Source organism: Myotis daubentonii, chromosome 3, assembly GCF_963259705.1.
Source record: "Myotis daubentonii chromosome 3, mMyoDau2.1, whole genome shotgun sequence".
Lineage (NCBI taxonomy): Eukaryota > Metazoa > Chordata > Mammalia > Chiroptera > Vespertilionidae > Myotis > Myotis daubentonii.
Window position 1 is genome coordinate 146203477 of NC_081842.1, and position 144179 is coordinate 146347655.

The 144179-nt window shown below is 39.2% G+C and overlaps 2 pseudogenes; both read left to right on the plus strand.

The window, feature by feature from the left end:
• Positions 1 to 4609: 4609 nt before the first annotated feature.
• On the plus strand, positions 4610 to 105888 carry LOC132229720 (pre-mRNA-splicing factor 38B-like; annotated as a pseudogene).
• A 33491-nt stretch (positions 105889 to 139379) lies between these two features.
• On the plus strand, positions 139380 to 140102 carry LOC132229721 (eukaryotic translation initiation factor 3 subunit E-like; annotated as a pseudogene).
• Positions 140103 to 144179: the final 4077 nt, after the last annotated feature.

Here is a 144179-nt window from a genome sequence, read left to right on the forward strand (position 1 = left end):
TTGCCATAAAAAAGAAGGAAATCTTACCTTTTACAATAGCATGGATGGACCTAGAAAGTATTATGCTAAGTGAAATAAGCCAGTCAGAGAAAGATATGTACCATACAATTTTACTTATATGTGGAATCTAATGAAAAAAAAACAACCCAAAAAACTGTCAAGCGAAATAGAAACAGATTCATAGATATACAGAACAGACTGACAGAGGGGAGGAAGGATGGAGGGATTAACCAAACAATTACAAAAACCTCTTAGACACAGACAACATTATGTTGATTACCAGAAGGAAAGGGGGGTGGGAGAGGTAGAAGAGGGTAAAGGGGGAATAAATGGTGATGGAAGGAGATTTGACTTGGGATGGTGAACATACAGTGCAATCAATACACAGATGATGTACTATGGAATTGTACACCTGAAACCTATATAATTTTGTTAACCAATGTCACCCCAATAAATTCAATTAAAACTGTCTTTATTTAAAGATAACTTGATTGTTCGTGTGAAAAATAAAAAATAACCCTAAACGGTTTGGCTCAGTGAATAGAGCATCAGCCTGAACTAAAAGGTCCCAGGTTTGATTCTGGCCAAGGGCATGTACCTTGGCTGCGGGCACATCCCCAGTAGGAGGTGTGCAGGAGGCAGCTGATCGATGTTTTTCTCTCATTGATGTTTCTAACTCTCTATCCTTCTCCCTTCCTCTCTGTGAAAAATCAATAAAATATATTTTTAAAAAAATACAAAATATTCCACAAAATCATTCCTTAATCAAATAACTTAATTTAACAAGATTGCAGGATACCAAGTCAATATACAAAAGTTTACCATATTTCTATATTTCAGTAATGAACAAGTGGAAGTTGAAAAAAATTAGACACAACATTTAAAATAGCACTCCAAACAATGAAGATTATGTATAAGTTAACAAAATATGTTTAGGATTTTTGTGCTGAAAACTACCAAGCACTAAAAACAAACAAACAAACAAACAAACAAACAAAAAAACACAAATAAGTTCTTAAAAGGAAAAATAATGTTCAAAGACTTGAAAACTCAATTTTATTAAGATGCCAATGGCTTCTTTTTGGTGTAGAGATCCAATGCAATCTCAATCTAAACCCACAATTTTTTTGTAGATACTAACAAACTGACATCAGAATTTGTATTGAAGTCCAAGGAACTCAAATGTCAAAAACAATTTAGAAGATCATAATGTCCTATTTCAAGCCTTACTATAAAGCTACAGTAATAAAAATAGTCGGTTTTGTGAAAGAAAATACAAATATATCCATGGGATAAAATAGCTTCTAGATCAGGGGTGGGCAAACTTTTTGACTCGAGGGCCACAATGGGTTCTTAAACTGGACCGGAGGGCCGGAACAAAAGCATGGATGGAGTGTTTGTGTGAACTAATATAAATTCAAAGTAAACATCATTACATAAAAGGGTACTGTCTTTTTTTTTTTTTAGTTTTATTCATTTCAAACGGGCCGGATCAAGCCCGCGGGCCGTAGTTTGCCCACGGCTGTTCTAGATCAACTCTAGACATTATAGTCAATTGGTTTTTGACCCAGGAGAAAAGGCAATTAAATGGAGAGGAAATAGATAGTGTTTTCAACAAATACTACTAGAACCATTTTCAAAACAAGAATTTCAACCTATGCCTCACTTATTTTACAAAAAAAAAATAATAATAATAATTTAAAAATCTATTATAATCTTAAATATAAAGTCTTAAAATTATTAATGTTTTAAAAGAAATAATGGAAGAAAATCTTTGTGACCTTGGGTTAGTAAAAAAAATCTTATATTTGACACTGAAAACATCTGTAAACAGAAGAACTGACAAATGGATTTCATCAAAATTCAAAACTTTTGCTCTGTGAAAGACATTGTTCAAAGAATTGTATTTAAGTCACAGGTTAGGAGGAAATATTTGAAAATTACACATCAGAAGAAGGAATTATATCAAGTATTTAAGGGTCAGAAGAGAGTGTAACCACAAAAGGGCAACATGAGGGAGTTTTTTAGGGAAATGGAACTGTTCTTCATCTTTTTAAAAATATGTTTTTATTGATTTTAGGGAGAGAGGGAGAGGGATAGCTTACCTAATAATAGACAAACATGTAAATTGACCGTCCCTCCACTATGCTCATTAGCCAATCAGGAGAGTATGCAAATTAACCCAACAAAGATGGCGGTTAATTTGCATATGTAGGCGCAAAATGGAAGAGTGAAGAATGAAGGCTCCAGCCAGAGCAGTGAAGGCCTGGGTCCCGGTGCCGGAGGAAAACTGGTGCCAGCAGCCAGGGGAAGGAAAGGCCTATTGCATGAATCTCTTTGTGCAATGGGCCTCTAGTAGAAATATAAACATTAATGAGAAACATTGACCAGCTGCCTCCCACACACCCCTACTGGGGATTGAGCCCACAACCCAGGCATCTGGCTTGAGTGGGAATCCAAATGGTGACCTCTTGGCTCATGGGTTGGTGCTCAACCACTGAGCCACACTGGCCATGCCTTCATCTTGATTAGTTGTCAAAACTCATAGACTATGCATCAAAAAGAGTGAATTTTTGTGTGTGTGAATTAACAAATGAAAGAATAAAATATTATGTGAATCAACAATGTTTTTTAACTACTGGTATGGCCATATGGATATGTACCAGTTGAATAACAATTCTAAATAAGACAAATACCCATGAGAAAACATTTTAAATAGCCAAATAAACCATGTTTTCAAGACTTTTATCTAGTTGGGGAAGTGCTTGATTTCTTTGCTGGCTTCTCTTATCTCTTTAGGGCTGTGGCATTGCCAGAAATTTAGGAAATGAACTGAGTCTGTCTCCAAAGAAAGACAAAGGAGGACCTTAAGACACATCTTATGGGGTGGTAACTCCCTAAGTAGAACCAATGGTGTTCATAGAAAACCAAGGTTAAAATTTCTAAAGGGTTCACAGAGCCTATATTGTCTGAAAAATAAACATCTCCTGTCCCAGACACCCAGAGACAGATGACATGGCTTTTTGCTTTTTAGAGAGAGAAAATGGGAGCTGCTGAGGAGAAAAGGAACCTTATCTATCTTTTAATATTCCACCCCTGCCTTTTACACTTGCCCCTCACAGACCAGAACCTCTGGGAAAATTTGCTCTCAGTAGGCTGACCTAATAACCTTGAGTGTGAAGGTAACTTTTGCAAATGTAGAGGATGAATTCTGAAGTAGCACAATGGCATTGGCTTTTAGAGACTTAATGTTCCCTCATCAGGAAATCTGCATTTAGGAAAAAACTGTCACAAAATATCCTAGTTTTATTTCGCTCCCTCATCTCTCCACACTGGCTTTCTGTCTGACACTGCACCCTTCTCTTCTCAACCCTCCCTGAAAGCCCTCCACTTTGGAAATGAGTTCTTGTGCACATCAGTGCTCATTTAAATCAATCTATTACCTGTCCCAAAGGTACATGCATACTAAAGACTTATCTAATGAGCAATGGCAGATATATGACACCTGTTAAACATCTAAGCAGTTGAGAGAAGTTTAAGAAGTTTGGAAATGCATGTGTAGATGTATGTGTGTGTGTGTGTGTGTGTAGGGGCGGGCAGGGGTGGCTTATAGACAACTCCACATGGACAGTTTTGCTTACCAGTGAGGACAGCCTCATTGGTTCACACTCTTAAATACTCCTTATTCAACTAGCAGAAAGTTTCAAACAGAGAATTCCCCAGCCATGCAATAGCTGCTTGGGAAGCAATTTGCCAGATGTCTATGAGAGTTAACTCACTCTAGGTCCCTATGCAATCAGGCCCCTAGTTAACAACTTCAGAGCCATTAAAATCTCAGTGTTAGTTGTCTGGTGCAATATTCATTATCCAGGAGTAGTCCCTGCATGCCATTAGAGAGGAGAACGATGAGCACCCTGGCGCATGGTGATAATGGACTCAAATCTTATCTCCAGTTGCACAGCCTCCAAATGGGAGAAATGGCTTCCCATCATAAGTGTGCCATTAATATATGTTTACAGCCATTACTGGTCAGATGTTCTTTTTGTTAAAAAGAAACATGTTAGAAATCACTCAGCAAATGAGTAAGTGCTAAAGATGTGATTCTTTAGGACTGTGAAGAATAGGGTTAGGCTTCTGGAACATCACACAGCCTGTTCTGCCCCATCTCCTTCCAAGGAGTGAAATAAATAAGGCGAAACAGTTACCATCTGGGAAGGAAATTACTAAGAAGACATATGACAAGGATCGGTGTAAGAAGGGGCTGCATATTTAATTATGGACACAAATGACTTCGTACTGAGAACAAGATTTGCAGAACACATTAAACAGTGGGGGAAGCAAGCAGAGTAAATAATAAGGTACCCAAATGCCAAGCAGCCACCAAGAATTTGCATTGGTATGTGTTATATGCGGTCTTAAAAGATGGAAAATGCAGATAAATGTGAATAAATGTCAAACAACATGCCCAGGAACCAAGAAATACGCAAAGTGAATGTGAGATTAGGGGAATGGTGCTGGCAGCATACTGATGAGGAGGGAAGCAAACACGGGCTTGTCACACACAAAACAAGCTTCCAGGAAAGGCAGGTATGTTTCTGGGCAAATTCGAATGGAAGAAAATGTCTACTGCACCATGTACACAAACATCCACCTAATGCCTTCAGAACATGAAGGCACTGGCTTCTCCATCTACTTCATCTATGATCTGAGGCATCACCAGCTGGTATGAAAGGGAGCATGGGGTTAAGGGCTGGTTTTACTTAGTTCCATCTCTGTCACTGACAGTTGGTGAATTTTGGTCATCTCATATTACTGGGCCTCAGTTCTCTCATCTGTAAAACGATAGGCTGAGGGATGCCTGTCACATTTATTAAAAGACCTCTTAGAAAGCCTTGATGACAGATGATCACAGGGAGCTGTGTGGTGGTGGCCCCAGCACATGCTGGTGCCCCGGCATCTTGGGAATGTAACACACAGAAGGAATATTTGTTACAATTTGAATGAGCACTCAAACCCTTTGTGACACGTTGAATTTCATGATTTAGTTCATGCCTTGTTGAAATTCCTTTTTACAAAGATTCTTTACAGTTTCACACCCTAGCCAGTTAAGCTCAGCTCAGTGGATAGAGCAGTGTTTGCCTGTGGTCCAAAGGGTCCCAGGTTTGATTCTGGTCAAGGGCATGTACCTCAGTTTCAGGCTCCTCCCCAGCCCAAGCCCTGGTCAGGATGCATGCAGGAGGCAACCAATTGATGTATTTCTCTCACATCGATATTTCTCTGTCTTTCCCTCTCTCTTCCACTCTTTCTAAAAATCAATGGAATAATATCCTTGGGTGAGGATTAAAAAAAAAAAACATAACAAAGAGTTTTTACAGTTTCAAATACAGACAGGACCCAAATTACAATGGTTTGACTTACAATTTTTCTACTTTGGTGCAAAAACGTTACACATTCAGTAGAAATCGTATTTTGAACTGGATTTTTTTCTTGAGCTGGGATATGTGGTTGTTACTTTCCCATGATGCTGGGCAGTGATGGAGTACAGCTCCCAGTCAGCCATGTTATCATGAGGGTAAACAAATGATATGCTACACTTTTGTAGTAAATACATTTTCAACATAGGATACTTTCAAGTTACAAGGGGTTTATCAGAACATAACCCCATCCTAAGTCAAGAAACATCTCTATATATTTTGACATTTAAATCTAGAAGTCAAGGAAATATCTGATTTATTCCAAAACAAAAATTTGATTTTAATTGCAAGGTCCTTCTTGCCAAAAAGCCTCAGAGTTCAGAATTATTGAGAAGCCATTTGTTGAGAATCTCTGCTTGGAAAGAAAGATGCTTTGGCTGAAAAAAATGCAGCAGAATAAGTGGAAGCTACACTGACACACTACCAGGACCAAACTGGAAATACAACTGAAATACAGAAAAACCACCCTGAGAAAGATGCTTTGCTGTCATTTTCTAAGGCATTTACACATCATTTCAATCTTCACAACAGTTCTTTGAGTTAAGAATTGTTAACACACTACCCATTTTATAGATGAGAAAACCAAGACTTAGATAAGTAAAATGACTTGTCTATAAGGTCAAATGGACATTTATTAATTATGCAAATATTTTAGATAAAAAAAACACAGTAAGAATAAGGAGTCTCTAATATGACTTACATGGACAGATACATTCCTTAAGGTAGTTGCTAAGAACCTATAAACTAGATTCAGATACTCTATGTGGATCCAGATTTTCCTACGTGTTAGTTGAGTAACGTTAGGCAAATTACTTAAGTTTTGTATTGTTTAATTTCCAGGTCCGTAAAATGGCAATAATCATAATACCTACATCACAGTATTATTGTAAATATGAAGTGATATCGCACATTTAAAGTAATTGGCAGGTAGAAAGTATTCAATGAATCCAAGACATGAAGTATGAAAAACAATATCTGAAAAATAAATTAAGACAGGCCTAAAATATACATTTTAACATATATAATTTGGTGCAAAAAATAAATATTTTTATAGAATTTTCATAATACAATATAAAGATGAAAGAACAGAGCAAGATACATAATTCTACATCCAATATTATTTTGTTTATAAACAATATAAATGTTTGATGAAAATATTAGAAAGATAACTCCAAAGTATTTGCAATTCATTCCCCTTATGGAGAAATTATTGATGATATATTAATGTATATTGATTTACTACTTCCATTGCCTTACCAGAAAAGATGAGCCTTCCAGTATAACACTCATTTACTTAACCAATGGAACTATGGCAAATTACCTCAAGTTCATTTGCCTCACACTTCAACAATAGGAATAAGATGACCAAGTCTGGGCATTTTGAAGGCTGGTGCATGCTTAATCAGTGAATTCTGCAAAGAGCTCAGTATAACAAGAAAACTAAGCTCATGGAGGCTCTTCATTTAGCTGTGTCTTATCAGTATTTCTATTATCGTTGGATACATAAAAACAGGAAATCAAGACTTGCAAACTGAAACATAGCACATTGTAGGACTTCTTCAATATGATGAAAAGAATACAGGGCCAGGGAGGTTATGTGACTAGATGAGGTCTAACATCTGGTTAAAGGCATAGCCTGGTCAAAGTTCAAGTCATGATTTGAAAGTCCCTGAATTTCCCCTAGCATACTAATGTCCAAATGGAAGTATGTTGATATGTTGATGTATAGAGCCAAAATAGTCTTATTACTAATACTAGAGGCCCCATGCACAAAGTTTGTGCTGAGGGGGGGGTTCCCCACTCAGCCCAGCCTGCACCCTCTCCAATCTGGGGTCCCTCTCACAATCTGGGACTACTGGCTCCTAACTGCTCACCTTCCTGCTTGCCTGATCACCCCTAACTGCTCCCCCTGCTGGCCTGGTCACCCCCAACTGCACCCCTGCAGGTCTGGTCACACCACGTGGTCTGCTGCTCAGTCGTTTGATCACCCCTCACTAATCCCCCTGCCAGCCTAGTCACCCCATGCAGCCTGTTCGGTCGACCAGTTCGGTTGTGATGGTCATTTAGGCTTTTATATATATAGATATATTGCATATTAATATGTCATTATATATTAATGGGGGGAAAGACTTAGGTCCTAGTATACTTTTCAAAAACAAGGTATTTAAATCCAAATGGGTTTTCACAAATCAGCATAGATGCTTTGTCTTTCTGCATAAATTAAAACAATATTTGAAACAAAACAATTAACCAAATGGCAGTTTTTTCAAAAGAGGACATACAGAAGGCCAAGAAACATATGAAAACATGCTCAAAGTTACTAATCATCTGAGAGACGCAAATCAAAATGACAATGTGGTACCATCTCACACCTGTCAGAATGGCTATCATCAACAAATCAACAAACAACAAGTGCTGGCGAGGATGTGGAGAAAAGAGAACACTCGTGCACTGTTGGTGGGAATGCAGACTGGTGCAGCCACTGTGGAGAACAGTATGGTGTTTCCTCAAAAAAGAAAAATGAAACTCCCATTTGACCCAGTGATCCCACTTCTAGGGATATATCACAAGAAACTAGAAACACCAACCAAAAAGGATATATGCACCCCTATGTTCATAGCACCACAATTTACAATAGCTAAGATTTGGAAAGTCTAAGTGCCCATCAGCAGATAAGTGGATTAAAAAACTGTGGTACATATACACAATGGAATACTATGCTGAGGTTAAAAAAAAAAAAAAAAAAAGGAATTCTTACCATTTGCAACAGCATGGATGGAACTGGAGAACATTTTGCTAAGCGAAATAAGCCAGTCATAGAAAGGAAAATATCACATGATCTCACTCATTTGTGGAATATAATGAACAACATAAACTGATGAACAAAAACAGATCCAGAGACAGAGAAGCATTAATCAGACCATCAAACCTCAGAGGGAAGGTAGGGAGGGTGGGGGTCAGGGGGAGAGATCAACCAAAGGACTTCTTGTATGCATGCATATAAGCCTAACCAATGGACACAGACACCAGGGATGTGAGGGCATGAGTGGGGGTGGGAGTGGTGGGGAGAGGCAATGGGGGGATAAGGACACATATGTAATACCTTAATCAATAAAGAAAAAGATTAAATTTAAAAAAGTTATTAAAAAGTAACCAACACAACCAAATCCCTTATAATGCAATTTTTGCACAGATAATAACTGCATTCTTATTCTTAATGGTCTTAAATATCCACAGTGCTATTCAGTCACCAAGAAATAGTAATAGAAAGAACATAAATATTATTTCATACAACAATTATAATTTTCTGAAGGGCAAAGTAATATGACTTGCATAATCTCAGGGATTTCTTTTAATTACAAAGGCAAGAAATCCAAATTCCCTTTCATGAACTCTTCAAATAATGGAAGATAGGCTCATAGGAAGACAGACAAGCCAATGTGGGCAGAATAATTAAGATTCGGGGCTATAAAGAGCTGGGATGGAAGCTGGACTTCTAGAGGTGGAGGACAAATAGAGTAATTGTGAAGAAAACAGGGACAGCACTCTGAAAGGGAGAAGAAAAGGACCGCGACCTAGTGGTCTGCCGGGTAGATTTGACAGGCAGAGACCATCCCTGCTCCCAGCACAGACTGCTGTGCTGCTGAGAGGAAAGGCGCACCTTGCTTTTAAGGAGCGACTCCAGTTCTGAACATTGAACAGCAATTAAGAATTTATAGCTTCTAGGAAGGTCACTTTAGCATCTTGCTTGTCTTCCCAAGAAGAGCCTATCTTCACAGCTTCCAAATTCTCTACCCTAGGCTGCTGTTCAACCTTAGAAACAGAGATCTGAGCATTGAGAGTCACATCAATCACACTGAAAGTGAGCAGGTCCTGTTACACCTGGGTAACAAGCTGAGCAAGCACAGGTGATGTGGCCACCCAGCAACTGACCTCTTCAGCAGAGAACATGAACATCTTAAGGAATGAAGGACATACCTTGGAAGATGACAAGGAATAATAACTGCAAGCTATCCAGGTTTTATAATGGGGCAGCATAAGCAAAAGTTGAAAGAAGTAGACCTGAGAAAGTATTAGACACATTAAAAAGAAATCCCTGTAATTATTTTTCATGCAGAATTGTTAGAGGCAAAACCTGGGACCATTTACAAAGCAATTAGGTGGTATCCTGGGGGAAACATAACATCAAAAAGATTACAGTCAATTGTTCAAAGCCTTTCTGTGTGCCCTGTAGCTCCTGTGCTGGAAATGCGCAATTGAAGAGTTGACCTACCAGGGATCTCTGATGAGGTTCCACAAGCCAAGGAGCTGATGGCAGAGGGGAGCTTCATTACAGGCTGATAGCAGCCCAACTCTGCTGCTGATGGCGGACCTGAAGTGCCCCCACACAGAATTGGGTAGTTTTCCCCTATCTGAATTCCAGCATCATTGCCAGCCATTGACAAGTGACAAACAGAGGGCAAATTCAGCATTGCACAGAAATCCCAAGGACACATAACTCACTTGAGGAGAGTTGATTCTAAAATAGAAAGGATGAGGGAATGTAAAGGAAAAAGAAACATCAACAGCAGAGACTTTCCTCTGCAGAACCCCGCAATCACCCATTCTGTTTTCCTTAGGGCATCTGAAGCCTCCCATTCCATAGTTTTCTCACATTTGAGCCATTAAGTAAAAATCAGGGCCTAGTGTCAGAATGCTTTGCTGTGGCTCACGCGGACTTTTCAGTGAGATACTCCAGACAGGAATGTCACACTTCTAACAAGGATACTGTGCTTGATATCTTATTCCCTAGCCTAGAGTGTGTGTTGGCATCATTCCTTCTGTTATCTGCCCCTATTCCCAAAGTCCCCAGTTTCCCTGAATTGCTGTTTCCTCCTCTTGCTTTACCTTTCACTAACCTGCTGAGCCAGCATGTGCTGCTGTTTTCCAAGAAACGAAATACCTGCATTCCATGTACATTTGTTCTCAATATGAAGACAAAGTGAAACTGTTGGCTGGTATACATTTAAGGTTATTACCAGCTCCACCTTTGGAGGCATGTCCATTTGAACCACAATGGCTAGTACAAATGGAAAATAAAGAATCTAAAAAGCAAAATAAATGAACAAACAAAACAAAACTCTTAGTTACAGAGAACGTTTTGATGGTGCCAGAAGGAGGGGTGTCAGGGGATGTTTGAAAAAGGTGAAAGGATTAAGATGTACAAATTGCCAGTTATAAAAACAGTGATAGGAATGTAGAGTACAGCATAGGGAATATAATCAATAATATTGTAATGACTATGTATGGTGCCATATGGACACTAGACTTATTGGAGTTAACTCATTCAAAAACCATAAATGTCTAATGTTGTACACCTGAAGTTAATATAATATTGTATTCCAACTGTAACTGAAAAATAAAAATATGTGTATATTGAATAAAAAATGAATACAGTACCAGAATGCAGTTGTTCATTTTAGATTGTGTTTGGAAAGATCAGAGTGTAAGGGGGTATCTAATAGTTTTGTCAGCACAAGTACTATTAGCTTCAGCAAGCCACACTTACGAAATAACTAAGACAAAATAATCAGACTACTTCTACTTGTATTTGAATCCCAGCTCTCTTTATCAGCTATGACATTCAGCAACTGATTTAACTTCTTCAAGTCCAAATTTTTCACCTCTAAAATAGCCATAATAATAGTATATTATAACCAGGATTAAATGAGATAATCTGAGATTAGCTCAATATATAACACATTGTGAAGAGCTCAACAAATGTTAACTCTGTTAGGAAAGTGAGAAAATGCACAGAATTAACGTTCGTTTTTCCTAAGGGATATCCTAGAAAAATGAGTGAAAGCTTGATACACTTAAACTTCTAGAGCAGAGAGTCTCAAACTTTGGCATGCATCAGAACTGTCTGGAGGGTTTGTCAAAAGTCCGACTGCTGGAACTCAGTCCCAGAGAATCAGATTCAATACTTGGGGGGTGGGGCCTGAGAATTTGCAATTCTAACAAGTTCCCAGATGATGCTGGTGATGCTGGTCTGGGGACTACAAGTTGAGAAATGCTACTATAGCAAAAGAAGAAAACTAACTAACTAACTCTTGGGCATCCATCACATGTCAGCCACTCTACACACCTACGACATTTAGTTCATTGAAAAGCATTGATCTTCTTCTCCAAATATAAAAGTTATTTTTCTAAGTCAGTCATAAATGTTGCCAGTCAGTCTTAGAGTTTGGCTAGTATTGAGATAATCTCCTGGGCAAGAAAATTATTTGCACTTACATACATATGATTTGAATCAATCTTGGTCAATCACTATACTTAATAAGCAGATTTTTTTTTGGCCTATTAGTATGCTTTGAAGATTGAATTATATACACACTAAAATTTATATGCCAAAGGATTTGTCATACCTAAAAGAAACACAGGGGAGGGAAATAATTAATAGGTCAGGAAATCAAGTTTATAATAAAAGTATTATTTTTCAGCCTTCTCTTTGGCATTACTCCAAATTTAGATATCAGTAACAGTCATTAGTTTCTAGTAAAATCTAATGAGAGTTTTATAATCTATATTAACTAATCTCTATCTGATCATTACCAGAACTTTAAAAAATACAAACTGTATAATAAAATAACACCACAACATAAACTGTAAGTTTAAATCTCCATTTAAGAGTTTTTTTTTATGAGCACTTGGTGGCATGTTATTAAAGAAAAAAGAAAGTAAAAAAATGAAAAATAAAAAAGAAAGTTTGTTTTAAAATGGAAATGGGATAAAGGGTTCTTTTAAACCTTTAAAACTCCATGTTCAAGATGAAAAATGAGGGCATTTCTATTCACTTTCACTTAAAATATTATTCAGAGTATAATTTTTGAAGTCAGTCAAGTCAATAAATGCCACACAAAAGCCTTGTATGAACCGGGTGACCTCATTAATGCCAGCTTCATAGTTTAATAACATTCTATCATATTGAATGTCAAGGTGTAAAGCACAAATTAAACATGGCAATAGGAGTGTGCAATTCCACTTTGTCCTGTTAGAATGCATTTCTTGACCATAGTTAATTTGACCTTCATAGCAATGACCCAGTAAAACAAGTTTTAAAATAAATGTGTAACATCCCTTATTTGCTGAATGCTAATACCTTCACTTTCAAATCAGTTGAGGGTGGCTTCTAGAGCAAAGCTCCTTACAAAATGCTTTAACCTTACTATGGCTCAAACAATAAATTGATTGCATGTTCCTACTAACTCTTGGTACCTGAGTCTATTGGCTTTTCCCAATCTTCTTAAATTTTTAACTAAGCAAGAACATATTCAAAGAACTGCAATCTCACAAATAAAATGCAATGCATGGCTTAAGAGGAAAGCATTTCATCTCTATTTTGCTTCATTTTAAACAAATTTATTTGACTATTTGAAATATTTTCAAAAACATAAATAAATGAGATTTTGAGAGTGATTTTTGTTGGTAGTCATTTGAATTATTTTTTCTTAATGAAAGCACAAATCAGAGCTTTATTTTTCCTTTAAACATTGAATACTAAATATTCTTCTATACTGTAAGCCAACGTCTAATTTTCATGACATTCACTGATTAGCCAGATTATCCCATTTAGCGTTTTGGACATGAACATTTCCTACAAGTTGAGACTGCTGAGATGATAAGGAACAAAATGATGTGATGATGAAGGTTGCTGATAGCATAAAGAATTCTAGGTGCAATTGATGACAGTGGTCACCAACGATTACCAGAGTCAGACTCCCTACAGACATAGCTATTCTCCATGCTGTGTAATTATTGAACTGCAGTCACCTTATTCTTAAATATTAATTGAGCTCCTTCTACCTGGCAGGCATTGTACTGGAGATAGAAGAAAACAAACATTGCCCACCCCATCCTAATCTCCCACAGTTCACTGCCCCCAAGGTTTGTAATCTCCTTAGAAAGAAAAGTTATTTGCACAGTCTGTTCATCTGCTCCTTTGTTGTCTGTCTTTGGCTGGCACCCTGAACTTCAGCACATGCTCCCTCCTGTCCCGGGACATGTGCTCTTTCCTCTCACTTGGAAAATGCTCTCTGCCTTTACCATGATTCTTCAAGTGGCAGAATAAACATTGCTTTGTCAGGGAAGCCATCCCTAAATCCCTGCTATATGTCCACAAAGCTCTAAAATAGTGGTTCTCAACCTTCCTAATGCCGAGACCCTTTAATACAGTTCCTCATGTTGTGGTGACCCCCAAAACATAAAATTATTTTTGTTACTACTTCATAACTGTATTTTGTTACTGTTATGAATCAATGTAAATATCTGATATGCAGGATGTATTTTCATTGTTACAAACTGAACATAATTAAAGTATAATGATTAGTCACAAAAACAATACGTAATTATATATGTGTTTTCCGATGGTCTTAGGCGACCCCTGTGAAAGGGTCGTTCAACCCCCAAAGGGGTCACAACTCACAGGTTGGCGACCCACAGGTTGAGAACCCGCTGCTCTAAAACTTTTCCTGTATAGAGTGTAACACAGCTGATAACCATATATTAGTACAAATATTTGATCCATGTCCATATTTTCTACTTGTAAACATCACATGCTCTTGACCACTTACCATGCACCCTGTACTATGATGGGAATAAAACAGGAAATAAGATAGAGTCCCTATTCTCCTGGAACTACATGCTAGTATTGGGGAGACACATTCATCAAACAAAGATCATAATAAATATTATGAGAGAGATGGGCGAGCTTTTGTAACTGAGAAAAGCCTGTTTGACATAATGGAGTTAGAGAAGCTAATGCATCAGGGATGAGATGGTATCAACAGAAACAGTATTCCAGGCACAGGAAAAGGCCTGTGGGAAGGCCTTACAGCTGGAAGCACTTCGCTGGTCAAAAATATGAAAGAAGGCAAGCGGGGGTGGGATTTAGTGAGCAATGGGGAAGAACTAAGACACAAGGATGGAGTCCATTTAGGCAATAGATCCTATAAGTCCCCATCCATAATCAAGTAAATAGTATTTTTTTTTGTTCTTAACCAATTGTAAGAGTGAAAGTTTAGTACAATCAGGTATATAGCACAAAAGGAAAGCAAGCAATTCTGCTGAAAGAGCAGTAAGGTGCAAAGAGCATCAGAAGTAATACTTGAGACAGGCTGTAAGGAACTTGCCAAGAAAAAAAAAAAAAAAAGAACAGATCATTAAGTCTACACACATGGTCTTTGCAACAGGAGAGGTCACAGAAAATTATATTGAGGAGCTAAGTTCCTGTTACAAACAAACAAAGGCCCAGCTAAAACAGCTCAAATGTTCTCAAAGACTGCTAAGGGCAGAAATAAATATTTACTGTCAGCCCAAGTCAGAGGTGCATTGAGTGGTCTAGATCAAGGAATGGCCAGTCGAGTGCTCAAGGTATTGGTACATACATGGCCACATAAAGTCCGAGCAAGGTGACATCACATGGTGGAAATCCCTGGGGCAGGAGGCAGAGATGAAATACACAAGTTACTGAAAGTTTACTTCTAGGGTCCTTTACCCAAGAAACATCAGGAGGTTCATGCTTTCCCTCACCAGAGACAATTTGTACTTCTTAATCCTTTCTACTTTTCCCCCTGTACTCCAACCCCTCTTCCATCTGGCAACCATCAGTCTGTTCTCTGTGTCTATGTGTTTGTTTCTATTTTGTTTGTCCATTTATATTGTTCTTCAGATTCCACATATAAGTAAAATCATATAATACTTGTTTTTCTCTGACTGATTTATTTTACTTAGCGTAATACCCTCTAGATCAATGGTTCTCAACCTGTGGGTCATGATCCCTTTGGGGGTTGAACTACCCTTTCACAGGGGTCGCCTAAGACCATCCGGCATATCAGATATTTACATTATGATTCATAACAGTAGCAAAATTACAGTTATGAAGTAGCAATGAAAATAATTTTATGGTTGGGGGACACAACATGAGGAACTGTATTTAAAGGACCAGAAGGTTGAGAACCACTGCTCTAGATCAATCCATGCTGTCATAAATAGTAAGATTTCATTTTTTTATGGCCAAGTAATATTTCATTATGTATATGTACCACAACTTTTTTATCTACTTGTCTAGTAATGGGCACTTGGGCTGTTTCCATGTCTTGGTTATTATAAATAATGCTGTAATGAACATAGGAGTGCATATATTCTTTCAAATTAGTGTTTTGGGTTTCTTCAGATATATACCTAGAAGTAGAATTGCTGGGTCATAAGGCAGTTCCATTTTTAATTTTTTGAGGAACCTCCATACTGTTTTGCATAGTGGTTGCACCACTATACACTCCCACCATCAGTGAACAAATTTCCTTTTCCCCACATCCTCAACAACACTTGTTGTTTGATGATTTATTACTGGTAGCCATTTTGACAGCTGTAAGTGATATTTCATTGTAGTTTTAATTTGCACTTCTCAAACTGTTTCCCTATGATCCTATTCCAGGTTTTAAAAATGTTTGGATTTCTAAAGGCACCCTGACAGCTCCCTTAGTTTTCTATTCACTCAATGAATAATTTCTTTCTAAACCAAACAAAATCCAGTTTCACATCCAGTCCTTAGCTCTTCTTTGGGATGGGGTGGAGGAGTTAGTTGGGCAGTGAGATCAAGTGTGAAAGGAGGAGGGAAAGAATGAACTTGTGGAACAAAGGGACAGCTGATAGAGTGGAAAAAACATAGGACTGACAGTGAGCTTAGAGATAGTGTTAAATCCACCTTCCTCTTCTACCAAATACATCTCCCTGGAAGAACTGTTTAAATTCTTAGTTTCCTCTTCTGTATAAAAAGACTGGATTGGGTCATCTCTACGTTCCTGCTTGTTTACTTCTCTGACCCTGGTGACCTTGGAATTGAGGAAGAACACTAGTGTTCATCATGGAGTGGAAACCAAAGCTTTTTCTCACTGATTCTCCTCTTCCTCCTTCCTTCACTTTTAAGGAACACATTGGACTCACCTGGAGAATTCAGGATAATCTCCCTCACTGGAGGTCAGCTAATGACAACCTTAATTCCATCTGCAACTTTAATTCCCCTTTACCATGTACCCTAACATATGCTTAGGTTCCAGGGATTATGGTATGTGTATCTTCGGGGGGGCCACAATTCTGGCTGCCACATTTCTCTTTAGAAAATAAGTTCATCAAGAGTGAAGCTCTGCATTTGTTAGCTATTCCATCTCAATAACTTGAAGCAGCTTCTGGCACAGAGTAGATATTTAATATTTATTTGTTGATTGAATGGCTAATGGACAATAGCAACACCAATAATAATAGTTATTGTATTGAGTATTCTATATTCCATGCATTTTTTTAAGCTTACTCTCCTTTACTTCCTCTCTCTCTCTCTCTCTCTCTCTCTCTCTCTCTCTCTCCCTCTCCCTGTGTGTTTGTGTGTGTGTGTGTGTGTGTGTGTGTGTGTGTGTGTGTGTGTGTGTCAGCAATACAACCATTACCCAACCATTGCCCAATTTTACACATGTGCAGCACTGGGAAGAGCTTTCTCAATGGAAACCACAGACAATTCAACTTTCAGTTGTCAGGATCCTATGGCACTAAATGGCCGATGCACCACTGAAGGAAAGCTCTCAAATCTTTCCACTTTTTAGATTTAGTGACTATACCTTTAAAGCAGTGGTTCTCAACCTGTTGGTTGCGACCATCGGAAAACACATATAGAATATCAGATATTTACATTATGATTCATAACAGTAGAAAAATTATAGTTATGAAGTAGCAACGAAAATAATTTTATGGTTGGGGGTCACCACAACATGAGGAACTGTATTAAAGGGTTGCAGCATTAGGAAGGTTGAGAACCACTGCTTTAAAGAATCAAAGCTAAAGATAAGGTTTTCTGTATTATGATGTGCTAGCCAAATATATCCCAGAACACTGAAATATCATATCCCCTAAACAGGTGAGGGGAGAGGGGTCAAGACATTTCCTTAGAAGACCAGTCTGTATGTGGGATGTTATCTCCCTGCCCCTCCCCAGGGTTGCCATAACAAATTACCAGGAACTAGGTGGCTTTCAACAAGAAAAAATTATTGTCTCATTTCAGAAGACCAGAAGTCCAAAATCAAGAGGCTGGTTCCTTCTGGAGTCTCCGAGGGAGAAACTGTCCCATGCCTCCTTTGCTTAGCTTCTGATGGTTGCCAGCAACCCTAGGCGTTACTTGGCTTGTAGAAGCCTCACTCCAATCTCTGCCTCTGTCTTCACACGGCCTTCTCTGTCTCACTGTGTCTTCCCTTCTTCTTATAAGGACTCTCTAAATTCAGGATGATTTCATCTCCAGACCCTTAACTATTTACATCTGCCAAAGACCTTATTTCAAAAAATGGCCCCATTCTGAGTTGCCATGTAGACATGAATTTTGGGAGAACACAATTCAACCCACTGAAGATGCTGTCCCTACTCCATGATTTACAAGTGCAGAGCTTCTCTAGGCTCCGAAAGGCGACAGAGGGAGGTGTGCGTGGGTTTTGAATGATAATGTAGCACTTTCTACTACACAGTTAACCGACATTTCTCTCTCTATCTCCTGCATAATGGCTTTTGAAATGCTTCTTTGAAAGAAAGTCTCCTGCACTAATATAGCTCTTCATATAGTTACCTTTATCAATAAAACCTCGGGAAACTGAAACCATAAAACAATTTCCAAAGAGCACTATCAGTTTGAATGAAATCCACAAAGGTTCCACAACAAGAATACAGCCTGGGGTTTGTGCCCTCGCCATTCACGAGGCTTTCAGCCTTCTGAAGAAATCACGCCAGGCACAAATGGCCTGCTGGCCTAGATCCGAACGCGTGTGAATGTGCGTAACTGTGGGCTCACAGGAGTGGAAATCACAAACACATCCTGCGGCTTTCAGTTAGGTGGGTTTTTCTTTCTCAGTGTGGCTCAGTTTTTTCTATAGTTGGTGATTGGAGAAATAGCTTTTGTTTAGCTTAGCCCAGTAAGAAGGGCCCCGGTCTCTCATCATAATAGGAAGTGAACAGATGGAGCCCCAGGTGGTGCAGACCTGAAGGTCTTTTCCTGATATAAAACTGAGGGCTTTCCTGTGATAAGATATCTGGGAAGGCTAAGTGTTAGCTTTCAAAAAGCAAGGTCAAATTCTGCAGTTCTTTCTTAGGCAACAATCCCCAATGCCCTATTATTTCCTTTGTTCCTTACAACAGGATGGAGGCTTCATTTATGAAGCCTTGTAGGAAAAAGAAATGGTAAATAATACTAAAAGTCCCTGGATTACCGTTAGAAATCTGATGGGATCTGTAAACCTCCTTCCTGCCTAATGATATGGCTTTTAGCACAAAGAGATTGGGGAAATATTCCAATAAAATAGATATTAAGGAAGTAAATGTTACCCTTATTTGCTACATTTTGGGTACCATCACATTAAGTTGGATTAACAGGTATATTCACTATTGAAGAGAGGACTTTGAAGTCCTGTTGGTTTACTACTTTCTTTTTTATTATCAAAATCCCTAAAATAAATCCTTTACAAAATACAGGGTGGGCAAAAGTAAGTTTACAGTTGCTCATAATAGGTAATGTAACAATTCATAATAGTAATACAAGAATAAACTCTGTTTACATACTCACAACTGTAAACCTACTTTTGCCCACCCCTGCAGTAACCATGCTTATATCTGAAATGTAGAAAAAGAGTTTTTACCTCTATACTAATGTGAAGTGCTTTGTACATACTAGGAAAATCATAAAAATTAGTTGAAATAAAATGATACAGAGAGATAAACCGCCCTTCAGAAATTAACTGATCAGATATTGGAGTAAAAATGACCAGAAAGAAGTCCCATCCTTTATTCTGAATTGGGAGAGTCCTAGCTTCTGATTCAAGAATAGCCCTTTCTCTTCTGAAACTCTAACTGCCATATAGGTGTATCTTTTGGAGAGAAAGATAGAATTGTTCAACTTGAGACTTTTATAAATTGCAGCCAAGAAAAAAAATAAAAGAAGATAACACTGATCTATTTCACTTCAAAGCTGCACACTTCCAAGCCTCCTCATACGTGTTAAATTTCTTAGTGTTATGATCTGTCATTCTTTGGCCTCTCAGGAAATTTCAACAACTGCACTGAACAATCAGTAAAAATTATGCCTTTTCACAACACCCAAGTGATATTTCCTAACTTTGTTTTGAGTCACTCAAAGTAAGCTTTTTATAGTTCCTTTGATATGTACTTCTATAAAGAAACAACTTTGTTCTGGTAATCCTGGATTATAGGATTTAAAAAAAGCATGCTGAGGTACATGCAGGCTTGAGAAGAGATGCATTTAGAAGATAACTGGAGCCATATTCCAGGGAAGATAACAGGATACTGGTTGGGGAAGCCAGTAGAGGAGTGTTATATACACAAATCAAATAGTTTTTTCTAAAAGACTTACAACTGCAGCTCTGGCTTTAAAAGACCCAGATGCTAACATACACTGAAACTGTGATGGGAAGTGGAGTAATGAAAAATGATATATATTTTTCAAGGCTCAACCCAACATGTCACTGTGTTGATACATGGCTGTCTCTTTTTTGTAATTTAAAGTATTTTTTTCCAGAATATTACCAAACCTAATACGACAAATACATTTGGGCCTGCCACTCAGAGTTAATATTAACATTCTATCATATTTGATTCAGCCTTTCATTTTTATAAAAGATCAAAAATATTAGATAAAAATACCCTTTCTCTAAACTCCTCCCCAGTCTCATAATGCTCCCTCTATCCCCAGCATTGATCATTATCCTATATATGTTAAGCACACAATCCATATTTTTATGTATTTTTAACTAATATGTATTTGAAAATAATATATAGATACATGCATAGTGTGTGTTTTTTTAATTTACACGAATGTTATTATATTCTATGTAATTTTCTACAAATTGTTTTTGTTTTGACTCAACCTTAGGTATTTTGAAATCCATCCATATACAATCATATATTTCATTCACTTTGCTGTAATGTTTCTTGAGTAAACAACTTATTTTCCATTTTTCTACTGATGAGAATTTGAGGGGAGTTTGTTCCTCTTACAATAATGTTGTAAGTTGCACAGTTATGTACCCTAGAATTTTCTAGGACATATGTCCAGAAAGGGAATAGTTGGGTCATAGTGAATATGCATTTTCAACTATAATAGATATTGCCATGGTGTTCTACACTTTACACTATCACTAGCCTTGTATGAAAGTTCCTGTTTCCCAAATTTTCTCCAACACTGGATTTTCTGTGCATTTGTAGTGTGTTGTTCTGATTGGGTTTAAAATAAAAATCTCAATGTTCCATTTTGCTTTCATTGATTATTAATTAAGTCAATGACCTTTTTATATATTTGTTACCACTTCCAAGATTCTCTTCTATGTTTTCTATTTATATATGTTGTCCATTTTTAATTCGGTTGCTTATCTTTTTCTTTCTGATTGTAGCACATATTTATATTTTTGGGGCTTATGATTATTGATCTATTTTGTTTGCTGTAAATATCTTCTGTTACTCATATTTTAACTTTGTGATGCATTTTTGGAGCAGAACTTTTTAATCTTTATAAAATGTATCAAATGTCTAAATTTATAACTTCTTGAGGTAACTGGTTTAAGAAATCCTTTCTTATCCTGAAATCATAAATATATTTACTATATTTTATGCTAATATATGTTTAATTTTTTGGTGTTTAGAACTTTAATGTATATTAAAGTTTTTAATGTATATTTAGAACTTTATAAATTTTGTAAAGTGTATAAATTTATGTAAATTAAAGTTTATATATAAGTATTTCAATAATATTAAATATATTTTTAGATTAAAATATAAATAAATTTAGAATGTTTGGAATTTTTAAGCATATTATAGTACTTATTGTATATTTAGAACACATAAACTTTTTTTTCTTTATAACTTCTTTAGGTATCTAGTTAAAGAAATCCTTTCCTATCCTGTGGTCATGATGTTTTAGAATATTTTATTCTAACGTTTTAAGTGTTATTTTTATTATCTTTTTTATTATGGAAAGTCAAGTATCTCAAAACCATTTGTTGAAATGATTATGATTTCATGCAGCCTGAACAGCATCTGGCACGGCCAGTGGTGAACATGAGAAGGGGCAGTGAAGGATTAAAGAAAATAGACAAGAGAATATAGTTGGGGCCAAGTGGATCACTGCACCTGGATGAGGACTCCACCTATAAGCCAAGTCTTTATTTTATAGTCAGATCACACAAAGCAAAACTAGGCAGTGGTCAAGATATTTACAATGTTCTTGTGAGTTTCAAATCTGCTTCTTCCCTGTTATTGCAATTCTCTGAACTCTATCAAGCTTTGTTTTAGCAGCACTTGCTATATCTCCCGCAGCTCACATCCCTCAGCTACCTAGGACTACAAGGTTGGACTATAAGGGCAAGCTTACATACAACCATAGCCTTTGGCTAAAATTGTGCTGGGAGGGCTTTGCCCTCCAAGCTGGAACTTGTATGTGGCTTTGCCACAAGAGGACCATGCCCTCTTGTCAGTCCCAGGCTTGATCCTGTCCAAATGCTATAGCCACTCTCCACACAGCCTTGGGTCTAAGAGATTGCTATCTATTTTATCTATCATGAGACTAAAATATTAATATAAATTTATTAATAGTCTCTCTCTAACATAATATTAGGGCAAAATTACTTATTGTGCTCCTGTCTTTAATAAGAATGCTTCTAAAGTCTTACCATTAAATACTATGCTATAGTGTTTTGCACATCCACTTCTAATCCTAATTTGCAAAAAATTTTACCATAAATACATGCTGGGTTTTATTAACTGTTGCTTATTCTGTAATTGGAGAAAATTACTATATAATGTTTTTCTTTAATCTGTAAATTGGGTAGATTAAATTAATACATTTTTAAAATGTGAACTAGATTTCCATTCCTTGTATAAATCATATTTTACTTTTTTGTTTTTGTAAATCCTTACCCAAGGATATGTGTGTGTGTTTGGTTTTTTTTTGGTGTGTTTGTGTGTGTGTGTGTGTGTGTGTGTGTGTGTGTGTTTTAATTGATTTTAAAGAGAGGAAAGGAGAAAGAGAGAGAGCATTAATTGGTTGCCTCCCATACACATCCCAACTGGGGATCAAACCCATGACCTAGATATGTACCCTAACTGGGAATTGACCCTGCAACTGTTTGGTGTATGGGAGAATGCTCCAACCTATAGATTACCAAGCCAGGGTAATCCTATTTTACTTTCTGTTCATTTCTTTAAACTTTTATATTTTGTTATTAACATATTATTTAAGACTAGAGGCCTGGTGCATGAAATTAGTGCACGGGTGGGATCCCTAGGCCTGGCTGGCGATTATGGCCTATTTGGGCTGTCTTGCCCAGTCCCAATTGGGGCTGGGCTGGCCAGGGCCTGCGGCTGCTGGCTGCCAGCTACCAGATGGGGCCAGCAGGATGGGGGAAGGACCATGGGAGGTTTGCCAGCCGGAGGGAGGGACCGGGGAAAGTTGGCTGGCCATGGGAGGTTGGCTGTAGGAGCATACTGACTACCAGGGGGCAGCTCCTGCATTGAGCGTCTGCCCCCTGGTGGTCAGTGCACACCATAGTGACTGGTCAACTGATTGTTCCAGTCGTTCCAGTTGTTTGGTCGTACTGGTCGCTTAGGCTTTTATATATAAAGATTCTGAATCTATGTTTAAAGCAACATTGCACTATAATTTTATTTTCATGTATTTTCCCTAGTTAATTTTATTATAAAATATATATACCATCCTAATAAAATAAACTACATATTTCTTCACTTTTTTTTATTTCCTCAGAACAGGAATTATCTATTTTTTTAAAAAAACTCTAGCAAAATCCACATATAAAACTTCTTGAACAGTAGTTCTGGTCAAGATGGTGAACACTGTGCTTGCCTCCTCCCATGACCACATCAAAACGACAGCTTTCCCAGCCAGTGTTGCTCAGTGGTTGAGTGTCAACCTATGAACCAGGAGGTCATGGTTTGATTCTGGTCAGGCACATGCCTGGGTTGCAGGCTTGATCCCCAGTAGGGGGGTGCAGGAAGCAGCGATCAATGATTCTCTCTCATCATTGATGTTTCTATCTCTCTTTCCCTCTCCATTTCTCTCTGAAATCAATAAAAAATATATTTTAAAAAAATGACAGCTAAATTATAGAACAATCACCCTGGAGAACCATCTGAAGATTAGCCAAACACAAGTCCTATAACTAAGGCTATAAAGAAGAAGCTACATAGAGACTGATAGGAGGGGTGAAGATGCAAAACAGTCTGGCTCTACACCCGCATGTGCTGGTTGAGAATTGGGAGAGATATCTCAGCTGCAGAAGTCTCCACTGAGGAGCAAGGGTCCCAGCCCCAGATGGGCTCCCCAGCCTGGAGCACCGATGCTAAGAAAAGGAGCCTCTACAACATCTGACTGTAAAAATCAGCAGGAACTTCATTCATCCAGGCGAGATAAAAGGCTGCTGGAAATAGGCATACTCTTAAAGGGCCCATGAACAGATTCACTTGCTTACAAGGATTCACCCTGGGCTCCAGCAGAGAGACAGCAGCTCAGGGGGCACCAGAAACAGACAGGGAAAAACTGAGTTATGTAGCTTCAGGATGACAACCGGAGGGAAAGACGCTATTGTCCCTGTGTTGAGGTCTCCCCACACATGGTGAAATTAGAATCTGCATTAATCTGGTGAATATCACTCACCCTACCCTGGTGAGTTCCTGCTTCAACCAACTCACACACTGCTGAATACTTTTTTAGTGGCTAAGCCTTACAGGCAGCCAGCAGGAAATAGCAGGCCTCAGGTGCCCTGAGTCTCTGATGAAGTGGCCTCAAGACTTATATTGGTGGCAGCAAGCCCCACTTCACAGAATGACCTCTTACACATACCTCCAGGCCCAGCACACGCAGCTACCAAACACAGATCACTTTTTAGCCTCTACCGGGCAGCAACTAACTTTGGTCTTCACTGGAGCCCCTCCCAAGAGGCCCCAGAACCAACAAATCCAGTGACCAGCTTCAGAACACAACAGAGAACTACCCAATTAGCTCCACAAGTGGAACAACCAAAGGGTAATCTTGCCACTCACCAGAGCCTGCTGGGGAGAATCCAGCAGGCCTCACAGCAATTCATTCACTGTGGTTGTGGGGTTGTGGCCAGTACAGTGGGGCCTTGACTTACGAGTTTAATTCATTCCATGAAGAAGCTCGTAACTCAAATTACTCGTATGTCAAATCAATTTTCACCATTACAATGACACGTGATGCTGGGCTGATGTTGTGGCATTCACTGTGACGTTCGCTGCACCAACTAGCGGTGGGGTATCTGAAGCTGGCTCATAACCCAAATTTTAGCTGGCAACTCAAAGCAAAAAATTGGCCGAGAGACGGCTCGTATCTCAAAAAACTCATTAGTTGGAACACTCGTAAGTCAAGGCCCCACTGTACTCACAGCCAGTCAGCCTGAGGGTTAACCTCAATAACTGTTGTACCAACCGTAATCAAGACTCAACTACAACTGGAGGGCACACAGAACCCACATAAGAAACACTCCTGAAGTATCCGGTTCAGGTGATCAAAAAGATTGTGCCACTGAACCACACAGGACATTTACCACATAAGACTACCCTGCCAAGATCAGTATACCTAATACATAGAAACAATCACAGGGACACAGCCAAAATGGAGAGAATAAGAAACATGTCCCAAATAAAAGAAGAGAAGGAAACTCCAGAAACAGAACTCACCAAAATGGAGGGAAGCGAGTTACCAGATACAAAGTTCAAAACACTGATTAAGAATGCTCAAGAACTTAATGAGAACTTCAACAAAGATATAGCAATAAGCATAAATGAAGGCATATAAATTATAAATTAAAAACACTCAGAAATGCAGAATACAATAACTGCAATGAAGACTACCCTAGAGGAAATCAGTAGTAGATTACATGAACATACAAATGTGAAAAAAATGAGACTAAACCACATTTTTACACCATATACAATAATAGACTCAAAATGGACTAAAAATGTAAATGTAAGACTCAAAACCATAAAATTCATAAAAGAAAACATAGACAGTAAACTCTCTGACATTGCTCTCAGCAATATTTTTGCTGATATATCTTTTCAGGCAAGGGAAACAAGGGACTACATCAAACTAAAAATAGAAATCATCAACAAAACAAAAAGACAACTTACTAAATGAGAAAAGATAGTCACTAATGATATATCTGATAGAGGGTTAATATCCAAAATATAAAAGAAACTCATACACATTAACATACAAAAAAATCTGATTAAAAAATGGACAGAGGCCCTGAATAGTCATTTCTTCAAGGAGGACATCCAGATGGCCAACAGACATATGAAAAGATACTCTCCAATAATCATCAGGGAGATGTATATTAAAACCACAATGAGATATCAGCTGACACGTGTCATAATGGCTATCATTAGTAAGTCAAAAAACAAGTGTTGGCGAGGATGTGGAGAAAAGGGAACCCTCGGGCCCTGCAGCCACTATGGAAAATAGTATGGAGGTTCCTAAAAAAAATTAAAGCTAGAACTGCCTTTAGACCCAGCAACTTCACTTCTGGGAGTTGATCCAAAGAAATTCAAAACACCAACTCAAAAAGATATATGCAGCCCTATGTTCATTGCAGTGCTGTTTACAATAGCCAAGATTTGAAAGCAACCTAAGTGCTAATCAATAGATAATTGGAAAAAGAAGTGGTATACAATGGAATATTACTCAGCCATAAAAAAGAATGAAATCCTATCATTTGTGACAACATGAATGGACCTAGAGGGTATTATGCTGAGTGAAATAAGTCAGACAGAGAAAGAAAAATACCATATGATTTCACTTGTATGTGGAATCTAAGGAACAAAATAAATGAGGGGAAAGAAACAGAAACAGACTCATAGATACAGAGAACAAACTAATTGATGTGTTACCAGATAGGAGGGATTTGAGGGGCTGGTTTAAAAAAGTTGAAGGAATTAAGAGGTAAAAATTAGTAGTTACAAAATAGTCATGGTAATATAAAGTACAGCATAGGGATTATCTATATATATAAAAGCCTAAGCAACCACACGACTGGTTGACCAGTTGCTAAGATGCACACTGACCACTAGGGGACAGATGCTCAATGCACAGGATCAGGCTCCCCCCAGTATGGATCAGGCCTATGGGGATTGGGCTCCCTTCTGTCTGGATAGGGCCTGCCGGGATCAGGCCCAAACTGGCCATCCAACATCCCCGAGGTATCCTGGATTGCGAGAGGGTATAGGCCAGGCCGAGGAATCCCACTAGTGCACGAATACGTGGTGCACTGGGACTCTAGTAGTCAATAATATAGTAACTATGTGTATGGTACTAGATTTACTGAGCGGATCACTTCTTTAGTTATATAAATATCTAACCTCTATACTGTATACTTGAAAGTAATATAAAATAATATTGAATAGCAACTTCATTGAAAAATAAAAAAGTAAAAAAAAAAATTCCAGAACCAGAATTATTTTAAGAGATTTTTGACTATTAAATTAATTTATTTGCCATGGATTGTTTTATTTATATTTTTCTTCTTTAATTTACATATATATATATATATATATATATATGTATAAAATTACTTATAAATGACACTTTATCCAAGTTTTCAAATTTGTTCATAAGCTATATATATTCATAGTACTATTCTATGATTTGTATACTCTTATTTCTCATCTAATTGGTCTCTTTTCAACCAGAAGAGACATATGCAGGCTATATTTTTTATGAAGTCAGCATTTCCATCCAGTCAATCAGTAATTCATCAAATATGAATTGATGTGGAAGGGTGGATACAAACTGCTAAGCCTAGGAATCAAAATCTGAGTTAGTTTGAGCAGAGTTTAAGTTTTTTAGTAAAAAAACAATTATCTTTTGAAGTTGTTGGTCTTGAGTTATATCATTATGTTTTATTTATTTGCACAATATTTATTTGCACAATATTATGTGTTATTTATTTGCACAATATTATTAGCTTTTAAGAGGAAACATATTTCAATCAAATATTTTTACATATAGAATAAACAATCATTGTGTAGAAACATAGTACTTTCTTTTATCTCCCAATAATATCTGTCATGAAGAAATAATCAAGGCACCTCCTCCATCTGGAGGAAACATATGACAATATCAGAGGATAGGGAGCAATAGCCTGTGGAACAGCATATGTAAAACCTAAGCCCATAGTACAATGCATGTAAAAGTTGCCAACAATATTTTTAAATGCTAGGTAAACAAGCTAATTTTTTCTACAAAATTAAGCAGAGTACCCTAAATTGGAATTATTCAGCTGGCTTTTGTTTTATAACAGCATTTCCTAAAAAAAAATGATTTATAATAATTCCTGGAAAAATTGTGTTAGGAATTGGAGACAGATGATTTCGGGGGAGGGGGGAAAGACTATGCACAATTCTCTACTCTTGGAGACTCAAATGCAGATAAACATAAAATACACTTTGAGTAATTTTGAAATAAAGAAATCTGTTCAAATTCATTTAACCTAATTTTTTTTAAACATTTAATCACCACACCCTTTTCCCATGCAGCTTCTATTTTGGGTCATAGAATATCCTTTGGGAAGCACTGCTGGGGTAGTATTTAATGAGAATGCAACTTTCGAAGGGAAAATAGAAAACACAACTGATGTGATAACTTACAGCTAGGTTCACAGTTCATATATAGCAGACAACCAAATTTCAAAGCACTAGCCTTTAATAGCAGCCAAATTAGCAGGACTGTCTTCAGTTAAAAAATGAAGTTAAAAGTCTTACCCATTTGCACATGCAAAATTCTACTTCCCAAAAATAGTGTGACTAATGCCCCATCCATGTAAGAGAAGAATCATGCAAGCTTTTTCTCTCTCTCCTTACACACACACACACACACACACACACACACACACACACACACACACACGTCTTTAGGGTGAGGTGCAGAGGTATAACATTCTTCTTCTTTCAGAACAGAAAAGGCAATAATATTAAGCTATCTCCGACACCCATTAATACAGCCAAATTCCTGTATCAGGCCCTGTGCATGTGACCATCCTTTTGTATGGAATTTACTTAGGGTGCTAACTAAATAGACTTTTATTTACTTAATACTGCTGGAGATATGAGAAAAAAGGAAAAGCCACACTCAGGCCAGGAGCTAGGGAATGCTGACCTGTCTGAATGTCTCTTTCCTTTCTCTTGATCATCTATCTTTATACTCCGGAGGCCAAAAGTAACTGAATAAACATTATCTTGTCCTTGGATTTCACCAAGCAAAATTGTTTATATCTGAAGCCATTTCCCTTTAGAGTCTGAGATCATTATTTTAAAGTAAATTGTGAAACGTTCCACAGTTGGTCTCTGTTCAGTTCTGCCATTTGCTGCTCTATGAACCAAGTCCGGGGCATGACATTTTAAGCCCATGACTATATAGCATGAGAAAAATGGTTTTCAAGACAGAATAAAATATCACGTACAGTTCCTGGCAGTGAATCTTAACAATGGAAATACCCTTGTCAAAACAAACACTTCAAGATACTTTTTCAGAAAAATGACAATCATGCCTACCTCACATATAGTTCTAAGAATTTAATAAGATAATAGACATAAAAAGTGCAGTGCTATAACATGTCCAGATTTTCAATAAATGTTATTTGAATCGGAATTTTTTGAAATGTACCATTATTCCTGATGTAAGTGTGTAAAATTTAAACAAATTTCAAGTAGTATTTCTTTTAGGAAAAATTTTGGCCAGCTGCCTACTTCTCTCAACCATGCATTGCCTGATGAACATCAAAGAATTTTTATCTTTCCCCATATTTGTACTCTATTCTACAACCTGGATCAGTCTTATATATGATTAGGAAAGGAAGCACCATGTATGATGTTGCCCAAGGCATACGAAACAAATTCCCTAGTTCAAAAACTCTCCTTAATAATGGAGACACAAAATTAAAATGTTAATAACCACATCTCAGGTTAAAGAACATTATAATATACTAGAGGCCCAGTGCACAAAATTTGTGCAGGGGAGGGTCCCTCAGCCCGGCCTGCACCCTCTTGCAATCCGGGACCCCTCGGGGGATGTCCAACGGCTGGTTTATTTGGCCTAAACTGGCAGCCAGACATCCCTTTTGCAATCCAGGACTGCTGGCTCCTAACGGCTTGCCTGTCTTCCTGCCTGCCTGATCACCCCTAACCACTCTGCCTGCCTGTCTGATTGCCCCTACCTGCCTCTGCCTTGGCCCCGACATGGCGGCTTCATCCGGAAGGATGACCAAAATGACGTCTGGAAGGTCATTCGGCTCTCTGATCTAATTAGCATATTACGCTTTTATTATTATAGATAAAGTATGTTCCATTTCTTATCTTATTTGATCTCTTCAACTAATGCCAGTTAGGTAGGCCAAGTCATATCATACTCATTGTTCAGATGAGTGAAATGAGACTTGAGGTTGTATTCAGGTTGAATGGCTCCTTTAATCACCAGACCAACCTCCAAAACATCATAATAATAGCATGAAAAATGTTGGCTCAGCACAAACTCTGCATTCAGTCTTTGATTCTGAACTATTCACCCCAACTGTTTCACCTGATTCTACCCTATTTTTGACATTTTTATTCTCTTTAAATTTTTCATTTAATTGAACAGCACTATTTCTAGATCTCCGCTCACATTACATGGTCTTCTCCACTTCTCATTTCCTCCAGGACCCAGGATTCTCTGCATTTGACCTCCTGCCCTCAACGTCATCTTCTCTTCGGCTCTTTGGACACTAAAGAGGGAACAAGTATGTGGCATATTGAGTATGTTGCCCAAAGTTACATGTCTTATTCACCATAAAGTTGGGATAAGAACAGAAGCCAACATAATTGACTATGCTAACCAATTCCAAGACCAAGGATACCTTCCTGTCCCTGGATAAGATAGTGCTGGGACCAAACATTCTTCCCAATTTCCAAAAAATCCTAATCTCTTAATTGCCCATGTCCAATTTTCTAAACAATACTGGACACAGGCAAACATAATAGCTATTTGCTCTAGCAAATACATACACCTGGGCAGTAAGGCTGTAAACCAACTAGTTAACTCATCAAAACTAGCAGCCCACAAGTTATAATGCTTAGTTCACGATCCTATCTCACTATGCTCACCAATTCAAAGTCTATGTCATACATTCTGTCCCATCACAATTGGTAAAAGTCCCCAGCCAGGCCCCCAAATTCCTATAAGTATCCTTCCCTAACTTGGCAGCTATTGAGACATCCCTAAGAAAGTCTTCCACAGCATTCCCTCTTAATTGCAATAAATCTAATAAACTTAGCTTTGCTCCGTCGACAGGTTTTGCTGGTGGCTTTTCCACAGCCAACAAAGACAGCGTGACCCCCAAGTCAGTGCCTGTTTGTCTTCTTTATGACCTTGATTCTTCATCACGCGGCCTTCCATAGTCAAGGACAAAGGTTTTCCCTTAAAATGTGAACCCCAATGTGTTGCCATTGACATGCAACCTAAGCCTGTTTCTATATAGCACATTCTTCACTGAATGGCATGTGGCACAGATTTTATTAATAATAGCCCTCACAACACCAACTATTTTTTTATGTATCTTCCAAGTTCCATATGCTTTATATGCATTATCTCATCTATTCCTAACACGATGTCAGTAAGGCAAGTTATTATCCCTATTTTATATGAGGGGCTGAGATTCAAAGAGGTGAAATAATGATTCTAAGCCCACACAGCTAGTAAGTATTGGAAGTTGGATTCAAATCCATGCAACCTGCCTCCAGAGCCCAGGTTTTTAAATGTGCTGTACTGTTTAGAATATTTTAAAAGCCACTCCTTCGATATTACATAAAAATATCCTCAAGGAATGAAAATATCAGGAAAGACACAAGACTTTTAGAGGAAAGACCCAGGTATATTTGCTGTGTGGGAGTTAAGCAGGGGCTTGTTGGGGCAGTAATGACAAAGGCAGAATTCTATGCTGGCCAGTTGAGGAGTAATATAAATTTTGCAAGGATATAGAGAAATAGAAACTTTTATGTTGGTGGTATTATAAATTGGTCCCACCTCTATGGAGAGTGCTTTGGCAATGTCTAACAAAAACACATAAACACCCACATTGTCTTATATACACATAAAATATAGATGAAAAAATACAAAAGGAAAGAAACATGGGAGGCTGGGGAAAGGGGTTGTGAGTGAAATATTGCTACTGTATAACTTTTATAAGTTGAATATTAAACCATACGAATGTTTTCCTTACTCAAACTATAAATGTAATTCAAAAATAAATAAGCAAACGAGATAGTGATTGTCTAAAAAGACCTCCGTTCTGGCCTGTTGAGATTCAAAAATTAACTGGTGGTATTATAGCCACACTTCCCAACAGCTCAGTCCTCTTCCCAAACATTGCCTGGTATATATCTGATGGCTAAGTGTCTTACAAGCAAAAAAATAATATAATTTCATTAACCCACAATGTGAGTAAATCTCACTGAAACTTTGATCCATATGTATGTTATGCCTACACAGCCTATTCCATTTTTATTCCAGTTTCAGTATTTTTAAAGAAATATTTTAATCTGTTGCCTTCCCAGATGACTTCAACATTTGCCAAGCATGAACTGGTGAAGGAAGGAATGTGTTCTTCTATCAATAATAGAGCATTGTCTCAGTTATGCGGTGAACTTTTAATGTACCTGAAATTCAAATTGTTTTTGAAGTGAAGGGAAATCATTTGCAAGGCCTCCAGAAGCTCTGAATTTGCATGTGCCAATAAATGTAAGAAAATGACTCAACTCCAGTGAAAGGCGGGTCAGAATCTCCTCCTTCATCTCTGAACGCTGTGTGTGGGAGGCAGCCGCCTGCAGAGCAGCCACAGATGACTACTTAACTTTTCCTTGATGTGGGAAGTGCCTCAAAGAAGTTAGAAAACTGAGAGGACATTTTTATATTTCCTCCAGACATGGGCATATGCCCTCTAAACAGCTGAACCAAATGTAGAAGGAGGCGGGGTGTGTCCCTGGGCAATTCCTGAATGCCCACCACAATCCTGCCATTCAGAGGCCACAGGCATGCCATGTGCCTCAGGAGAGAATGTGCATGGTGGGACTCTGATACTGACACATAGGACCCAAGATTCTTTGTGGGAGAGCACATCTCACTAACTCAAACAGACCATCCTGACAGCCTTCAGTTACCCACTTGATGGCATCATTATTATTATTGTCATCTTTATTGTCACTTTCTAGCCCTTTTATTGTGTGCCTCTAAGTACCAACAACAGTAGGCATTTGCATACATTTTCTCTAGAAGGTAAGTGTAATCTCTACTTTTTACATGAGGAGAAACTGAGGCTCAGAAAGACTAAGTGACCTACCATGATTACCTGTTAGAGCCATGAGGAACTCAGCTCATTTTGAGTCCTTATACCACAAGATCTTCTTATAAGTACTTAGAATGAAATTATTTACAAAAATACTAGCAAACTAAAGTAGCATTAAGCATGCTTGAGGTCTACAAATGGCATTGGTGGGTTGTGGAATCTCTAAGCTTTCCACAATGACCATCATCTCAGCTCACTCAGTCATTCAGCAAAGAGCAAGTGTTGTCTGCATCTCAGCCATCGCTCTCCCCCTTATGTCTTCTAACATTCACACTGTTCATGCTAAAAACAGAATAAAGAACTATCTTCTACTAGTTACCTTTCTTTGTCCTCCACACTCCCTTAGGGCCTCTGAAGCCCAGCCTCCTTTGAAGTAGGTATGTCTCCAGAGCATGGGATCTTTGAGGATCACTGTTTTGGGGAAGCAGGAGGGGAGAGTGCATTACCCAAAGCATTTTTTCTTGTGATATGGCCTTGTTCTTAGTCACAGTTCTATCTCAAATAGCACTACAACATTTCAAGTTTGTATGTCTTGTGTATCTGCCTTCTTTTCCTTTCACAATGCACCTTTAGAAAATGAGGCTTTCACTAAGAAAGATGGTAAGTTTCTACATTTCTCTCATAACACATTAGGAATTACCCTTTTCACCACTATGGCTTATAGTGCATTAGCAAGAAGAGGAAGGTCCAGCCAGCATGGCTCAATAGTTGGGCATCGACCTATGAGCCAGGCAGTCTCACAGTTAGATTCCCGGTCAGGGCACATGTCCGGACTGCAGGCTCAGTCCTCAGTGTGGGGCATGCAGAAGGCAGCTAATAGATTATTCTCTCTCTTCATTGATTTTTTATCTCCCTTCCTCTCTTAAATCAATCCTATATAATAAAAGGGTAATATGCAAATTGTCCCCACAGGCAGGAGTTCGACTAACCAGGAGTTAGACGTGTTCTGACCACCAGGGGGCAGTGCAGAACATGGAGGGCATCTGTGATGTGGCACTGGCAGTGGGTGATGGTGGAAGTGCTGCTGTCTCTGATGGGCCCTGACTAGAGCAGGACCATGGCGGGATGGTGGAGCAGGTGAGCAGGCAGCACCAGGCCAAGGCAGGTGTGAGTGGGGGCCCCCCTGATCACCCTGCCGGTCGCCCCACAGATCGGCCCTGATCGCCAGCCAGGCCTGGAGACCCTACGCATGCACGAATTTCATGCATCAGGCCTCTAGTTAAAACATATTTTTAAAAAGAGAACTAATAGGAAGAACATGCAGTGTCAACAAAGGCCCTCTTATTCAGGCATGAGCAATAATAGTGAAGCTGTGGCCTGGAGCAGCTCAGTGCCTTCAAGAACCAGAAAGAAACATGGCTCATGCTCTCTATGCCTAAAAGTAAGACTCATCCTTTTACATACACACACACACACACAACACAGATAGGCACACACTCATATACGCACACACACACAGATAGACACATACATATAGGCACACATACATCAGGTCTTACCCACTCTTTAAGCTTTAGGAATCAAACTGTGTCCTCCTCTTTTGGGGACGCTTTCTCCGACATACCTATCCCTAAGTTGGATTTTCTATTCTCTGAACAAATTATGCTCATTGGTACTTAACATATACAATGTTATTTTTATGTGAACAATTTATTAACTTCTTAAACTATATTTGGGAAGAGAAACTAATTTTTTCCCATAATATCCAGTATAGTGATTTGCCCAGAGCAAGCATTCATGAAGAAGATGTTTAAACATAAAACAATATTTTAACTTACATTTAAAAATGTAAACATTTTTATGAATATTGTATTCCTTCAAGGTAGTAAACTTGAAAGTTGCACACTTATTCAAAGATATCTCTATTACTCATTACATGTATAATAAGCCTCTGTTTCATTATCCTCATATAATTTTAATTTACTCAAAAAATAGTTGTCACAGATTACCATGAACAAAATATTTTCATAGACACTGGAGACTCAAAGAAGAATAAATCACCAAACATCAAGAAACCCATAGTTTATATGAAGAATGAAACTTTACATCATATGTACTAAAAAAGGAGGCAGGTGGTAAAATAAAGGGTAAACTACTTGCTATTAGCAGCATAAAGAAGATCACAGCTTGTTCTCACCAGGAGTTTCTAGGCCTCCAAGGACAAGTAAGACTTTTACAGAGAGAGAATGGGAAAGGTATTTCAGCGAAGACAACAGCCTAACCAAAGGCTAAATCTTGGAAGTGGGAAATACACATGGTGTACTTGAGAAGAGGCAAGGGACTGGAGCTAATTTTCATCCTTTGTGGATAGATGTGACTTTGTTTTAGAACTTGTCAAAGATCTTTCATGGACAAGTCTGATAGATAAAATCATATATAAAATCTTGGTTAAAATACTTGAGCTCAAGTATCGGTCATGAACTTGCTCTCAAGGAGTGTCTAAGACAGAATTACAGATGTGAACAACAGCAATACAAATAATTACTTAGAGTGTAAAAACTTTCTTCAATTCTTATATTTTGGTAACTATGTTTAAAAATTAATCAAACTTCTTTCAAGTCAAACTTCTTATTTATTGTTGAACTAGAGAACTGGTGATTTGGGAAAAGTAGAAGTTAATAAAATCCTGACTTTCAATTACATTTGACATTATTGGCCCACTTATTATAAAGAGATAAATCTGTGGTGCTAGGTTAGACAGTTGGAAACTATTAGAAATAAGAGCACAACTTTTGGTCTCAAACTATTTATTACTTATAGCTTCCAGGCAAATAAATAAAATGTTTCAACCTTTTCCAGAATCATTTTATTTCTTATGTATTTTTTAGTGATTTTATTAAAATTTGCCAAAAGAATAAGCGAATTGTTATCAAAAGCTTATCAAAAGGCCAAATTACTTTTAGTCTTCTGATTATCAAATAACTAAATGTTTACAGTAGAAGGTATGGAAAATACTGAAAATCTAAAGAAAAATAATATAAATTACCCATGACTCCTACACAGTTATTATTTTGGTAAATGACCTCCTGGTCATTTTTTCTATTGTAATATTTAAATTATAATTATTACATGTATCTTTTGTGTCATAGTTATCTTACCTAATAATATATTATAAATATTGACCACTAGAAATTTAAATTTAGTTTTTTTCCAAATCAGAAAGCAAAAGAGAAAAAGTGAAACCTGGTATGAAGTATATTTTTTTCAATATTGAAGAATAACAAACATGCTTCATTAATCATTTCCTACTTAGTAAGCACCCTCTGTGGGAACAGCTTCTTTGGAAAGTTGCTCTGCAGACAAGATAGCTATCTGCAAATGGATCCTTTGTTGTAATTCATAAAAACAAAAGTTTGCTGCATGTACACATTGGAATACTACGCTGCTGTAAAAAAAGAAGAAATTATTGCCATTTTCAATGTCATGGATAGAACTGGTGAGCATTATGCTAAGAGAAATAAGCCAGTCAGAGAAAAAATAAATAACACATGATCTCACTCATTGTGAAATCTAATGAACAACATAAACTGATGAACAAAAAGAGAACCAGAGAAGCATCAAACAGACTGTCCAACCTATGAGGGAAGGCAGGGGGTGAGGGAGTAAGAGATCAACCAAAGGACTTGTATGCATGCATATGAGCATAACCAATGGACACAGATGCGGGGGGGGGGGGGAGGGCATATGCTGGGGGTGGGTGTGGTCCAGGAGAGATCAATGGGGGAAAAAGGAGACTTATGTAATACTTTAAACAATAACGAATTTAAATTAAAAAAAAAACAAACAAACAAAAATCCAGGAAGGATAAAACAGAAAATTCCATAGTGTACTGCATGAATTAAAGGTAACTTCTGCTTTGTCAAGAAAAAACAAAGTTTTCTATCATTACTGGAATGTGGATTTATTTTCTCCCATTCTGCCTTTCACTGAAATACCATCTGGCAGAATGGGCAGAATGACCACCAGCTCACATTTGGCCTTTGTTCAGGTAAGTCCTATCTTGTTGCTTGTTTCCCTGTATATTCTGTTTTTATATTGAAATGAAAAAAATAGCAAACAAATATTAAAAAATTTCATGGGAAAAATAATTTTCCAACATTTTATTAATTTTCAAGTGAGAAAAAAATAGGAATAAAGTTTAAACTCACTGAGCTGAGATAAGGAAATTAACTGACAAACTTAATGAAGTGCATTGATTGTCAAATGACATAGTGTTTATGTCAGAAGATGTGGAAGATACTGGAAGAAACAAAGAAAAAGAGTACAAATTAACCATTATTACTCTTATAGCCATTATTTTGGTAAATGTCCTTTCTAGTTTGAGATTCCTGTGGTCCATCCAAACTATCACCCAGAATAGAATCCGTCTTTTATCCTGGCTAAGTGCAGTGTTTTTCATACTGTAGTCTAACCCTTCAATAGATGGTAAAATTACTTTGGTGTGTCTCAACTAGCATTTTAAAATTTGAAACAGAATAAAATTGAAAATATTTGAGTGAATTACATAATGTGAGTAAATATGTTTCTAAAACATGTGTTTCGCTATGTGTGCCAGCCGGGAGGAAGGCCCTGAGCAGGACTGTGGGTTATGTGGGTCATGTGAGTCGCCTGCTGCCGCCACCTTCACAGTGGGTTCAGTGTGACTTGAAGGAGGGTCAAGGACACAATAAATACACTACACAAAAAAATATGAATTTTGAAGGCATTTGGGGGGCCAGGTGGAACCTCTTTCTTGAAGAGATGGGTCCCATCTCCTTTTTATTTACTTTGAATACACATTTGCCCTTTAGCAATGCATGCAGGCAGATCAAAGGTAAAGTGTGATATACAATATAAAGATTATCAGATCAGGAAAAAGCCTCGAGCCATTGGCCTTCCAATGTCTCTTTTTGATGCTAACTGCTATTTGCTTTAGCCTCCAGCAGCCTGCCCTCAGGCATCAGGGTCCTGATTCTTGGGTTTTCAGACTCAGACTGGGACTTACGCCATTGGTTCCCCTGGTTTGGACTGGAACTACATCACCAGCTTTCCTAAGCTTCCAGTTTACAGATGGCAGATTGTAGGACTTCTCAGTCTCCATAACTCATGAGCCAATCCCTCATAATTATCTATCATCTATCTATCTATCTATCTATCTATCTATCTATCTATCTATCATCTATCTATCATCTATCTATCCTATTGATTCTATTCCTCTGGAGAACCCTGACTGATATAGTTCTATACCAGATGTGGTTGACCACTAAAGTACCAGACTAGATAGGGTTGACTCTAATTCAGAGTGTCCACAGTACCTGGAGACATCCTTCTCTAGGGACTTCATGAATAAGATAAAACGTGTTCATTAAGAAAACAGAATCTTTTATATTCATTTAATCATAGAAATTCCTCAAGCAGGAGTGTAGAGCACTATCTCTGAGTACTCCTTATGGTTGAACTCAGTGGCCATCCATAACCCATTTCCTTAAAGGACGGACCTTCTCATTCCCTTCCTTACCATACATCAGGCTTACCTCATGTTTCTGTTGCCATATTGGAGCCCTCTTTAGTTGACAATTAAGCCCAATAGCTTAGAGATCACTTTGGGAAAACATAGACTGACCACAGAGTTGGGATTTAATATAAGGCTTTTTCATGTATAAGAACTGCATTGTGGGTAGGTAGAAAGAAGCAGAGGACTTACTAGCCGGAGGCTGGAGGCCACTATCTCCTGGTCCCTTGACATTTCAAGATTTGCAAGCTTTCCCTTATACATAAGTATAACCCTCTAAGAATTGCTTTCTGGTCAGTCTGAGTAATGAGATTGTGTGGTCAGAGTGAGAATAGTCCATAAGAGCTACATTTGAAGGTGTCTACAGTGTGTATCTAATGAATGGTATGGATCTATAAAGGTGTCACAGTGTTATCTAAAAGAATAAAACATTGGACATATATAAAGAAACCACAGTGTTTGTCCACCAGACTACAACACTGAAGATCTCTTTGTTGGTTGAGATTTTAACTTTTACAAAATGTGACATGAATTTTTGTTGAGGCAGCTTTTCTCTTCTGTACCAAGAATATAGCTGTATCCCTTTCCACAGCCCTGCAAAGTAGGCTACCTGCCATTGTACTCTTCAGCTGGGAGTGGCTTCCCTCTAATTTTATATCCTTGTTTTTTGTCATCAATCATGGTCTCATATTCAGACCATAGCTCCAAGAGAAAGGACTGTTTCATCTAGTTCATCAGGCAGCCCAACAGCTAATAGGTGGGCAATAAACATGCCTGAATAAACATATTAAATGGAAGAAATATTAGTATTTCATCCACTTTAGTGCAAAGATTAACACTCTAACTGGCATCCAAACTAGATATTTTATGCTCTACACCACCAATATTTGACAGAAACAGGAAAACTTTGACAATTCCTGTGTGCGCGCGCGCGCGTGCACACACACGCGCGCACACACACACACACACACACACAAAACCACATCAATCTTCACAGCTTTACAGGTGTTCTTGATTAATTTCTTCACATGTTACTTTGTAGGCTCTAGAACAATAATCATTATTTCCAAAGAACCAACCAGAACTTATGATAGCAGGTGACAGAAAGTGAGGAGACAGGTTCTACCCTTTATTTCACCTTGATTGCAAACTCCACACTCCGAATCTGTCTTCTCTCTTCCATCCAATATAGTTCTGAGTAAACAACTATACACCAGCTAGGAAAATATGTAGTATAACTTAGAGATGTTGGATTTCAATGTTTCTTGAACAAGAGAACTGCCTCATAAGCTTCCTGAGGACAATATTCATGGCTTTTGTTTCTTTAATTTCTCCCCTCATCCCATTGGCACCTAATAAAATATAGATAAAGAAAAAGCACTCAAAATTACAGGGAGGGGGAGGGTTTCAAACTTATTAATCTAAAAAAAAAGAGTACAGGAAGCAAATATCAGTTTCAATCACTAGTGAATTCCAGAAGGCTGTCCTTACAGTTTTAATGAGAGGGAAAGGCAGTCCCTGTCCTTATAGGAGGCCTCAGACTGAAAATGCTTCAAAGCAAATACCCAAAACTCTCTCACAGGTAATACTTTTTAAAACATAAATTTCCCCCCCTCTTCCTGCTCTTTACACCCTTTACAGTATTTTGGAAATAGCACAGGAAGTGACATCCAGTTGAAAATCCATTTGTAACATCACTGAGCCATGAATGGCAGCCCACTCCCAGCAGGCTTATTTGTAAAAATATGACTTTAACCTAGTCAGCCACATGTTTTTAACAGCATCCTGCCGTCCATAGCTGATTTTGAATATACCTGAGGTTCCAGGTGGATCATGGGACTAAATCCTCTCTTATTCCAGCCTGCTCATATTGAACTAACTCATTTGTAGTAAAGGCTGACTGCTCAGAGCACTTAGGGCAATGCCGTCTTAGCACAGCATCTAGAGTGACACAAATTGCATTGTATGCTGTGTGAGACTGAATGTTGCTACTGACAGGAGGAGATTTTTGCAGAGGTTACTGATGTATCACAAAATAAAGCATGCACCAAAACCAAATCCCCAATCAGCATTCCCCTTTAGTTTAATATTTCAATTATGTCACTTTTCTTAAATGTAGGCTACTAACCAAGAAGACAATAAATGAAATTTGCATTTCTTAATTAATATCAAAAGCCTTTGGTATTATAACAGTATGAAAAAAATACTGTTCATTGTACAGATCCTTTGGTTCCAAAATTTTTACACTATACTAAACCTGCTAATTGCAGAGCTCAAAAAACAATTGCAATATTTTATGTATTCTCTCTATGTTTTGTATTGAAGGAAAAGGAGGATAACATAGAAAAGAAAGTCACTATAAATGTATGCAGGATATACTGGGTATTCTATAAAATGATCTCTGAGTAACAGAACACTCCACTTTCATTTCCTAGAAGCATATAACGCCGGAGGTCATGAAACGTAAAAATGCCCAATTAGATTTTATACCAAGCAATACAATTTAGCCTTCTGTGGATCTATGAACTCTGGCTCACCATGAATTAAATGGTCCTGCAAATCCCTACATACAAGATAACTTGCACAGTGTGCATATATTCCTATTAATTACTTCTCCAATGCTAATGTAATTAAGAACTGTCCCTAATATGTTGGGTCCTTATTGAAATTACAGTTCTACATCCTGTAATGTAGAGGATTTCTCAAAGAAAGCCCTTTTTGAGCTTACCTGGCTTTATGATCAGAATTTATCTATTTCTATGATTTATACTTTAATTGGCTTGTCATCCCAGATCTAATTTTAGATTTAGCTGTACTTAGGTACAGCCCTGGTTAGAGAACCTTTATTCTCTTCTAGAAAGTCCCACCTATTCATTGTGTCAGCAGATGCCTGAGAAGGACACAAAAAGGTTAAAGCACCTAATAATAAGTAGATTGCCTTTGTTCTCATAAACTATCACATTAGTATGTTGGTCACTTGTTATCTATAGTCATTTAATTGCATTGTTGAATATAACATCATAGTCTTCCAAAATTGTTAGGAAGACAATATACCCAAAGCAACTTAAGTCTTTGTTTAAGGCCTGAGGTCATCAAGATTAGTCACAGAAATCACAATTACTAACATTTAAAATTAATTTTTTAAAGAGGAGGTGAACATATTATGCACTGTTCCAGGGAAGGTGAATGGTGTAAATAATTATCTAAATCATCAGGGCAAATACCTCTCTACTAAAGAGAGCTATGGATCTGCTGCTACAGGAAGAAGAGCTACTCAGCATCTGCATTAGTCAGATTATCCACTTGATCAGATTGTCCATTTCCAATTGATCAGAACCTCTAAATGACTGCTCACCTCTTTGGGCAGCTCTCTGTGATCCTAAACATCAATTTGACCACAGACACTTGGCAATATACTAAATTACACTTCCCACCATGTGTTGTGTGGACGTTCACCCTGCCCATCGCATTATAGATATAAAAACAGAGATTTACAATTCAACACACAACTGAAATAAACCTACAGGACTCAAAGAGCCTGATCTTTCACTTATGAGTGATAATTGTGTCTAGAAAATACAAAAACAAAATTCAATAAAACACCCATGAACAGAGCTGGAGCTGGTTTTACCAGGTGGTCTCCAATCTAAGCTAAGCCACAGGTGACAAGGAACAAGGAACAACTCACAGACATCCATTTCATTCCTCTTAACAAATTCTGCAGGTGTCGTCTGTTTTATCCTTTAATTTTTGAGTGAATTTATATAAATCCAATAGTGGATTCAAAAATAGATGAAGAGATAGATGAGACAGATAAATAGCTAGAAAGAGAGAAAGAAAAAAAAGATAGATAGGTACTTGTAAAAAGCATATTAAGGGTGAAATGCAAGATCAGTTGAAAGTCAACCATCCAAAGCCAGAGCTGCTCATGTCACTGGCTCTGGGTCAGAAGAGATATGTGTCAAAGACTGTACATGTCAAGTTCTCAGGAACCCATCAATCCTTCCTTAGCAATAAGGGAATATTCACCATTGACTTAGACTAATTCACTTGCCTGGTGATCCTAGCAGCAAATGTCAGAAAATGTTGCCCTTTATTTTATCTGTTACTGACACTTGGCCAGTGTTTTTCTTTCTTCACCAGAAGAAAGAGAAAGTCAACGTAGTGGAGGAGGTGGGCTGTCAGGGGAAAGATGGGAACAGAGACACATTTTGAGAATGATGAGTTGCCCCCACCGAGTCCATATACTCTCTGTCAGAACAGTTGGGACAGGTTATTATTGTCCCAACATGAGTTAGAGAGGACTCACTCTTTTGGCTAATGTGGGAACCAGTTGAAAGCCTATGACATCCCATCCAGGGAAGACCTAGCAGGCTGTGCCCACACAGGGGTCTCACTGATATCTGGATGAGCTTCCCTTTATTTGGACAAAGACACAACTACCAAACTATGTGTAGAGGAAGGAGAATGGGAGTTTTGATTGTCATATAGTTGGGTTAAATTTTGCAGCACCCCTGTGGTACTGAATAGGGAGAGAATAAAGTATAGTTTTCTCTCTACTGCATTGCCGTCTTTGGGAATTTAGGAAAATGGGAAAAATAAGTATAGTATTCATAACTTTCTATGGATAAGGGACAGGTATAAGAACAATGCCCACATATGTCCTAAGCTTTATTTCCTCCAGTAAAAACCAGTAACAAAGAAGTAATAAAAATAGAATTTGTCACTGGAACTCGGAGAGAGCACCCCCGTTGGGTTCGTGAGCAGGAATTGTTTCACACTGTCTTCAATGTTGATTATGACCCATTGATAAACAAGTGTATCCCAGTTTGAGGATACAAGCTGAGCAGGAGGTACATTTGGAAAAGAGTCTGGCCCCATTGGAGAAGCTGTGTTCAAATGTACTTTGTCCTCTTAGTTGGAAGGAAGAGAGACAAGCAGAGGAAAAGTGAGGAAGCACATAAGACATTGGTGTTCCGGGATTAACAATGGAGTGTGCTCACTCAGAGACAGACAGCAGTGGCAATGGGCTAGAGCAGTGGTCGGCAAACCACAGCTCTCAAGCCACATACAGCTCTTTGGCCCTTGAGTGTGGCTCTTCCACAAAATACCACGTGTGGGCGCGCACGTACAGTGTGATTGAAACTTCATCGCCCATGCACAGAAGTCGGTTTTCGGAAAGGAGATAGACGAAACAAGTATACAAGACGAATGTGGATGGCAGAGTTGGAAGGGGTCGACCTCAGCAAATGTACCTCAATCAGATTGAGGACGTTTTTAGCAAAGGCCAGCATAGGAGTACCCTAATTAAGTTAATAACAATGTACCTACCTATATAGTTTAAGTTTAAAAAATGTGGCTCTCAAAAGAAATTTCAATCGTTGTACTGTTGATATTTGGCTCTGTTGACTAATGAGTTTGCCAACCACTGGGCTAGAGTCTTTAGAGTGAACTTAAGCTATGAGCATCATTTCTATAAGAGATCCCTTCATGTTATATATTACCAAGAGTCCCACCTATAACCAGACTCTGCTTGCCCTGTCTCCAGGCATTCTTAAAAGGACAAAACAAACAAACAAACAAAATCACAAAAAAAACAGCTGAAAGAAGCTACAATTATTCTTGACATTTTAGAATGCACCTCTGCTGTGTTCAGGATGTTCTGTCATAGGCTTTAAAATGTGAACCATTATAAAGTCTGGATTAAATTCATCTCTTGAAATGAGAGCTCACCTATATCCAATGTTGCCTCAAATTGAAACAAATTTTAGCAACTAATTGAAAGCTCTTCATCTTACCCAAGTGGAAAACATCAGAAACTCCATTTAGCTTTATACTGGTTAATTTAGGACTAAGGACTGAAATGGGGAAAGATGTATTTTTGTTACTGTTAGGAGGCTAGAAAGAAATGTGTTACTCAGGCTAGCTCTGGGTGCAAGCTTATTCATGATATATTTTCCTTATTTTTATCTTCATTCTCCAATTTTTAATTGGCATATATTACTTTCACATCCAGAGAAAAAGTTTTCAAAAAAATAAAAGAAAATATTGCCATTAGTTTTTAACTTGAAAAGGAATAGAAATAGAACAGAAAGGAAAAATATCAGTGTTAATAGTGATTGGCTTCACTGTTATTTTTTTCAACTCTTCTGTATTTTCCAAATTTTCTACAAAGAATACATATTTTTAATTAATAAATATTTTGAGAAACAAATGGAATTTTAGGGGAAAATGTTTCCTTATTCAATTTTAATTACCAGGAAATTAAGGTCAAAGATTGTAATTTTTTTGTGAGAAGTAATCTGGGTGGACAGTTTCCACAAAACGTATTACAGAACAATGGCCAGCACTAAGAAGCACCTTCCTGTGGCCAAACGTAGTGTTGGGAAGACCTTACAGTCACCAGGCAGTGTGAATTTGAAGGTCTCCCAAAACCTGTTCTCCAAAATCCCTGTTCTTTGATAAAAGAGCACCCAAATCAGCCTGCTACTACCTCTCAAGTTCTTGCCATTCCTTTATGTCAAAAGTGTTTCCCTCCACGTCCTGCGTGGTTCAGGGTTCGGGCCTGGAAGAGGAGCCGCACAACAAATGAAAAAGAAAAGACACGAGATAATTTGGGAATATTGGGGGACCAGGTGGACAAGTCCAACTCAAGAGGAAGGACTTCCACTGTGCTCAGGCCTCACCAAGCTTTTTATAGTGAGAGGTAAACAAGGTAGTGGTTACCATAGTTACACAGTTCTTGTGAGTTTCACTTGTTTTGACCCTGGTTACACTTCCTGCACTTCCTCAGCCCATTAGCTTCCCAGATAAGATCTAAGGAGTGTTATAAGGTCAAGCCTAATTATGCTAAGAGGACTGTGCCCTCTAAGCTGGGAATTGTTTGTGACTTTGCTGACAGGTCAGTCGGAGGCTTAACCCTATATCAGTTTCCCACATCTCCCCCTTTTTTTTATTATTAAGCTACTATAATGAAAATAAACCCTATATCAGTTTCCCACATCTTTAGTTGCCAGGAATGTGTGCTCTGGAATTCACCCTCTTGGAATATAAAAGTCCTTGGGAAGGGAACCAACAGCCACTAAATCAGAAAGGCTAACGTAGCCATGAGAAGAGCGGAGACCTGGACCCAGACCCCAAGGCCAGGGATTTGTCAGAAGTCATGAAATACTGTGCACAGTCTTTAACTTATTTTGTTGATCTTCTTTTCTATAAAATGAAGGGCTGGACTTCCTTGTTAGTCCTTCCAGATGTAAATTCTATCAGCATAACTTCTCAGTTTAGATGGATACCACTTTGTAAAACAAAGACCAGTGCTGAAGGACTAGATAATAAGATGGATATGTGCTCAAGTGGGGCAAGGAGGAAAAAGGAGAAATTCAATTTGGCAGCCTGGGATATTTCTAAGGAGCCTGGTTAGCACAAGAGAATGAGACACTACCAAACACCACAAAAGGAGGTCATCTCCCCTAACCATCTCATAGAGTTCTTCTTCATTTTATTTCTGAGCCCAGAGCTTCAGTTTAATTTCTAATTTCAAGAGACCACCATGTGATATGAGGTTTTCAAAAGTGACAATTTTCCAGAGGAACAACTGAGAGTGATCATTCCATCAATATTTCTATGAAATGGTGATATTAAAAACACGTGTGACCACACTTCCACATGCTTACAGGAGAGAACTCCTATCTCCCCTTCAGCTGGTTGAACGGGGCACTGTGGGGTTCTTTTTAATCACAAATGAGAGTGAGTGGAGGACATACATATAAGCAGTAGGCTTTTCTGTGAGAAGAAAGGAAGGGTTTATTTATTCTCCTCCACAGGAAACAAAGATATTTATTAATGAGGAAGGAGAAAAGCAGTACCAGTTTAAAGAGGAATAAAGCAAGAGCAGAAGAAAACAAAACAAAAAGCAAGTGTTTCCTTACCGAATGACCTTATTGTTTTGTAAGAAAAATAGGTTCATGTTTTGGATGCGTTTATACTGCTCCACATGTATTCCAAAGAACTAATTCTGATGACATGAAATGGGTTGACAGGGCACCGCATGAATCCAGAAGCTTCTGACTGTGGATCTTTTGCTCTGGGACAGGCACCCAGCCTCTTTCCGCATGAATGGCAGCAAGCTTGGCCCAACAATGAAAGCTGACCTCGTTTCTAAAATTAAAAAGTTTGCTTTTACCAAGTCCTTCTTTTCATTATCGAGTTTCCAACCCTGATTGGTCACAGCCCTACTGCCTGAGCTTCTCCCCAGCTAGATGAACTGAATTATAGAAGCTACTCAGTGGAAACCGGAAGCCTAAAATAAGTTGAGATGATTCATCCTGGAGCCCCTTGCTATGTTAGGACTTTTGGACAGAATTGCCGGCATTCAAAAGTCATAAAGGAGCCTGACTTGACACCTTGACCTGTTAACACAAAGAGGTTCCCAATCAGTCCCACACTGGGTGCACGTGGAGTTTAGTGATGCAAAGGTGATTAAGAGAGAAAGTATTGCCACATCACTTTTAAATTTGGAAGCCAGTTTTTTTTTTGACATAACTAACCCAGCAACATTCTTAAAGGATTCCCTAAGCACGTTACTAAGAATAATAGAATCAGTAACTTGCAGGAGCAGAAAATTTTTAATTTAAAAAAAAATGTTTAAAAATAATAATCATCATCAAACAAGGCAACCATTCCTCTGAAAGTCAAGAACAATAAGCTGAGTTCTTGAACAATAACCTGACCAAACAGCTGAGTGATAAGGTCCAAGTCATAGTCAATCTTTACAGGTAAACAACTGACCAACCACTTAAAGAATATATAGGGTGTCCCCCCAAAATCTACACATACATTTTGAATAATTATAATCAGTGCTTATGAAAATACATTTCATTTAAAGATTGAGCTATCAGCTGTTATTTTGGAACACCTGTACTTTGAGTAGTTTCTCCAGCAGTGTTGGTGAATGAATAGAGACTGGTTTGTCCACACTGTCATCAGTGGGTTCACCCGAATGATCTAAATATTTGTAAGATGTTGAAACAAGGCCCAGAGTAAGGTGTTGGCCACCAAGAACTGATTGAAGTGAGCACTGATCCAGAGACATGGTGTGACAGACCACAGAGATGAGTGTCAGTCCTCAGGGATTCATTATTATGCCACCAAACCTGTAAGCCCACAGAACTATTTAAAAGCTATAGTATGACAATGAAACAACCAGCTGAAGATAACAGTGCTGGAAATTCTTTAAAGAACACTTTTCCTTTTTTCAAGCAATCTCTGTATTTGTTTAAGTATATCCAAAATATACCATGAGCCAAAACCTCAGTTGTTTTTCTCAACACTAATAGTATATATTTAATACCTATAGAATGCCTAGCTGTGCCAGATATTCTTGTTTGTAGTTAGTATATAATAAGTACCTTATTTACCTCAAGGCAATTGCATCAGGTCCTCAAATAAAGTTATTTCATTCAATGTCATTTCACATTGATGAGATGACATAGAAACTTAACTTTTGCTTATATCAATTAGCCTGTGGTAAAATTGGCTTAATTATATGTTGTTTTGCTTAATGCTGCAGAATCTGTCGAAGACACGAAGATGTTAAGTGAGTATTTACTATATAGCTGTCTTATTTCAATCAGATTCTGGTGCTGGGTTGACTGGCAAGAGAAGTAGGTAAAAGGACCCCTATTCCAGGCTCTAGGCTTTAAAGGGCCTTCTAGTCTATTCTTCTTCTAGCCATGTTTCTTCCCCATCAGTTACAAAGAACCAAAAGAATATACCCACCTGGAGCCCACACTCCCCTCTAGACCATCCTCCTGGCACTGAAACTGCAGAGTCTGCCCAGACAACATGGCACCTGCCTCCTGGACCTGTGTTTCCTTCTCCCTGGGAACTGATAGTCATGAATGGATGTGGTGAAATAGATGTAAAGAAGTTAAATATTTAATTGATTGGTTACCACACAAACCTTAGTCATGGGTTTTGTTTGGAATCTCTTCTGATTGTCAAGAGAATTTTTTTAAACTCCTGATTTCACATCTGTTTCCTAAAAAATGTGAAGCTGTCATTAAATTTCAGGTAGGTAAGGTGTAGCATTTGGTGAATATGGGTTTCTGGCATTTTCTTTGAGGAAAAAAAATTTTTTTTAATTCTTAAATATTTGGCTCCTTTCAGAAAAGGGATCCCCTTCCAAATACATTTAATTTTGCTTTTCAAAAACCATTCCTAGCATTTTCAGTTAGCAGACAGAATAATTAACCAAATCTCCAAATTTGGCCTCCTGTGGTAGATGCAATATTTCATCTCTTATTTATTTCACCAGGGTCCTTCCTGATTGTTTTATGACTTAATTACAATGATTACAACATGCTTATAGATTATGCAGGCCAGCACAGTGCAAGCTTTTCTGTCAAGCCCAGAATATGAGAATAATCAATGGGGTATGCTGTTGGATACAAAACCAACTAATGGGCTACAACTGTGAAGCAGGAAGCTTTTCCAAGAAAACATACAACAAGATTAGTGGAGCAGACTGTGTCTCATATAGCAAGACCGGGTGTCTGCTTTTCAACCCATAGATTTCAAATCCATAGACCTGACAGCTCCTTTAGTCTCTTCTAAGAAACGCTCAGGGTGCCGAGGACAGCACCCCTTGCTTGCTGTCCTCATCGTTATGAAAGACAGCAGTAATCTACTAAGGGAAAATGCCAGGATACTATCATAGAAAAAGCTGTTCTCAAACACAGAAATGGGGTTTTGTTTGTTTGTTTGTTTTGCTATCTTGGGTTTGCTTCAAACCTTGGAAGCTACCAGCTAATTTATAGAAGCACCAGCCCAGGGCAGATTCAAGCACAAGCCCCATCTCAAGTTGCTGGGATGACCATTCAAGCACAAGTTAAATCAGATTTCTCACCTGGGAGCAATGTTGCACTTCAGAGGACATTGGCAATGTCTAGAGACATTTTTGCTTGTCACAACTTGGGAAAGAAAGGAAGGCTGGCAGTGGTATGTAATAAACAGTCTGTAATGCACAGGATAGCTCCCCACAGCAAAGGATTATCCATCCCCAAATGTTAGCAATGCCAACGCTGAGAAACCCGGGTTTAGATGGACAAGGGCATGAGAAAACGACACTGAGTTCTCCTCACTTTGAAATGTAAACCTTTCTCTTTCGGGTGTCACTAGTTACACACACTGAGAAACACTTCGATTGTTTATGGAGGCAGGCTGGGACCAACAAATTAAACTTGCGGGTGGCACAGAATCAAATATAAATCTATGTTGCTATATATCACCTTCCCCTCTGGAGATCAAAATGCTTTTCAGAAAGAGTTATTCCACTGGGAGAGGGAACTGGGAGTTGGAGGGATCCTCATTTCACAGATGAGAAAACAGGAGGCTAGGAAGGTTGTCATTTTCTCAAGGTTATTCAGTGAATGTGGTTCAGAGCTCGGGAAACCAAGAGAGGCCGGACACTGGAGAGAAGAATTCTGAAAGAATGTGAAAGAACAGACCAGTGCTCTCAGCTGGATGCCATCTTGGTGGCAGAATTTTTTTTCCACACCTGAGCCCTTGGTGTCAAGGACAGCAGGGTCTCCTGTGATGGGCAGCTTGTGGTTCTCCCCAGAATCGGCAGCCCCAGAAGGGCCCCACACAGCCTCCCTGTCAGCCAGAGTCCTCACCTGACAAACCTAATTCCCAGGGCTACTCTCCAGATGTTTAGACTGTCAAGTGATTTAATGGACTGCAGACATGAGTTGGTCTGTTCGTTAAAATAGTCATCACAATGGAAAAGATGGGCGACATCTGCCCTTATCCTCTGTCAGTCTGTCACATCCATGTACCTCCTTCCTATCAATCACCACAGTGTGTATTATGTAAATACCGCAGATGAAATGTCAGTCCATGTATCTAATTGTTCCTGTGGGCCATACGGGAAAATGACTGGTGAGCCCTGCTGTTTCCCTTTACTAGTACAACTAACATTAATTGGCATCCTTGTCGTCTAGCCATGGAGATCCTGATTGGAATGGTTTTAAGGCTCCAATAACCCTTTCAATGGAAAACATGATTCAAGCTGATTCTTACCGAATTGGAGGGGGTGGGGAGGGGGGCAGGGGGGAATGCAGAGAAATTGCAAAACTCTATGATTCTAGTTGCATTTGATCAAGAACTTTCATGAAAAAAGAGTCATTAATTTTATTTGTTGATATGGTAAGAGAGGAATCCAAAAGCTTGGAGATGAGCATTTCTGTATTTTCCCCAGAAAAGCAAAGGATCCCTGTAGAAAGAGGTGAGGGGTAATCCCTAATAACTGTGAAAGATGAAGTACAGGGGCACTTTCCTTCCCTAATTCATGGGCTACTTTGGAGAATGTGCATATGTACAACTTCTGAAAGAATCCTGAAAAGGATTCTGAAAAGTCAGTGTAAAAAGGGAACTTAGAAGTCATCAAATTTAGCATTCTACTAGGGTATGAATCCTACTTAAGGTATCTCTAGTAACAAGGTTTATGTCTCTGCTTTAATACTTTCAATGAAGAGGCATTCACTACTTTACAGGGTTCCATTTAGATGAGACTAATTTAAAAGCATAAAAGATATAAGCCCTGATATATCCCTGGGCACACACCATAGTACAAACAACATTAGTAAAAATTCCCTATTCATAAATACAAACTCCCTTGTACAACTTTCTTAAAATGAAAATGATATTGAAGCTACCTTCAAGTCCCAATAGAAGTAATAAATCTTCTTGTTGAATTTGCAAATATACACACATATAAATTAAAATAATTTTTTTTCATCCCAGAAGACAAGGAATTTTTAACATATTCCCTCCTAGGAGAAAAGTTCTCCCCTACCATAGATTGTGATTTATCCTGTCTTAGACACAAAAATCTGTGGATGTAAGCTAACTACCAACATAAAACTCAGTCCTGACAATTTCAGAGTTCTAGTTGGTTCCACGTTCAAAATGATTCCTATAAGTTCACTGAGGGGGGAAGGGGTTACATAAAGTCACCACAACCAATGAAATGAGGTAAATAGCAAATGAGGCCACCTATGGTATAAAAGTTTATTTTCTCATGCATGATAAACTGTAACCATGGTATGTATAGCTGTAGGTTCTCTCCTGCTCCATTTAAATATGGCTCCAACCATGAAAAGAGTTGTGTCTTTGCATTCTATATATATTATCCATTAATAAGAAGCTACCATGTTGCTCCTGGGTTTTCTCTCCTTGTTTATTTGAAAAAGTGCAAGCAATCCATTAGGTTAAGGAGATAACATTAAGGAATGCAGCTGCAATGGTTGTACAATAGATTACTCTGGCCTGTGCTTAATCGAGGGCCTTGTTTGAAAAAGCTTTCTGATTTTAATTAAAATAAAATGAGCCCTGGAAGAAAATGCATCTCCTCAGGCGAGGATTGTATTCAGCTTGTTCTCTGTAATTTTGCCCATCACACTGCTGGCTGTGGCTTTTTCCACAGCTCTTAAATGGTGTCTAAATTGACCAGCTCTGTTGCCAAGGAAACAGACAGGACAATGCTAATAGAAGCTACTTAGGACAAACTGTGAAAAGCTTAGAAATAAAATTGTTTGACATGAAAGGCACCCACCGTGTCAGCAGCCTGGCAACTCCGAAAAAGGCAGCTGTAAGCGGAAGATGGTTACATGTCTCCCCCTACTCTTCTCCCTCAAAATCTCTCCTACAAAATAGATTTCTGTCCTAGGAGCTTGGACAGCTTTTCCTATCAGAATCGCTTTGTCTTCCCAACTCTAAGTAGAGAAAAATCATGTTGTGGTTTTGAAGCAACCAGAATAGATGTCAATTTATACCCATGGAAATAAGCTGCTTCTCCCTCACCCCCACCCCCGTCTTTCTGGCATGGAAGTCCTTTCCCCTCATGAATAAATTGCAAATATTCTTCTGAATTTTTCTAAGATTGTTAATTGAAATCCACTTGGTTTAAGCTTCTTCTCCCATTTTGCACTCACAAATCATAAATTATGGAGGAGGTCAAAGAATGAATGGCAATTTGACATGAAGAGGTTGATTTATTGCTTCAGAAGGAGTTTTATACCAGATGTGGCAGGAGTCATAAATTAAATGCTAAATGTTATGTATTATTATGCTTTCAGGAATATAAATGTGTCTAAAATGCTATGCAGGTGGAATGATAAAAATATGAATCTACTCTCCTGGCAATTTTAAAAGGCCCTTTAAAGCTGTCAAAAAAAAAATTGAAAAAACCATCTAGCTGAGCCCCTCAGATGCCTTTTACTGCATGCCGGGTTTATAAAAGTAACCCTTTCTTGTAATAAGCTGGATATTGGCTTGTGGTGGCTTGTGTGGGGAGAAGAGATACAGAACTCTTTCATCTGAGGAAAGAGAGAGAGAGAGAGAGAGAGAGAGAGAGAGAGAGAGAGAGAGAGAGAGAGAGAGAAGAGGAGAGAAAAAAAATACGGAGAACCCTGTGCTGCTGTGACATTATGACATGCATCCAAATTATTATTTCTCATCCACTCCTCTACAGATGACCATAATTTAATTTATCCAACCTCATTTAAAAACCAATCCAGACAAAATGAAATCTGCCTAACTTCATCTAGCAGCTGCAGTGGCTTAATCCCTGAGCTTAAAATATAAAAACAGGACAAGATGTAGGTATATGAAAGCTTGGAGCTAGAAATATCAGCAGAAAAAAACCTCACTTAGTGGGGCAGAAGTTCTAAATGGAAGGACCCAATTTGGGGTGGAATTCCATTCTGACTTGCAGCTGGCTGGTAGAACTGAAGGCGGTGCTTGCTCCTCAGCTAATGCCTGGGACTACAGTCCTTCTGGACATACATGTGAAAAGGTGGCTTGTCTGATTCAAGCCAATTGTATGGGGGTTGTAGTATGGGAGAAGAGGAGACTGTAGGAATTAAAAAAGACTTCAAAATATAGTAACTAAATACAATGAGTAGAAATTGGGGAGGGGGGAGGGTTGATGCAAACAAAGCATCTATAAAAGGCATTCCTAGACAAACAAAAGAACGGTTTGACCCTTCTTTGGGATATTGACTATTTTAAGCTGGTTATTTTTAAGAAATAAATGATTTAAAAAATATCTTTGACATTTCCCCTGCCTAAAGGAAATTTAGCTAGAGGACTTGCTCCGGGAAGGGAGATAGCATCACAGATACCATGTAACTATAGTTTAATCTAAACTAGTATGTGACAGGCAGAGAGGAACCTAGCAAGACACATTTGTTCAAAGTTCTCTCTCTGTCCCATGGCTAAAGATGGCCCAGCAAATATTTATTTACCAAACATCCGCTTTCCATCTCCTTGTGAATTGCCTTCCTGCGCTTTGAAGTCCCAAACCACAATCCCTCCCTCTTCTCCTTAGCTCCAGGAAGACATGTCAGCCCTCCCTGCCCAATGTGTCCTCAGGTCTCACATTCTTATGGCAGCTCAGCATCTTCATCCATAATACATTTCGGAGATGTTTTTCCTGTTAATCTGTCTCATGTTAATTGGATGATTAGCCCTGCCAGAAGAACTTAGAAAGGTAAGAGGAAAAGTAATTTTTGACTCCCACACAACCAGAGAAAATTAAATAGGGACTTTCGTTAGGTGTGACAATGGCATTGTGCTTAGTCAAGGAAACACCCTTTATTTTATTTTGAAGATTCACTCTGAATCAGCAAGAGGTAAAATAATATGATGTCTAGGATTTGTTTTAAAATGCTCCAGCAAAACAAACAAAAGGTACATGGAGGCATGGATGGGAAAAAAAAATCGGCAAAATATTAATAGTTATGGAAGCTGGTAGTTCTTAATGAACACATAGAGTTTCTTTGAAATCTGCTTTTTTATATGTTCAGATAGTTTCATAATAAAATGTATTCTAAAATTTTGAAGAAATGTGTTTCTGAGAATTCTGACCTGGCTAATTTTTTATTAGGTTTAACAATAAGACAAATGCATTTTCAAGCATGCGCAATATCAAATAACCTATCTTTCATATAGTTTTCTATTGGAATTATATTCAATCAAAATGAGGTAATAAGTCAATAAACAGGAAGACTGTGGATCCAGGAAACAGGGTTCAATACAGGAGAAAGGCAAAGGTGAAAATGAGGGAGGTGAAGTAAAATCTCTGGATGACAACAGAAATAGAGAGAAATTAATCCAGATGTGGACATGTCAGTGGGCTCTGGGAAATATTTCTTCCAGAAGACAAATTGAAGGAGTACCAGATGTGAAAGAACTTACCTAACACAGATTAACATAGTGGTGTGGGAGAGTTTAGTGCTAAATCCAAAGAAAATTAAGCAAACACATTTTTAAGATAATCTAAAACTATTTATAAAAATACAAATGTTTTGCAGGGTTGCAAAAATAATTAAAAAAGTATATTACATGGCTCGGCTATGAATAGTTTTCATATAGTCATAATGACGTAAGTACAGAATGCTGATCTATCCAAAATTAGGGAAAAACTATTGGGAGGCAGGGGAAATGGGAAGGATGCATGCACAGGATGGGACTACTGGGATATGTATAAAATTGCAGAGTGCAAAGTCAATAGATAATTTTTAAAACAAAAGGTCAATAAGTAGCAAAAATATCATGTCAAACAGAATTATGGAAGTAGAACTAAATGTGGTTTCCTCTAGAAAGGTGGGAAGTGGGGTGGTGCGACATAAATATGCTAGTTGTACTAATAAGCAATGTATACATTTTTGACTCTTTTGACTATATGCATGTGCATAATTTTGATAAAAAATAAAAACTTGAACTTATGTAAAAAAGGTAATGTAAACCTATTATTTAGAGATATGGAAGTAAATACCAAAATAATCAACTGGATAAGTTAGAAGTGAGTATCTTAGAGGAATATGAAATGTACAAGTCTGACTTTGCTAAAATAATAAAAATTAAATAATAAAAATACTAATGAATCCTTCTGGAGACACCTTGGTCTGATCCAGGAAAAATTGGATTTGATCTGGATAAAAAGGGTTTTATCTTACTTCAGTCTAACAGCACAAGCTAGTTATTCCTGCAACCAAAGTAATGTTTTCCCCTTCTGGGAGAGTCTTGTTATTTCAACTAGATGTATATTCACTAACAGGCCAATAAATATTTCTAATTAGCCTATTTGCTTCCATTTCATAAGTCTGCTTTCAAATTAGCACCCACGTTCTATAGAAATAGAAGGAGAATCTTGGAAGATTGTAATTTCCCTCTCAAGGAAGGAGGAAGGACAACGGATCTCATGTCCAAAGAGACTACTTATTAGATTCAAGCCATTTTTAGTGTGTTATTTGGAACCACATACTTTTCTAACTGGGATAAAAGGCTAAAAGTGGGTAATCGTTTCAACCAATAATTTTCAGGTCTTCAAGCAGCCATGATAGAAGCATGAGGAGAGAAATAGCATGGTGTTCACAGCTCTGCTTCCTCAATCTGTGATTTTATCCGGCCTTCCCTAATAAAGAAAACCGTGGGAAGCTATGCCAAGACCCAGGAATGGTCCGGAAATCAAGGGTTCATAAGTGCTTATTGCCTGGCTGGCAAGGCTCAATGGTTGAGGGTCGACTGATGAACCAGTAGGTAAAAGTTTGATTCCCAGTCAGGGCACATGCCTGGGTTGCAGGCCCAATCTGCAGTGTGGTGTGTGCAGGTGGAAGCCCATCAATGATTCTCTCTCATCATTGATGTTTCTACCTCTCTCTCCCTCTTCCTTCCTCTCTTGGGTCAATATATATAGAGAGAAATTAATATATGTATATTTATATATACTAGAGGCCTGCTGCACAAATCTGTGCACCAGTGGGGTCCTTCAGCCTGGCCTGTGGGATGGGGCCAAAACCAGCTTTCTGACATCCCTCAAGGGGTCCTGGATTGCGAGAGGGCACAGGCCAGGCCAAGGGACCCAACCAATGCACGATCAGGGCTGGGGAGAGATGTGGGAGGTTGGCCAGCTGGGGAGGGACTGTGGGAGGGCTCCAGGGAGTGTCTGGTCCATCTTGTTCAGTCTCGATCAGCCGGCCCCAGCAGCAAGTTAACCTACCATTCGGAGCATCTGCCCCCCGGTGATCAGTGCACATCATAGCAACTGGTCGACTGGTCGACTCTCTGCCCCCCTGGTGGTCAGTGCATGTCATAGCGAGTGGTTGAGCAGCCTTAGCATATCACTAGCATATTACTCTTTGATTGATTGAACGGATGACCAGACACTTAGCATATTAAGCTTTTATTATTTAGGAGATATATATACGCTACATGGTGGAGATGGCCAGTGGTTCTCAACCTTCCTAATGCCGCAGCCCTTTAATACAGTTCCTAATACAGTTGTGGTGACCCCCCAATCATAAAATTATTTTCGTTGCTACTTCATAACTGTAATTTCGCTACTGTTATGAATCGTAATGTAAATGTCTGATATGCAGGATGTATGTAGGCGACCCCTGTGAAAGGGTCGTTCAACCCCCAAAGGGGTCGCGACCCACAGGTTGAGAACCGCTGGGTTAAGCCCTCCCAGTCTGGACCCAAAGCCCTTCCCACCCTACAATTCTACCTCTCTTTGACTTGGATTGAATTTTATGAATAATTCCTCCCATGAAATTTTACAAACATCATTCTGTTATATTCACATAGCCCTAATGAAGGACATATTACTCCCAATTTTCAATGAAACAAATCTTGCCTTGGAGAAACTGGGCATTAGCCCAAGACCACACAGTCAATAGGGAGCAGAGATGGCCGGGACTCCTCTCCAGGTGGAGCAGTACTTGATCATTGCTCTTACCCAGAACACCATCCATAAAAGATGAGCCCCGGTGGCTATGTCTATGTGGAAGTTCTAAAGTGAACCCTCTGTTAGGTTTAAAATAAAGTGACCATATATAAAGTGACTTCTCCAAACAGGGAAACTTTTGAGGTGAAAGAAAGTGCTATTAGTTATAATCCTGAGTACCAGGCAAACCATGGACCTATGGTCACTCTATCTAGAGAAAGGCCCTACCCATTACTCCCATGGAATCATTCACCTTGACAGAGTGGGAAAAATAATTTACATTTGCCTCAATTTAATGGCAGTAGTTAAACGTGACATGGGAACACCTTCTCTTTGAAGAAGCAATACATGCTTCATGCTTTATTTGCTTTCAAAGTTTAGTGATTCACCATTTTCCAGAATAAAGGCTAGCAAATAATAGGTCATTGCCAAATACTGTTCACTTACCACCTGTTTTTGGAAATAAAGTTTTATTGAAACACGGTAATGTCCATTTGTCTACATACTATCTGTGACTACTTCTGTGGGATACCAGCAGAACTTAGCAGCTACAACAAAGATGACATGGCCCACAAAGCCTAATATATATGGTGTCATAAAAAGGGAATTTATACACACAATCTGAATGATTACAAAGGCAGTATTTATTAAAATGCATTTCATTTTTTAAATTGAGCTATCAGCTGTTAAAGTGTATATACATTTTGGGGACACCCTGTATTTACTATCTGGCTCATTAAAGAAAATGTTTGTCTACCCCTGTTTCAGAAGGCAAGTTCCAAACTCCTCGGCAAACAGATGAGACCTTTGCTGGCCTGGCCCTGCTTCTCATCTCTCCACACTCCACGTTGAGCACTATTCCTATTCCCAGCACCTGCCAACTCGTTTAACAGTTCTTTGCACACCCTGTGCTCACAGTGCCCAAATTCCCACCTGTTCTTCTCATAAGCACTGTCCTGGATTGTTGTGAACATTAAGTGTTGTGAGAATTCAGCACTTAGAAAAATGTCTGGTACACAGGAAGCACTTAATGTCCTATCAGTACTATTATTATTGTCCTGTTCTTATTTTTTAAACAAGTCATACAACTTCTCCCATATTTTTTTATTTTGTCATCCATAAAAAAAATTATTACTGTGTCATACAGAAAGATTGACATTCATGGGTTAGTAAACTGTAAATTTAGCTGTTCAGGATCTTCCCTCATTGTTTGTTCACTCAGCCCAACCCTGACTAACCACATAAGAAGATACATCAAGATGCTAAAATCAGAGTCTGAAGAGCAATAGGGGATTATTTCTGATATTGCACAGAGCATCAATAAGCCCAGCAGTAGCATAAAAGATGGTACCTGGAAACATCAGAGTGAAGCCTTTACAAACCATTGCAGCATCTTGATCATTTATTGACTCCCCGGATTTATGAATGATTTTTTACCATCTTGTCTTACACTGATTCCAACTTTCCTTTCTATATTTGTAACATTGTATAAAATATTAGTCATCGAGTTTACTGATAGCAGGGGTGAGAACACATGTTAAGAACACACACCACGCACACCAAATGGATCTTTAATTTTAGGCTGCCATTTCTTTCATTGAGCTCCTCTCAGCGTTTCCCGCAGAGTGAATAATAACAGTGTTTGGTCTGCTTTTTCTCACAGATACATGCACTGGCACTGGAAACATTCGTCAGAAGGAAAGGGCTCTCTCAAAAGGGCTCACTGAGAAATGGGCTGTAAAAATCTGCACAAGAGGTCATGTCACACCAATGTTTATGCTAACCTGGTCTTCAGCACAAAACACATAATACTTAATTTCGTGGTTAAAGACACTGAGACCTAAATAGAGAGAGATGTGTTCAAAACCAGAAACACATATTCTGCTTAGCTCAACAGTCCAATTGCAAATCCATTCCTGGTCAATATGCATTTTGGAGTTGACAGAGAAGAAACCATCTTCTCACTCCCAGAATTCCAGAATGCTGAAAATGTATTTTAAAAGAAAAAACGTTATGTTATATTTTAAAACTCAAAATGAGAAACACGCTATCATCCTCAAGCTGCAGAAATGAGGAGGGAATGAAATTCAAAGGACCAATGGAAAACTAAAGCACAGATGATTCTCAAGGGCTTCAAGGGAGGTTTAGGTCTAATACCTCCCCGGGAGGAACTGGATGCCTTGGCCGCAGACTCTGGAAGCCCAGCTACTTGAAACTAAGGTACCAGCAGTAATCATTGTCTCTGAAACAGGGTCCAGAAAACTCCCCCGTGCCAGCCTCTATCAGACAGAGATGCTTGCTACAGTTTTGAAGATAAGAACATAGTCAATTGCACACATTTTTCACCAATTACCTTTTACAGCAGCATAGTATTCCATTGTGTAGATGTACCATAGTTTTCTAATCCATTCATCTGCTGATGGGCACTTAGGCTGTTTCCAGATCGTAGCTATGGTGAATTGTGCTGCTATGAACATAGGGGTGCATATATCCTTTCTGACTGGTGTTTCTGGTTTCCTGGGATATATTCCTAGAAGTGGGATCACAGGGTCAAATGGGAGTTCCATTTGTAGTTTTTTGAGGAAACTCCATTCTCTCTTCCATAGTGGCTACACCAGTCTTCATTCCCACCAGCAGTGCAGGAGGGTTTGATAAACAATCCAATCAAAAAATGGGCAAAGGACCTAAGAAGACACTTTTAAACCTCTCTTTATAGAGACTTTCAAATGCATATTTACAATATTCAAAGGTGTAAAATCAGGAATGGAAATAAAAAGGCAAAAAAGTAGAAGTTCACAATAACAGTGACTTGGTTAAAACAAAACACAACAGATAAATTATAGTAATGAAGAAGATGGTTTTTACTGTATTACAGGTTCAATCCCTGACCTCGGTCAGGGTGTGAGAGGCAACCAATTGATGTGTGTGTGTGTGTGTGTGTGTGTGTGTGTGTGTGTGTGTGTGTCCCTCCCTCCCTCCCTTCCACTCTCTCTAAAATCAATGGAAAAATCTCCTCAGTTAAGGTTTAACAAGAAAAAGATGTTTATTGAAATAAAAATGCATTGTATGGATAGCAGAATAGATATAAGAGAGAATGTGTCTTTTAGAAAATAAATCTAATAAAATTATCCAGAACACAATGCAGATTGTTATAAAGGAAAGAGAATATTTAAGCGACATGAATGTAAATAAGATATTGTCTAATAAACATCTGATAGGAGAAGAAGAGTGACAAAGATGTTTCTGAGTATTATACAAAACCCAGAAGCAATAAAGGAAGAATAAATTTGATTTCATAAAAATATACATTTTTGGCTAAAACATGAGTACTATAATTAAAGTCCAAAGACATAAGATAGGGGCAGGGGAGGAGTGAGAAAGAAAAGAGAAGCCAAAATTTCTTCTTCCTTTTTTAATATATCCTTTTTTATTTCAGAGCAGAAGGAAAAGGGAGAGAGAGCTAGAAATACCAATGATGAGAGAGAATCATTGCTCGGCTGCTTCCTGCACACCCCCTATTGGAAATTGAGTCTGCAACCCTGGCATGTGCCCTTGACCAGAGTCGAACCTGGGATCCTTCGGTCCTTAGGCTGATGCTCTATCCACTGAGAAAAATCAGCCAGGGCCTAAATTTCTAAAGAATACAGCACAGAGGACCAATTTTCTTAATATATAGAGATCTCCTAAAAAATTGTTATGCAAGGATTTGAAAAAATGTTCATGGAAAAGAAAATAGAATGTTCTGATCATATGAAAAGACACTAAATATCAGTCACATGAACAAAAATGCAAATAAAAATTATAACATATTATTTTCCATCTATTATATTGTCAGCAATTAAAATGTTTTCTAGCCTTTGGTACAAGTATAACTTGATACACTTGTTGAAATAAAGTTGCCAATATTTATTAGAAATTTAAGCACAGATGTATGTTGGCTTTTACTGTAAAATTTTATTTTATTTACTAACATTTGTTGGGTACTTACATTGTGCAAATTGACATATTTTATTGTTATCCCCATTTTGTATCTCCCTAAAACATTAACAATTGTGCAAAACAGCTCAAGGCTGAGTAAGCACAAATACTTCATCAAAGAAGCAGATAAAAAAGTACATGTCTGGCTGGGTGGCTGGGTTGGTTGGAGCATGGTCCAGTAGATCAAAAGGTTACAGGTTTGATTCCTGGTCAGAGCAGGTACTAGTATCTAGGTTGAGGGTTCAATCCCCCGTCGAAGCGCATATGAGAGGCAACCGATTGATGTTTCTCTCTTACATCAATGTTTCTCTCTTTCTCTCTCTACCTTCCTCTTTCTAAAATCAATAAACATATCTGCAGGTGAGGGTTTTTTATTTTTTAAAGAATACATTTCAAGACATAAGACACAGAAAGACAACTGCTGCACAATCTCACTAATATGTGAAACCTAAAATAATCAAGCTCATAAAAGCAAACAGTGAAACAGTGGGTGCAGGGGGCTGATGAAGGGGAAACGGAGAGTTGTGATTCTTTTTAATGGCTACAGAGTTTCAGTTTTGCAAGCTAAAAAGAGTTCTGAAGATCTACTACATACCAATACTGCATTGTACAATTAGATTTGCTAAGAGGACATATCATTAGTATTCTCACTACAAAGAAAAAGGGGAAAAAGTAGCTATATGTGGTGATGGATATGTTAATTATATTGACTTAGTGATCATTTCACAATGTATATGTATAGCAAATCACTAAGTTGAGTACATTAAATATATACAATTTTCAGTTGTCAACCACATCTTATTAAAGTGAGGGGGGAAGAAATGGAAGGAGACGCCTCTGCAATGGACGGAGATGGAACTGCTAATGCATACCCAGAACAAGCAGCCTCAGCAGGGAGGGCAATAGTAACAGAAATGGTAATAGTAGCCAGTGCCTACTGAACGCTTATTAGGTGCCAATTTCTTCATTAAATGTTTACATGCCTTATCACCCTCTTAAAAACCCTACGAGGCAGGTGCTATTATTATAAGTGTTTGACACATCAGAATGCAGAGAAGTTAAGTGATTTTAAGTTTTCGTGTGGTGGAGCCAGGATTAGAACCCAGGTGAATCGGATTCCAGAGTTTAAGCACATAACTATTATGTAACACTATCTTAGATAGTAATAAATCCTCAGCATCAGCGGAGAATCAGTCATGTTCCAGGGCTAAGTGGGGGGAGGGGGGAGGGGGGAAAGATGTATCCATCTACACAAATAAAAGAGAAAAATGGTAATTGGCGTATGACGATACCCTTTTCATTGGCTAATCAGGGGCATATGCAAATTAACTGCCAACTAAGATTGGCAGTTAACTGCCAACTAAGATTGGCAGTTAACTGCCAACAAGATGGCAGTTAATTTGCATATGTAGGCACAATGCAGGGAAGCGAAAGGGAAAGCAGGAAGAAGCCCCCTGCCACTGACAGTGATCGGAAACCCAGGGGGGAGCTAAGAGCTGGGGGGCAGGGCAAAGGCGGCCCTGGGGCTGCCTTTGCCCTGCCCCCCAGCCATGATCGGAGAATCAGGTGCCTTTTCCGCCCTGGCCAGTGATAGCAGGAAGTAGGGGTGGAGCCAGCAATGGGAGCTGGGCACCGTCGAAGCTGGCAGTCCCAGGAGCTAGGGGCCCCTTGTCTGGGCTTAAAGCGGAGCCCACAATCACGGGGTCGCTGCAGCTGTGTGTCCCCGCTGCCCGGGCCGAACGCCTCAGCCAGAGGCATCAGGCCTGGGCTGGGGGCAGAACCAGTGATGGGGGGAAATGAGGGTCCCCTGACCAGGCCTGACGCCTCTGTCAGAGGCGTCAGGCCTGGGCAAGGGGCCGATCCTGCGATTGGAGGGTGATGGGGGTCAACACCTGAGGGCTCCCAGTATGTGAGAGGGGGCAGGCTGGGCTGAGGGACACTCCCCCCCACACACACCCAGTGCACGAATTTCGTGCACCGGGCCCCTAGTATATTATAATAGGCTTGTCTCTCCAGTTCTGAAGTTGGGCTAACTACTCATTGCTATTGGTTAAATGCAGTGGTTCTCAACCTTCTGGCCCTTTAAATAGAGTTCCTCATGTTGTAACCCAACCATAAAATTATTTTCGTTGCTACTTCATCACTGCAATGTTGCTACTGTTATGAATAATAATGTAAATATCTGATACGCAGGATGGTCTTAGGCGACCCCTGTGAAAGGGTCGTTCAACCACCAAAGGGGCCGCGACCCACAGGTTGAGAACCGCTGGGTTAAATGTGTTCATTGGAGTAGCCACATTAAAGACTTACTTGGGCTGATCTCCCAAAGCAACTCAGCTATTTGGGGGATGCGGGTATCACAATTTTATGGAATGTTTCTACCTGTAACATTTATTTATTTAGTTAGTTAGTTATTTAGTTAGTTAGTTAGTTAGTTAGTTAGTTAGTTAATCCTCACCCAAGAATATTTTTCTATTGATTTTTTGAGACAGTGGAAGGGAGAGGGAGAGACAGAGAGAGAAAAACATTGATGTGAGAGAGACACATGAATTGGTTGCCTCCCACACAAGCTCCAACAGTGGCCCAGGATCCAGCCTGCAACTGAGGTACCTACCCTTGACCAGAATCGAACCTGGGACCCTTCAATCCTCAGGCCAACACTCTATCCACTGAGCCAAACCAGCTAGGGCTACCTATAACATTTTTTATTGCATGGCCACTAGGTGGGTATTAACTTTCTTTTCACAGATAATAATACAGAGACTCCAAAAAAAGTGGGTAATTCATTCAAAATTACAAAGTCAGCCAGTAGACTCAGGCCCTTAGTAAAATGGATAAATTCTGGTCGGGGATGTTAGCAGGATCCCAAGTTATAAGATCACCTTGAGAGGTCAAAGCAACCACCCCTTGACTTTGCTTCAAAATATAACATTAAACTTTTCATTTGTCACTTTAAAAGTTTTGTTTTTCCTTTCTTAAAGATGGGTGGCCTCTCTTTATCGACCCTAAGATTCACAACATCAGAGGCCTTATTGAAGTCAGGCGTGGGAGATGCTGCTTTTTTTCAACAGGCAAATTGAAGAGATTCCTTAACATTTAACAGCTGAGCCTGGCTGGTATGGCTCCACTGGTTGAGCATCATCCCATGCTCTGGGAGGTCACCAGTTCAATTCCTGGTCGGGGCACATGCCTGGGTTACTATCTCTCCCTCTCCTTTCTCTCTCTGAAACAAGTAAGAACATATTTTTTAAAAAATTGAACAGCTACAGCTCCATTTTTTAATTCAATAAATTAAAAGTCAACCACAGATTTAAAATTATTGCCTGACAAGTAGAATTATACTTGGAAATGTAATATACTGATTGTGATAATTTGCAACAAAATCAACTTATCCATAAAAATTTATGTTCCTAAATTAATAAAATGATTTTTGACATGAAAAATAAAACAGTTATGATTTTCTACCCGGACATGGTTGACTTTTGATCAAATAAGCATAAAGCCAAGTTAAAATCAAGATGTTAAACCACATGTTTAACGTTCTCAGAAGCAAATCAGGTTTTCTAGGGCAAAACCCAGTATTCTGTTCCGACTGCACACCACGGCATAGAAATTTCATATTGCTCTTAACCTCCAAAGACAGGGGGAGGTAAATGCTCTCCTTTGTTTAATTGTCCTGGTTTCATTGTCCAGCTGAGTAGCTTATGGATGGATGCCGAGCACGAGGGTCACTGAGATTACCTAAACCTCACCAGTGAAAGTAGGACCATCTCGCTGGTGAGCAGTTACGACCCTCCCTCCATCTTTTATAATGCGGCTCCTGATCTCTTACAAAAGCCACAGCTTGAATCACGTTTAGAAAAATATCACTGAATTACACCCTCTGGGCAGAAAAATTGGTTTAGTAACTCATGATCTCAGTCTCTCTTTTCAGTGCCTGTTAATTCTACAATTTCATCATTTTTCTTCTTTTCCCTGCATTTGAGAGAGATAAGAAAAGGAAAAAGGAGAGAGAGAGAGAACAAACCATACCATGATTTTCTGAGTCAATTGAACAAAAGTAATGTCGCCAAGTTGGGCTATATCCCATTAAAGAGACTATCCAGAGCAATAATGCAGCCGAGGAAGGAGCTAAAAAGCTCCTCCACCGTGGTCAAAGGGGAACAGGTATTGAACCTGATAGCATTTTATCTCTGAAGTGGATGCAGAGCTACAAACAGCCGGAGTGTTGGAGCAGTAAGTACCAACTCCTGCAATGCAGACAACGCAAGGCACCCTGCATTTTCTGAGTGGCAAGCTTTATTGTTATAGCACAGATGAATCTCTCTCTCTCTCTCTCTCTCTCTCTCTCTCTCTCTCTCTCTCTCTCTCTCTCTCTCTGACACACACACGGAATGGTGCAATATCCAGATCCAACATCCAGAGTTATTTGGTTACTATTTTGTTGATTGCATCAACATATTTAAAATTACGTAAAAATAAATTTAAAATATTGTTTTTAGCATTCTTTATCAACTATGGAAAAGGAATTTGGAAGATAACAGCACACCCCTGTATCCTTTTTGTGTCCTAGGCTTCCTTCACTCCCTAAATCAATCTGCTATAGTCAAGAATTGAAGTGACAATTTCTACTCACTACCTTAGCATAAGTGGTAGGCAATACAGTGGATCGCTGGGCATCACTGGGCCATACCACACTTCTCCACCTTAGGAAGGGGAACCTGGGGTGGTGGTGGAAAGGGAGATGGAGATGAGAGGTGGGGCTCTGCCAATCAACAACTAAATGTGAGGACACATATTGGGGGTGTCCTTAATTGGTAGCCTGGCAATGGACTAAAAACGTTGCTGGCAATGGACAGCCACTATAGGCCCACCACAATTTGCTCACATGTGTTCTGAGGTTCATGCCACAGTTTGAATTTTGTGCCTATTATCTCTGGTAAAACCCCTTCCCAGGAGAAATGCTCCGAAGGCTGCAGACACACACAGTTAACTCGACAAAATTCCATATGGTCCAATACTGTGAAAATCACATATCATCCTGTTTTGGAGAAATTGAACTTTGAGTTTTCAGGAATATTCTTATCTCTATTAATATGGAAATGGGTGATAATTATAAGAACTAAATCTGGGAATATATCTCAAACACAGAGTTAACTCTTTCCTTATCCTTGGTAGAGTCTGATTTGCTCTGTTTAAAATGTTAACCTTAAGTTTTATACTTGTGGGTATCTACTAAGTATCATAAATTATTTCTTTCCCTTTCTGACTAAGATTGTCATTTAACTCTGGGTATCCTGAAAAATAATTAACAAACTTTCCTTTACTTCTGACTATTCCTAGAGTGTTTCTTAAGAGAGCATGTGACTTTTCTATCTTTTTTTAAAATTGTTTTATTTTCAGATTATTTTAGAACTTAAACAATGAGTCATAACTTTGACCATGCCAAGTGTGGACAAATGCTAAACAAATAAAATAATAAAATAAAATAAAATAAAATAAAAACAGAGAGGAGATGTCTTTCCTTGGCTCCTTTTAGCCCCCCTCATCAGTGCCCTACGGGATCAAATGTCCCATCTTAATATAGGGAATGGGATTTGGCCTTTGGCACCAATCCTGTGCCCCATTTGTTATCATATATGTATTAATTATCTATAAATTACATTGATTTATAAGGTTCATAGCTCTCTAGTTGGAGGTGGAGGAATGTTGCCTCACCCAAATAAGCTGCTTAAAGTATGTTCTAAAGTGTCCAAAAGCATGAACACTGAAAAGTTCTTAAGCCCAAATGTGTCAGTCTCTCAAGAAAGGAAAAGTTCTTTCCTCTTCTCCTCCTTCTCCTCTTCCCTCTTCTCTCTCTCTCTCTCTCTCTCTCTCTCTCTCTCTCTCTCTCCTTCTCCCTCTTCCTCTCTCTCTTTTGCAATCTATATTTATTATTCTTTTAGGGTCTACACCACACTGGGTACTGAGGATACAAGGTTAAAGAGGTCAACACCACAGGACTTATAGAATCATTCAATGGAGGGCTTTTATTTAATTGAGAAAGATTCCCTGCTCAAACGCCTGGTCATTCTGATGTCCCCAAAATGGTATTTAAAATAAACTATTAAATCTTACCAACCGGCTTTTGACAACAATGAACTGATATCCACTTTCTAAAAAACAACTGTTTACTTAGTTCTGAAAATAGGCTTACTTGATACATTTTTTGTTTTCCCTGAAAAACAATTTGTGTTAAGGTTACAAATCTATCATCCTAACAATATATCAGATTTAGCAGCAGGTGCTTAATTTTTTTCATTTTTCTTAGTTTAAAAAGGCAATCTTGGGTGATATTATTCTTTGTGAGTGATATGGCAAGCGAAGACTTTCACATTTGTCTCCAGCTACTATTCCAGCATCGTCTCTCATCTCTTTCCCCCCAGGCCTCCCACACCTTACCACCCCACTCTCAACCACTTGTGTTAAAGCCCCTTGAGATGACCTGCACAAACAGTTCAAGCATTTAATACCTTCATGGTTTTCATCAAGTAAAATTTCTGCTTTAAATGGCTTTTCCTGTCCCTTTCCTGTTCGCTTTGAAAGGATCCAGCTTACCCTTTCAATTTCAAAATGTCACCTTCCCTACGAGACCATCTCTCCCCCCCCACCACCCGTCCCCCCCCAACACACACGCGTACTGGTACACATTCTAGCAAGTCCATCAGCAGTCGGGAAGAGGTACATGATTCCATACAGCACGGCTCAGCATTAACCTAAACTGGCATGCACAGGTATCTGAGATTTGCATATATGTTTTGAATGGATTTCTTTAATTGTCGGTTTTGCTTGTATATTCCAGTGCAGTGTTTTATCTGAAGCTTACAAAGAAGGCAAGTTTGCATATATCTGATGGGGCGAGTATATGCAAAATGAGTAATTTCTCCAGTTTCATAAACAGAGCTCACGAAATTATACCAGAGCTGATCAAAAGAGAAACTGCAGGTAAAATTTAAAGGATCAGTATTAATGAGGGCTGTAGTGGTTAAGGGGGTTGATTCTGGAAATCCAAGATAATTGTAGCTACCTAAATATGAATCTTATGTAACACATTCTCCAAAAGAACTATACAGAGAAACATATAACGCAAATAAATCCACACAAATATTATACTTTCAGCATACAGAGAGGATAAATATCACAATAATTTCAAAGTATCTGTATTTAAAAAAATAAATACCAATTCCCAATAATCTTTCTCTAAAACTCCCTCTAGCCTATTCAGAGAGCAGGATGGGCGGAGGACCAGAAAGGGAGAAGGAAGAGCATCTAGACAAAGTGTGCAGAAGATAGAAGGGGGGCTAATTAAGCTAGCATCAACCCAAGTTATGAAATATTGATAGAGTACAGGAGGATCAGAGCACTGACTGCAGGGAAGGAACTTCAAATAGGATGCAGTGCTTAAAAGAAGGAGGCGGTCTTGGAATGTTTTTTAGGAGAAGAGGATAAAAGGGAAAGATAAATTGATGAAAGAAAAAAATGAAGAAGGTTATGTTAGAATCCTGTCAGACAACATTTTTAAAGAGAAATAGGAAAGACACAACCCTATTCCTTACTGCCCCTCCCTGCCACACCCCCACACCACCTATTAAAGAAACTGCAATCTTCTACTCTAACAGAAGATGGCAACCTTGGACAAGAAATATGGAACCCCACTCTAATTTGCTAAGCCAATCAAACAAATATATGGATACGTGTAGGTTTCTTGTACACAAAGCTACTATAAAAAATTAAATTTAAAATTTAGCTGAAATTTTTTTTCCAAATAAATAATTGTAAATTTAAAGTAAACTGACAAAAGAAACAAAGCTGAATTATTATCCTTAAACTATTGGAGATACACAAGACATTTAAAATTTTTAAATCTAAGAACTAAAATGGGGCTAAAACAAGAGGAAATGAAACAAAAGCTAGTGGATTTCAGGAAAGAAGTAGGAGGTAATATCCTATAATAAAGTAAGCTCAGTTATATGGTGCTTATATACTATTCAAAACAGATTTGAATTATTATGAAGAGCAGTGAAGAAAAATAGAAAACCAACAAAGAAAATAAAAATATTGTTTTTAGAATGAGGCTGAGAGAAATGGGTTGAAGTGAAAATGGGCAATGAAAAGTCAACATATGTATAAGTGGAGACCCTAAAGAAGAAAAACAATGATGTGAAACAGGTCTATTATTTTAGATGATAATTCAAAAAAACTTGGCAAAAAAAAAAAAAAACAACAAAAAACTTAATCTACATAAAAGACAATTAACTACTGAGAAAATTAATCTTGGAAGATCAGTTCTAAAATTTATTCTAGTAAAGCTAATCAAATTTAGATATTTTTTTAAAAAATCTTCAGAGCTCCAGAATAAATAATTTACAAAGGCAAGAGAATTTAACTGGCACCACATTTATCAAAATCAATATGCAAAGCAAGGCAAGAGTGAAGTGGCCCTTATACAAAGACCAAGAAAAGAAAGTGTGAACCAATAATATTATATTCAACCGTGTTTGTTTATAAAAAAAATATCAAGGCTACAGTATTAGAGTTTAAACTTGCAAGAACTCAGAGAATGCTATGTGCATAAGCCCTACTTAAAGATGAGTTATATACAACCAAGAAATGACTGAAGAAACCTAGCCCAAATATCCATTGTAATTAGCTAATTATCAATAATTGGGAAGGAGCAAAGGAAAGGCCAGACAATATAGACATATTTCCATAAAACACTGGTGGAGGGGACTGGACGGAGGGTAGATAGGCATGTGTCCAGGAAAGTTGGGATGGCTAGGCTGCAGCACCTAGTGGGGAAGAGGACCCCACGCTTTGTCCATAAAGATCTAAATTTCTAAAGAATAAGAATAATGAATATACTGATACCAGATTCTGATTCCATTTAAAACAATGATCAGAGCTAGATTCTCAGCTTAAAATACTTCTACACAGAAGAGCAAAGCAATGCATATAAATCAATTACATTGATAAAAAGACCATATAGGTTTAATGGTAGATCCAATAATAAAGACAGAAGAAGGATTACAGAATAATGTAAATGATACAATTATTATTTTTGCAAAGTAAAAGTATAGGGAGATAGAGAAACGTAAAATAAAGTCATTGATTCTACCAATAAGTGGGAATCAAACAATACCATTTACAACTGACAAACCACAAATTAAAGGTTAACAAAGTAAGGAACCTGGGGAATTTTTTTTTAATTAAAGACAAGTATAAATACAAAGGTAACTAGATATACAAGGTTTTTTAAATTTCAAAATAAATTTTAGAAAGTGAACAGAAAAAATATAGGGTGTCCCAAAAAATGTATACACTGAGAATAATTATTAATTCCAATGGGTTAAATCTGAAAAAATGATATCTATTGAACCATCAGTTGTTAGGTGTGTATACATTGGAGGGTGGGACATCCTATGTAGAGAGAATCTACACTAATAAAAGGGAAACAAACAAATAGACCATCCCTCCACTACACCCACCAGCCAATCAAGGCAAGTATGCAAATTAACCCAACAAAGATGACGGATAATTTGCATAACCTTGCACAGAGCAAAGACTGAAGACTGAAGAGGCTTGGCTTCTCCACTGAGGCCGAACCAAAGGCCTGGGTCCCAAGTGCTGGAGGAAAACCAGTGCCGGCAGCCAGGGGAAGAAAGGTCTATTGCACGAATCTTCATGCAACGGGCCTCTAGTATAAGATAATATAATATACCATGAACAGCAAATAAAATTGAATAATTTTCTCTCATCTATTAAAAATTATTTTCCACTTGGCTTTTAAAGAAAACCCCAACTATATATTGATTACAAGAGATACACCAAAGCAAATTCAATAAGGCAAAACTTATAGGAATGGACAAAGGTATACTAGACAAGTAGAAACAAGAAAGCAAAAACTGTAATCCGAATACCAGATAAAGTAGAATTCCATCAAAAAGCATTAACATGATCCAGAAGGACACTTTTTAATTCTAAAAATGACAACTCACTTTGAAGATAAAACATTTATAAATATTTATATATTCATATATTAACACATTTTAAAGCAAGCACTTTTGTAAAAGAGAAGCTATAAGAGATGTCAGTAGGCATGTAAAGAAACATGAATAATAGAAGACTTTGTCACATTATTCTCAGTACAAGACAAATCAAACACATGAAAACAAATAAATAAGGATATAGAAAAGCTAAATAACATAGCCAATCTTATGAATATATTTGAATTTTATCCTCTGATAACAAAGAATACAACTTTATTTCATGTACATGGAACATTCATAAAAATTGTCATATATTACATTAAAAAGAAAGCACCACCAAGTTTATAAAGTATAAATAGTATGAAATGGCTGCAAACTACCATGAGAAAATATAAATTATGAACAAAAATTTTTAAACACATATCACCTGGAATTTTTTCTACTAAATAACTCTTGATTAAAAGTGGAAATAAAAACTAAAATTACAGAATTTCTAAAGAATACTTTTGTAACAAAGAGTAAAAATAAGTGATTTAAATTTTTTTAAAAAGCCAGAGAAAGAACAACAAAAGTAAACCAAAACTAATCAAACTGAAGGTAACAATAAACATGAGAACATAAAGTGCTAAATAATAATAACATGCTAAATATAACATTAATTATTTAACTTAACAAAATAATCACTGGCTAACTTAATCAGAAAATCAAGAGGAAGAAAACACAAATACACTAGTTAACAAATTACAAAAGAGAAACATTAAAACAAAAGAAACTAAAATCGGAGACCGAAGATGGCGGTGATATAGGCAGACCTGTCCCAGGTCGTGTCCCGGATCAAATGGAGTGAGCAGCTGAAACTAATAGCACCCACCCCGAATTGGCGAAATTGCTCAGCTGGTGAGATGGTTTGCAGCCGGGAAGGACAGAACTCCCTTGGAAAGGTAAAAAAAACCCAGGGATTTGGGCAGGAAAGTTTGCCAGACCTCTGAGCCTAGAGGGTTCGAGGGAGACCGAGTGGCAGACAGCCGCATCCCTTGGGACAGGCACAGCCCCTGATGGGGGAAAGGAGATCCACGGGATTCTTGGCGCAGCCGGGGGATTTGAGAGCTGGGTTCTGTGATCACGGAGGACTGAGCCTAAAGGGGGCAGCCTGAAGAGCTGACCAGACCATGCAGTGCCAGTAAGAGAAGAGCTTACAGAAACCAAGCCTTCCCCGTTTCTGCATCTGGCATTTGTTTGTTTGTTTTCACTGAATCCTGTTCCTGGGACATTTCGGATACAGACACTCACCTGTGCTGAAGAGAGGGAGAGGGTGCGGAGCAGTGGAATCTGGGGAGAGACTGAGGAGAGAAGGGGGGCCGGGAGAGGTGGCAGCTAATTGAGTGCTGAGACACCCCTGAGCCCAGGACTGGGGCAGCCATTCTCTCCAGAGAGTGAGACTTCTCCCCCCAGCCCCCAGGCAAGGAGCACAGCCACACCCAGATACCACCCTGAACGAGATCAAGGATTAAAATAATCTGATCAGTCCCTGGGAGTTAACAGGGTCTGGCCTATAGAGGGATTTTCAATCCCAGCAACAACACAGAGCGGGTAACTATTAAGGAACCAGCTCTGGATAGTTGACCTCCCCAAATCAGTTTTAGGTGTGATAGAGAAGCCGTATAGCCTCAGAGGCCAACCCCAGAACACTGGCACCCAGAGGCTGAGCCACAAACTGACTCTTTGCTAAACACAAAATAAGGCAGTCTGGGAAACAAATACGGCCTGCTTTAAAATAAGGACTGTGGTTTACAACACAAAGGAACAGTGTATCGCAGGGAAACTCAACACTATCCTGAATACCTGGCAGGAATAAAGGCGAGCCACACTGAAGAATAGAAGAACCGAAGGACCTTCACTACTGCAATTTTTTTTTTCTTTTTTCACCTTTTAACTAAGAAACCAATTTTTTTTTCTTTTTTTCTTCCTTTTTTTCCTTTTTTTTTCTTCTTTTTCCATCACCTGATTTTACCCTTTTAATTACTACCTTCTTATTTTTAACCAGTATTATTACTGCTACCATTTTACCATTTTTTAAAGTGCCATTTTATTTTCTCTTTATTTTATTTTGGGATCAGTATTCTCCATTCTATTTTCATCATTATATTACTTGTTGTTTCTAGTTTGCATTCATCTCCAGGGAGCTGTTGCTGGAATTTGTTGGGATTAGTGGCAGTTCTATAGGAGTATTCTCCTCATATAAAAAGTCTCTTCCCCTCTTCCACTTCATTCTCTCTTTTCGCTCTTTTTTTCTTCTTTTCTTTTCTCGCTTTTATTTTCCCCCCTACTTTTTCCCAATTTCATTTTTGCACTCCTTTTTTTGGTCCCTACTTTTCTTTTTTCTCTTTTATCTTTTTCTCTTCCTTCTTCCTTATCCCCTAATTTTCTTAATTCGGGTGGTCACCTTTATTTGGGGTTATTAATATCGTGAATATATTTGCGTATAGTGCCTGGTACCTGGTGCCTTGTTGTGTTTTATTTTGTGCCTTTAAATCAACGCAGCAGATCCAAGCAACAGCAGCCTCCTGAGCACCACACCCTCTGCTGAGGAACAGCAGCTGTACGTGAAACCTCGCCCCACCAGCCAGAAGAGCCACCACAGCTGTGAACAGCACCCACCAGAGGAGCTGCTGCCAACTGAAGAGCAGCTGCTACCGCAACCACCCGAAGAGCAACCACAGACCAAGGAGTCACTGCCACCAAGGGAGCAGCCACTGAACGACTCAACGTCTAGATATGTCAGTGAGATCAAACATGGGTAGACAAAGAAACCCCCAAAGGAAAGAGAAGGAGGACTCTCCAGAAAAGCAGCTAAGTAATACAGAAGCATGCAACATGACGGAAAAAGAATTCAGAAAAAGGGTCCTAGAGTGCATAAACCGGATGGAGGAAAAAATCAACAACTTCTACAAGAAGCAAGAAGAAACAGATAAAAAAGTCAACTACCTATGCAAGAAGCAAGAAGAAACAGATGAAAAAAATCAATAACCTATGGAAGAAGCTAGAAGAAACAGATGAAAAAATCAACAACTTAAGTAAGACCCAAGAAGAAATGAAGAGTGATATAGCTGCAATAAAAAACACCATTGAAAGTATCAACAGTAGACTAGGAGAAGCGGAGGACCGAATTAGTGAATTAGAAGACAAGGAAGCAAAACAGACCCAACCTGAACTGCAATTGGAGAAAAAATTTAAAAGACAGGAGGAGAGCCTAAGGGAGCTTTGGGACAACATTAAATGAAACAACATACGAATAATAGGGGTGCCAGAACAACAGAAAGATGAACAAGGATTAGAAAACCTATTCTAAGAAATAATATCAGAAAACTTCCCTGAGGTGGGAAAGAAAAAAGTCACACAAGCCCAGAGAGTCCCAAACAAGGTGAACCCGAAAAGACCCACACCAAGACACATCATAATTACCATGGCAAATGTTCAGGACAAAGAGAGAATCTTACAGGCTGCAAGAGAGAGACGGAAAGTTACATACAAGGGATCTCCCATTAGATTATCAAATGATTTCTCAACAGAAACACATCAGGCCAGAAAAGAATGGACTGAAATTTACAAAGTGATGCAAAGCAAAGGACTGAATCCAAGAATACTCTATCCAGCAAGGCTATCATTCAAACTTGAAGGGGAAATAAGAAGCTTCACAGACAAAAAAAGGCTAAGGGAGTTTGTCACCACCAAGCCAGCAATGCAAGGAATGCTAAAGGGACTGGTATAAATGTAATACCCTTTGTAATACTTTAAGCAATAAAAAAAAAAAAAATAAAGATTATGTAGCAAAAAAAAAAAAAAAAGAAGAAGAAGAAATAAAAAGCTCAGAAAGAAAACAGCCACACAAAAAAAGAAATGGCTACAAACAAGTACCTTTCAATAATAACTTTAAACATAAATGGACTAAACGCTCCAACCAAAAGACATCGAATGGCTGATTGGATAAAAAAACATGACCCATACATCTGCTGTCTACAAGAAACCCACCTCATTAGAAGGGACTCACACGGACTGAAAGTGAAAGGATGGAAAAATATCTTTCAGGCAAATGGAAAGGAAAAGAAAGCTGGGGTAGCAATACTTATATCGGACAAAATAGACCTCAAAGTGAAGGCCATAACAAGAGATAAGGAAGGCCACTTCATAATACTAAAGGGATCAATACAACAAGAAGATATAACCCTGGTAAACATATATGCACCCAATGCAGGAGCACCCAAATTCATAAAAAATCTCTGGAAGATATCAAAGGAGATATCGACAACAATACAATCATAGTAGGGGACTTTAATACACCACTGACAGCACTGGATAAGTTCTCTAGACAAACAATCAGCAAAGATACAGCAATCCTAAATGACTCACTAGATCAGATGGACTTAATAGACATCTTCAGAACACTTCACCCCAATGCCACGGAATATACATTCTACTCAAGTGCTCATAACACATATTCAAAAATAGACCATATATTGGGTCACAAGCAAAGTATCCCCAAATTCAAGAAGATTGAAATCATAAAAAGCATCTTCGCAGACCATGATGGCATAATATTAGAAATAAAATACAATTAAAACAAACCAAAATACTCAAACACCTGGAAGCTGAATAGCATGCTATTAAATATTGATTGGGTTACCAATGAGATCAAAGAAGAAATTGAAAACATCTTGGAAACTAATGACAATGAAAACACAACAATCCAAAACCTATGGGACACAATGAAAGCAGTCCTGAGAGGGAAGTTTATAGCTCTACAGGCTTATCTCAAAAAACAAGAAAAAATGGAAGTAAATCATCTAACTCTACAACTCAAAGAATTAGAAAGAGAGCAACAAGAAAACCCCAGAGTGAGCAGAAGGAAGGAGATAATAAAGATTAGAGCAGAAATAAATGACATAGAGACCAAAAAAACAATACAGAAAATCAATGAAACCAAGAGCTGGTTCTTTGAAAGGATAAACAAGATTGACAGACCTCTAGCCTGACTCACCAAGAAGCAAAGAGAGAGGACCCAAATAAACAAAATCAGAAATGATAGAGGCGAAATAACAACAGACCCCACAGAAATACAAATGATTGTTAAAAAACACTATGGACAGCTCTACTCCAACAATCTAGACAACCTGGAGGAAATGGACAAATTCCTAGAAAAATACAACATTCCAAAACTCAATCAGGAAGAATCTAAAAATCTCAACAGGCCAATAACCATGGAAGAAATTGAAGCAGTCATCAAAAAGCTTCCATCAAACAAAAGCCCAGGACCAGACAGCTTCACAGGGGAGTTTTACCAAACATTCAAGGAAGAACTAAAACCTATCCTCCTCAGACTACTACAAAAAATTCAAGAGGAAGGAACACTTCCAAGCTCATTCTATGAAGCCAGCATCACCCTAATACCAAAACCAGGTAAAGACAACACAATGAAAGAGAATTACAGGCCAATATCCCTCATGAACATAGATGCCGAAATCCTCAACAAAATCTTAGCAAATCGGATCCAGCAGTACATCAGAAAGATCATACACCATGACCAAGTAGGATTTATCCCAGGAATGCAAGGATGGTACAATATCCGCAAATCAATAAACGTGATACATCACATAAACAAATTGAAAGAAAAGAAACTAAAATCATAAAATGCTACTTTGTAGGCTTCTATGCAAATAAATTCACAAAAATCAAGGAAGTAGATAATATTCTAGGAAAGTACAGTCTACAAAAATGGAACCCATTAAGATAGAAAGTATTAACCATCCTAATTTCCAGTAGAAGCAGAATATTTTTTAAACTTTCCCATAAAAACACCAGAGATAGAGTAATTCATAGGGAATTCTATAAAATTTTCAAAACTCAATGTTACATTTTTTTCCTAGAATACAATATGAAAAAATCTTCTAAATTCTTTTCATAAAGCAATTACAACATTGATGTCCAAGCAGAATATCAAAGATGGTACAAAAGGGAAATTGCAAATATAATTTTAAATATTGATGAAAATACTAAATACAATTTTACCAAACAAAATCCAATGTCACCATTTTCTCAGCTTTGTAGAACTATAATTGACATAACATTATGTAAGTTTAAAGTATACACATGTTGCTCTGTATACTTTAAAAATAGAGAAGTATACTTTAAAATAGATATTTAATTTCTATATAAATATCTAAAAAGAAGTATACTTTAAAAATAGAGAAGTATATACTTCTCTATTGCAAAACAATTACCACCACAGTATTATAACACTTGAATCATGTCACCTAATTACTATTTCCTTTTTCTGGTGAAAAAATTATAAGAGTAACCTTCTTAGCAACTTTTAAGTATTTAATACAGCAGTATTAACTATAATTGCTATGCTGTACATTGTTACTCAAAACTTATTCATCTTATAACTAGAAGTTTATACTCTTTTACCAACATCTTCCTTTTCCACTGCCTCAACTTTCAACCCTTGAAAATCATCATCCTAATATGTTTCTCTGAGTTGAGCTTTTTTAGATTTCATATATGAGTAATTCTTTTTCTCTGCCTAACTTATTTCACTTAGCATAATGCCCTCAAGGTTCATTCTCCTTTCCAACACCTTAATTTCAAATATGAAGGAGGGGGGACTATATCCAGAGATTAAATAATGGGTCCAAAATATCTAATATTTTATTAAACAAATAATCTCCTATTTCCAAAGCTTTATTTGGACTCTCTTTCATGGGACTACATTTAACTATTCTTATATCACTTCCATTCTAAAAAGATTTTTAATTTTTTTTACATATGTTTGTATTGATTTTTAAAGAGAGATGAAGGAAGAGGGAGAGAGAGAGAGAAGCATCAATCGGCTGCCTCCCAAATGCACCCCGACTGGGGATCAAACCGGAAATTGAGGTATGTGCCCTGACCAGGAATTAAACTGGTGACCTTTTTTCTGTACATAAGGTGACACTCAACCAACTGAGCCACACAGGCCAGGGCATTTTAATAACACTTTTTAAATTGCTTATGAATTTTTCTAATTTTTCTATTATCACGAAGTCACTGTTTTCACTGTTCAACTGGTAATTCTTTTAAAACTTATATCCATACTATGGTGGTTGCTTTAGCAAATTTTAATGATGTTATTTGCATTGCTTTCCCCATTCTTGAAATGATAATAATATTAAGGATTTATTCTCCAGCTGAATTCAAGAAAAATGTTTGCCTCATTAGCTCAGGAAACACTTTCACAAGCTAATTCATTCAGTGATAGAAGCAAGAATGGTTAGCATATGGCTTCATTCTGAAAATTGGTTTCAATCCATTAAAAAAACAAAAAACACACACAGCAACACATTCATCGATGTTTTTGCCGCTGTGGAATTAATGTCCAACAAACAAAATCTATGCATGGTAACTGTCACACAGAAGGAGCTTTCACTTATTTCTTAAATAGACAATTTAGTCCACAAATGGATTGACGTCCTCATGAAAATTGTTAGAATTGAAACCAGAATCATATGGAAGAATTGATGCAGAGATCAGTCATCTAGAGTGCTTTCTATTTCTTCTAAGCTTACAGGAATGGTGTATTTTTTTCTTCCTGATATCCACAGGGAATCTATAAAATAATGAAGTTGTTAAGAGAAGTTGCAATAAAAACTCTTATTTGTAGATTAAAACCTAATTCCTTTTCCTCCTGCCCAAATAACTAGGCAAAATTTTACAGCCTCCCTTATAGTGAGATGTCACTGTCTTCTAGTCAATGCAATGTGGTCAATTCCAGGGCTGCTCTATAAAGATCTCCCCCCCCCCACTCCAGCCCCACAAATAATCTTTCTCTTACTTTTCCTATCTGCAAGCAGAGAAAGAGAAACCCTACAGGTAGTAGAACCTATGATGGAAGATGGATGCAACCCAAAGTAATTTGTGAAGAAGCAATCCCCAACCCCTGTCACTACCAACCCACATTGGACTATGCTATTTTTAAAATTCCATGCACTCTTCTGACTCCTTGCAATATAGAAATGTGGTTAATTTTTATTGTTCTTTGTATCTAAAAATTTGCTAATTATTAACTCAAATAATGTATCTGTACAGGGTTGAGTATTTTATATTCACAATCATATTCATAAATAGGACTTTTTTTTACTCTTTTCTAATTCTTTTATTTATTTGAATTCTTCTGGAACATTTATTTCATTTTCTTGATTTATTGCACTGTCTAGGACATCCAATAAAATGCTGAATGGAGATCATGGGTAGCTTGTTGTCTTTGGCATTTAAACTGCATTCTGGAGAACTTAGGATCTTGGTATATCTGATTCTGTTTGTCTAATTAGAGCATGTGCTCTCTTACAGGCAACCGGTAAGTTGACCTAACTAATTACCAGGAACAGAGACAAAGAGTTTCTTAGCAGGTGACTTTAGTCTATCCTCATAATATCTGTCAATTCTTCACTTGTTGCCTCAGTTATCCTATGTAAAGAAGATCTTAGTACAAATATGATGTGTTTTGTATGCAAATGTAAGTTTAAAAAAGTCCTCTAGTCCTCAATTTCAACAATATTATTATTATTCCAAAATTCCCTTAAAATGAAATCCTAGAGCCCTGACTACTATAAGTTCTTTGGGAGAACATTTCTTTTGTCCATATACAGAGCACATATTCAGAGATGCGTCCTGTCGTGAAATTTACATCTGACTCAAGTAGAGCTTCTGTATAAAAAAAAAAAAAAACATTTGCAAGTCTTCTGGAACCTGAACCTGGTGTGAATATAGTAAAGGGAAGAGGGTAAGAAATGTCATGACATTCTATCATCAACTTCTACCCTCAAGGGATATTGTCAAATAAATTTTTAAAATGGTACCAGAATAATAAACACATCAGTTATCTACAACCCTGGAGATAAAAATTTAGGCCATCTTTGTCCCACTATTTGTGTTCTAGAAGAAATAAGGAATAAACATTTAGTAGCAATAGCTGATATGAGCACTATACTAAACATCTTCTGTATGCTATCCCTAGCCTGAAAACAACCTTGCAAAGTATTTATAGTCATCATCAGATAAGAAAACTAAGGTTCAAATATTCAAAGCTATGTCAAGGCAGAAGTTCTCACCATCACTTCTCTGTGATGGATTCCTTAATCCTGTGGAGTCAGAAAGTGCCTCTTCCAGGATACAACCTCCTATTTCTTCTCATCTCATTATTTAATTAGTTTTTTTTAAAAAGTTATAGATCATCTACAGTAAAGTCTGGCATATTATAAGCAGTGGAAAAGCTGCAGAAAATGTAACCAACAGATTCTTATGCTCATAAAGTTTACGTCATAGCATAGAAGAAAGACAATAATCAAGTAAAAGAAAATACAATTATTTTGAGAGATAAATGTTATGAAGAAAAAGTGGGAAGTGAGAGCTAATTAAGATAAGTAGTTAGGGAAGATCTTCCTCAAGATCTTTAAGGTGGGTCTAAAATTATAAAATAGGACCCAACCAAGCAAAGATTGGAGGAGAAAGTGTTCCCAGTAGAGGGAACAACAGGTGCAAAGGCCCTGAGGCAATGCACCCGCTACCTCAGATGCTCAGTTCTTTCACATTCACTCCCTCTTTTAAAAACTTCAGATAAAATTAATTAAAAAGACCTGAAAATGTCACTCCCTCAGTGGTCCTTATAGTTTACCAGGATAAAAAGATCAAATCCAATGAGGAAAGATCCAGGAGAAGAGATAGTCAGCATTTCTTTGTACCTAAGCAGCGGTTCTCAACCTGTGGGTCGCGGCCACTTTGGAGGTCGAATGACCCTTTCACAGGGGTCGCCTAAGACCATCAGAAAACCCACATTGAATATATAATTACATATTGTTTTTGTGATTAATCACTATGCTTTAATTATGTTCAATTTGTAATAATGAAAATACATCCTGCATATCAGATATTTACATTATGATTCATAACAGTAGCAAAATTACAGTTATGAAGTAGCAAAATTACAGTTATGAAGTAGCAACAAAAATAATATGGTTGGAGGTCACCACAACATGACGAACTGTAGTAAACGGTCGCGGCATTAGGAAGGTTGAGAACCACTGACTTAAGGCAAAGATTCTGACATAGGCTATTGCCCACCCTGCTCCACCCATGTCTCCTCAATATTCTCAGTGAAAGATTTGTTTTGGTGTCAATTTTTCATATCTTAAATATAAAATGAACAACCTGATAAAGCACAATATCTTCTCCCAGCACATCAAGTTCCCAATGCCACCTTTCAGTGCTTTGTGAGTCAGATTTTTAGAACTGAGACTACATTTCCCTGTAGAAACAATGATAATAATTGCAAATTAGAGCCCTAAGCAAGTCTACAAAAGCCAGCCCAACTTACAACGTTACTAATAGTCTAAAGTTAGTGATGGAAAACAGAATTCTGTCACACAACTAGGGAGTAAGTAATGGGGAATATTGGATGAGAAGTCATTTATCTTGAGTGGAACTACACAAAGAATGCAGGTTTAAGAAGGAGGGTTAAGAAAGAGGATTTTGAAGAGGCTTTTTGGAAACTTTAAAACGTCTGGAGAGTGATGGAATGGGTTTATTAGTTATCTGTAATGTTGCTTCCTAAACTTTGGCTCTCCTTATTCTCAGTATACTTGCAATACTGTTTTTCTTTCTGATGCATAATCATCTATGAGTAGAGATGGTTGACTTGGGGCTCTTGCCCACATTGTAATGGTGTTAAGAACTCATACAAGCTATATATAGAGAAATGGGTGTGGGAGAGAAGTGGGAGGGCTAAACCAGAAGCTCAAAGTTCAGCGAGCATCAGAATCCCTTGGAAGGACTTGGAACACAGCTTGTTCAGCCTTGTGCCAGACCATCCAATTAATAGGTCTGGGATTGGGGGCAGGGAATTTGCATTTCCAATAAGTTTCCAGGTAATGTTGATGCTGCTGATCCAGGGAAAAGACTTTGAAAACCATTACTCAAAACACCAAAAGTTCAAGCCAGAGACAACACTGAAATCTTGCAGGAGGCACTGCTGTTGACCCTGGTAGGTGTCATATCAGCATGACGCAGCAGGGTGCCACATAACTGACTGAAGATGACTAATTATATGTGCAAATGGGTTGAGAAGGACCAATATGTCAGGCAGCAGCTTGGAGGTTTCTGAAAGCAGGTAAAAGGATTAATAGTTATTCTCAGATTTGTATGATTTTCATCCTTCCAACATGATGAACAATTTCTGGTACTATCCAAGGTAGTTTTGAAATAGTTAACCCTTTTAGGCCACAAACATACTCAGCAAATACATAATCAGTCCTATTTATTGCAAGAGTCTGTGATAAATAGCAGATGAAGAAGAATGATTTCATCTAAAGGCAGACAAGTCATGTACATGAACAACTAAAATTAAAATAGCCTAAATGTTTCCTCAGAGTGGTATACATAAGATGCAATGAGAGTTTAAAGGTGGGAAGGATGCTCCTACCCGGAGAAACAAATCAAGAGAAAAGTGGTATTTGGCCATAAACTTGAACAAGAGATCAAGTTATGGATTTAGGGAATTGGGAGTAAAATGACAGAAGAAAACATGTGTCAGGAAGAAAGAACCATCTGGAAAAAAGAGTTATGGAGATGAGGGTGGCACAAGCAAAGGAGAGCAATAAGAAGTTCCAGTTGGCTGCAGTGTGGGCCACAAGAGCAGTGGACAAGACTGGAAAGGTAAGCCAGCCTTAGATCATGAGGTCCTTAAATAGCTGGAAAAGGGGTTTGAAATTGACTAGGTATTAGGGGAGCTCTGAAAGTTTTTAAGCATAGGAGTGGTAATTTGGAACTATATTTTAGGATAATTTATTGGGCAGCAGAAAATTTGGAGGTTGTAAGAAAGCTACTATCATAACCCAGGAATGAGTGTGTGTGTGTGTGGGTGGGTGGGGGATCAGGTGGGGCAATGAAGGGAGACAAGGGAGAGTTGTGATGGGTAAGGTAGGGTAGAGTCATCATTACCCAGCAACAGATTTGAAGTAAAGAATAAGAAACAAAAAAAGGAGAAAAAGAGACCCTGATGTTTTGAAACTTAGTAACTGGCCAAATGGTAGCATGTGCAAAACATTCCCACCCAGTCCTGGTATTTTATTTATAAATGGAGACATCTTTCCTTAGAACATCTTTCCTGTTACAGTGCTCTTATCTTCACCTCTGATCGACAGGAAATTGGCAGTGAACCTAGTTTCCCTTTAGCTGGTTCTGCCATATGGAAAATTCTAAGAAATATTCCAGTACCAAATGAATGCCTGTACTTTAGGTATCACAAATTCTCACACCACGAGGGAGATGAAAACTTTGTTGCAAAATCCTAACCTTGCCTGACTCCAATAGTCCTCCCCACTTGCCTTGGACTACGTCCCTGAAGTCAACAGCTACCAAAAAAAAAAAAAATGTTTTAGCCTCAATCCACATGTGCATGTGTGAGAGAGTATATGTATAACTGAAGCAAAATGTCAAGAAGCAGTACTTAACCTTCCACACATAATGGATTCTGGTATTTTCTATTCTAGTCCATTTCACTTTTTAAAAATACTCATTGCAACCGCCACATTGATTCTACGGCTCACAAATAGGTTGTAGCCCGGAGTATGGAAAACACTGTCCTAAGCGATAAGATTCAGCAGTTATGTTGACAGTACAGAAAAGAGAAAAAACATTTTATCAGATGTAAGGGGAAAACATATGTGGGGACCATGCATTACTATTACTCTCCAGAAGATTTTAGATTACTTCTTTAAAAATCTAAGATACCTGTAACAGCACGCTTTAAAATAATGGACTACCCTAGTAAAGAGAAGGGAAGTGCATTCTGTGTCTATTTTAAAAAGATGCTCAAAACAGTGGACACCCTTCATTTGTGTACCTTATGAAAACTTAGCTCGGCATATGAAAACCCATATTTATAAACTGACAAATTGAGATGAGGGGAAATAAGCATTCGCATTTCAAAAGCAACACTCACTCTATGAAAGGATTTTTAAATATAGATAATTATCTTACTGCATTAAATTTGCTAATAAAATTAACCACTTGGCAGAACCAGCTAAAGGGAAAGTAGGTTCACTGCCAATTTCCTGTCGATCAGAGGTGAAGATAAGAGCACTGTAACAGGAAAGATGTTCTAAGGAAAGATGTCTCCATTTATAAATAAAGTACCAGGATTGGGTGGGAATGTTGCAGCCAGCAGTGATGGTATATGCCTTGTTCCTCAATGAGGCCTGACCAGAGGGGAAGATTTGCCCAGGGATAAGCTGAGGGTATAGTTTGTTCGCTCACCAGCTTTTATGAGCCATAACACATCATTTTAATGAAACCGATTCCATATGTGAATGGCCCTGAAGGAAGACTGGGGAAACAGACAAGTGGACTGTCTTGTCAAAACCAACTCATAGACTACTTCATAAGGAAGAGAATGAAAGCTGACCTAAAGTGGGCGTTGCAACTCATAGTGCTGTGCTAAGAGCTTTCACACATGTGATTTTTTTTTTACAACAGTGAGAAGTAGTGGTTAACCCGGAACATCAAGAACTTAAATAACTTGGCCAAAAACAAATAGCTGAGAAGTGCAAAGCTGAGATTGGAAGGTAAGTTTGCTAACTTTTTTACCTTCCCTGATAAGAAATATAAGGAAAGTTGCACCAGAGCAGGTGGATTGATCTGCAGTGCGGTCCTTTATGGAGCTTTATTCTAAAAGGTAACTGGCGTCAGAGCAGATGTTTGAACATGCAGTATATGCAGCGGGATAAGCAATCAAGACCTTCAACAATAAATCTTCCCAGATGCTTGGCTGCTGAGATTGTTTTCCCCCTTTCTTCCACCCCCTAATCCGTCTGCCTCCCTCCACCTTTTGGGTTTCATTTCTTTCCATCAGTAGCCATGGCAACACCCCAAGATAAAACACAGGCAGGAGATTCTTGCAAGTCTCTCAAAACGTGGAACCTTGCCAGCATTTTTCATCAGCAGGAGACTGTTTACCACACAAACAAAGCAGCCCCCTTCTCTTTCTTTCCCGTTCACTTCCCACCCACTTAGAGGCAGCCAAGGCCATCCTTGCAGCTTAGGAGATGACTGTCTGGTACATTTATATTCATAAACTCGCAGGTCAGCCTTCCAGGGTTTCAAAAAATGCCTGAGCTGCAAACTGTTGGATTCGTCTCACCAGTCCCTGTTAAACCTTCCCTAAGAACTCGTCCTTAGCCAGAAATGAGCCTTTCTCTGAGATGTTCTGTTTATTGTTTACCTTAATCAGAAGTGCCTGATTAAATTGCAGTGCTCTCTCTCACTTCCCATATGTACTGAATATTCAATGAAATTTTACCACGATGAGGTTCTTCTGAATTTCTCTGCTACATTGTGAATACTGAAAGATATGAGAGTGGAATCTGCAAACAGGCTTGTTTTTTGGGGGGGTATTACTTTAAAAACAGCCTTGATTACATTCATGACTATCTGGCTTACCCAGCCAGAATACCTAATTATTGATTGCATGGCTATAAATCAGAGGAGATTACAAAACAACCATCATCAGTCTGGAACACATTAAAGCATGGGTTTGTAGGCATGAATACAGTGTGAATGGGCACACTGTATATGTGTTTGAGGATATGTGTAGGAACAACTGTCCTGTTTTTTTTAGCTTTATTGATTTCAAATTCTGGAATTGTCACTGGTGATTATTATTTAGAGTTCTTAATTTTTTTATTGGCTTTTCCTTCAAAAGTACTAATGACTTCATAATGGACAACAATCCTTAAACACAGCTTACCTCCTGGGCTACAGGACACACTGACCTCATGATTTCTTGACCTTGTCAATTCTAACAATTGATGTTTTATGAGTGCTTATTAAGTCAGACCCATCGAAGCTCTGCACACCACATCTCACTCATTCTTCCCACAACTTGATGTGATGTGGTTTCCACTCCCAATTTGTGATAAAGGAAATTGAGGTTCAGAGAGAATAAATGAACTGCCTGAGGTCACAAGCGAAGTGGTAGTCAAGTGGGAGTAGGAGGCAGGCTTGTGACTACCCCATACTCCTTCCTTCCAACTTCCCGTCAGGTACTCATATCTTCAGTCATGCATCAACCCCATGAACACCTGAAGTTAGTTTACTGACAATGAGCCCTCCAGAGTAGCATGTTTATCTTTGCATTTCTTCCACGGAGTTCTCTGGCCCTTTATCTCCTCTTTCTCATAGTCCATCAGCATTTTTAGCACAAAATTCTTCCCACCTCAGCCATTTCAGCCTTTGATCAGCTGCACCCTTGATGACTACAAATCTGCTTCCAGTTCCACAATTCTACCCACTGTGGCACTCATCAACCCTGAGTGAACCCTACAGCTGGAGGCCACTCACTGGAAATGAAAAAAGTCAAGAAAACATCATTGTTTGTACACAAAGCAATGCTAATCAACTCCGTGTAGTTCTCATTATTTCCTTGGTGAGCCTTTAATACATCTCAATTTGATTCCCAATCACAATCCTCAAACTCAATTCCAAATATTTGGCCCTCAAACTCCTAACCATGGTCCCTCAGATTGTTAACTCAATAATGACCTCACATGCCATTTTACTAAAGCGACTGAAGCCCTTTAATATGAAATACACAGCTTTCTCCTCTTAACCTCAATCATTTTGTCCCTCTTGCTTCTGTAATAAGGGGAAAATGTTTTCTCTCTGAATTTATGCCATCATCTATTGCCTTTCAATAAATTAAAAGACACAAGAAGGAAATACTAGTATTCTGACAAATCCAAAAGGTAGGAGATTCGACAATATAAATGATTTTGCTTTTTCAACAACTAAATGGCATGGGAGAAAAGGATTATGGGGGAATGATTGTTAGAGATTGAAAGAGACTTAAAGAAATAACCAAATGCAATGTATTGACCTTATATGGATGTCGCGTTCAATAAGCCATTTGTAAAAAGGCATCTGGAGACAACGAAGGACACTTAATGTGGGCTGAGGTCATGAGGAATTGGTGTTAGCATTTAGGTATGATAATAGCATGATGTTTATGAAAACAAAAGCCCTTATTAGTTTAGAGATGAATACTAAATTATTATTAGGTAAATGCATATGGTATCTGGGATGTTTCAAAATAATTTGGCAAATTTTTTATCCAATGCAAGGATAAAGCAAGTTTTAGAAAATACTGACAATTGTTTGAAAATATGCATGCTAACAAATTAAAAAATAACAAATCAACTGAAAACCTTCTACTCCTTATTTTAAAAGCATTCTCTTTCTCAAGGATCTTCAGGTCCCCTCTATTTGGTTGTTTCCCCCTGCCTCTGCCTTTGAACAAGCTGAACTCTTCCGTCCTAATCTTCTCTGAGTAGCACTGTTTCCGGAAGCTAAAATTATCTACTTTTCTCAAAACCCTGAAATTTCAAGAAAAGCGGCCAGGTCACTTCTGCCTTTTTTCAATACATTCACACCATATCTCCCATCTCCTCCCGCTGGAACTTTTTCCGTTCCACTCTCATCACCAGTTTGCCAGTTCTGAAAACCTAAGTTGCTAGACCACGAACCTCTACAGAAACAGAGGTCTCCTTCTCCGTCATCACGTTCTGTAGCCACTCATCTCCTCTCTTCTAGACGGTTATGAATGCTTTATTTACACCTACTAACTCACATAATTATCCCAACAATCCTATTAGGTAGGTATTATTGAGTCACGTTAGTAAAAAACAAGGAAAATTATCTGAAACATGGAATGAGGAAACTGAGACAGATGGTTGAACAAGTGGCCAGGGAAAGGCTGCATGATTAACAGCCAGTTGACAAACCACAAGACTATCCTCCCTAACCAAAGATACCTAAGAGCAGGTGGTTTGAACCTATCCTTCCTAACCAAAGACACCTAAGAACAGGTGGCTTAAATCAGCTTAGGGAGATAAATAGATAGCAACAACAAAACAAAAAAATTAGAGCCAGGCTAGTCCAAGATAGAAGTGAAACTAACCAGAGAATGACCCCTGACTGCACTGTACACTCATTTTGGTACATCAGCATACTAAACAATGCACCTAGAGATCTAATGAATATTATTATGTAATTCTCCCCTGGGAGGTCCCCTAAAATTCCCACCTATAAGATATAGACACAATCCTCAGGACAAAGAACTCCAGTGTGTGCTCTTCTTTGGCACATCTCAGACGTGTACGTTGCTTCTTCTAATCTAAGCTCTAGACTTGCACCCAGGGAGCAATGGGCAAGGGTAGCCCATCCTAGGCTTACCTCTGACCCTGTCTTCAGGGTTCCTTCCTTTGCCTCACTGTCCCAACATTGAATAAACTTAGCTTCACTTTCACCTGGACTCATGTTTTGAAAATTTTCCAGTGCAAGTCAAGAACCTAGAGGTCAACTGACATGAGAAGGGTCCCAGAGTGTGCATGGGCATGGCCAAACCCCAGTGTGGAAATGTAACACTATTATTATCTCCATTTTATGAAAGGGAAAAAATGAGGCCAAGCAAGATTAAATAACTTCTTCAGTCCTGTAGCTAGTAACTAGTGGGGCTGGGAATGGAGGCGATCTCCTCTTTGACTCATGCACTTAACTGTAATGCTAACTGCCTCTTACTGGAGGCTGGCTTAGGACTCCTTCTCCACAAGCCTGTGTGTGTGTATGATGTACAGTGCCACAGGAAATAAGTACATTTGGGACTTTGAGGTTCTGTCATCATGTTCTGCTTGCCCAAAAGGTGACTTTTTTGCTATGTTAATGGAGCTATCCGATATTCAGCATTGCCAATAAAATCATTAAAAAGTTCACTTTATTTTATTTTTTAAATGTTTTTATTTATTTTAGAGAGAGAGGAAGAAAGAGAGAGATGGAAACATCCATTGGCTGCCTCCTGCACACCCCCTTTTGGGGATTGAGCGAGCTCACAACCTGGGCATGTGCCCTGACCAGGAATTCAACTGGTGACTTCTTGGTTGATGCTCAACCACTGAGCACACTGACGGGGCAAGTTCACTTTATTTTTAATAAATTGGTCCAAACACGACAAGCTAAAAACCTAAATAGACAAAACAGCTTATAAACGGGCAATTACTTTATTCTCTTACATTTCCTAAAGTCAGTATAATTAATTTTGTTTAGAGATAATAGGACAAGTGAAATATTTTAGGTAATGACAATGTATCTCCTAGAGATATTATTGTTGTAAATCTTGTCATTTCAAATGTAAATAAAGCCATCTTCATTTCCCTCTGATAAATCTCTTTTTCTTTTATTTTTCAGTAGCTTCCCATGAATATAAAATCCAAATTCCTTCTGCCTACATGTCTGGCCTCATCCATACTACAGGTTCCCAATGATCTCTACACTTTCTATTGACATTTCCCAGTGGGCCATGTAGCGAAGTCCCTAGGCTGCTGCACAGGCTGCTTCCTTGTTTCAGCGTACACCTTTGAGCCCAAGCAGAATTATAATCTCTGGGGCCTCTCAATCTCTCCATCCATGGACTCTCGGAGCTCTTTCGCATGCCCTTATTTCTATTTCTCTCACTCTAGTGTGAGCATTTGTGCCCACATTGCCGGAGCTCAGTTGAACTGGGAGATATAGAGCTGCGCTGTCAGAAGTGAAGTAGCCCATTAAAGCAACAAGCCAGAAATAAGAGTCGTCTTTAATCTCTTACTGCGATCATATAAGTCAGAGTCTGAAATGAGAAAGCATCAACTCCCCTGTTCTACTTTCCCCATGGAGCAGTGCAGGGGTTGAGGGTCAAGGAGAGCAGCGTAGACTTGGGGGTCCTCTTTTTGTTTCCTGACTTTTGTTTTATCGACTCTGAGGCGGGCCAGAAGCAAGTGAAGTGGGCTAGGAGCAAATTGAGTCATACTGGACAAAAGTGCTTTTAAAATTTCCGCTCCGCTCCAGTAAAGAGACCTCGGCAGAGGTTCCTGGGGAGGACATCTGGTAGAGACCAGGAATGAAGGTACTGCAGATAGGAATGTAAACATGTGAAAAATCCTTACTGGGGAGGAAGTCTGAGTCCTTAATGGAGACTGCAGTGCCCTAGCTGTGCTCCTGGTCTGGTGTGGGGAGGACAGCTTCCCCATGAAGCCTGTCAGGTAAAGCCCTTGTAATCGCCTGTGGTTATGCCTGAGAAATCATACATTGGATTTTAACATGGAGCCGGACTCCCTCACACATGAATCTATCTGCCCTACTGAATTTTAAACTTCTTAAAGGCATCAGTTATGACTTACTTGTCTTTGTTTCCCCAAACAAAGTGGATGCTCAACCACACAGAGACCTTGTTACAAATGAATAGCTCTTTGACCTGAGCCTTTTCACTGGACTCCACTTGGAAAATCATGGGGGGTGGGATTTTCTCTGCTCTCCTTGTCTTATCTATCAAATCTTTAAGGCTCAAATTTTATATATTTTAATAACGTCATACCAACATTCACCTGAGCAAATCTGTCCAAAATATCAACCATAGCATCTTTTGCCAATTTGAAAAAAATAATATCTGGCTTAACAGGTCCAGAAATGAACACATAGAACTATGACTTGCATTGATCATGTTCATATCTTGCTGACTGCTTCCTTGATCAAGTTTTGGTGCTCAAGAAAAAGATTTCAAAAGTTTATGAATCTGAATCATACTCAGAATGATAAGGTTCAGAGAGATTATTGCTTTTTAACTTTCCTTCGTTTATTATCAATGCCAGGTGGTCTCAGGAATATCTAATTTTGTTTAACCTCGTTCTTTTTAATTTGATTATCATTGAAATTACAGATGCCAAATGATTGAAACCTGAGTATTATGCATTTAGGATATTTTCCCAAGGAATCTGCAAGGAAAGGCACGTGTTTCAATAGATGTAGAGAAATACCTGTCTTGTACCTCTTTGTAGCTTTAGAATATACTATAGATCCTGGAATACACTGAGGACTGGATATACATTTGTCAAATTAAATTGACCTTCATTTCATCTTGAAGTTCTGATGTTAAATTATACTCAATCTTTCTTGGTTTTATTTAGGGGATCTTATTTTAGGAAGCATGATCTCTGGGTTATGAATTCCTGATTTCCCTGTATTTCTTCACATATATTATTACATTAAGGGGGTCTTAGCAAGCCATAAGAACATTTTAGATTTTGTCATCTAGTGCCATCAGTTTTGCTGTGACAAAGTTAGATATTAACTTTTGATCATAGATATTCACAGAATATTAAGCTTCAATAAAGTGAAAGTAATACCATTAGGTTTTATTAATCATTTACAATCTAGGTATTCTGAGGAAATGGTTGCTTTTTATCCCTTTGCTTATTACTTTTAAATCATAGAGTTTCTTTACTCACATCTGTTCTCTTTTTCATTTGTACATTCTTCCAGGTATTAACTATCTTTTTTAAAGACTGGAAAATGAAATGAGGATGTTTTCTTATACAGAATGATGACACATGCTTGAAAAACATGATATCCATACGAACCCATGGCACACATAATAAAAAATACCATATGAAGGTCCTCAACCAAACCATGAACAACAATTAATCCCAAGTGAACTCTGGAAAAAAAGGCCAGTGCACAGCTTTTAGCACTTTAATTATTGCCTGTGTCACACAGAAAAAAACAACAACACTGTTGACAGCACTTTGTGTACCTGCTAAAGACTCTAAATGGAATCAGATATAGAGGTATTTTTCTGGTAGTTAAAAGAGGTTAGTATCCAAGTACTGTGTAAAGACATTAATTAAATCCCAGTTTCAATCTGTACTGAGACACTGTGCTCTTGAAGTTGTAAATAAATAAGAACTGCTCTAAATAGATTAAGTGCATTGCACTCCAAGGAAAAATAGGAGCTTCAACATGTAGATAAATGCATTATGAATTAGCTCTTTCAGGAAAAAGAGAAAGGAATAAACAAAAACAAAAGTGAGGTATTTTTAAACATCACTGAGAGTCACAGATCACAGTGCTAATGCTGGTGGATCTCCCACACAAAATATATATTTAGCCCCCACTATTTGTGTGGCATAGAAACATACAGTGCCCCAAAGCCCTTATCCAGTTGATGAAAAAAACAAACACATTCAGAAAAAAAGACATTGTCACAATATTCTCAGTAGAAAATCACAAGGGACAAAAGAAGAAAAAAACAAAAGCCTAGAACTATATGTGAGTTTAGCGAAGTCACAGGATACAAAATCAACACATAAAAATCAATTGCATTTCTATACTCCTATAACAACCATGCAGAAATCAAAATTTCAAAACACGATATTACTTAAAATCCCTTTTAAGAACATAAAATGCTTAGGTATAAACCTAACAAAACAAGTACAGGATCTATATGGAGAGTATTACAAAATGATGATAAAATAAATCAAAGAGACCTATAGAAATGGCGAGAAATAGTTTCATGGATTGGTAGACTCAATATAGTAATGATGCCAATTCTCCCTAACTGATCTACAGATTTAATGCAATTTCCATCTACATCTCAGCAAGATATTTTGTGAACGCAGATCAGCTTATTCTAGAATTTAGAGGGAAAGACACAGGCCCTAGAATAGCTGAAATAATCTTGAAAAAAGAAAAGAAAAAGAAAGTAGAAAAATCACTTTATCCAACGTTAAGTCTTACTGAATAGCTATAGAAATTAAGAGAGTGTGGTATTGTCAAAAAAAAATAATAATAAAATAAAATAAAATAAAAAATAAATAAAATAAAATAAAATAAAGAGAGTGTGGTATTGTCAAAGGGATAAACCCACCAATCAATGTAATAGAATTGAGAATACAGAAATAGACACACACAATTATGCTTGACTATTTTTTGGCAAAGGTGCAAAAGCAGTTCAATGGAAAAAGGATACCCTTTTCAACAAATGGTGCCAGAGTAATTGGATATCCATAGGCAAAAATGAATCTCAACCTAAACCTCAAACCTTATGCTAATATTAACTCAAAATCAATCACAGACTTAACTGTGAAACAAACAAACAAACAAAAACCCACTATAAAATGTTTAGAAAAAAACAGGAGAAAATCTTCAGATCTGAGGTTAAGCAAAGAGTTCTTAGACTTGACACACCAACCAAATTCATAAGAGAAAAAAAATGAAATAACTGGATTTCATCAAAATTTTTAAATATTTGTTGTATGAATGCCTTTACTAAAAGGATGAAAAGATTAATCAAAAGAATAAAAAGGCATAACTGACTAAGCACTAGTACCTACACTATATACAGAACTCTCAAAATTGGATAATAAAACATAATCCAATTAGAAAAAGGACAAAAGATATAAAAGAAATTTTCATTGAAGAGAATATAGAGATGGCAAATAAGATGAAAAATTTAACATAACCAGCTATTTAAAAAATTAAAATTAAGACTGCCATGGTATATCACCATGTAACTATTAGAATGGCTAAAATTGAAAATCATGATAACACCAAATGCTAGCATGATTGCAGAGAAAAATCAATCTTTCATACACTGTTGATGGGAATATAAAATTGTAAAGACATTGTGAAATACAATTTGGCCATTTCTCATAAAATAAACATGCAATTACAATGTGATCCAGCAATTTCAGTCTTAGGCATCTACTCCAAAGAAATGAAAACATATATTTACATAAAAACCTACACATGAATGTGATAGCAGCTCACTTTATTATTGTCAGACAAAAAAATGGAAACAACAAAAATCTTCAATAGGCGAATGATTAAATAATTTTGGAGGGTGGCAACTGAAAGTCAATATGTGAGGTGAATAATGTGGGAACTAACTTGATTGTGGGGATTTTTACAATGTATACATATATTAAATCATCATGTTATACACCTCAAATATATTACGATTTCTCAATTATATCTCAATAAAGCTTGGAAAAATGATACATCCATACAGTAGAATATTACTCAGCAATAATTAGGAATAAACTATTGATACTTACAAAAACTTAAATAAATCTCAAGGGAATTATGCTGAATGAAAAAAAAAACACCAAACTCATAAGGTTATATACAGTATGATTCAATGTATATGTTATTCTTGATATAACAATATTATAGAGATGGAGAACACATTAGTGGTTGTGTCAGAGTTTAGGGATGAGGTATTAGGGGCAGATAAGTGTGGTTATAGAGAGCAAGAGGAGAAATTCTTGAGGTGCTAGATCAGTTTTGGACCTTGACTATGGTTGTGAGTATATGAATCTACAAATGTGATAGCATTAAAGACACACACACACATATACAACTGCAGAATAAGATGAATGAATTATAACAATGTCAATTTCCTGGTTGTGCTTTTGTACAATAGTGATTTTAGTAAGTTGTTATCATTAGGGAAAACTACGTGAAAGTTACAAGAGGTTTCTCTGTATTATTTCTTACAACTAAACATTAACCTACGTCTACGTTTTTTAAAAAATAAAATGTTTATGTCTTTTTATAAAAACATTGTCACTTAATCCAGATAATACCTACCATAGGAATTCATAGCAGCATTGGTAAATATAGACTGGGACTGACTATAAGTCAGAATTTCCCTAACTGGGTTCATGAAGGATGGTAAGATTTGTGAAGTGGCCATTCCATTTATACAGTAAAAATAAGAAAGCAAAACTTTCCAGTTTCTGCTAGAAGTATAAGAGAAGCCAATTTTCAATAACACAACAGGCAGGTAATTGAGTGCAGGGCTCTGTGAACATTTCCAATGGCTGCTATGCAACAAGGTCAGATATCATCCTTGTCCTCTAACCCAGTTGGAATGCATAGAAGCAGAGCTTCCCCTTCTTCCAGACAGAACAGCTCAGCTTCTTCCAGAACATCTTGGAGTGAGAGGGGGCTAGGCAGTCAGTATATAACAATGACCTTCTACATCATAGCCAAACTCTTTTCCTGTTCAACAGGACGTGCCATAAAGACATGGGCTGTAAGACAGAGCTCAAAGAGAACCCAGTCTGAATAGATACTTAGAAGAGAGACAACAGGTTGTATCGGAGCAGAGATGTAGAAGAACAGCAAGAAAATCAGAGGGCGCAAACCTCTTTCTAGTTCTGTTTCAGACCAGTGTTCCTATGAAGAGATACCGAACACTTCAGTGCATAGAAAACAGTCAATTTTTCTACTACCTTCCAACGCCACCCATGTTCTAATCATCATCACTACCCTCAAGAATAAGTTATGCCACTATCTTTAAGCATGAGAACAGTTAAACCATATTTGAAAAATAAATGATAGTTTTGTTATAGACTTCAAAGAAGAAAATGTCTTCCCATTTCTTCTGTGAATTATTCAATCTGTTCTTGTATTTGGGAAACCTCAGTTTTTAGAAGTCCCTCCTTTGGGCTCATTTAAAAACCCTTATGTTATAAAATAACTACTTTTTCATCATATTCCAACCTCAATAGAAATAAAAGAAAGTGGGTTCTTCAATATGATATATTTTCATTGCTTTGAAGATTTTGAATATTATAGAACCTTATCTAGTTCTCTCTCCTCTTCCAACAGATAATGAACTTGAACTTTGACAGGTAATGGGCCCTACCTGAGGCCATATGGCTAAGACAGAGTAACTGACACAGGTCATATATAACTGACTAACTGGTTGCTGGAATAGAAGTGATTATAACTTTGGGAGAAACCAATAATCTGTTAGAGTTCTTGATATCCAGAGAAAGGAATTCTGAAACACCTTAGTGGTGAATTTGAGATTTTAAGAAAGTTGGCAAAAGACATGAGACGGGTTGTCTAAAATGAAAGCAAGCACAGACCTCTATTTGAGGAAGAGGAGAATAGGTATGGTTATATAGATCTCTGGAGAAATAAATAACTTTTAAAGTCTACATGAAACAGTTGAAATGAGAAAGACTGTCAATGTTAAATGCCAATCACAAACCTATAATCACAGACCTATAATTTAAATAATGTCAGAAAATTTAAACCCTAGAGCTAAATATGACTACAAAAAAGCAATAATAATAATAATAACTATAAATAGTAAAATAAAATGGCTTTTTAAATTACTCTATGAGAAAAAAAGAATAAGGGTTTTATGTATTTCTAAAGGCAAATTATTTTATATTAATCAGAGCAGAGGAAGCAAAATCACCTCGAGTTTCATTCTGTATTCTCTGTTGAAAAATCTTACACATTACAAACACATTACAAGGCAACAGGACCTAATATTCATTCATTCCTTCACCCATCACCAAAAAGTTAGGTTTATACAATATGCTAGGTACTTTGCAAGGGATACAGAAGTGACCTAATCTATACTAATAAAAGGGTAATATGCAAATGGTTGGGATGCCCTCACGAGTAACCACTAATCAGCAGGCTGCTTGTGCAGCAGGCACTGGTGGGCGGGGACTTTCAGTGTCAGGGACTTATGTCACGACATCACAATCCATCACCAGGAGGCCTGGGGCCTGGCAGAGGCCTCTGCAGCTCCGCCAGGGTCCACAGGCCTCTGCGCGGCCTGATGTGGGGGTGGGGCCCTGGCGGAGGCTTCTGTGCTGTGCAGAAAGGCCTGAGGGGTCCCTTGGCTCTGCGTGGTGAGGCCTGGGGGTCCAGTGGCTCTGCACAGTGTGGAAGCGGAACCCCCAGCTCTGGCCTACCTCTTTGGAGCAATCCATCGAGGAATCCCAGATGGGTGGGCAGGGCCTACTTCTTTGGAGGTAGATTGCGGGGCTCCCACACTGTGACAGGGCACAGGCCAGGCTAAGGGACACCCCCCCCCAGTGCACAAATTTCGTGCACTGGGCCACTAGTGAAAGATAAAATTGTGACAAGGATCTAAAGGTAAGCAAAATGAGTTGGCACCTGTTTCCTCAAAAAGTTCACTGGTTTAGTGTAGGAGACATTTACTTCCATTGTCATTTGAACAATAAAAACATAAAATAAAATAGTCACTCAAATGTAAAATTATATTTCCAAAATGCTGAGAAGTATATGGTGCTATGACAATATATGTTAGGAAGACTTGATTTAGAGACACAAAGGAATGTGTGAGTTAGTGGTTGGGAAAGGCCTCCTTGGGGAGGATGAATAAGCTGAGACCTGATGATGAGTGGACATTGAATTAGGATCAAAACATGGAGAGAAGAGTCTGCCTGGCAGAGGGAATCATGAGTGCAGAAGTCTCTTGGCAGGGAAACAAGGTGTGTGTGTTCCATCCTGAAAGAAGGCCAGTGTGGCCAGGCATGGAGATGAAGGCAGAGTGAGACGTACCTATGGAGATAGGTAGCTCCAGCCTGGACTGGGCTTTCTAAGCCATGGTCAAGATTTTAACTTGCATCTTGGAACAAAGGGCATTCATTGAGGAGGTGACATAATCAGGTTTATATCTTAAAAAAGGCCTGGTGCCCATCAGGAGTAGACTCGGGTTATCCAATTACGAAGTTATTGCATTAGCCCAGGTGAGAAATGGTAAACTTTGAACTGGTGTGAGAGAGGGGAAAGATTTGAAAAATATTTTCAGAAGGTATAATCTATTAAATTTTTTGATGGGTTGGACATGGAATAAGAGTGAGGTGTCCATATGACTGTTTACTGCTGGCCCAGGTTGGAAAACTGAACAGATGGTGATGCCCTTCACCAACCTAAGAAACAGTGAAGAAGTCCATAATTGGGAGGTGGAAATCATGAGTTCAAGATAATTTGAATTATGTTTGATACATCCAAGTGAAGATGTCACATAGTCAGTTTGGGTATGTAATTCTGCTATCTAGAAGAGCAAGGTTTCAAAAGAAAGCCTTTTGCAGCTTGATTATATATATACTGAGTGGCCAGATTATTATGGCCACCCCATCAGTACAATGAAGTGAATTAGTCATGCAAATAATAATAATAAAACCTTGAGAGTATTTGCTTAGGAAGTTTTCAATATTCAGTATTTTTGGAAGTGTCAATGAAGTACTGATGGGGTGGTCATAATAATCTGACCGGTCATAATAATCTGGCCACTCAGTATATATCTAATCTAATAAAAGAGAAACATGGTAATTGGCGTACGACCGCTACCCTTCCCATTGGCTAATCAGGGAGATAGGCAAATTAACTGTCAGCCAAGATGGTGGCCCGCAGCCAGGCAGCTTGAAACTAACACGAGGCTTGCTTGCTTCAGTGACAGAGGATTCCAACGTTCCCTGCCTGCCGCTGCAGGCCTCTGAGCTGGCAGTTTGAAACATTTCAACAAAAAACAAACAAACCCAGAAACCAGCTTTCAGCGAGCTGGGATCTCAGAGCTGGAGTCAGAGCTGGAGTAATACATTGTTTCAATTACCTACTTTCACCAGGGAGGCCTAAGAGCTGGAGCCTCAGAGCTAAAGCTGGCCCAGAATTAAAAAAAAAAAAAAAAAAAAAGATAAAAAGGAGCGGTTGGGAGATTCCGTCACCCGCCAGCCTGAAAACAGCCCTCAGCCCCTCACCCAGACTGGCCAGGCACCCCAGTGGGGACCCCCACCCTGAAGGGTGTGTGACCAGCTGCAAACAGCCATCATCCCCTCATCCAGACTGGCCAGGCATCCCAGTGGGGACCCCCACCCTGATCCAGGACACCCTTCAGGGCAAACCAGCCAGCCCCACCGATGCACCAGGCCTCTATTCTATATAGTAAAAGGGTAATATGCCTCCCAGCACCGGGATCAGCGTGACAGGGGGCAGCGCCCAAACCCCCTGATGGCCCTGCGGCTCTGTGTGTGACAGGGGGTGGGGCCACAACCTCCCTATCGGCCCTGCTCTGTTCGTGACAGGGGAAGGCGCCCCAACCTCCTGATCAGCCCTGCTCTGTGCCTGATACAGGGGAGCTCCCCAACCCCCTAATCGCCCTGCAGCTCTGTGTGTGACAGGGTGCGGCACCCCAACCCCCTGATCAGCCCTGCTCTGTGTGTGACGGTGTGGTGCCCCAACTCCCCCCACCCCCACGGGCCCTGCTCTGTGTGTGACAGGGTAGAGCCATAACCTCCCCATTGGCCCTGCTCTGTGGGTGATAGAGGGCGGCGCCCCAACCCCCTGATCCGCCCTGCTTTGTGTGTGACAGGGGGCGGTGCCCCAACTCCCCTATCAGCCCTACTCTCTGAGTGACCGGGGCGGGGGGGGGGGAGCTCCTCAACCCCCTGATGGGCCCTGCTCTGTGCGTGACAGGGGGTGGCGCCGCAACCTCCCCATCGACCCTGCCTTGAGTGTGACAGGGGGCGGTGCCCCAACCCCCCAATCGGCCCTACCCTGAGCGTGACTGGGGGTGGCATCGCAACCTCCCGATCCACCCTGCTCTGTGCATGACAGGGGGCGGCGCCCCAACTCCCCAATCGGCCCTGCTCTGAGCCCGACCAGGGGCTGCACCTAGGGATTGGGCCTGCCCTCTACCACCTGGGAGTGGGCCTAAGCCAGCAGGTCGTTATCTCCCGAGGGGTCCCAGACTGCGAGAGGGCACAGGCCAGGCTTAGGGACCCCCCCCCTTCCCCTTGAGTGCACAAATTTTTGTGCACCGGGCCTCTAGTATATATATGTTAAACATATATATTAAGAGAAATACCTTGTATCTGTGGTTTGTAAGCTTTTAGGAATCATGCACTAAAGGATTAAGTACCAAAAGAATGAGGATTGACAAATATTTTGAAGAGAAAGAAGCTGATTCCAGCCTAGCCTAGCTAATGTGGCTCTGCAGTTGAGCATTGACCTATAAACTAGAAGGTCACTGTCCCATTGCCGGTCAGGGCACATACCCAGGTTGTGGGCTAGATTCCCAGTAGGGGACATGCAGGAGGCAGCCGATCAATGATTGTCATCTGTCATCATTGATATTTCTATCTCTCTCTCCCTTTCCTTTACTCTGTGAAATCAATAAAAATATATTTCTTGAAAAAGGAACCTCTAAAGGACTCTAAAACAGATGAGTAATCAGATGATTATGAGATCTTCAAAAAGAAAACCACAATTACTAGATGCCAGAATAGCCTAAAGTTTAGTCAAACTTATCTATCATTTTAAAGAATTATCATTAAAATGTGGTCGACTTAGGATCTGAATTCAGCAAGGCATTTGGCAAGCACTCTCAAAGGACCCTCATGAATGATGCAAGCTAGATAATAGTGTTAGGTGGATTGACAACTGGCTCCAAAAAGTAGATTTATGGTCCATCAGGAAGAAGGTAATGGGGATCTGTAGTGTTTTGACCTCAGTCCTATCTCTCTTTTTTTTAACATTATTACAACATTTCCATTTTAACATTTGGCTACAGAATATGATTTTCAATAAAATGAGGAGATGATAAGGTTAAAATAAAAAAGAATGTCTTGAATCTAAATGCTCCCATGTAGGTCAGTAGTTTCTCAACTCATGATAATTTTGTCCTCACCCCACCCCCTAAGACATTTGGTTATGTCTGGAGACTTTCATAGTTTTTATAACTGGGAGACTTTTTTAGTTTTCATAAAGGGGTGACGTGGTACTATTACATCTAGAAGTCAGAGATGCCGATAAACATCATACAATGCAGGAAGACAGCTCCCTTCCTGCCTCTACCAACCAAGAAGAATTATCCAATCCAAATGTCAATAGTGTGCTGTTGAGAAAACCCAATATAAGTGAACAGATTAAGATGAAGGGCCAAATATAGCAAGATTTAATCAAGATCATTATAGCATCCTATATTTACTTCTTCTAAATATCAACTGCATAAACCATGGGCAAGCAAATAGTCACTTCCGTTCACTACAGTAGGAGCTGAAAGGAGTCTTGTTTGCTCCAGCTATTCATTCAAAGAGTATAAACCAATTCCCAGAGGCTGACTTAACTTCTCAAATCTTCTTGTATTTTTTTGTAGAAAAAGTAGGTTGAATACGATAGTATTTAGTGTAAGTTGAAAAATGTGCACCTCCTACCCCCAAGACATCCACATCCTAATCAATGGAATTATATTTGGAAAAAGGGTCTTTGCAGATATGTTTAAGTTAAGGATGTTGGTGTGGAAATGATCCCAAGGTTATCTGGGTGGATCCGAAGTGCCATCACAAGAACCCTAATAAGAGAGACAGAGGGAGACAACACACATAGATTAGAAGAGGCACTGGACCATGGAGGTAGAGATGTGCCGGAAGCCGGTCCATCCTTGCTGCTTGACACAGTCACTGCAGGAAAGAAACATCTGCACAGCATATGTTTCAAGGGACCTGGCGTATATAGCATACTGTTCTTAATATGTTTGCTCCCCTTAGCACTGTGTGTTTTAACCAAGGTCACCTCTCCTAGAAAGGTTGTTTCCCCAGGTAGGAATTTTTCCCTGAAGTCAGGGAGGGGATGAAACTCCTTAACTAAGTGCCAGGCGGGTAGTTAATCACTACAAACAATCATGCTTAAGCTACATAATCTTTACTCCCTGGAATGGAGATAAGAAACGCCCTAGCCTTTGTAATAGAAATTGACAGGATTAAAATCAACTGGTATAAATACGGATGTAACAAGACAAGAAACACCAGAACCTCTCTGGAGATCCAGACCAGAACTTGGCTGGAGATCCTGGCTAGGCTGCTGATCAACTGAACGCTGTCTCCGTGTCCTTCCTTCTTCGCCGACTCCGTCTACACCTTTGGGAACCCCTGGACCTGCTGGGGTTGGACCCCGGCAGAGATGGGAGTGATATTACCACATGTCAAAGAGTGCTAGTAGCCACTAGAAGCCAGACGAGGTGAGGAGCAGAATCTTCCCTAGAGCTTATTGAGGGAGCACAGCCAGGCCAAGGCCTTGGTTTTAATCCATACTAAGACAAAACTTCTGGCTCCAGAACTGTGTGAGAATAAATTTCTATTGTGTTAAACCATCAAATTTATGGTATTTTGTTACAACAGCCATAGGCAATGAATACAGTTTGGTACCAGAGGTGGAATGTTGCTATAACAAATACTTGAAAGTGAGGAAGTGGCTTGGGAATTGGATAATGTGTAGAGGTTGTAAAAATTTTTAGTCATATAGTAGGCTAACAAAAAAAGTCCTCCCAATAATATATCCACTTTCTAATCCCCACAATCTGTGAATATTCTTTTAAGGAAATCTATGTGATAAAATATTTTGAAAAGAGGTGTTATTCTGGATTATCCAGGTGGACCTATATTCAATCAAATGTATCCTTATAAGAGAGGCAGAGTTTTGGGATGGACACATACCAAAAACACAATGTGAAGATGGAGAGGAGGGAGGTAGAGCACAACCAAGCATTCTCCAGAAAAATGAGAAACATGCTATTGGAAACTGGAAGAAAGGTTATCCTTGTGTCATAGGGACATAAACTTGGCTGATTCTATCCTACAGTTGTGTGGAAAGCAGAATTTGTAAGTGATGAACTTGGATATTTAGTTGAGATTTCCAAGCAAAGCATTGAAGGTGCATCCTGGTTTTTTGTTTTTGTTTTTCTTGTTGCTTATAGTAAAATTCAAGAGGCAAGAGATAAATTGAGGAACTGTTATGCAAAAGGTACCAGGATTTGATGGTTTGGGAAATTCTGTTTATCTAGATTTTTAAAGGATGCTAAAATTAGGAGATACACTTTTAGGAAAGCAACCTCTGAAGGTAAGGGCAAGGGTGTGAATTAGTGACCTCTGGATAGTATTAAAGAGATTGGGTATGCAACTCATGGATCTACTAAACCATCTAGGCAGGACAGGAATAGAGATAAGATTATGGAAAAAAGATCTGTGGAGGACCTGCTTGTCTAAAGGTGTGAGCATCCTTATGACAAAAACCAACAGAGATAAGATGAAATGAAAGAAGGGTGTCAGGCTCCTAAGATTCTACAGTCAGAAAACAGGATGTTTCCTGACTGCGTAGTTGCAAATATGTGCTATCACCCAAGCAAAAGAAAGAATTATCCAAAGGCAGAGCTAGAAGTGAGTTGAGTCAGAGGCCTGAGGCACACAGGCAAAGGGCAGAGTCGTAGTCCCAAAGGGCAGATTCTCACATCACAGTGAACTATCCTCATGCATTGAAATCTAATGGAATCTGCCTTGATGGGTTTAGAATTATCTTGGAATGGGTGATCCTTTCATTCATGACATTTTTTCCCCTTTAGGGATGGTAATATCTGTAACTATAATCCTATGCCTGCTCTGCCTTGGTATTTTGAAAACAGGTAACTTTCTGGTTTCACAGGTCTATAGGTGGAGGAAAACATTTGTCCAGGAGAGATCTTGAGAGGAAAAACTTATCCTGGATTTTCTAGGTGGTCTCTAAATGCAATCACACTTATCCTCATAAAAGAGAGACGGAGAGAGTTTGGAGACAGGCCTATACACATAGAGGTGAAGGCGATATGAAGATGAAGCGGAGAGAGAAGCAGCCACAAGAATGTCAATAACCACCAGAAGCCTAACGAGGCAAGAAATTGATTTTCTCCTCAAGCCTCTGGAGGAAGTCCGGCCCTGAGGTTTCTGGCATCCAGAACTGTGAGAGAATATATCTCTCTTCTTTTGAGCCATCAAGTTTGTGTTAATTTGTTGCAGCAATGACAGGAAACTAACATAGTATTCTACACTACTAAAAATAGGAGAAGTGGTGATGTAATGATGGTGTACACATAAAGAACCTGGGTCTTCTTGTGACTGCACATTTGGAGTAATGTGGTTGTCATCAATTTAGTGTCACCTTAGACTTCTTTAGCAGAAAGCTGATGTCCTGTTTATTCAGCAGTATTATGCCCAGTTCTCTGTGCTACAACTTTAAAAACATATTGACATATTGAAATTTGTTTAAAGAAAGAAGACCAGGAAGAGAGAGAAATTGTGCATATGACAGAGTTAAAACAACTAAGTAATGATGATGGTTAGGGCTTATCTTGAAAAAACCCTGCAAGAAATATGACAGCTATACTCAAACACACAGAACTCTGCCTTATGACAGAGGGAAGAGAGGATCTCATTCTCTTCAACTCTTCAGATCAGGACCTGAATTTAAGGAGAAGCTCCCAAGAGGCAGATTTAGGATCCATTGAGTAAAGCGTTGAATTTTGATCATACTACATCATTGTGTTAGGCTGTCTGTCACCTGAGGGGTTCACCAACTGAAATGGGGTGAACGTGGGGCTTGTTATGTAGGGCATTCCTGCATAAAGTAGTAGATTAGATACTATGCCCCAGGGTCCACTCAAATATGATTGTGTTGCTCTACTGCCATGAGCAGGACTGGATTTGTTCATTTATTGCTTAGCCTACTCTTTTCCAGAACAAAATTGTAGGTACTTTTACCTTTACTGATAGTGTTATCATCCAACATTAAAGTACTCTTGAACTTCTCTGATCACTCCAAATTCTTCTTGGCTATCCCAGTTGTAGAGTCTAGTGTAGACACCTGCACTGAATCTAGGTGTGACCCATTGTAAGCAGAAGTATATAATAGCCTATATTTTATTTTCCTGCTAAAATACCTACTGACCCAAACTCACATTTGCTTTTATACAACAGCAAACTGTTCAACCTTTTCTTCTCCCCTGAGTATTTTTGAACTTCATTTTGTAAAGCCTGCTGATCCTCCCCCTATGCATAAGGTAAACTCAGCAGGGCAGCAGCAGCACCTCAGTGTGCCACCAAGTGTGGAGCAAGTAGGGCAATGTGCCACTGCTGTGGGGCAACAAGATGGCTATGAACCTCATCAAACCCATGATCTTGATCAATTTCCTTTCATCAGCTTACCAGGAGGTGGTGAATGAGATCCACTTTAAGGTCACACATGTTGAACGTTGGGAGAAGGGAAGCGGGAAGACAGGGGTCAGTAGAAGTTGGAGGTGTTGGAACAGGAGGAATTGTTTCTACAGTTTTTTGCCTGTTATACAAATTATTTACTCTGAAGTTAACTCAAGCAAGTGATGGGTCTCAAAATACACAGAGACTTCATATATTAGAGCAGTTGGCCTTATGTATATAGGTACACAGTCCTCTGGGATCTATGGGATGTTTTGAATCCTTCCTTGATGAGGAAGAGGACCTAGATGTGAAGTCTGATGGAGGCTGTGTAATTGCCATTGAATAAATATTTAGGTCTTTTCTCACAAAACTGGAGTGATTTTCTACTTTGTTTCCAAGAATTCCAGTTCTAGTTCAGAAGAATTTGGATCAGTAGATTAAACACTGGCCTAGAAAAATCAAGAAAGATGGGAAGGAAGGCACTGAGGAAATAGACAGACATTTCTATTTCTATTTGAATGCAGACTTCAAGGTCCTCAAGGAGATCACTGAGTCCCCTGAGGTCACCAAGAGGATCAAGATGGAGAAGCCATTATTGGAGGGCCATGGATTTTGTGGTTCTGACCAAGAATTAGAAAGAGAAAAAGTATACTAGCTACTAGATTGTAAGAGAAAGGAAAGAAAGAAAGAAGGAAGGAAGGAAAAAAGGAAGAAAAGATTCCAAGAAAGAGAAACAACACAGTAGAAGCAGAAGCAGAGAAAGGAAACATAGAAGTAGGAGTAGAAATAGGGACACAAGGAAAGGGAGTAGACGCAAGAGCAAAGACAAATCAAGTAAGTACAAAATTGAAAGTGAGGAGAGTCAAATACATGAAGTCACAGTGGCAGTCAAGGAAGAGCTGACAGTGTTGAAAAAAGAATAAAAAATGGGAGCACAACCCCAGCAAAGAAAGCATAGCAGGAGCAAAGAACATTCCCACAAACCTCATCACAGAGATAGTAAGAACCAATCTGACAAACATGATTATCGAAGGAGCCAAAGTAGAGAAACAGAGAGCCAAGAAAAATAGCATAAAAGCAAAGATGATACTGTGTGAAAATTTTTTGTGAAAGTGGATCACATTGAATCCTATAAATGTTTTATTAAATCTTTTTTTCCCCCTCTAAAAAACAAAGACAAACTTAGCAGGAATTGAACTCAGTTTTGCTTCTAACCTCTAATTAAATGCTAATCCGATTCTCCAGAAGGCCGGTGTCCTCAGCCAACATCCAGTGAGTGTCCTTTCTCTTTCTCTCTCTCATGTTCTCTAACCAACTAGATAAACAAGACGGAACCCAAGGGAGAACTCTGACCTTCCTCTTTGGCTGTGCCCATAAAAGAGAAAAGCAATGTGGACATCACAGAAGCAGTTATTTGAGAGATACAATATTAAACCACTGGTTGTTTTTTTTTTTTAAATACTGTAACTGCTTCTGGATCAGCAGAGAGGTTATTATCTTTTCCCAAGCTGAAAGTGCTTTATTGATTACCATTTTCTGGGCATGACTAATTATGCCCATGGCTCCAGCCTGCCATAGAATTACCCAAGAGAAATAAAATATTTATCAGTGGGTTCCAAGTATTCCACAGAAGCCCACAATTCTAATATGGGTTCTCCCTTTTAGAAAGCAATCCTTGAAAGGTACCATCAATATTCATAACCATTTACAAGATGCCCATTTTGATATTATGATATATAATAAAACATAATATATTTCTTCTTCATCTCCATTCCTGGTGCAGAGCTCCTAAAATCCTTGGAATTTCCTAAGTGATGATAGCAATCAAGGTGTTGTTTGTCATGTTAATGATAGACATTGGAAGGCCCTCAGGTAACCTAAATTTGGGGGCTGGTTGCCTGGGGACTCAACCAAGGGCTTAGAGGGTTGAACTTTCAGTCCCACCCTAACCTCAGAGGAGAGGAGCCAGGCTAAAGGTAAAATAATGGCTAATGATTTAATCTATCCCAACTGTATAAGAAAGCCTCCATAAAGACCCAAAAGAGCAGGGTTGGGGGAGCTTCTGGATTGGTGAACACGTGGAGATTTGGGGAAAGAGGTGAGATTTGGGGAGAGGTAATGGAAATTCAGAGCCCTTTCCTCATACCCCACCCTATGCATCTGGCTGTGCTGAGTTATATCCTTTTATAATAAGCCAGTCATATGGGTAAGTAAAATGTTTCTCCAAGTTCTGTGAACTGCTCTAGCAAAATAATCTAACCTGGGGAGGGGATCATTGGAACTTCGGACCTATAGCTGTTGGGTCAGAAGCACAGTTGACAACCTGAATTTGTGATTGGTGTCTGATGTCCTGTAGGAAAGAGGCAGTCTTGTGGGACTGAGCCCTTAACCTGAGGGATCGGCAGCCATTTCCAGGTAGAATTTCGTTGAATTGTAGGACATCCAGATGATTTTGGAGAATTAATAGCTTGGTGTGTATGGGGGGGGGGGGGCGGAGGAACCCACATATTGGAATTGGGTTCAGAATTATACTCATTTAAATATACAACAGTGAGACTAAAAGAACACTACCAAAAAAATTATATCCACAACTACTTGGACTTGCTTCCATTGAACCGAAAAACCTTGTCTAAGCTATTTATGTATGCAATTTTGGCTTTAATTGTCCTGGAACAAAATTTACAAAAAACAGTTTTACCCAATATGTGAATTTTATTTCTGACACATACAAACAAATCAGCAAAGGTTTATTTGAATCTGTTAGTAATATGCAAGTGAATTCTAAAGTTAGAATTTTCAACTTAAATTTAAGCTTGCATCTAAAAATTGAAAAATGAAATGCCATACCCTAAGGTTGTTTCTGTTTTCTTTTATATAGACAGAGGAAAAACATTATACTAATAATTCTAGTTTTTAGATTCTAAACTGTCATGCCATTTTGAATGCACTTCTCAACCAACACAAATGCACTGAAATCCTAAAGGTACATGGTCGTCCCTAATAAAAATGATCCCCCCATTGGTGTGACTCAGGGGTTGGTGACCTATGAATCAAGAGGTCACAGTTCGATTCCCAGTCAGAGTACATGCCCAGGTTGCAAGCTTGATCCCTAGCAGGGGGCGTGCAGGAGGCAACCAATCAACGATTCCCTATCATCGATGTTTCTATCTCTTTCTACTTCATCCTTCCTCTCTAAAATCAATAACAGTATTTTTTAAATGATTGGTGCATTTTATTCATATAAAAGTGCTGTATAAATGCTGAATAATTCTAAGTCATTATTTCCAATCTGACTCAAGAAGCAAAGCACTCTAATTGGCAAGACTTTTCCTCTGCTCCTAATTAGTCAGCAGCCGTGAAATTGACTAATAAACAATGACTGACACCTCCTTTATAAGAGCTTTCATATTTTCAGGCTATAACATTGTATGCTACTGTTGACAGTTCTTTAGTCTGCCTCTTGGAAGACTCATGAAGGTCTGGACATGTACAGTGAATGGAAAAAATATCTTCTAGGAACTAGAAACCCATTTTGGTTTCCATCAGCAAGATAAAGAGCATGCCTTCTAAAGCAATATCCATTGGTATATTAAAGTGAGTTTACTGAGCCCATTAGATATAAACTATTTACTAGCACAAAATGTATTAAACTCCACTCTCCCTAAAAGCTAAATGACTGTATCTTTCCTTCATAAATGAATCCTGTATTCTATCAAGTATCACAGTAGTTTTCAAACCATGTTTAATCTTTCGGGCCCAAACACAAGCTGCTGTCTCCACTCTAGTTGGTGCCCGGTTTGTGCGCTGCAGATTCTGGAGGGCATTACTTATCAAGGACTCCGTCCCTCCCACCCTCCCACACAACTTGCTCACACACGTATTCGCATTCCTAGCGTAGGCACCCCCATTCAGAAGCCTCCTGGTGGTGTTCTCCATTCCCCAGGCCCTTAAAATAGCAGAAGCTTTTTATTTGGGGGCTCGCTTAAAAGTGAGACCCCCTCCCCACTTCTGTGCTGATCCATCTGAGGGAAAATAGGACATTGGGAGAACTAGCCCTCTCTCTTTTTGGTCTCTTTCTTACAACATCACAGTAAGTGAATAAAGGTTCAATTGTTACTTTGGTTTGTAAGCCTAACTGACCACCAGCCAGCTCTCTAAGTCCAAGAGTTCCTTGGAGGCGCCTTGAGCATGTCACAGTGGAGGACAGAGGGGTTACTTAACAACATTACTCCCACAAATGCCCTTCCCAAAACATACTTACTAGTTTCAATTAGAGTAGCTCTGTGTCTACCTGTTTTATACGTTGAGGTTCTGAGCAAGATTCCAACTGAGAAAAGGATTGTTCAAAGCTTATCATATCAGTTTATCATTCCTGCAAATTTGAAAAGCATTATGTTAATAATTCTAGCTTTTACATTCTAAACTGTCATGCCATTTTGAAAAGGAAATAGCCAGCGTAAGTAGCTAGGTCATTGTTCATTATGGATACCTCACCCTCAGACCAAGGAGGGCTCAATCATCAGAGTAAAGAGGGATCTTGAGACTATAAAGAATATGAAGCTACAGACTATCTTTACTGGAGTCTTCCATTCAGTAAGAGGGAAGAGGTGGAACATGCCTCATATGGATTCACTGATGAAAAGAAATGAGGATTCGCACTATCATCATGGTTGCTAACCTCATAGGTGCTATTCAATGAATACCTAGGCTGTAAACACACACCACCCAGGGAATTTCTTATATTGTCAAAATTAGTCCTGTAGCAAAACCCAGAAGTGTAATCCCCATTTTATAGTTTAGGAAACTGAAACTTGGAGGCAGTAAAGTTATATCTGTTCTATTACTTATCCATTGTACTGGGTGCCTTAATAACAAATAAATTAATTCTTTCAAACTACCAAGAAAAGAATATTTCCAGATAGTTAAAGCAAATTAGCCATGACTTACTTAGACATATGCAGTTAAAACAAAACAAGTGAACAAAATCTAAGCCTAACAAAAATGTCAGTCATTGGTCCAATCTATACTGGGTCTCTTTGTAACATTTCGACCAAACAGGCTCCTGTCCTAGAGTGAGTGAACACTGCACATAATTGTCATCAGCAAACTGAAGAGATATCCAATTGGACTTTTCCCCTAATTCCTGTGATCCCTTTCAATTGCTCCACCCCCACTCTCTCTCTCACTTGTCCTGTAATCAGAAACTAAGTCTACTAATTGTGACAATGAAATAGATAGATACTAAACTGGCCTGAGTGGGATTTGAGCACTTTATCCAGATTATATTTACTTACCAGAGGCCCAGTACACAAAATTCGTGCACTTGGGGGGCGGGGGTCCCTCAGCCTGGCCTGTGCCCTCTCACAGGCCGGGACACCTTGTTCCTTACCGTCTGCCTGCAGCAGAGGCGGGAGAAACTCCCGCCACCGCCCACCACCCACCACCGCTGTGCTCACCAGCCATGAGCCCAGCTTCTGGCTGAGCTGTGCTCCCCCTGTGGGAGCCCACTGACCACCAGAGGGCAGCTCCTGTGTTGAGCGTCTGCCCCCTGGTTATCAGTGCACATCATAGTGACCCATCATTCTGCCATTCAGTCAATTTGCACATTAGGGTTTTATTATATAGGATGTTTTAATGAATTCACAGTTACAATTAAAATGTCATAATGTATTACACATGATTTCATCCCTCTGTTCCCATCTTCCTCCCCCCTAACCCCCCGCAAACTTCACAACCTTCACTCTCACTCTCAGTCACCTATTACTGTATATGTTCTGGGAGAAAATGTAAACTTGAAGCAGTATTACACCTTAAAATTAGCTCACTGCCCAGCTGTTTCTAACTTGAGCTAATTTGCATCCATGAACAACTAAGCCAGCAAGGTGCATTTCTGTGTCCTCATGAATGCCCTGGTTCTCATTAGTCAACATGACTTTATTGTTAACCACTTCCCAGAAAACAAATTGCTTCCTCAACTTCTCTAGGTCTTCCATGAACAGTTACACAAGCTCTAAGTAGTTGATAATCCACACACCACAATTCAATAAGTTATCACTATAAATTGCATAAATGGCAAGTTTGCAATTGACTAGGACAGGTGTCATATGGGCTCCTACTCAACCAAAATATAAATGCTCAATGCCAGTCAGAGCACAGCTGACTCACTTGGTGAAGGATGCAGATGACTCACTGTGAAATCTAAAGATACCACCCTTGTAACGGTTCTGTCTAGAGAAGTTTTTCCAATCTGCCAACTCAGTTATAAGATTATGAGTTTGTTGCCCATTTCCTGTGTGGTTCTTTTTTGCTGCTTGAAAATAATAAAAATATCCAACTCAGTTCTAGTCAGACTGAATTGGGACTTTCTTTATGTTACTCCAAAACCATAAAGGGCAATGATTATAAGAAAGTGCGTGAACAGGGGGACACTGTGATATCACCACCACTCTGTGAAACATGGTGATGAAAGAAACCTGTTTCTAGGCTGTGCCCACAAGTACAGGGAGGAGCAGAGGTCAGTAAGGCAGGAACAGAACTCCTGGCCAGAAATATTAGTATTTTAAAAGGAATTGACTAAGATGACACAGATTCCAGGTCACAAAATGTTGGTATCTCTATAAACTCTTCCACAAAATAATAATTGTTATTATTACTTTTTGGAGCCCTTGCTATGTGCTAGGCGTTAGGCTAAGTGTTTTATTCATATTAAATCATTTATCCCTTGCAACCTTATGAAGTGGGTGAGAATCATCCTTTATTACCCATGAGGCAATAGAGCAAAGCGCCAAGGAAATGGAATCTAGAGCCAAATGGCATAGGTGCAAATCCGCCTCGGCCACCTACTACTTCTATGGCCTTGGACCTACCAGGTGGAGTGATGTTGATGGTGCAAGAAGTTGACTGATGCATAGCACTTACTCAATGTGCATGCTAGCAATGATTATTGCCCACCATCAATGGCTGACTGGGCCCACAGAGTAGGGACAGGGGAAGGGGGTGAGATACAATGGCTATCTGAGACCCAAAGGACTTGTATGCATGCATATAAGCCTAACCAATGGATACAGACAACAGGGGGGTGAGGGCATGAGTGGGGGTTGGGGAGGCAATGGGGGGATAAGGACATATATATAATACCTTAATCAATAAAGAAATTTTTTTTTAAAAAAAGGAGCACTGCTAGTGGCGATGGTTGCCCTTGAAAGGGACCAAAATTTCACCACCCTGAAATTGACTTTTGGGATTTGATTTTAAGCTGGTTATTAAGAAAAAAAAGATTCAGACAAAAACAAATGTTTGACCCTGTGCCTTTTCTGCCCAAGAGATTCAGATGGAAAGACCTGCTCTAGGAAGGAAATCTTAGCACGTCACCTCAGCCTAAGCTGAATTAAGTATGACACATAGGAAGGCTCCAGGCAGGGGCCTGGTACCCAGCTCACTCCCTGTGTCCCATTGTTTCTGGGTTGGCTAGCAAGGATTGGCCTGCCACTGTATGTCCTGCTCTTCCTCAAGGACCTGTAAATTGCTCATTTTCACTTTCGAAGCCTAAGACCCCATTCTCCCCTTTGCTCCTTTGTCCAGATGTTATGTCCTCCCAATTTTACCCCACTGTCTTTGGGAATTTTTATGCTTATGAAAATTCCCTGTGGGTACATATTAAAATTTGATTTTTCCCCTCTTAATCTTTGTTAATTTGATTATCAGCCCAGCTAGAATAATTTAGAAGGTGGGAAGAAAAATATATATATTTTTAGCCCCCACATCATGTAGGAGCAGCCATCATCAGTGATGTTAATATGTACCTGCACCTTTCATCTCTGGCATGTTCAGCCATCAACATGCTAGGAAAAGGCAAGAAGAGGCTATTTCTTCGATATCATTCAAATCAGGTCCTTGTTTCTGGGACTTCTAGTCCTTAAGTACAAGTCCTGACCCAGTGACAAATGTCTATTCAGAATGAATATACCTTCACACAAAGTAGGTACAGCTCTTGTCTCATCTGCAGTTCCCTAAAAGCAGAGCCTGAGACAGGGTTTGGCCAAGATGATTTATGAGGAACTGTCCCTAATGAAAAACCTGAAAGGGAGAGAGAAAATTGGGGTAGGGAAAGGAAGAGAATTAAGCAAGAAAGGGGTGTTGGGTAGCCCTAGCTGGTTTGGCTCAGTGGATAGAGCATTGGCCTGTGGACTGAAGGGTCTCTTTTTGATTCCAGTCCACATACCTGGGTTGTGACTCCCAGTAGGAGGCATGCAGGAGACAGCCAATCAATGATTCTCTCTCATCATTGATGTTTCTATCTCTCTCCCTCTCCCTTCCTCTCTGAATCAATAAAAATATTTAAAAAATAAAGAAAGAAAGTTGTTTTGGGTAAACTTAGCCTTAGCCTGGTTCTTGGGGGATTCTAAAACATAAATCACACCGCGAAGTTGTCCCCACCTTGAGGCAAGGGGTCTGGTCCTTTGTAGCTTCCCATCAGTGAGTCATTGGCCATGATCTGCTTCCAGGTTGAATGGAAGCCAAGGGCAGTCCCACAGGAGAGGCAGAGTGGTTCTGAGTGGTGAGCCTGAGTGAGCAGCCAGTCCCCGCAGCAGCTGGGGGATTTGGACCAGGCATCAATAGCATCTGCTACAGTCCTATCAGGCAGTAAGACTATACAACAGAGGCATGGCTCCTCATGCCCTTGAAACAAGCATATGAGTCCAATAATAGTTTAATCCAAAAGATTAATGGCCAATTTCCCTTCTAACGTTTTAAAATAATCAAAGTAAAATTTCTGAATCATAAAGATCTACCCAAGCCAGGCAGATTCTCCAGGGTTCTTTGTTTTAGGAGGGGACACAATAGCCTAGGGTTAATAACCAGAGGTTCCAGGTAACATTCCTCTTCCCCATCCCCCCAATAAACCTGTTCTCTAATGTAGCTTTGCTGAAATGGACACAGTCAAATGGAAATCCTTCCTAATGTTTATTGGCAGAGTACCACATCACCCCCCCCCCCCGCCCCCAAGTCAGGATAGGGAAGGATGTTCCCAATCTTTCTGCTGTAAGGAAATTATAAGGGTGATACAGTGCAGTTACAGGCATGTAATTAATGCCATTAAATCACTGCTGGGGAAAGATTATGCTTTGAATTTAGAGGTCACCTCCCTGCAGGGATTTGCAAAGGGAAAATCTTCGCCCTCACATTGTCTTACTCATCCTGAAAGCACCTCCTGTGTGAGATAAGCAGACAACCGGCTTGACTCTATGTGGCCACTCTGGGCAAGAACTCAACCTTAATTTAGCATCAGCAGATGCTTCCGTAGAGGACCCGTTTCCTGCATCTCTTCCTGGGCTGTATGCAGGTCCAGTTTTTGTGGGTGTGAGACCTGCAGTTTTACGGGGCACCGCATCTAGAAGGGTCCCCTGTTTGGTTTAAAACTCTGCTGTCACTCTCTTGAAACTCTTAATCATTCTTGAGCAAGAGATTATACATTTGCATTTTATATTATACCTCACAAATCCTGTAGCCAGCCCTGGGTGTGACATCATCATTTCCTGCTCACATTTCATTGGCCGCAAGTTTCAGTTCAATCCTACATGTGTCTGGAAAGAGAATTCCAAATATTTGGTCACCGGTACTTGTGGCAATGACACCCCTTTACAGGTTACAGCGGGGCAGTGGGCTTGCTGCAATGCTTCCTCACTCACATCTGGGCACAAGGTTCCCAGGCGGGTCCTTCATGGACCACATTCCCTTTCTCCTGCCTTGTAGTTCAGACAGAGCTTCTCTTGGCAAGTCCCTGAGAGATGCAGAGCCCCTAGACAGCCTGCCATACACCGTTCTGTGAGCAAGACAAACTTTGGTTGTTTGAAACTACTAAGACTGTGCAGTTATTTTTTCATAACTGAGGCTATCCTGATGCATACATAAGATGTACACAAATTCTCAAGGCATCCTTTGCAATACTTAGGGAGGCGCTGGGGAGAAGCAGCAGGGTGCAGGGCAACAATGTTTCTGATCATGGGGAAGAAAGCTCCCACACAAAGGTGTGAGGGGTGAGAGGAGGCCCACAGCTATTGTTTAACTTTAGGTCAAGGATCACCTCTGAACCTCAGAAAATATAACATTAGCAGGGTTCATTTGTAATGACCTCCACAGCAAATAAATTTGAATCAGAGGGGGAAAAAATTGATCAAGGTAGCATGTCCTTCCATTCCTCCCATTTTACCATTTTGTTTCTCAAATACTCAGCAAGTGCAAATTGCTTTTTTTATGAATGAGGAAAGGAGGAAAAGATAAAATGATCCTAAAAGACCCCCAAAGTTTCCTGGGGTTGACTAGTCAAGCTCAGCAGATAAACAATATTTTATTGAAATGTTTGATGCGCTTGGGAGTTTAACAAGAAAACAACCTGTTTCATACTTGTTTCTCTCACAATCCAGGAGTCAAGGTCAATGTGAATTTACAGTAGCCCCTGGAACAGATCCTTAAAAGTGTCTTGCTCTGTCTGCAAGTTGAAACAGCTGCAGCGTTCTTTTATTCATGACCAAATGTTTTCAGAATGATTAAACCAGCATTGTAAATGGGCAGTCTATATCAGCTGAGTGACAAGGATTAAGTGAGATTCAGATTAAAATGCTAAGTGAATTTGTAGCAAGATCAAGCTAGATATATGGTTAACACTAAGAAAATACATGCTGAGAAAGTGTGAAAACAACCATCTAGACTAGAGAGCCTCAGAATAACAAACAGTACCAGGGGAAGTGTCTGGAGTCAGTGGGGGCTGGAATTACTTTTTTGAAAATACAATTGCTCACCAATATTCAGGAAAAATATATGCAGCCAAACAAACAACCTAATCAACATGTATAACCATAGTGCATTTGGTTAAAAGAAAGGCAAAATAGTAAAATACATTTTATTGACGCACTAAATGTTGATAAATTTCAAAACAAAATATGTTAGAAAACAAAAATTACTAGAACTGCTAGATTTCCTACTGCAAAAGAATAAAGTGCTTTGAGTTGTATAGAGTATTTCATTTAAAAAAAAAAGTCCACAGTTGAAAGCCAAAATGATGAAAATTTATTATTTACCAAATTATTACTGTAAAGATAGAATGAAAAATCTACCACCATTAGAAAAAAGTCTGTAATCATTACGAGTAATGCCTTAAAGTTTTGTTGTATAATGGATATAGAAATAAAGTCACAAAGACCCTGCCAATGACATTTAAAGTGACCTGAGAGACTGATGAATAAATATAATATTTGAATTGATACCCTCAAAACCTCCCTCTATGGCTTTCTCAACTTCTCTAAATCAGCTCCCATTCCATGGAACATAACCCACTGATCTACAGGCCTTTACTACAGCCTGCATTGTGGATTTTCAAAGGAACACAAAGGGCAGCAATAGACTGTCATACTTAGAAATTCCCAGCTGTGGCCTTTTGCCTGGGAAATTTTCTCAGCTGGCTTCATGGAAACACTTGTTCTCAGACCCATTAGACATGCCAAGTCTGTCCCACTGCAGGCAAGTACACACACACACACACACACACACACACACACACACACACACACACACGCACATGCCTCATTCGTGAAACCCTGATAGGGAAGAGTGGAATGGAGATTCCCTTTTCATCCTGGGTGCCAAGTAAGTAGGGGCAAGTGCCCAGGATAAAGTACGTTAGAGGCCCCAGCACACACTGTGGTTAAGAACAAGGGCTCTGAGTGCATCTGGGCAATAGTGCAAACTGCCTATTGCCCTAGCATGGATGGGGATGCTCATAATACACAACACATGACAAGCCACAGTCCTGTACAGAACCTGTGGGTTATCACACACGTAGGAAGTCAGCAATATATGGTTGCCATTATGATTATAGTAAATTCTCTTCCTGGAGAATATTTTATGGCTCCTTCTACCCTCTCAGAAGAGTCACAGATTTTACTTGTATGCCACAAGCAAATGCTGATTCCATCAAGTAGGTGAACAGATGTGGCTATCCAAAAATTGGACAGGAAGATAAAATATAGACTTTTGAAGAAAAGGTCAGGAAGAGGCAGCTGCATAGGAAGAGTAAATAGAAAGCAACATCCAAGGTCCCACCCCTGATGAGGTGTTAAATGACTGGCGGGAGCAATCCCTGCTGTAATCCGGTTAACATTTAGCACCTAATTATCACTTCTCAGTGGAGTCCAGATTAGATAATTGTGAACTGCAGCCTCTCAGCTACACAGGAAATGCTTGATGCTACTAAGCCACAGAGTCAATCCTTTAACAGGAACTGGCTATCTAGAAGCAAGTAGTTAGAGATGCAGAATGTTGCTCTATTTAACCAGGAAAAACCATTCCTTTTCTAGAAGTAGATGGAAGCTCAGCAGATTTTAGCCAAACAAGATATCATCCAAGCTTTCCTTCTAAATGGCCTATGTGCCAGCAATCCTGGGCATGGCAGAAATGCCATCTGAGACTTCAAGCCAAGATTTTCTTCACCATAGTGTACAATGCACTGCTGGTGATTCACCACCATTGTTTTTTTGGTGGGATGATACATCTCCTAATTTATCCAATCTTCCCCCTGCCCTTCCCTCCAAAAAAAACCCCCAAAAAACAAAAACATTTTCTCCATATATAAGTGGAATAACTCCTAGGAATAGAATTGTTATTGTTGTAATTAGCTAGTTTATTACGAATAGGAAGAAAGCAAAGGGGAGGCCAGACATTATAAGCCTGGTCATTGTTATGCCCAGATTTCAAGATCCCCAAGGAAACCACACCAGGGAACCAGCCAGTCCGATGCAAAAGCAGAGGGTCTCCTATACAAGCTCGCTTGGTCCCCCCCCTTGCCTCCATTACTGGGTGCAAGAGAGAGCCCCGAATTCCAAGAGAACAAAGAATTTATAGGGCTTGGGTTCGGGGGTTGGGGCAGGGTGCAGCTAGGGTCTGGTTACACAAAGACAGGGGGGGTGGCCAGCATACTTTTGGCCTTGGGCTAGTTTCCCCCGCTTTCCCATTGTCCGAGATAAGGGCAGGCTGAGTAACTTATACACCCTGCGGCTTCCATCAGTCCTGCTCTGTCCTTTCAGTCATCTGGTCATTTGGTCTTTTTTACCAGGAAGCTACAACCTCACACTCCCAGGGAACCACCGGTCCATTCCCTGCAGGTCACTGGGGGAAGGGATGGGACAAAGCGGAAGATGGGTGCATGCACAAGTGAAGTTGGGGGGTTATAGGGCAAGTGCTTGTCTGTCAGTCTAGCCTGGGAAAAGGATTATTGGCTAGGAGGATGGAGCCACTGCAAGCACAAAAAATCTTAAAATGCTAATTGGTTAAGCCCCTGTTAAAATCCTCAGACAAAGAGTTCCCTGGTTCTTGCTCTCTCTTGCTCCATGACCCACACTTACCTGCGTGCCCACCTGTTATCTCTCCAGAGCCATGTGTCCTTAGGCAGCCTCCTGGCCCATGGCCATGCGGACCCCACACACAAAGTACTGCAGCTGGGAACATAAGCTAAGCTAGCCAGACGCTGGACTTGCATATGGAGCAGAAACTCTGGGCAGTGGCCTTGATTCTGGCCCTGCTGATGACAAGATTGGACTTCTTCCATGGTGAGACGGACAGAGATGGGACGTTAGAGGGGAAACCCCTTAATTTTATATCATCAATAAAGCTTTCCACAAAAGCCCATCCTCCCGTGGGAGCCTCGGGAAATTCATTTCCCCTAGAAGCTCAGACACAGAAGTCTAACATGGAAGACCAAGGAAAAAGGCAGAGACCCTCAATACAATAAGTGTAAACTAAATCTGTTAAATCTGCAACCATATTTATGTTACATCTCAAGTATAAGTAGGAGAAAATAGAAGAAAGGTATTCTGAGCAGAGAGAAGGGAGAGTAGAAAAGGGGTTGGCATATTTGAACAAAAGCGGGACATTGGTTGCTTGTGACACAGAGTTGGGAGCATGATGTTGGAGAGACAGGGAGTACTGAGTGAAGCATGGTATGACAAACACTATGAAATACACCAGAGGCTTTTGGACTTAATCTCATAGATAATGAGACCAAGTAGTGACTTTTTTGTTTGTTTTCAAGTTTGTTTTTGTTTTAAAAAGAAAGAGATGACACAGATATTCATTTTGAAACACCATTACAGTAAGTATAAATAATGTTGTCGATATAGAAAAGAAAGACAATAAAACCAGATAGGCTGTGATTGCAACAATGATCCAGGAAGGAAAGGTTGGGATTGTGGGCAGTGAAGAAAAAAGACAGGCCAATTTTAAAAGACATTTTTGAAATATAAACCGAAGTAATGAGTGATATTTGGATGTCTGGGATGAGGGAGAGAGTGAAATTAAGAAAATATTTGCAATGACTGGTGGGGTGATAGCCATATTGTGAAGGGAAGAACATGAAAGTCTCTCAAACAGCTTGGTAGTCAATGAATGGTCTTTATGGAGAAATCACATATCCAGAGAATGGAAATCTAGCCATGGAACCAAATGAAGCTAGTAACTGGGTCACTCAAGCCCACATTCATTATCTCGACCTCATTTTAACCACCTCAGTCAACCAGCCACAGGCCAAAATTTTTTAAATCAAACACATTTACCATGCGCACACTATTGTCAAGCAAAGCCAGAAAGCAATAGCTTCAGATAGTCCTGTTGTAGCCTCAGCTCCCCAGAAAGCACAGGCCAAGACAGAGCCATGTGTGTAAGAAATGCAGAGTGCGATTCCAGGAGCAGGAGAGTGAAGCAGGGGAAAGGGAGGATGAACACAAAGATGTGTGAGCCACTGCTACAGGCAGCTGGCTGCTCAATCATCCAGGCATTGGCCTGGGATGCCACACGTGATTACAGGCTTCCTTGCCTCTAGTCCACTCCCTCACCATTACTCCTTTTGATATTCAATAGTTGGATAATTAAAGATATGCACACCACAACATGGAGACAGGTGTACAGCAAAACTCACTGATTTAGCAACTCACTGGAGAACTGAATTAAACTAATTGATTTAGATAGTCTAGGCTCAGATACGTTCTATTTCTTAGAATCTGCATTTCAATAGATGGCTCAGACAAGAATCCTTAGAGACCAGGAATTAGCATTTCAGAGGCACACAATCCTTTTTGTTGTTGTTGACAATCCCAGAATAAAATTCCTTTTCAGAGTAGGCACTTTGGAGGAATGGAAATTGTATTATTATTTATTTCAGAGAGAAAAAACTAAAATAAATAACCTTTCACCCCTTTCATTCTCTTAAAAGGTGGAGATTTGATAGCTGAGAGAGGCATGATGCCGTCTATGCTCCCTAGCTTTCTATCATAGACCAGAATCCGAGGGGCCTACAACACCGCAGCCAACGTGGCATCCCATGACTGTCCAACCTAAATCGACTGGGGAGATTGACATTTGGAGGCTGTGAGTGGGAGGGGGCCAAGAGGAGATGCTTTCTACACGTTAATCCTCTTGTTGAGTCCTATTTGGTTTGTCATTGTGTTATCAGGGAACTTGAGGTACCCCTTTCCCCACTGAGTGCCGGGGGTGGAGTATTTAGGATATCTCAAGAAAAAGAAGTTTCTGAGACTCGCACAAGAGGATGAGTGATTTTTATTTGCATGGAATTAAATCCCTGTGTTTCCAAAGTCCCATTTCCCTTAATCCATTCCTGGAAGAAGTATAGCTGGGGATTCAGTAGAGCTAAAAGCAAAGCCAGGGTCCAGAGCTTTTGTTCCATGTTGCAGCCAGGTCCAGTTCAGCATCTGGCTAGTTGCAGTCCATTCGTCCATTGTGTGCAGGTCCACCTGGCCTTGGGCCATGTGAGTGAAAACAGGAAGCAAGAGAGCCCTGCAAGCCAGGAGTCCAGCACAATACGCCAAGAGCCCAGAGCACAGAGAAACCAAGAGCCCGAAAGCTGGAATACCTTTGTTCAGGGATTAAATATCCCAAATCCTCCCTAGTTTGCAGTGGTCACACCCATTCTGACCAACGACCTCTGTTGCCAGGTGTGACTGACAGCAAGCACCTTCCATGGTCCCCCCAACTTTACTGGGCATGCATCTATCTTCCCTTTGCTGGATCCCTGGAGAGTGTAAAGTTGTAGCTTCCTGGCAAAGCTGCCCAGATGACATGCCTATAGTATTTAGCTTTCCCTTTGCTCCTTTTCTCTTATTAATAACTAGGTTAATTATAATGGTATCACTAGGTTCGTTACATGGATTTTACCAGGCAACTTTACTCTTAAGGTTCACAAACACTAAACTCTTGATAATTCCAGACATTGGAATCTTGTCAATTATCCAAATCCTAGAGGAACAAATCAACCTATCTGCTGAGATTTCTTATCCATATATATATATACTGGCTACATCCTGAGTTTTCCAGGTGATTTCAAATATTCTCTCATCATCAGACCATGCCTTTCAATTTTGAGTTTGGAAAACTTGTTTATCTTTAGTTTAGAGTCAATTTAAAGTATAATTTCTCTAAAGCAGGAAGGGAATGGGTAAAGGGAGAGAGGAAGAAAGAAGGAGGGAGGGAAGGAAGGAGGGAGGGAGGGAGGGAAGGATAGAGGGAAAGGAAAGAAGGAAAGGAAAGGAAAGGAAAGGAAAGGAAAGGAAAGGAAAGGAAAGGAAAGGAAAGGAAAGGAAAGGAAAGGAAAGGAAAGGAAAGGAAAGGAAAGGAAAGGAAAGGAAAGGAAAGGAAAGGAAAGGAAAGGAAAGGAAAAAAAGGGCCTTTCCTTTTGCCCACACATGGACCACATAAGACACACTTATTTATCTAAGAGATTGATATGGTAGCCACAAGGGATTCATTTACAAGGGGAAACTACAGGCTTCTATGAGGCAAAATATATGAATCCATCAGGTTTAGCGGTAAAGCCTCATCCATTTACAGGTCTGTCTGCCCTGCCACTACCCACCTCCCCAGCCATCCCATTTTATGTTATTCATGATCATTTGTAAAACTAATCAACTGCTAGATGAGGTGTGATTTTTTTTTCCTGCTTGTATTTGGTAAGACTGCTTCTCCTACCCTGACAAATTAATTACCTGTGAATACCGCCCAGCAGCCCTGGACTTTTTTAAATGAAAGAACAGTGGGTACCAGAGCTCACTATTTCAAAATGCAAGCATAATAAATGAAGTGATCAAAACACAGACCCTGACCTGCAGCCCAGGACAGAGAGCCTGCTGTGGGTTCTTTCCCACATTGTTTTCATCAGCATCAAGTACCACAGCGCACAAGGCCCAAGCCCGCCAGCAGCATGAATTTCATATTGCCATGTGGGAGGAGGAAAAAGCCACAGAGCAGAGCAATTAGAAAGAGGGGCCCCAAGTAACTGGGAGGCTCAGTTTGGGAAGTTCTCCAGGAGTTTTTAAAGGCAAAGGAGGGAGAGAGGAAGGTGAAGTAGAGGGACCCTGCTGCCAGGCCAGAGCAATGGGCTGCTGCGCCTGCACTGGGTATTCGCACTGGTTCTGGGCACAGCAGCTCCCTGTGCTCTATTAGCACTGAGGGCTGCAATCTTCCATTACATTTCCAGGAGCCTTTTCCCAGTTACCTTGCAATTTCTCCTTAATTGTTCCACCTAGATCTGAGCCTCCAGCTGGTTTCAAATGTCTCAAGGGCAGGAGCCAAGGTGGCTATTTCCTTTGTAACTTTCTACGGTGCCGAGTAGCAACCTAACATTTGTATAATGTTTTACGGCTTACAGATGGCTTTCTGTGCATTCTGACCCATAACTGTTACTATCCTTGTTTCACATGGCCAGGGGTCAGGAACACACGAATGTGGCTTTATCTGTCGATGATTGGGCCATTTGGTTAAAAGGCTACCATGTATTGTTATATCCTGGGTACCTAGAACACATGTATAGGAGAGGAAAGATGAGCCGCACACAAGATAAAGGTTTGGTGATTTTGAATATAAGTTTTAGTTTGGAAAATGTCTCCGGAGTATAACAGGATGTGACCAAAAAAGTGAGATGACATGAGACAGACTTTCATTTTCAATTAAATCAAGAATGCCCTGAAATAGGAGTCAGGGGTTCTGCAATCCAGGTAGACACTAAGCACTATCTATAGCCGAATAAGTAATATGTTCCATACGTATGGACCCATTTTGTGAATGATAAATCAAATTTAATTTAAGGATTACTTCATTCAAGTATCATTTTTTAATTATATGTATTCTCAATCAGAATTACTAGAATATCTGCTTTCCCATAAGAGTCATCATATTTGAAAGGGGTCCTCATATGGTGGGTAGTCTCACTGCCCAAGCACCAGTGCAAGATTTGGGAATGGACCTGGCTTATGAGCCCATATGACCCTCAGAAAACGTAAGCAGGTCAGATGGCTGAGTGGAGCACATGCCATAAGCATCACTCTGCTCCCAACTGATGTCTTCAGATCTCATCTATGCTGTTTTCTAAGGAGACTTAATTCAGGAAAAAAAAAGGCTCATCTAAGAACAGAAATGGTACACAGAGAAGATGGCTCATCACCAGCCCTGTTGTCTTTAGGGGCCTAACTTGGTCCTGTTGGGAACTCCAGAAAGTGCTCTGGCAGAGATCAGAAATCATTCCTTGTCACCCTCATCAACAGAATCATTATTGTCACCAATTCTCTCAAAATAAATCTATGCATGCAATATAATTTCCATCAAATCCAGTCAGTTTCTTCACATAACATTCACACTGGTTCTAGAATTCAAAAGAGCAAGAATAACCAAAACAATTTTATAAAAGAGCTGAATTGGGAACCGCCTTCCCACGTGTCAAGACATAGTAAAAACTAGAGAACCAAATGGATCAATGTAATAAGTACATTATTTGGAAAGAATCAAAAACTAAAACAGGTCCCTGTATATGCACGAATTTGATATTTGATAAAGGTGACACTGTAAATTTATGAAGAAAGAGTAGATTAGTCAACAACTGATACGTGGAATAATATAATTTCTGTTGAAGCAAAAGAAAATTTGTTCATATGGAGATCCTGTATGGATTAAGGATCTAAATATAAAAACTACATAAAAGTGCTAAAATAAATTACTAAAGAACATCTCTGTGACTTGGTGGGTAGGGGAAATTCTCCATAAGAGACAAAAGAGCAAAAATCACACAAAAATGGTAAATTTAACTAAAACACAAAACTTATATTTATCAAAAGATACCATAAACAGAGTTGAAACATTAGCAAAAATTGGGAGAAAATATTTGCAACATAGAGAACAAAGGATTAATGTCTGATATCAATAAGAAAAAGTCAAGCCAGTAGAAAAATGGGCAACATTTATTATTAGGCAATTCACAAAAAAAGAAAATTTAAATGGCCAATAAGTATATGAACGAATACTCATTCAACACTTGTAATTAGCACCTTAAATCTACAAATAATATAGCTTTTCTTTTTCCACTCACATGATTAGCCAAAAATTTTAAAGTGTTGACAAGTATGACAGAAAATAAGGAAAAGATTACTCATGGATATAGCCATTTTGCTGGTCATTGTGCAGAACTGGTTGAAGCTAAAAATGTATATACCTTATGATCTCACATATCTCATTCCTGATAGTTCCCCTGCAGTGGTCGGCAAACTGCGGCTCGGCAAACCGTGGCTCGCAAGCCACATGCGGCTCTTTGGCCCCTTTGAGTGTGGCTCTTCCCCAAAATACAGGCTCTTCTATAAAATACCGACTTCTGCGCATGGGCCACGAAGTTTCAATCGCACTGTATGTGCATGCCCACACGTGGTATTTTGTAGAAGAGCCACACTCAAGGGGCCAAAGAGCCGCATGTGGCTCGCGAGCCTCGGTTTGCCGACCACGGCTAATGAGCAATAAAGATGTTTGTTGCAACATTGCTTGTGAAAGTGAAAAACTAGGAGTAGTCTAAATATCCCTCAAGGGGAGTGGTCTTCAAAGTATGATACACACATAAAAGAGGATGCTGCATAGCTAAAAATAATAAGGTTATTCTACATCTATTGACTTGGATAGATCTTGAAACTATACTAAGTAGGAAAAAAAGGTATAGAATAATACTATACATTTTATCAGGGGGCAGGGAATAGATAGAGAGAGATAGAAAGAGAGAGAGAGAGAGAGAGAGAGAGAGAGAGAGAGAGAGAGAGAGAAATGTATAGCAAAAGGTCAGGAAAGATACATCCAAAAATGTAAAGAGTCTCTCGGTGGAGGAGCAGGTAAGTAGGGGGTTAAGAATGATTAATATTGGGAATAATGAATAGCTTAAAGAATGAATAGCCAAAAACTTTGGCCTTAGTTATAATATTTCCATTTTCTTTTTACAAGGACAATACATTTTTATATAATTAAAACAACTTAAAAATAAAACTATTACTTGGTATTTGTTGAAAATTTATGTCAGAGATTATACAAAGTGCTTTATGTGAATTTTTTACCTCAAACTCAAAAGAAGCCTCTGTGTATTATTACTCCGGGTTTATAGGTGAGAAAGCTGAGCCCAAGAGCTGGCACGTGACAGGACTGCCTGACCCCGGCATCTACACTTTGCTGCCGTCTCTTGCAGTGAATGTGAGGGGTGCCTAGGGCTGTCATGTCTCCTTGCCTGTGAATAAGTCTTTCTCTAGAACAGATGTGAGGAATTTGAACTTCTGGTTCATAAAATATACACAGATTCAGCTTCAGTAGATTCGGTGAAATTGACTCCCAAAGTTGCGGTGCCAGTTTACACTAAAAAGCTTTCAGTTTTCGGAGGAGGAGACTCTGGCACAGGAACCACAGATTAGTCCCAGCATCCCAGGTCACTAGCCTACCCACCATGCTATATCCCGTCACAGAACTTCATTCCAGGCCTAGAAGAAGGTTTCTCAAATGTTGGAGTTGATGGGGCAATGATTAACATCCGCCAAGTGAGAGTCAAAGGCTGAGCAGTGTTAATCTCCCATTCGTGGGACCCTGCCGCTACTGGCAGTGGCTTCTAATTGGGATTTCCATTAGAGCGATGTTCTCCTCAGTGATTTTCATAAAGAAATGAAACAATTACGTCTCATTTGGGAACACTAATGAGCTATTTAGCATGGGTTAAGCAAAAAGAAAACATGACCTGCGCTAGCCTCATCTAAGGTAGAGGAAGAAATTTTTGAAGAAACAGACTAATAAGAATGTGGGACATGGGAGAGTGGAGAGCTTCGCATTAAAACTGCTCTGGACAGGGTCTCCCTCATTCTAGTGGACATCCCATCCCAACCTATTCTGTACGAATTGACAGGTAAGTCTTGGTAAAATTCTACTTGGTCAATCTTGTCCCTGTTTTTCACTACCACAGTAAATAAGAATAAAGTCCCTTAGTATAGCATTCAACACTCATTCTACTGGTTCCTCTTTCTGGTCTTTGTCTTTATCCTCTCACAGGAACAGGAGGTGGTGCAATCTCTGACCTTCACAAATGTCTGCCAACTAGTCCCACGGTTGAAGGAGGGACTAGTGAGCCTAGCCCCACTGGCACTGGGTATCACATTACATCTGTACAAAAAGGGACTTAACTCAGGAAACCAGACCCAGTTTGTCTTCCCACCAACAACGACCCATGTATGCCCAGATCTAAAACCCCAGCACATTCAACTCAGCTTGGCAGTAGTGTCAACCATGAACATGTGATGAAGAGGAAAATGTCACAATTTATAGCAGCCATTTATGCCTGCGAGGGCAATGAATGACAGGATATTTCTCCACAGGTAAGTTTCTGAGGTGGTGGTCTGCCACTAAAATGACTAACAAAAACAAAGAACTATGTTGTAGCACTTGCCAATCTCAGTGGTGTAAATACTCTTACTATGGCCAATTTCAAGCTACCAATAGGCCCCAAATTCCTGAATATTTTAAGCAGGGGTGGGGAACCTTTTTTCTGCCACAGGCCATTTGGTTATTTATAACATCATTTGAGGGCCATACAAAATCATCAACTTAAAAGTTAGCCTGCTATATTTGGTCAAACATTTAATTAACTCACCCCTAATGCCTTGACAGGGCCAGACCAAATAATTTTGCAGGCCTTATACAGCCCTCAGGCCAGATGTTCCCCACCCCTGAAAATGATCAGCTCTTTCTAGCCAGCCATAGCTGGCCCCAGCAGGCAGCAGACTCTGATTGGGTTCTTTGAATAGGGAAAGTAAGCCCCAAAGGCAGAAAACCAAATAGCAACTCAATCAGTCTCTGTTCACTGAAGCTAGCAGTTGAGTAGAGCAACTAAAGCAGTAAGTAGAGGAGTTGGGGAGGAGAGGAGGCGAAAGAGAAATTCCTGTGACAGTCTCCTCTAAGAGCTTTAAAAAATCAGACATGATATGATCATTTGATTTAAATGATTTGCAATGTTATAACTTGAATTCCCTTGATAACTCTGAAGCTTCGGGTAAAGTCAGGTGCCCTCTAGACCCTGTGGAGATAGGATTCCTGGGAGTAAGAGCATAACAGATGTTTCCAGCGTAGGGTAATATGAAAAGGAAAAAGAACAGCACACAGAGAGTGGCGAGGCTGAGATAATTCCAACAAATTGTATGAACTCAATAGAAGCAGATAAACAGAGTTAATGAAGGAAAAGTGCCCATCTCACTACATTCACCCAAAATCCCCCCAGAGAGATGGGAAGCATCCTACTGCCAGAGGAAGAAAGGTTCAAGTGAATTCCATTCAACCTTGAAAAGCCGTAGTGAGCCCAGTGGACATCTGTATTACAGGGTCAAAGAAAGTGGCTTTCTTTCATGCTTTGCCTTTATGTATCCTGTCAGGCACACACACGAAAACAAAGGGGCTGGTGGGACAAACTGAAAGAGTCAAAGTCCCAATGTCAGAAGACACAAATCCAATAGAGAAGAAAATTTGATATGAGCACAGGCATTGGTCAAGAGGTCAGCAACTGTAGGTACAACAACAGATCTGAACCCCAGTCCAGGAGGCAAGCACAGTTGAAGGAGGAAGAGGAGAGAAGCATTTTCCAAATAGGCAAATGAAACTGTATACAAAATGTCAACACCGTGGAGTAGGACAAAAATGTGGTGAGCCAAAAGTAGATGACCTGCATTTGCAGGGCCAGGGGACTCTGGAGGAGCAGGATGGGGAGGCTGAAATGCTAACAAATGGCTCAGGAGCTGAAGGGACAGCTTTCCCCAGGTGGCACTTGGGGACTTGGATTGCTGCTTACCAAGACAACAGCGGGTGCTCTCTGACCAGGCGAGGTGCTCCCTCCTCCACGTGGGTAAGCAAACCAGCCTGTGGCTGCTGGGAAGAGGCGGGGATCCACAGCCTGTGGCTACCGCTGACAATCTCCTCTGGTGATCGTAATGGTTTCTCAGCTCTGCTCTTGGGTTACATGTCAACCTGCAGGTTACAAACGTCCTTGATTAAACTACAGGTGGACAACAAGTCATCCTCTTCTGTCATTTTTTCCTTCCTGTGGGAAGCCAGTTCTCAGGAGGAAGCTCCTGCCAGTCTATCAGTCCAGTCCATCCCTGGGTAATGAGCCTGCTGACTCTAACAGGGTGACTCTCGTTCACCTTTGGAAACCATAAAGGAAAACACAATATAACAGCTTTGGAGGTGGGAGAGGAATGTTTTAACGGACAATATGACCACCTGCAAAATAAAAACCAGGAAGCATTACTGAACACCAAGTACCCAAGGAACCCAGCAATAGCAGCCATATGATAGACCAGCAACATCGCCTCTGGGGACTCGGGGACAACAGACTTTGAGAGAACTGATGGTTTTAAATACTAGCCCATGTTTTTTTTTTTTTTTTTTCCTCAGAGGAATAAAGTGTTCTGGTGCTTGGCATCACGCTGCTCAGAGAAGCAGGAGCTTGACAATTAGCATGCTGCCAGCACACTCAGAAATTCTCACAGTCAGAAACACCCCGGAGTACATCTTGGTGATTTTATTAAGTCTCACTCAGCTCTAAATTTGTGATTCTGGACCCAGAAATGGCGCCACCGGAGGCTGAAAGAGGTCATCAGGATTTCCAACGTGTCCTCCCGAGTCTTCTGGTCAACCACCATTGCTGAGGAAATTAGGCAATAATGTAAAGGACCAAACCACTTTTCAAAGCCACCACTTTCCCTCCCCTCACTGGGGCCCCCAAGTCTGACCCCAGCCCTCTCCAGGAGGTTTTCCACACCCAGGCTCACCCCTTCCGACTTCCACATACCAACCCAGAATGATCTTTCTTCAAGAACAAATCTGATTATTTTACTGTTCTGTTTAAAACCATACAAAAGATTCCTGTTGCTCTTAATACGAGCAAACTCCTTAATACGACTTAGAAGGCCCAGCATGATTTGGCCTCTCCCTTTATCCTTACTTCATCCCTCAGCACTGTCCTCACCACAACCACCCCTGTCCATATGCTCCAGTCACTGAACTTTAGGTCCTGGAGGAACCTCCTCTCTCCCATCTCTGGGCCTTCACATCTGCTGTTCAATCCGGCTAAAACAATGGTCCCCTTTTCCCTTTGCCTAAATATGTCTGATTCACTCATTCTAGTCAGATGCAGTTTACTCTGGAAAGCTTGTCTTGACCCCAAGCCCTGAGTGAAGGACTCACAGCTCTGGCCAGCATCTGCCACAGTCCTAATTACCCACACTCATTTTCATGCTCTGATTGCTTGTCTGTTAGTCTTGGCCACACTTTCCGAGTTCTGCAAAGCCAGGCACAAGGCTTGTCTAGTTCACAGATATATATATATACAACACCTAGCAGAAACCCTGCACGCAGTGGGTATTCAGTTGATATGTGTTGAATATATGGAAGAAAACAAGAAGCAATGAGCAAGTATAATATACATTATATGCATTAGCACAAGTAAAGTTTAAAAAAGGCAGTTACACTTACATAAAATCTTGCCTTTTTTTTCTCAGTCTCTGATGTTTTAAATTTTTTGCAAATCTCTCACAACTGATAAATAAGGGGTTTGACAGACAAGTGTTTGTTCACAACTTCAGAGATTTCCATACAAAAAGGGCAAGGAGAGATGGAAGAAAGAGACTCCAGATGGTATGTGGCCAATTTAATAAGCAAGGGGACTTATATACTTGGCTTGTCTTGGGAGGATGCAAATGAGCACATACTACACCTGCCTGCCGGAAGTTTAAAAGTTAAGATACAGGTCTTACCTGGGTTCAGTCACATATACCAACCAGATGGTCACACCACCACATTGATCTCTTAAGGTTGTGACCTGGAAGACAAATCCCACTGTGGGAACGGAGGGCAGAATGTACATTCCAAGGACAAGGGGAGTGGGTGAGGAACCTCCAATTGCCTAGGTCCAGCTTGCAGATCAATGGGTGGCCTTGTCCTTTCAATGATCTCTTCCTGCGAGGTAAGTTGGGAGATTGGTAATTTGTCTCAAGTCCTCATGCAAGGTCTTGCTGGAGCCTGTACAGAGTCCTGCCTGAAGCACTCCCCACTGGACCAGAACACCCAGCACTTAAATGAAAAAAAAAAAAAATTCGATTTCTAACAAATAGAAGAGCTTCAGTGGATTCTTTTATGTAACATTTGGAGGGCAAAAGCAAGTCATCAGGCAATCTATGATAATCCAGATAATTTTTAGGTTGTTAGTAGTTTTTATTTTCTTCCATTTTTGGAAGAAAAAATTAACAGTATAAATAATTTCATTTGCCCATTCAGTTTTCTTATTTATTTTTTCAAATATTTTATTTTTTAATATATTTTATTGATTTTTTACAGAGAGGAAGGGAGAGGGATAGAGAGTTAGAAACATCGATGAGAGAGAAACATCGACCAGCTGCCTCCCGCACACCCCCCACTGGGGATGTGCCTGCAACCAAGGTACATGCCCTTGACTGGAATTGAACCCGGGACCCTTCAGTCCGCAGGCTGACACTCTATCCACTGAGCCAAACTGGTCAGGGCACCCATTCAGTTTTTTAAAACAGAATATATTAAGGTGAGAGGAGAAACAAATCTAAAAAGTGAAGGAAAGAATAATTTATATAATATTATGTAGCATCAATCAAAGAAAAAATGCAGGAAGGAGGCCAACTGAGGTGGAAGAGGGAAGCTAACCAATAAGAAAACCCAACTCATTTGTTTCTCTACCCTCTTAAACTAATTATTGCTGACCAGATATTGACACAAAAAATTGCCACTCACACCCTTCTTACCTGTCAGGGCTGCTAAGAAGCCCTGACTATTGATTAAACCTAATTACCTAATTATCAGGGAGAGAGAGGGAGAATGTGTAAGAGAAAGATAGAGAGAGAGAGAGAGAGAGAGAGAGAGAGAGAGAGAGAGAGAGAGAGAGAGAACCAGTCTTTCCTAAGATATTTGAAAACCAACACAATTGTAAGGGTTTGGAAAGCATTGGATGGTGACAGCCCTTTCTCATCTGTCCTCCTTACTAAATAGTAAGTACCTACTATGTTCCAGGCCCTGTGTTTGGTGTAGTCCAGTATGTAAAGGAAGTATATAGGCAGAATTTCAAATCTCATTGGAGAACCAACAGACATGGAAAAAGAGAAATATAACTTGATATGGACAGAGAGCTCACAATTGAAAATCAAGACATTAAATTCCAACTTGCCAAACCAATGAGATACTATTTGACACCAACTAACAGAGCCAAAATCAAAAAGTTCGAACAGAAGTTGGAACTCTCTAACATTGCTGGTGGGACTGTAAAATGGTGCAATTACTTTAGAAACCTGTTTGGCAGTTTCTGATAAAACTAACAATGCACTTGACCAACCAATTCACTATGGTACCCAAAAGAAATGAAAATGTATGAGGATTTTTATAGCATTCTTACTCATAGTAACCAAAACTGGAAACAACCCAAATGTCCATCAACAGGAGATTAGATAAATTGTAGTCTATCCATACAATGGAATGCTTCTCAGTAATTTAAAAGAATGGTCTACTGATATAAGAAATAGTATAAATGAATGTCACAATATTATGTTGACTAAAAGAAACCAGACACAAATGAGTACATACTGTATGATTCCATTTATAAGAAATACAAATACAGGGAAAACTAATGTACTGCAATATAAATCAGAAAGTTGTTGAAAGTAAAAATTACCTAAAGGGTGCATCAAGCTTTCTGAGGAGGATGGAAATTTTGCATATCTGGGGGTGGTAACTCCATAAGTGTATATAATTGTCAACATTGATCACATTTAACTCTTAAATCCATGAGCTTTATTTTATGTTGTTTATTTCTCAATTTAAAGAAGAAAAATGCCATATTTGCCAATTTGGCAAAAGAAGCTTTTTTCATAGTTCCTCGACCTTCCTGGTCTGTATAACTTTACTAGAGATACCTCCTTCTTCAAGCCTTTAGATGTCCTAACTTCCCACAAGAGGGACTTCTAAACATCTCCAGCCTTTGGGGAGAGATATGGTGCTTGGAGAAAGCAAATATTATTATCTCACCTTCCACTAAGGAAACAGAAGGACAGGGAGACTAAGCAACTCTCCCAATGTGCCTTAGCTGGTAAGTGATAAAATCAACACTCAATATCTGACTTCCAGTCTCTAAAGTTTATGATCTTTGCAATAACCTTATGATATCATTCTATATGGTAGATGCTTCTCAAAAACGCAGCGCCAAGATTCTGCACCTGGTCTGCCAAAAAAGGGAGGGAACTTTATGACCCACAGAGCTTCTCAGGGAAAGGGAGATTAAGGGAAAGTTTAATGAAGATTAACAAAAAGTAAATCTTTTCAGTGTATTTAACAAACAAATTATAACATCCAAAATATATAAAGATCTCCTACAATTCAGCAAAAAAAAAAAAAATTAACAATCCATAGGAAAAAAGGTCAGAAAGATATGAAATAGTAGTTTACAAAAGAAATTTAAAAAAGCCAAAAATCAACCTCAGTCTTGTTAACAAGTAAAGAAACACAACGTAAATAATTAATGTGAATTTTGTCCCTAAGTTTGTCAAATGTTTTTAATAATGATGATATCCTATGTTGGTAAGAATGCGGGGTACTCAACTACACAGTGAAAAATAGTATAAATTGGTATAACCTTTTTGGAAGATTTGACACTATCTTCTTTTGACAATTTGACAGTATCTATCAAAATATAAATCATAAATTCTCTTCAACCCACAGTCCCCCTTTCATATTACAGAAATACAAACAGATTCACAAAGATATATATATATACAAGGATTTTCATTAAAACATTGTTTGCCATGGGAACAATTAGAGCAATGCAAATGCCCATGAAGAGGGGACTGATTAAATATGTAATGCTAATTCATATAAAATACTATGCAACAGTTAACAAGAGTTAAGTGCTTTTAAAGTTGCAAAGAATGGGGTATACTTGGAAATTTGTCCAAGATAAATAACTAAATGGATAAAACAAGCTGCACAAAAATATATATAAAATGTTACTATTTATATTTTAAATCAAATGAGCTAAACTATACCTTGGAAAATTATTCCTGATGGACTAGACCTTCAGGGATTAAATAAGATTATGTATTTGAGCATAGTAGGAACTCAAAGGCTGTTTGAATTCGAATTGAAAGCAATCAGCAAAGAGAAGAGATGCTGATTCTTGGCAGGAATCCTAGGGGTTGAGACAAGGTCCTATCTCATTAACTCATTAAGATATAAATGACAGCAATTGTTCTTATTTCTTGAGCACTTCAAAATTTATAAAGTACTTTCACATATATTCTCTTAGTTTAGTATGCTCATCAATTTCTTGAAGTTGGCACTGTCGTTCTCATATTGTGATGAAGAAATCTTCAGAAAGGTTAAATGAATAAGCCATGTCAACTTTAGGAAAATAGAGATTGTCTTATCAGTTCCCCCACCACATCCTAGGCTCCTATCACACACACACACACACACACACACACACACACACACACACACACACACACACACACACTGCTCAAAATATATTTAATATGGGAGGAAGGGAGGGAGGGAGCAAATTTGCCCCCGGGTTTTTTGTTTGCTGACAAAACCTCTTTCCATTCAATCCCACCATTGCCAGGAGATAGAAGGCAGGAGGTGATTCATATGAAACAGAATGGAAACTAACGCATGCATTTCCTATACTAGTTAGTTAAAGCCAAACTCTCTAGGTCAGAGCAGTGGCATCCAGTGCTGAGTGTCTCTGCAGTATAGACACACTAATGCCCACAGAACCCTAAGTGCAGCCCAGGAGCGCCCCTGGGGCACCGCAATGCCAGGAGTTCCTGCTGCTCAGACTCCGGATGTCTCTTGCATCAAATATAGTGGAATGGGGCAGAGATCTGACTTTATGTCTCAGCTCTTCCCCTTGCCATCTTCATGAACTGAGGCAAATCATGTAATTACTCTGAACCTCTGTTCCCTCACCTGTAAAATAGGGATGCCAATGATTGCTACATGGCAGGGCCACGAAGCATCAATGGGATAATGCAAGTAAATTACAGAATCTGATATATGGCAAGCATTCAATAGTCGCTAAAGTTTCTAATTATAACATGGTAACATAAACATCAAAAGAATGGCCATAGAAAATCTACAGAGAGCACATCAAGCAAAGGTATGTGTGTATGTGTGTGTGCATGTGTGCATGTGTGTGTGTGTGTGTGTGTGTGCGCGCGCGCGCGCATGCATGTGTGTAAAGAGAGCAGGGAGCCTGGCCCTGAGCAGAAGTAGGTTAGTGTTTTGATAACAGGTCTATTTCAAAGAAGCTCTCCAAAGAGCCAGGTTGGCAAACTATTACTGCCCTTTAGGAAAACCATTAAGACAATTCCCAGGCCTGCCCTGGGGTAGCTCAGTTGGTTAGAGCATCATCCAGATACAACAAGGTTGTGGGTTTTATCCCCAATCAAGGCACATACAAGAAATAACCAATGAATACATAAATAAATGGAACAACAAAACTCTCTCAAAAAAATCTCTCTCTCTCTCTCTCTCTCTCTCTCTCTCTCTCTCTCTCTCTCTCTCTCTCCTCATCTCTCTCCCCCTTTCTCTCTTCCTCTAAAATCAATCAATCAATAAAAACAAATTTAAAAAGAGACAATTCCAAGGTCCAAACCAAACACCGGAGTCACCCCAGGTCTCCCTCCCCTGCCTAAGCAGCCTTTCTAACATCCTTTCACACACATGGGTACAACTGGGGGCCCTGTAAGAAGAATGTATTCTAATTACAAAACCCAAGTACTGATGTTTTGCTACCTGATTATTGTAAAAAAAATGAGAGTGAAGGCACAGTTTCCTGTTCATTTGCATCTCAATACATTTATTAATCAAGCATCTCTATTCCAACATGGTACCAGAGTTATTCCTTCAAATTGGAGATGTGCCTTTAGCAATTTTGCCCAGAGCCTATAAACACCGGGCAAATGAAAGGAAGCATCATTTCTGTTATCACTTTCATCTCCCACTGGAGTCTGCTCACAGGCCTGCTGTTAGAAGAGCAGCACCAATCACAGGAGCTCAGCTGTATTTTTCCCATCGGCAATGTTACCATGATACTCTAAGTAAGCTGCACCAACAGGGCAGAGCCTGGGCAGGGCCAGCTTTCTCACTAAAACCATCTACCACAACATCATTAAAAATGTCATGGAATGGCACAGAAAACAAAGAGGAAGGAACAATTTTCCAGAACATTCTGGTGTCTCTCCAACTCTGCACCAGCCCTTTCTCAAAAATTGAGCGGTTCCCCAGCAAAATTGCCTGTGCTTTCTGTTTCTTTCCAGAAGAGAGAGAAGAGCAGAGGTATACTCCTCACTAGCCTGTCAAAATTCTGGTGAGCTCAACTGGGCACAGCCTGCACTGACCAGTGGAGGCTGTCCAGTCCTTACCAGGGATGGCTCAGCTTGGATGTGAGCTCAGGTGCCCATTTACCTATTTTAAGGGCACCAAGGGCCTTTGAGTCATAACACACAGCAGGAACACAGAAAACACAGGGTGGTCGGGGGAGGTGAGAAGGAAAGGAGTTGGCTTTGAGTGTTGCTAAGGTAAAAAGGTGGCTCCTTCCAGTGGTCTCTACAATGAGTTGTCTATAACCAGAGTCTTGCAAGAGTAAGTCTGAAAGGGCCACACAAAGTTTGTTTGGTTCCACCAACATATGTAGATCATTGCCCTAATCCTGAGTATATAAAAACGAGCACAGCACTGGTCTGGCCCTTGAGGAGCTCAGAAGCTCAGGTTAGAAGCTTTGCCTACATATGTGCTGCTTACCTGGTTTAGGCTGGGTTCCAAAGTCCCAGAAGTGTGCAACACCCAGTGTCAATGCAGTTGCTGGTCTGAGTTCTCAGGGCACATGGAATGGAGTGGGCAGAGAGCACACAGAGGGGCTGGCAGTACCTACAAGAGGGACCATCTTCTTCAGGCCTAAGGTTCTCTGAAATGGAATGAACAGGAGGACCGAATTTACCCTGCTTATTACTTAGATGATATTAACTCTATTTTCTGACCCAAAGACTATAAAACTCTACAGATGTCAGAGGCTCAGGGCCTGCCTAGTTTGCAAAATGAGCCTTTACTCATCCCTATGGAAGGACATCAGCCCTTAGCCCTGTCCCTCAAGCCACTTCTTTGGTTGAAAGTAGGATTACTCAGTCAAGGAGAATTGTATCAAGTAATTATATGCTAGTAGCATGAAAATAAAAATGTGCTCAGTTCTCCAAACCTTGACTTAAACTAAGCACAATCATATAATTTTTAATGTTGATAGATATTTTAATTTAAAGGAAATAGTACATAGCCAGTAAAAATCAAATTTAAAAGAACAAATAATGACAAAATAGGATACCCTTTGTCATGGCTTGAATTGTGTTCCCCAGAAAAGATATGTTGAAATCCTAACCTTCAGGACCTGTGAATGTGACCTTATTGAAAATAAGGCCATTACAGACGTAATTAAGTTCAGATCAGTTAAATTAAGGCAGACCCTAGTCCAATATGACCAGTGTCCTTATAAGAAGAGGAAAATGCCAGTGAAAACAGAGACACACAGGGAAAATGCCATAAGATGACAGAGGCAGAGATTGGCAAAACGCAGTTGCCAGCCAAAGAGCATCAAGGATAAATGCCACCTCCAGATGCTAGCAAGAGGCAAAGAAGGGTTCCACCCAGTCATAAATGGAACATGGTCCTCCCAATACCTTGATTTTGGACTCTGGCCTACAGAATTATAAGAGAATACATTTATGTTGTTTTACGCTGCCCAGTTTTTAGTACTAAGAAATTTATACACTTACCATATACTGTTTTTTACAAAAAGGACACAAATTCTTACTTGGTACCTAATGAGTTCATATTTGTTATCATATGTTTACTGGCCCTCTTGGTTTCTTACATGAATGTTCTGTTCACACACTTCCAGGAAAGGAAACTCTTGAGGTTGAAAATTAGTCCGCACGCCAGAGCAGGGCTCTGGGGCTTTAGGGATGACCACTTGGCCAGCCCCAAAGCTCTTTGCTCGAATCTGAGTAGGAACCCAATGTTCTGAGAGTTAAAATCTGATCCCCTCCATTGTTCCTTAATTTCCTTCCAAGGTCTGGCCACTGACCTAAGCTTTGTCTTTGGCATATAACATATTTATTGCAAAATTATTTAGCTTAAATTGCTTCCAATGTTTTGAACATATTTCCTGTTCCAGAATATAGAATGGACACAAATACAATAGCTTAAGAAAATTAAACATTGCATAAATTGCCTGACTGGCTCTCACTATTGGCAGGTTCTTGGCTGAGTATGACTGGAATTGAAGGTGGGTCCAACTGGGCAGGCTGTGGACTTCTTTTCTACCCCATCCCTTCCTCAGCCAAGCCCTCCTCACAGCCCCAACACTTTGGAGTGGGAATTTATAGGAATGAGAATCTACAGACTTGGTCTCCTTCTACAGCCCTCTTCCCCATCTATAGTCAACCACAGTCCTTCCTCCCTCCGCCCCTTCCCGCAGAGGAAGCTGGCCACAGGGCCAGGCTGATGAGGAGGGAGTAGGGCATGGTCATGTTACAGGAGACACACTATGGTACCAGTTACATACTGAGTAGCTTCAAACTATACACCCTTCTCATATGTAGGGAATTCTAAACATAATCTGTAGATATAATTTTTCACAATAAATCTTTATCTGTTTTAATCTTAAATTAATGACTTTCAAATTAGGAATATGCAAAGCAGTTCAAACATAAACCTTGATTCTATCATAGCCATTATCACTCTGTGTTGTTTTATGTACGTGTATAGATTTCCACACTAAACCATTTGATCATAAATTCAGAGTCATGGCTTACTTAGAGGATGTTAAAAAGCATAGAATCTTAGGTTTCGAAGGGATAAATCTTAGGTTTAGATGCATTTCTAGAAGCCACTACTTAAGGACACCCAAATTAGGAAAAAGGATTCTCTGTTCTTTCTATTGCTAAGGTTCCAGGATTCACACAGAAATATTACTTCTACTCAGATTTGACTAAGCAACTGTAGGACTATTTAAATACCCCCAACTTGTGGCCCTGATGCCCAAGCTCTGAGACATGTGGCAAAAAGTGATGGAAGTTACAGCACCTGAACTAACTTCAAAATACTGGGTGAATTAGGTTAATAGAATGAATTCAAAGCATGAAAAGAATCACAATACTCATTCTTCTCTATTTCCAAAGACAGTGTCCAGGTTCTGGGCCAGAGGATCCTGACTAGATTGTGTTATGTATCCACATTCATTATTTCTGACAAGCAGAGTTAGCCACACTGTTTCTAACTTGGGCAAATCACACTGCTTCTCAAATTTGCTGCTCCCTGAGAGAAGAAGCAATCCTTCAAATTTTCATTTCTCCTTTATAGTCTTGGTGGTCATATGGTTGTCATAGCAATGACACATAATCTCCTGTAATGTTTTTGTAGCATCAGGTTTGAGTGGACCTTAGGCAAAAGATGACTAACAACACCCCCCCCTCCTCCTCCTTCAGTGAGGGGCAAATGAATCAAACACCACACCAGGAAGCAGTGAAAATATGAATCAGGTACCTTATTTAAAGTTTTATCTCTAACTAGTGATATAATCTTGCAAAAGTCTCACTAGGCATCGTTGATTAGCTCATTTATAAAATGTGTCCCCATTAGTTATCCCCCTCCAAATCTAATTGAATTGCTATTTATTATGAAATAGTTTTTATATTTTCACTGTCTAAATATTTTGGAGGACAAAGTACTCTATCCAGGTATTTAAACACCTGGTGATTAAAACACCAAGCTGATGCATAAGATTTGTCTCCATGGCAGCAATTTAAAACAGAGGAAGCCTTTAGCACTGGTTCCTCCACAAAGGAGAGAAGCTACTTTATACAGGCCATTTTGTTACATGAACGTTTTTAGGGCATTTGCATACAGCTGGCAAAGTTGGAGCCAAGGTAAGCTGAGAAAAAAGTTACAGCACAGATAACTGGCCTCTGAAATCTTAATGCAGAATCGGGATGCAGCCACAGAAGTCCTCACACAGTTAAAAGAGACCATAGATAATAACTCTGAGTTCGCCACTCCAGTGTCTTCAGTAGTGAACACGTCTCATTCATGGTCTCTGCAATTCATATGATGCGTCCATATTCTTCACTATTTGACTAGAGCAGTCTCAACAAAGAGATGCTCAAAAGCGCCAGCGGGTGCTAAGAGGTCTGGGCAAAGTTATTCAACAGGAACCTTACACATATAAAAACCTCATTACAGAGTTTATTTAATGCTTATGTTAACTTCGACTTTGATGGGGTTCAGAAAAAGCTGAGGGAATGTGAATCTGTGCTTGTGAACGACTCTTCCTGGTGGCTTGTCTCTTCATATTTGAGATTTTTGTCACATCCACCAGTGTATCGGCATTAACATGCTGGCAGATGAGTTGAACATGATTTCACAAGAAGCTGAAAGACAGATTGTAAATTTGATTAGAAATGCAAGACTGGACGTCAAGTTTGATTCTAAAATAGGCCATGTCATTGTTGATAACAATGCAGTTTCACCATATCAGCAAGTGATTGAAAGGACCAAAAGCCTTTCTTTTGGAAGCCAGATGTTGGCCATGGATATTGAGAAGGAGCTTAATCAGCATAGTAGATCAGAGGCTCCTAACTGGACAACTCCAGACTTTGGCTTCTATATTGAGTTTATACACTGAGTGGCCAGATTATTATGGCCACCTGACGTTTGTAGGCAAGTTAGCTATAATTTCACGCTGAAGTTGCTAGAGGGCCAGACCGTTATAAATAGGGAAGCAGGTTGTTTACCACAACAGTAGAAGTGGTTTTTTCTGAAGATATAGGTAAACAACGCGATTTAACAGCCTTTGAACGTGGGATATATATGCTTAGTATAAATCGCATTGTTTACCCATATCTTCAGAAAAAAATCACTTCTACTGTCGTGGTAAACAACCTGCTTCCCTATTTATAATGGCCTGGCCCTCTAGCAACTTCAGCGTGAAATTATAGCTAACTTGCCTACAAACGTCAGGTGGTCATAATAATCTGGCCACTCGGCGTATTTTGGAGAATTAATAAAATTGGCTGTATTATAAAAAAATAAGAAGAAGAAGAAGCTATAGCACATAGTCATTTTCTCCTCCAAAAATTTATCATTCAACAGAATGAAACAAAGTCTTAGTCACTAGCTTCCCAAGAAGTAGGGACATTTCAAACTTTTTGAGCTACCTCGTTTATATTGTAAAGTAGCATAAATATACTAATATTGGTACTGATAGTGTTTATATTTGCCACAAAAAAGAAAAAGGGAAATGTCCGCCTATAACCCAGAATTTCTTCTTTGGTCCCATTGCTATTGTAGTCATTTCCTTTGATGCTCTCAGGCCCTTTATTGACCAATCGATATAAAAAATTTCCAACCTTTTAGGAATAAATTTAACTGGATAAAAATATACACTAGAATGGGGATGTTTCGGAATATTTTAGAAAATGATTGGAAGTTGGGAAAGGACTTTTTTGAGCAATGAGCTTCCCTAGAGCCCTGGAAATCACAGCCAATTTTGTGTCCTGTCACATAGAATTCCTTCAGCAGACATGATATCAACCAAGCATAATTTTATGGATCACCATCAACTTTGAACATGAACCAATTATCTATAAGTCAGTTCATGGCTCACCAACTTTTCTTATGGTTCAAAACTGAACACCTAAATCTGAAATGATTTTCAAAACTGCCTAAGGCTGTAAAAGTGAGTCTGAGAAATATGTACCTAGCCCAGGTTACCCTATATAACAAGTCAGAAGCTTTCCTGGTTAGCAAAGGTTTAAAAGAAAGGGCATCAGCACTTTCCTTCCATCCACCAAGCAATGATTTTTGAATTAAATCATGAGAGGACCTCTGCCAAGAGCAGAGCTGGAGATAATCTAACATATTGTAACTCTTTGACTCCATGTTTACATTTCCCCTCTCACTCCTGATATTACCCCAGAGTTATGAATTGAGTAATAGTGAAATGAGTTAGGACAATACTCAAAGACTAGTCCAAGTATAAAGATGGACAGAGAATGGCAACTCAGAATCAGGTGAGTTGCTATGTCACTCCATTTAACCACTGAACCAGTTAATATGCCATACAGAAAATATGCATGTGATCAAACATTCCTGGTGGTAAGTATATGCCGACTTTCGGTCATACCTCATTTCTCCAGAGGCCTATCCAAAGTTTGGTGGCCTCAGCAGCCAGGGTGAGGTGAGGAATTCACCAAGTCAGAGAAGCTAAGATCTGTGGGCACATTGCCCTTTACACAACATTCAACTTGGCAGGAGTAGGAAGGCCAAGTCTGCGCTCTTCCTTATGATTATAGGAGGAACTTCATGCTTCACCAGTCACATCCCTCCTTTTTTTTATTTCTCACTATACTTTCAAGGCTTCAATGCAACAGGCCTAGCTATGGCCTACCCCAGAAAGCAACTGAATGGATTTTAGCTTTTTGAGAAACAACCAAAAACTCTTGACTATATTTGAGAGATATTCTGGTCCTATACCCAAACATCTTTTACATGCCAATATCCATATACTGTGGTGCTTAACCAACATATGCATATATTTAAACTTCTGTCCCAACTAATAACCTTATCCTTGACACTGAGGCCATAGTATAACTACCTCTCTGTAAGCAACAACCACAAAGCATACCTGAAACCTGTATTTAAAACCCTCAATCCTTGTTATCACATAAACAAATATATCCCTGTCCATTCTCACATGATACCAACTGGTTATAAAAGCTTTTCCTTCCAAAGGTTAGATATGACACAGATTAAATATTGACACATCATATTTCTATGACACATCATAAAACTGCAGAAGGAATCAGTCATTATGATTACAAATGTTTATTGAGCAAGTGTTAGGAACAAGAATTAGAAATACTTGAGAAGTTTCAAATCTAATCAGAAGAGGTAGGACATAAAGATGGGGAAAAGAAAGAACCTGGAGGTAAACACTCATAGATATCTAGAGTTATAGGGGTCCATAGTGGGTATTTCCCCAGCCCCATCTCTGAATTTCCTTTCTACAGTCATAAGTTCAAAAATCTCACTTATGGTTTAAGATCCAGATCAGGGACCATACTTGTTGCAAAAGCCTTCCCAGATTTATCCCCCCAAAGTAGTAATTTCCTAGTTCCTTCTGCTCCAAGAGCAGCTTATGTTTCTTTCCTAGAGATTATTTAAGGAATTAATATCTGAGAACTTCCAAATATGAACAGGTATGAGTGTAGTACAGACAACAATATAATAATGGTAGGGAACTTCAATACCCTCCTTTCAACAATGTATAGATCATCCAAACAGAAAATCAATAAAAAGACAGTAGATTTGAACTATAGTTTAGACCAAATGAACCTAACAGAAATATACAAAATGTTCATCCAACAGCAGCAGACTGCACATTTTTCACAAATGCACATAGAACATTCTCCAGGATAGATCATATGTTAGGCCTCCAACAAGTCTTAAAAAATTAAAAACATTAAAATCATACCAAGTATCTTTTTGACTAAAATGTATGAAACTAGAAATCAATAACAGAAGGAAAGATAAAAAGTAGACAAATATGTGGAAATTCAATAGCACATTTATGAACAACTAGTGAATGGGTCAAAGAAGAAATCAAAGGGAAATTTTAAAAAAACATCTTGAAGCAAATGAGAATGGAAATACAACACATCAAAACCTATGGATTCAGCAAAAACAGTTCTAACAGGGAAGTTTATAGAAACAAACACAACAAAAACAAAGAAAAATCTCAAATAAACAACCTAATTTTAAACCTCAAGAAGCCAGGGGGGGGGAAACAAGAAAAAAAGCTCAAAGAATGCATAAGGAAGGAAATAACAAAGATCAAAGCAGTAATAAATGGAATAGTGACCAGGAAATCAATAGAAAAGATCAAACTGAAAGCTGTTTTGTTTTTTTTTAAATAAACACAATTGTCAAACCTTTAGCTAAATAAGGAGAGAGAGAGAGAGAGAGAGAGAGAGAGAGAGAGAGAGAGAGAGATCAAATAAAATCAGAATTGAAAATGGAGACGTTGCAACTAATACCACAGAAACATAAAGAATCTTAAAAGACTACTATGAACAATTATAAGCCAACAAATTGGAAAGACCAGAAGAAACAGATAAATTCTTAGAAATATACAACCAACCAAGCCTGAATCATGAAGAAATTGAAAATCTGAACAAACTAATATAAGTAAGGAATCAGAAATCAAAATCCCCTAAGAAAATACCAGAACTAGATGGTTTCACTGGTGAAGTCTACCAAACATTTTAAAAATTAACACCAATCTTTCTCAGATTCTTCCAAAAAATTGAATAGGAGAGAACTCCCAAATTCATTTTATGGGACCAGCATTACCCTGATACCAAAGCAAAATAAGGATAAGCAAGATTTTTTAAAAAAAAGCTACAAACCAATATCTCTGATGAATATAGATGCAAAAATTCTCAGCAAAATATTGAAAGGCCGCCGCCCGCCTCTCCGGGAGGTGCGGGGGGAGGAGTCTGGCCGCTGGGATCCCTCTGCGCCGGCCTCCCGGAGCGGGTCCAGCGGGTCCGAGTGTCCAGACCGGCTGCGTGGTGGCCGGCGGCGGGCCGAGGGGTGGGGCCTGGCGGCGACCGACTGCGGGGGAGGTCATGGGAGCGGAAGGCCTCACCGCCTCGCTCTTTCCTCCCTTCCCCCGTGGTCGGCTCCCCGCTTGCCCGCG